Here is a 136,389-nt window from a genome sequence, read left to right as displayed (position 1 = left end):
GGTGGGAACTGTTGTGTTCTGCCCTGTAAATTATGGACTTTTCACTTGTTCAAGTTGGATCTCATGTGTAAGGCTGGTAGCAATGCCTGCTCTGGAGGCAGCACCTCATTTTAGGGACATGGTTTTGCTTCCACCTCCATTTTAAGTTGTGTCACGGAGGTCTCAGGAGAAGAAAGTGCCCCTGGAAATCAGAAAGTGAAAGGAAAAAAGGGAAAAAAAACTATGGCACTCCAGCTCTGAGCATTCCAGCAGCATGAGCCAGGCCCAGAAATCACCAAACTGCCTAAGAAGTTTGTGCAACTACAAAAAAAAAAAAAAAAAATTGAAAATTGAGTTTCTTTTCATTTGCCTTCTCCTGGGGCTGTTGGATTTCACTCTGGTTACATCACCTTGCTTTTCTGCACAGCCACAAGGTCTAGAAACTTACTTTAAAAAAACAAAAATTCATACTCGCGCAGATTCACATGACTCACAGAGCTGGGAATTTAAGGCAACCAGAAACGCTCGTAGAAAAATCACAGGAATTGGCAACATGGGCAGTGACTAATCCTGATGGGTCCCTGATAGCAGCATCTCTCAGTTCATACAATATTTTGGGGGCGTAGCTGGGCTACAACCAAGACTTTGATCCTCTTCCCAGTGATAGCAGCTGCTTGGGAATAATCTTACCTCCTGTCTGGCATCGTTGCCTCTGGGGAAGCTGGATTTCAGGAGTAATTCAGGTTAAAGTTAGCTCTGCCAGGTGGCTTCAACCAGCTCAATGAGTTGGAGTAGGTCATAGGGGCTCGTGTCTCTGGGCTGTTGGGGGCTGGATCATTCCCAACTCCCTGCATAGAGGGGTAAAAGGTTATTTTTGGGGGGCAGTTTGTGCTGGATTCCAAGTGAGGATTTCACCATGGGTATGGTCTCTGCACAGCTACATCTACCCAGGGAGCACCCCTGCAGAAGTTTTGGCAGAAACATGGTGTTTCTAGTTAAAAAGCGGGTATTTCCAAATGTTTTAAAATCCACATCCCCAGATTACTGTCAGGGAGAAAAAAAAAGTATTAATTAAAGCCAGGGATGGTGACAGAATCCTCTGAGTGGAGAGGTCGGGATCAGGCAGCACCATAACGTTCCCCTACCTGGGACAGGAGCTGCAGAACCATCAAAGAAAAGGGAGAAAATGCAAACTGCAGCTGCTGCCAGTGCCAGAGCTGTCAGGGAGGGGTGGCCAGGCACCACGGCTGGTGACAGAAAGTTCTGTGGGAGGCAGGAACAAAGCTGACATTGACTGAGGAGGTGCCAGCAGCCTGTCCTTAGGCAAAACAGTGACTTAGAGTCACCATCAAGAGCTAATGCAGAGAGAAACTTTCTGGATGAATTTGTGTCATCAGTGTGAAACCAAATTTGGCACTTCCCAGTCCTGCATCCCTCTGCCCACCAACATGACCCAAGTCTGGTGGAAAGGCAACAGCTGCTAGGAAAGGTTTAATGCTGTGGAAGCATCCCACAGACTGAGGCAACGAGCTGATGGTGGGGAGGACAGGAGGAGCAAACACCTGCTTGGAACCAGGACACCTTTTCTAGGCTTTTCTTTATTTTCATATTGCATAGAATCTTAAAATACTCCGAGTTAGAAAGCTCAAGCTGGGATAACATCACCACGAGTGCTTTGAGATGTCACATCCCTGTCCCTGGACAGCTCATTTCAAGAACTGCTCAACTGCACATGAAACAGAGAAATCCCAAATGCTGGAAAGCTGTAAGGGCTCCCTTCCTCACTCACTGAGCCCAGAGCCCTTCAGGGTGCTGCAGCACAGGGCTGGGGTGAATTTGTGCTCCATGGTGGCTGATCCTCCCCTCCATCCCTGTGGGATGTCCATACAACTCATCTGCTGCCTGTTGACCTTAAACCTCTTTGCTTTGTCAATGGACTGGCAGCAAGAGGAGTCTCACTGCCCGTGCAAGGATCCTAAAGTGCTTTGCAAACATTTGTTAATTAAGCTGTTCTATGAGATAAGTAAATTAGCGCAAAGCCTGATCCAAAGCTCCTAGAAGTCCATTGGTTTTGGTGAGCTCAGGTCCATGGGATCAGGCCCAGGAGACCACATTTTAAAACCCCTCAATTTTGTTAAGAGCTCAGCATATTGGCTGCAGATGGGTGCTAAGCTACAGGGACAATCTGGTGCTGGGATCGCGGGTGCCGCACCCTTGGCAGACTTGGTTGCGTTCGTAACGTGGAGGGTTTGGACTTCTAGTCACGAGGGATTCTTTTTTAAAAACTGCACCAAGGTTGTTGGAGAAACTTCTGCTGAAATCTGAATGATTTTAGGTCTGGGATCAAAAGGGGGTGTTCAATTTCAAGGTCACACTCTCCCCTTATTCCCGCTGCTTATACATGTAGTTCATTTTCCAAGGAACACGTTTTCCTCCCATTGGAATCCCACCTTGTGCAAGCAGATAATTCCCAATTTCAATTTCTAGAACATCAGAATTACCATGTGGTTCTTTGGGTACACCCTCTTTTGAATTTTCTCCAGGGGCACACTGGAGTTTTGGCACTTGCCTGTGTCTGAATCCCCCATCAGCCCAGAAATGCCGGCGGAGCCAGAGATCAGCTCCGTGAGCATCACACCCACCTCCAGCGTGGTGCCAGTGGGGCTGGTTTCCTGCATGTGCTCCCCCTGCCTGCCTGCTGCATCCTCCATCAGTCAGATGCTTCCTGGACATGTCAAGCCCGAGGCCCATGTGTTGGCCAGATGGTCCATGTGTGCCCAGCAAATCCAACACGTCCAGGATGTGTTGGATTCACTGCACGTTCATTGTCAAGCTGTGCAGAGCATGTGCACATATTTCTGTCCAGGAAATCTTGAAGGGAAATGTTGCAGCTCCATCCAAGGGACTTACCTGTCTCCTGTTATCCTGACAAAGGTGCCCTGTCTGGAAGGGTCCACCTGACACAGGGAGATGAGCCATATTCCAAGGAAAAAGGGAAACGGTTTCAAACTAAAAAGAGAGGAGATTACATTAGATATTAGGAGGAAATTCTTCCCTGCCCAGAGAAGCTGTGGATGCCCCATCCCTGGAAGGGATGGTTGGGCAGGGCTTGGAACAACCTGGGATAGTGGAAGGTGTCCCTGCCCATGGCAGGGGGATGGAACTTGATGAGCTTCCAAGTCCTGTCCAACACTGATCACCCCATGATTCTATGACGCTACAATTTCCAGCTCCAAGACAGGAATGTGAGTCATGGAGTCAAACCAACTTGCAATAGGTGCAACAAGAGTGGCACTGTGAGCTGTACATGAGCTCCCTCAGCACAGTCACATCTTCCCACTTGGAGTCTCAGTGCACCCACTTTTAAGGCTCTTTCTAGTTGTGAGTTATTTTAAATTCAAACAGGGCAAGTTTATAGGAGGGGCAATGCCCAATGAAATCCCATTCTTTCAGGAACATGGATGTGGGTGGTGTTGGCTATTTTTAGCCAAAGGCCAACAAAGAGTTTTGAAGCATGAATTTAGTGCTGGAGAAGAGTGACACTGATTATTCACACTTACAATGTATACAGTTAAATACATGTAAAAGAGATTTTTTACCTTTTATCTGGGTGTTTTCTTGTTGTTCATAAATCTCAGGTGGAGTTGGCATGCATGATCCTTGTCTTTTGTGTCTTTCTGAGCGATTTGATTGAAGTCATGCATAGTCCAGAGAGCCACTATCCTGTTTTTTCTCCTCTGGACAAATGCTACCACTCCAATTTTGTGTGGAAACCCCTTTCCCTGTCTCACTGCCTCACTTTTCCCCATCATATTCCACGGTGGTTGTTGCACATTTTGACAGAGATGAGGAAAGTCATTACGTTGCAGGTGATGCCTCCTTTCCAGGCAGGCTCTAATCATCCTGTCGTGCTCCAGAGCTCTTCCTGTCGCTGCTAATTTTAGTCTCATGGTGGAAGTTGCTGCCGGGTGCTTGGGATGGGATGGAGCCTGAGCCATGCAGGTGTGTTGCAATCCTATTGCTGCTCCAGCATCCTGCATGGCCCGGCAGTCTGGGTGTTGGGAAAAGTCTAAGGAACGCATCTTGGCACTTTTTTAGCTGTTTTGCACTTGGTAATGCCAGTCCAGGGATGGCTGATACCTCTCCAGGGGCACAGCAGAGACGGTGGGGACCTGCTTTTCCAAAGAGTTCCGTCTCATGCAGGCACCTAAACCAGGGCCAGGTTTTCCCAGGCGTTCACCTCCTGGCTCCACCTGTCTGGGCAGGCTCCTGTGGGAATGCTGAGCCATTCTGAGAGAGAAGATTCTTGCTCTGCCATGCAGAGAAGACCTTGTCAGCACAGGGACTTTGGGCACAAACAAGCGGGTGACGCTGTCAGGTCTTTGCATTTATTTTCTCTCTGCAGTTCCAGATCCTTTTGGAAGCATCTCACAGCATTTTATCGTGGCTCTGGGCTCAGCCTTGCACTGCTTTTGGTGGTGTAGGTTGATGGGACACAAGAGAGACGGAGCAGAGGGACCCAGAGAAGCTGTGGCTGCCCCATCCCCTTGGCTGCAACCAAGTTTCAAGGGAATTTAAAGCTCATACCAGTCCCTGCTATGGGCAGGGACATCTTCCGCTAGACCAGGTTGCTCCAACCTGGCCTTGAACACCTCCAGGGATGGGGCATCCACAGCTTCTCTGGGCACCCTGTGCCAGGGCCTCACCACCCTCACAGGGAGCAATTTCCTCCCAATATCCCATCTAACCCTGCCCTCTGGAACCATTCTCGTTGTTCCTTCAGACTCTTGTCCAAAGTCCCTCTCCAGCTCTGTTGGATCCCCTTTAGGCACTGGAAGCACCTCTAAGGTCTCCCTGGAGCCTTCTCTTCTCCAGGCTGAAGTCAAGCACATTAAAAGTTTCTTAGAGTTCTCTTCACCTCTGCCTCCCAGGGGTTAACAGTCCTGGAAGTACTCTGATTTCTAGGTTTAAAAGCCAGGAGGAGCAAGGTCTTTGTCTAGCCTGGTGTAGAGTGATGGTCTCAACCCACCTCAGTTTTGCTGCTGAGCCAAGCACATGGCAAGGCAGAATCAGGCCCTGAGCCAATTTACCCCTTCTTCTTATCAGTCTAGACATCCTCATTATCCAGATAAAAGTCTGATCCCCCACTGAATCCCACTAAGCTCCTGCCTGTACGGTGCTGAAGGCAGAGGGCACTCGCCCTCACCCAGGACTGCCCTGCGGGTGGGAGATGCCGCCCCCAGCTCCAGTTCCTGTGCTGGGAGCAGGTCACAGGGTGAGCGTGCATTGTTCTGAGAGCTTTACCAATTACAACTCATTACTAATGCTTTTATTACCATTATTTAATAGATGGTGTTAATTATTATTATTAATTTGCTTTAAAAGCAGTGTTTCCATAGCAACAGGGAGATGTGTGCTGCTTTTCAGGCACATCAAGTGGACACGTTCTCATCTCTTCCCCAACGGGCTGGCAGCCCCACCGCAGGGCTGGCTGATGAAGGGGGCTGTGCTTTGGTCCCTGAGGGGCTGGTACCAGCAGGGCCATCCAGGAAAGATGAGAGCACCATCTCTGTCACTGCAGAGTCCCTTGTGCCATTAAAAAGTTCCTGTGGGATGCAGACTTTGTGCCTAAATGCTGCAGACGCCCCAAGAGAGCAGAGCAGGTGTGGTGACGTTTGTACCTCTGTGTGACCCAGGAGTGAAGCTGCTACTGTTAATTCCCACATTGCTGATTCCCTGGACTCCCTCAGAAAGTGCCTTGTCTCCTTTTATGTTTTCCAGTCAGCTGCAGAAGTACCAGGACCTGGAAGTCAGGCTGGAATGCAGCAGACCTGGCTGCAGGATGGCAGATCCCAAAGGTCTGCAGTGAGCTGGGGGCTGCTGCAGGTGCTGCAATGGTTCCAGGGGCAAAGGACTATCCAGGATGCTCAGGTGCCACTTTCCAGTCTCAGGCTGTCTACAGGCTCTGGTTCAGGTATCTCTGTGTGAGAGGGAAATGCAGAGATTGGTGCTGGCTGTTTGGGGTGTGTTGAAGGCTTTGCCATGGCTGGGAAGGTAACACGTGCACGCTGCTTTGTGGATTTACACACTGAAGGGGTTTAAACACTGAACCCATGTTTAAAGCTGGCCTCTGACCCATCATACCATGCCCAGCTGGCCTTCTCCCCACAGTGCCACAGTCATCCTCCCAGGAGGGATGTGCCTCATACACACCTGGAGGGCAGAGGGGCTGGGGACCATGTACCACATCAGTTGTGGAGGTACCTGCATGTCAGGCTGTGCCAGAGAAGTTTGCAGCACAGAAGATGCAAGGGGCTGAGGTCAAGCTCAGCCAGAAGTCTGTCAGGGAGAGCCCATACCCAGCCACCACTCCAAAACAAGCTGCAACACTAATTGCTGGCAGGCAGCACACAGGGCCCAGCACTGGGGAGCCCAGGGGGACCACAGCTCCATCTGCCCAACCTAAAGGAGTCCCTGCAGGGCTGGAGCCAGACATGCTGTCACCTTATCCCTGCTGGTGCAGGTGGCCCCAAGGGTTGCACCGGGAGCAGACACACACCCCCACACTGGCTGGGTGCCCTGCCTTTGCCTCCTGCTGGCAAACTGGCATCACCAATTCATCTGCCCACTGCTTTCTGTGTTGTCAGAGCAGTGGAAATCCATTGTATTCGTGAAGGTTCCAACCAAAGCCTTGACCCGGCAGTTCCTCACCAGGGGTTTGGAAGCTGCAGTCCTAAGGAACACCCAAGCAAGCAGCAGCACCCAGGCACTTGCTGTAAAGCTAAAAGCACTTGTTCCACAGTAGCACATCCCACATCACTCCAGTTTACCCTGCTCTCCTGGGGCACTGGGCTCTGTGGGGCTGGGAGAGGGGATTACCCTGCTCAGCCCTGCATGCTCCTGGGGACAGCAGCTCCCGGCAGCGTTTGGGCTGCTTGGGGTCAAAAATGGGGGTGGCAGGTGGCTGGGACAAAGCCTCATGTCATTGTCACCCCCGTGGCAGCTGTGGCATTCCCAGGGTTCGGGGTTTTTTGGCTGCCCTGATGTGCGTGGGTGGGTGCAGGTACGCCCAGATGGGACCCGCCGGGGCACTGCGCTCCTGCGGGGACATCCGTGCAGCCAGCTCCGCACTGCACAAAAGCTGTCGAAGGCGCCCGCGCCTCCCCCTGCTCCTCGAGAAGTGGAGAAACACAAAAGAGAGAGGCAGGAGGGCTGGGAGCGGTGGGAGAGAGGGAGGGAGGGAGAATCCCCCATGCCCGGAGCTAATCCCAGCTCCTCTAGGAGAGGGATCTCGAATAACAACCGTCTGTGGTCGAGGCCAGATGGATTTGATTTAATAACAAAGCAGGGGGGCTCGGGATCATTTCGGAGCCTGCCAAAGGGCCGGATCCTCGGCAAGCAGCAAAGGGCCATCCAGGCAGTGTAAATCCAAGGGTGAGATGCAGACTGCTTGCATGCTTCCCAAAATGCCGGGATTTCCTCGGCTCTGGGAACATCTTCTGCCTCTCAGGAGCTCCCTGAGTCCTGGCCACCCGTGGGGCACAGGGCAAATGCGCTGGGGTCTGGGTTTGTCACATGGACACAGCCAGGAGGGAAAGGGGAAGGGGATTAGGAGGCAATTCCTGAGGCTCCCACAGCCCCAGCTGTGGTGTCTCAGCACTCAGCACTGCTGTGGGCTCCCTTTCTGGAGCACAGGGCAGGTTGGTCCTGCTTTTGCAAATCCAGGAGATCCCCACTGCACTCCACAGTCACTGAAGCCTCCCAGTCCTCAGTTTCAGCACGTTGGAGGCAGGGAGGTGGCTCAGGACAGTGTCACCCTGTCCCTCTGCCATGCCAACAGAGAAGGCTGTGTTAGGAGAGGACAGCAATGCTGATCCCAAGTTTTACCCTGCTCCTCCCTAAAATTCCACCTTGGCTTTGCCTTGGAGAGGGTAGGTGAGTGCAAGGAGGAGTTTCCTGCACATGGCAAGAACTCAGCACTTGGGCAAAGACCCCCCCAGCTGTCTGAGGCCCCTCCTGCCCTTCCAGGACACATGGGGCCCTGTTCCTGACCCCGTTATCAGGAGATACAGTGGGCACCTTGGGCATGCCTGGCCTGTTCCCTTCCTTGGAGCAGCCACGGAGCCAGTGCCAGCAGGGGGATGCTGGGGACCAGCTGGCTGAAGCAACATCAAAACCCCCACATTCATCCCTGTCCCCCCCTGATCCTTTGAGATGCTCAAAAGGCAATGCTCCTGTGGCGGGCATCTCGCTGCTTGCCACGTCTGCCAGTTGGTGCTTGGGCCAGCAGCCTCCCTGGAGATCTTGTTTCTGGAAACCGGAGCAGCCTTGGCGCTGCCCCGCCAGCTCCCCGAGCAGTGGGAGGTGCTGCCGTCAGCCCAACACCTGCAGCTCAGCCTGCGGCCGCTCCCGGCCGGATCGCTTGGCGCTGAGCCGTGGGAGCAACGAGATCCCGGCGCCAGGGATGTGCCGGCAGGAGCAAGAGGGGTGTTTTCTGCTCGGGGAGGATGCCAGGGCTGTGCAGCTGAGCTGGAAGGGCACCGGGAGGCAGGAAGAGCCATCCCAGCCGCAGGGAGCCTGGCTGTGTGTCCAGCGGGATGCAGGAGCTATCACTGGCATCCCACATCTCCAGTGGATTTTGTGTTCTCCTGCAGTTCTCTCCTGCTCAGGGCGCTGTGCTCATCTCCTTCCAACCCCGTCCCAGCCGCTCTCCGGTGGCACCGCGTTCTCTCGGTTTGGTTTCCAGCCGGTTTCTGGTTGCTGCTTCCACCACGCTGGCAGCACGTCCAGGCTCCTCGCTGGCTCGCCGGGACTATCTGCTGGCCGGGAACCTTTTCCCCCTCTCTTTGCTGTTGGCAAAAAGCCTGGAGGGAGAACCGGCTCAGCCTGGGGTGGTTGAGGCTGTGCTGGGTCAGGACTCGGTTGTTATCCCCACAGCAGCGTCAAGGGGACGCTCCCCTGGCACTGGGGGGACAGGGGGACAGGGACAGGCACTGCCGGATTCTCTCCTCATCCTCTTGGAAATCCCAGCCTGGTATGGGAGCTCGGGACCATCTACTCCCAGCTCTGCTTCCCCTAATGAGAAGAAGTCTCAGCCTTGGCTCCGTGCCTGTAAAAATGGATCCATGCCTGTGCTTTCGGTGCCACGTGCTCTGCGGCCGGAGCAGGGGGTCTGTGGAGAGGGGTGGCACGGGACAGCGAGGAGGTGACATCCCCGGTGACATCACCTCTGCGAGCCTGAGGGCTGTGGATGGGAACCTGAGGGCTATAGACGGCAGCCGGACGATCCCCGCGCCGCTCCGAGCCTCCAGGCAGAGCCGAGTGACACTTCTGTCCCGAGTGCCAGCCTCCTTCAGCAGCCACAGGGTGGCCGTGGGTTGGGGCAGCCCCCCGAGCTCACCCACGGGGCGAGGAGCTGTGGCCGGCGCTGTCCCGGGGCTGGGAGCCCCGCTCTGTACTGCGGCCGTCAGACACGAGATGGAGCTGCCGATCCCTCCTGTGCCCTGCCGGGATGGAGCTGCCGATCCCTCCTGTGCCCTGTCGGGATGGAGCTGCCGATCCCTCCTGTGCCCTGCCGGGATGGAGCTGCCGATCCCTCCTGTGCCCTGCCGGGATGGAGCTGCCGATCCTTTCTGTGCCCTGCCGGGATGGAGCTGCCGATCCTTTCTGTGCCCTGCCGGGATGGAGCTGCCGATCACTCCTGTGCCCTGCCGGGATGGAGCTGCCGATCCCTCCTGTGCCCTGCCGGGATGGAGCTGCCGATCCTTTCTGTGCCCTGCCGGGATGAAGATGCCGATCACTCCTGTGCCCTGCCGGGATGGAGCTGCCGATCCCTGCTGAGCCCTGCCAGGACTCGGGCTGCGCTCAGCCGAGCCTTGGCCCCCGGCCGGCCGGGCCACCCCGCTGCAGAGCACAGGGGGAGTGACCTTGGCATCACCTCCGGGGCTGGAGGCTCCCTTGGCCGCGTCTGGGGGTGCAGCAGGCGGGGGCAGGGTCTGGGGGAGCGAGTCCGCAAGTGAGAGAGGGTTTGGTGCTGTCTTTGGTGATGCAGTCCCGTGGGGACTGCGCCTGGGCTGGCCTCTCACTGCCCAAGGGAGGGGAACCAGGATGGGCCAGGATTTGTGTCACAGCAAAAGCACACGACTAGTCACACACTGGGGGTTACAGAATCACAGATTGGCTGTGACTGGAAGAGATTTTTAAGCCCATCTCCTTCCACCATACTGCCATGGAGAGGGACACTTTCCACTATCCCACATAACTTGAAGCCCTAATTCAACCTGCCTTGAACAATTCCAGGGATGAGGCACCCACAGTTTCTCTGGGCAGCCTGTGCCAGGGCCTAAGCACCCTCCTCCTTTTGTCCTTTGACAGAGCAGAGGGTTGTGCAGAGCCTGCAGTGTGGATGGTGCTGTATAATCATTAATAACACATGGATTTATTTGCATTGTGGTAATTTCCAGCATCCTCACAGAAGAGCAGGGCTTTGCAAGGGCCATGTATGGAAATCCTACCAGAGAGGACATATCATGGGATCTGTTGATCACCAATGCAAGGGAGCTCATCAGGGACATCAAGATTGGAGGCAGCCTGGACTGCAGGGACCAGTAGAGATCACAGCCTTGAGATATGTGGGACAGGCAAAGATTCAAGTTAGGACTGGACCCAGAATTTTGGGAAAGCAAACTGCAAGCTGTTCAAGGAGTTGGTCAATGGGACCCGTAAGAAACTGCCCTTAGGAACAAGGGGGCAGAACAGAGTTAGCAGGACTTTAAGGACTCATTCCATAGAGTGCAAGAACTCTCAATCCACATGAGTAAGAAATTAGGAAATGAAGACAAGAGACTGGCATGGCTGAGTGGAGACCTGCTGGTCAGCTGGGAGGGCAAGAAGGAAATGGACAGGCAGGGGAGCAGGGATCATGGAAAGAGGACAAATGGCAACGAGTTTAAACTCTAAAAGAGTAAGTTTAGATTAGGTATTAGGGAGAAATTCTTCCCCACTAGGGTGGTGAGGCACCAGCACTTCTCAGGCTGCCCAGAGAAGCTGTGGCTGCCCCATCCCTGGAAGTGTTCAAGGTTGGACAGGGCTTGGAGCACATGGTCCAGTGGAAGGTGTCACTGCCCATGGCAGGGGGGTGGAAGGAGATGGGCTTTAAGGTTCCTTCTACTCCAATAATTCTGTGATTCTGAGATTCTGTATGCTTGAAGAGACCTTCTCTATGCAGACAACCCCCCAGGTGTTAAGACAGTAATGGAAGGATGGAAAAATGGAAGAATGTGCTGAACCCAGCCTGGCAAATGGAGAAACCATGGACCTCTGCATCACTGACAGATGAGCTCTGCAGACCCCATACCTCACTGGAGGGTGGAGGGGATGTTTTAGCACTTGGGCTGAGCACTGCAGACCAGACAGATCTGAGCATCCAGTGAGTGGGGCCAGGCTTTGCACAGAGAAAGGCAAAAGGTAGAAGTGGAGGGAGTGGAAAGAGGAATTCACCTCCAGCATGGAACAGGAGGGCAGATTGATGCTCTCTGTCCTTGTCATTGGAGCCAAGGGTGTTTCCTGATTGTCCATGAGTCATTCCCAGTGGGATCCACCCTCCAGCCCCCCTTGTGTAGTGGTTCTTGGGGCTGGTGTGTGTCACAGCACCCTCTGCTTCTGCTGCCACTGTTCCCCACAGCTCCATCCTGCTGCTCTCTGCAGCAATCAGGGTCTCCAGCCAGCACAGTTCCCTTTCCTGGTACCACAAGCTCCGTCCTGCCCAGCCCAGCCCCACCCTGTGGTCTCAGCTCTGCCCTCAGATCACTGCAGGGATTCCCTGGCTCCCCATCCCAAACCCTCCTGAAAGAGAGGCTGAACCGCAGGGCTCCCAGCTCCCAGCCCACAGCACGGGGCCCTTGGCAACAGGCAAACAAACAGCCTGTCACTGCCTTCGTCAGCAGTGATTCATGGGGAGCCTGTTTGGCCACAGCCTCTCCTGCCTGGGACAAACTGGGATGAAGCACTTTTTTATCATTTTTTTTTCCTTTGATGTTAATCTGCTCATCTCCAGCCTCTGCTGCCTTTTACGTCCAAACTCCATTAACAAAACTCGTCCTGCTCCTCCTCCCGCTGGTCTGGGGATGCTGCAGGAGCAGCTCCAGTGAGTGGCACAGGTGAGCCTCGGCCATGGAGCTGCTCTGGCTTTGTCCCATGCTGCCAGCCCCGGATTCCTCCTGCAAACCACAACTCAGGGTCTCCCTGAGGACATTTTGGGGCTCCAGGCCCTTCTTCTGAGCCAACATCCAGATCTGGGGCAGATTTGTACACTCTGTTTTGGGGAAATACTTGCCAGCTTGGATGAGAGCAGCCTCAGGGCTGTTCTGTGTGTGCAGGGGTAATAGTGAGTCCCACATCCCCCTCTGCACCATGCTCTCACTCCTGCTTTGTGCAATGTCCTGCTCTAATTTCCACAACTGAACCAATTTTCATTTTCTCCTTTAATCTGAGGGACTCTCCCAGCACTTGGGTTTTGTACTATTTTGAGTGCTTTATTTATTTTTTTTTTAATTTGGCTTTTTGGATCACTAAACATGCTGCCCTCCACCCCTGTGGCAACACTGAGAGGGGACAGGAGGGAGAAGTGTAGTGAACAGCAGGAAAACAGCCCTGTTGCAGAAAGCACTGGATGGAAATGAATGGAAGTGGCTGTGGACACACCTGGCAGGGCTGGCAGGGTTTGTCCAGTGCAGCTTTTCCTGCTGATGCAATACAGGCAGCAATGGCTCATGTTCAGGAAATACAGAGTGTGGAGAGGGGGAAAGGTGCTCAGCATGCCCTGGGCTGGTGTCCATCAGTGCCAGGCAGTGCAGGCTCCCTCCCCAGAGGCTGCAGCCCCAGCACTGAGATCTGGCTCCTCTGAGCAGCTCTTCTGCTTCAGAGGAGCCAGGAGATGCTCAGTGAGTGCACAGAGAGCACGAGCCTTGGGACAGGGAGAGAATTCCCAGAGGGAATGGGTGGAGCTGTGCCAGGGGAGGGTCAGCCTGGATATCAGGATATTCCCCCTCCTCGAGGGTGCTCAGGCACTGAACAGGCTTCCCAGTGAATGCTCACTGCTCCAAGGCTGCCAGAGCTCCAGGAGCATTTGGAAAATGCCCCCAGACACAGGGTGAGGTTGTTGGGGTGTCTGTGCAGGGCCAGAATTCATGATGCTTGTGTGTCCCTTCCAACTCAGGACATTCCATAATTCTGAGCTTGTTCATATTGCTTGGAGTTGCCTCTGCAGCAGCAAAGGTGGCAGATGTGGAGGGAAAGAATGGAAGAATGGAGACTTCCATGTCCCTGTCATTCTGAGCTGAAATAAGCTATTTTATATTTGATGAGAAAATGTTTGGGATGTTTCTGGAAGGATGTGTTGACACTGAGGTGTTCATTGCTGTCAGATCCAGGGTGGCCAAAGGACAAACAGGGATAAGATGCTGGGTTTGGAGGAGCAATGAGTTTATAAAACATCTCTGGCATAAGAAGACCTCAAGATGCTGATAGCTGGATTTGCTGGGGCTGGATTTCCTTCTGCCAGTGTGGAATGGTCCCTCTGCTCTGCTGCCAGCTGGTCACTGACATCTGCAGACATGGCCCCTTCCCTGAGGAGCTGGAACAGCATGAAGACTGCTGGGGACATGGGATATTGTTTGGAAACATGGGGTGTGTCTGCTGTGTCCCCTCTGCACCAAGGAGGGATATGCCAAGGCCTCTCCCACTTCTCCCTTTTAAACGTGGTGAAAAGGAATGTGAATATCTGCACACCAATGTGGGGCTCCAGGTGTTTGTGCCTTGTCCCTGTCCCCATCCCTTCCCCAGGGCTGCAGGAATGAGGGAGCCAGGCCTGTGGGCTGCTCTCCACTACATCCCCAGTCAAAGGTGAGTTTAATCCCTGCAGCTGGAGCAGAGGGGCACAGCTGGACACTGTGCACATGGGCAAAGTGTAGAAAAGGAAGATGTAACTCTAGAGGTGGGAATAGTTCATCCTGAAGCTCTTCCTGGAGGTTTTTCTTGTGGGATCCTTAAAGCCCCAAGCAGTGGAGACCCTTGAGCACGAGGATGCTTTGCTGCAGGAGCAGCAGCAGCCCTGGGCTGCAGTTCCTGACATCACAAGACGCCATCCTGGGGCTTCCCCAGAGTAGAGTGAAGGTGCTGGGAGCCCTGCCAACCCAGGGACTCGGGCCCTCAGGCCAGATTTGGGGCTGGGCTGGCATCCTGGAGGATGCTGGGCAAGTTCAGCAGGGCTGTGGTGAGCCCTGGAGGCAGGATGGCTTTTATTTACCTTCAGTGTGGCACTGGGGAGGGCTAAGCCCTGCCAGTGGCCTGGACCCTGGCCAGTTCTATTCTGCACAAACATCCCCTCAGCACCTCCACTGCCCTGCGAGGAAACTGTGACAGCCAGGGGTTCCTCTGGCTCGGGATGAGGGCAGGCAGGTCCACATCCTCTCCCTGGTGCTGGCTGCCAGACCTGCTGGGGCTCAGTGGCTCCAGAGTTCTGCGTGCCAGGGTGAGCTGGCACAGCCACCACCCTGCAATCCACACCCCTGTCCTGGCATCCCTGGTTGTGTAAAGGCTGGAGGGGCGAGCAGGAGGGGCTGGGGGGCTCCAGAGGGGTTCCCAGCCCCTGCATTGACCAGATCATCCCTACCTGGGGGTATCCCAGGGGATATTCCATCCCTGCTTTAGTGCAAACAGTGAGAGCAGGCAGGAATCACCCCAGGCAGCTCTGCTGGTTTATTGGTGAAGCTCCCTGTCCCTGCTCTGCCTCGAGGCACCACGAGAGCACCAAGTGCTGCACATCCCCAGCTCTCCCCCTGGCTGAGATGACTCTGCTGCTGCAGTGTGGGAAGCAAAGACTCATTTCCAGCTGTGCTGAGGTTCCCCTAATTTGCCCCAGGTGTCTGGGCAAAGCGCAAGGGGATTTTTTTAAACTCATTTGAGTCCTCTCTCAGGATTGATGGGGGTGAGCCAGGGTCCTGCCAGTCACTGTGGGTTTGGGGGCTGTTCCAAGGTGGCATTTAATGGTGTCTGTGTGTCTGAGCCCCCATCCCTCTGCCCCACACTGGCCTGGTCTCGTGCCAGCCCATTGTCTTTTGGCTTTTCCTGCAGCCACCAAGCTCACTGCTTTGGGAAAACTGCTCATGAGAATGCGAGCATGACCCCCAGCCCTGCAGTGCTGGGGGCTGTGGGGAGCAGGAAAGTGGTTTGTTTGGGATCTTACATTCAGTGAAATGGGATATTTTGAGCAGATGTTCGTGTGGTTTACTGACTTTATGGAAAATAGGTTGATCCTGCTCGAAAGAAGGATCAGCAAAGCTGGAAAAGGGGTGGGAGGGCTCAGCATCTCCTCCCTGATCCCCCATGTACTCAACCCACGAACTGAATAATGGAGCCACAAAGCAACACGACACCAGAGCAGCTCTTCCTTTAAAGCCCTCCCCTTGGGGAGGGGAAGCCATGAGATGCATTTTCCATTGGGTCACCACTTGCCACTTGGCAGTCCGACCGCAGCACCCCGTGCTTGGAGTTTGGGAGGCTCTGGGACAGCTTGGAGCAAGCTGCACACCCCAGAACACACTCCCCTCTGCACTGTGGGTGGGCTTCCATCTCTGCTGCTGCACCCACAGGTCCCTGCACCCACGGGTCCCTGCTCTCTTCTAAAGAGAGATTTGGACTCTGGATTATGGGGATGACTTTTCTCCTGAAAGTGAAGCAGGAGAATGTGGGGGGACACAGCCATTGCCCCAGCACACACAGACAGAGCTGTTCCCATCTCAGATCTCCAGCAGAGCAGAGCTGACTGTTCCAGTGTCCCCAAAGGACATGTCAGGCACTCTGTGAGCCAGAATCTGCACCTACAGAGCTTTATATTCCCATTTGGCCTGTCATTGAGGAGCTGCTCGTGGGGCAGTTTGCTGGTGCTGGTGGCTCTCAGATTGTCCTGGGTGGGGACAAGGTCCATGGCAGAGAGGTTTGGTGGCTGCTCTCCTTCCCAGTGTTGGATATCAGAGCAGAACCACCAGCACTGCCCTGGCTGCTGCACGCTGCCACTCGCAGCTCCTCAATAAATACAACTGGTAAATCTATTAATTTTACAGCTCTAATTGATGTATTGCTGTAATTACCTTCTATAACAAGGCAATTAAACCCTATTAAAGATTATTAGCTGATTAAAACTCCTCTATGCACACACCCCAACCCCCTTATGTGCACAGATTGTTGGATGGGGGGAACTGGAAGCCCAGTGCAGCTGGATCTTGGGGTCAGCATGATGGATGGCATGGTGTGATGGGTCAGGATGCTGGATTGGGAGATCATGGAATCACAGGGACCATAAAGTTCATCTCATTCCACCCCCTGCCATGGGCAGGGACATCTTCCACTATCCCAGGTTGTTCCAAGCTCTGTCCAACCTGGCCTTGGACATTTTCAGGGATGGGGCAGCCACAGCTCCTCTGGGTAGCTTGTGCTGATTCCTCACCACACTCACAGGGAACAATTTCTTTCCAATATCTCCTCTAAATCCTCCCTTTTTCAGTTTAAAGCCATTCAGCCTTCTCCATGTCCCATTCCTGCCTGTACCACCATCTGTGTCTTCATACTTGGGCGTGTCACTTAGGCTTTAAGGCATCAGGATTACTGTGTGCATCCATCCTACCCAGAGATTTTCACCCTTCTGGGAACAGATGGGAGAAAATTTTGAGGGTGGGATCTTCTCCTGGTGGTGAGGTGGATGGGGTTGTACAGCTAAGGATGGGCCCTTGGCCAGAAGAATGGGTTTAAAGGGAAAAAGTGTCACTTGAAGATGGGGTGTGTCTGCCCTGGAAAAATGGAAAGGGAAGGGAAAGGGAAGGGAAAGGGAAGGGAAAGGGAAGGGAAAGGAAAGGGAAGGGAAAGGGAAAGGGAAAGGGAAAGGGAAAGGGAAAGGGAAAGGGAAAGGGAAAGGGAAAGGGAAAGGGAAAGGGAAAGGGAAAGGGAAAGGGAAAGGGAAAGGGAAAGGGAAAGGGAAAGGGAAAGGAAAGGGAAAGGAAAGGGAAAGGAAAGGGAAAGGAAAGGAAAGGAAAGGAAAGGAAAGGAAAGGAAAGGAAAGGAAAGGAAAGGAAAGGAAAGGAAAGGAAAGGAAAGGAAAGGAAAGGAAAGGAAAGGAAAGGAAAGGAGAAATGGTCCTGTGCTGGGAGCAGGATTGAGGGGATTGCATTGGTTGGAGAGAGAACTTGGAAGGTGTCTGGAGACAGAGGTTGCTCAGCCCTTGTTGCTCTGCACTTGTGAAAGCAGGTGCCAAAAGCTGTGCGGTCTAAGAAGTGAACCTTGCAAAGAGCCTAAAAGATGTGAAAACCCATCAGAAAAGCAGCCCACAGGGACACTGCCTGACCCCACGGCTCATGCCCTTCCTGCACTCCTCCATGTGGAGCAGGGACTGGGGGGTCCCTGGAGTTGCAGCTCCTCTTGGCACTCCCAAACCGAGCTTCATTATCGCCCTCGTGTCGTTTGTATCACGAAATTGTATCCCTTACAGCCCCCAAAATTGGGCTTTTTTTGGAGGCTAAAGAGCAGGAAGTGCGTTGAAATTCCAGGGATGTGGCTGCTTTGCTTTCTGCCTTGTGAGTCATGCGAGTCAGACACAGCCTGTGCTGAGAGCCTCTCCTCCAGCCCCAGCCTCGGGTCCGTGCCTTGTCCCTCCCCTGTCCGTATTATTCTGCTGCAGTGTTTTGCAGCCCCTCGGTGCCCACAGAACCTGGAGAAATCCATGTTCGTGGGTGGAAGCACAGCACCGTGCCTGTGCCAGAGCTGTGGAGCACAGCCAGTCCTCCTGCCTCATCTGGTTTGAGTTAAGCCCTTCTGCCTTGTGCAAGTGCCAAGCTCCTCTTTGCCAGACCAGTGACCAGTTCAGGGCTGTGCTAGCGGGCTGGGATCCCATCCCCGAGCTGGGTTGGGATGCTCCTGCCCCTGGGGGTTGGTGGGAACAGCATGGGGCAGGAGAAGGAGCAGCGTGGGGACAGCACTGTCCACCCCGTCCCGGAGGAGCTGAAGCCTGACCCTCGCTGGGGGATTTTCACTCCAGGCTGCCAACAGCCCCTGCAGGCTCCAGAGCAAGCAGGTTCCTCCTGGTCCCTCGTCTTGTCCCCCGGTTTGATCCCCTGGGCACTGAAATGTGGGATACTGAGCCAGGGTCCCGTTAAAAGCAGGAGCCAGGAGGTGCCAGGGTGTCAGATCAGCGACAGGCAGTGCCAGTGACCCTTAGCTGTGATTTCCAGCTGTTGCTCAAGCTGGTGCGCCCCTGCCTTTGCCCTCGATGCCGTTTCCCACATTAAGGCAAAGAAGCTTTAGTCCGGCCGTTGTTGACCTTGGAAATTCTCTGGACTGTGCCCCCATGGATGCCCTGGACCCTGGTAGGCACCTCCTGCTGAAACGGCCGCTGGCTTTCCCCGCCGCCCAGGAGTTAGCGTTTGAAACAAAACAAGTCAAAAATTAAACAAAACAAAGCGGAGCAGAGCGCGCAGAGCGGGCGGCTCCGCGTCCCACAGTGCCGAGCGCTGCCGGCCCGCCCTCCGCTGGGCGGGCGAGACACCGCGGCCACCAGCCCTGGTGGCTCTTTGCCTCCTGGCCCGGCCACAGGGTCCTGCCTGCTGTCCCCTGCCCGGCTGTGACACACGCACAGGGGGGTGTCCCCCCACCAGGGCAATGCGCACGGGAGGAGGAAGGAAAGGTGTGCGGAAGGAAAGACAGCCCGGGACAGACAGGAGGCAGGGAAGGAGGAATTTGTGTGGAACTGAACAAAGGAGAGGAGTGAAGGAGCGCAGACCCCCCTGGAGACGGAAGGGACAGCGGTGCTGGGTGGGTGGTGGCACCGTAACCCCCCTGCTGGCAGAACTAATGGGGAATTCTCCATGCAGAGCCAGGGTGGGGAAGGGGGTGTAGCGAGGATGGGGAGGGGGGAAGGAGGGAGAATCCCAATCCCACCGCGTGGCAGTGCCAGGAGAGCTGTGCCCAGCTGACACCCTCCTCACCCCCCCCCCCCCCCCCACCATTTCTTCCCTTTCCCTTCCGATTCCCGGAATTCGGTTGCTTTTTGAAAAATTCCAGCCTGGATTGTTGCCGAGGTCCCTTCCCTACCCCGCTACCGTGCAGCGGCTGAGCGGCTGCCAGGGGTTAATCATTGACGGAGACGCACACGCGTGTGTTCTGTGTGTGCTCCGCGTGTTTGCGTGTGTTGGTTGCTCCGTTGCTGTGTGAGTCATCCTCAGCCTGCCCGGGGCTCTGCTGCTCTCCCTGGGCTGAGAAGCAAATTGAGCTTGGATTGCAGCGCGGGCAGGAGGAGCCGGGCGGCCGTGGCTCGGGAGGAGCCTGGGCTTGGCTGTGCCCTTGACCTTGTCCCCTCTGTTCTGGTGGGGTTGTATTTTGTATTTTCGGGTGCTCCGGCTCTCGCCAGTGTCCCCAGCTGCGATGTGCCGCTGCCCTCCCAGCTTTCCTTGCCGCAGAGCCCAACTTTCCAAGCAGGAGGGAAGCTGGACCCCCCAGGACCCCCGCCAAAGGGTTGTTTTCCATCCTCATTGTCATTTTATTACATTTCTCACAGATGGGTTTGGCTCCACAGCACAACGTGGGGACGGGATAGAAGTCTAACGAGGGGCCACCCTGTCTGTGGTACACCGGGAGTGCCCAGAAGCGTTTGGCAGATCTGGAAATCACGAGCTGGCAGCGCTTCGAGGGAGACAGAGCACCCCGGAGCCGCGGGAAGGACTGGGAATCACCGCTGATGGGAGCTGACAATACTGGAAGGGTGGTTGGGACTGGAGAGGGATGAAGTGGGAGCCAGGAGAACAGGAAACAGCACAGGGAATTGGGGTGGGGGCTCAACTGTGCTCAGAATTTGGGGAGTTACAAACTGGCATGGCTGGCACTGAGGAGAGCTGGGAAATGAACACAGCCAGTACTGAGAGAACTGGGCAAAACCAGTGCAGGGAAGTGAGTATGTGGGTAGGGGTATTCTTTGGTGCCCCAGAACTCTTTGTGTGGGATGCCTCAGGATTCAGGGGAACCCAGACCAGGGTGTTTTTGGTGACCTGGGACTGTATTTGGGTCCTTGGACCCCAGAGTTTCAGGTACCCCAGGGTCCTGCATTCAGGGTGTGCCAGGACTCCCCACACCCTGGGGTCGGCTTGAGATGCTGCCTGCCCCGTCCTGTGGGACAGCAATGGCCTGGAGGTGCTCAGCCCAAGGGTCCTAGGGGTGCCTGGCTGCACCCCCTCACTCTCAGGGTGCCCTTTTCCCTATTCAAGACTCCCCAGTCTGCAATCCAGCCTCTGTCGGGATAATCGCCCTGGAAAAGGCTGTTGGAAGGGGGTTACCCCGAACTGCGTCCCCAGAGACGCCTCCCAAGGCCCCTTTACCCAGGGACATTTTCCCAGCCTTTCCTAAGGAAGGGCTGGAACTGATGCGAGTTGTCTCCACCCAGGTTTTTGGATAACTCCACCCGCCGCCTCCTCTCAGCTCCTCCTCCCACTGAGCAGCCCAGCTGATATAAGCGAGTCACTCAGGCACTGGGAGCTGCCGCGACAGCTGGGCGGGTGGCGTGGGACATCGCGCCGTGACCTGAGCCGTGCCCTTCGCCTCGACGCCGGACCCATGGCGACCCCTTCACAGAAAAGGAGCACCCGCAGCGGGGCTTCGGGGACCCCCTTGTCCCCAACACGCATCACCCGCCTGCAGGAGAAGGAGGATCTGCAGGAGCTCAATGACCGCTTGGCCGTCTACATCGACAAGGTTCGCTCGCTGGAGCTGGAGAACGCCGGGCTGCGGCTCCGCATCACGGAGTCCGAGGAGGTGGTGAGCCGCGAGGTCTCGGGCATCAAGGCTGCCTACGAGTCGGAGCTGGCGGATGCCCGCAAGACCTTGGATTCGGTGGCCAAGGAGAGAGCTCGGCTGCAGCTGGAGCTGAGCAAAGTGCGGGAGGAGCACAAGGAGCTGAAAGCCCGGTGAGTGCCCTGGGGATGGTGGGGATTGCAGCGGGACGGGTGCTGCCGTCATGCTTGGCAGAGAGCCGGGAGGGAGGAAGGAGCGAGCTGGAGGAGGCAGGGAGAGAGAGGAAAAATCCGTGGCCTGGCCGGAGTGTCTGTGGCAGGGACCGAAAGAAGAGCGAAGCTCTCTCGTCATTCCTGCTCTCCTTCCAAGCGCCATCTTTGGCCGGGATGCCCTTGGAGCGGGGATTTGGGGACAGAGCTGGGGACGTTTGGGGCTGAGCAGACATGCCCTGGGCCCCCGGCAGGGTCCGTGTTCTGCGCCGGGCTGGCGGCCCCTCTGCCTTCGTCATGCTGGAGTTATTCCTAAACACGCTCCGGCACAGCCCGGGAAGCGGTGCCAGCCAGCTGGCTCTGTCCTGCCTACAGATTTCGCCTGCTCGTCCTATTTTCCTTTGCTGTCTTTGGCACCGCTTAGAGAACCTGCTCCAGGTTTTGTTTGCTTTAACCCTCCCTGTGCCGAGCTGTTCCCGCTCTGTGGGGTTCCCGGCTTTGGGGGAAGCGGTGTGTGGACAGCATTCGTGTCCCCTTCCCACCAGCTGTCACTGGGTGATGTCCAGATGCTCCCAGACAGCACCTGGGGCACAAATTCCTCCAGCCGCTTTCCTTCCCTGCCATCAGAAATGTCCCCCTCGTGGTCCCCTTCTTGCAGCCACTCTGCTGTCACCGGTTACTGGCACAGGTCCCCTGAGGACACGGGGCTCCCTGGCCAATGTCACTGCTGGCCAAGCAGGGGCTGGCACTGGGCTTCCCCCGGACTCTGCCAGCCCGTGCAGGGTCGGGACGCGTCCCTGCAGCGCTCAGTTCCCCGAATGCCGCTCCAAGCAAGGAGCGAGCGGATCCCTTTCCGTCATCGACTTTGGCTCGCAGCCGGATCCGGGCTGGGCAGTGGCGGGACAGCCCCCTCTTACTCCATTTGATCTTTTGCCTTTTATTCTGGACACCTCGTTTTGAGCCTGTACCAAATGAGGCTAAAATTAACTTCCTTAGTAGATGCCATAAATATTCTACCTGGGAGGAAAGGGCTGTGCTGACTGTTACAGCCGTCTCCGAAAGCCATGTGTTATATTTAGCTTTCTATTTCCCGTGCACTGCTGCAGCTTGGTCCTCGGATAAGGCGGTTTGCTGCTCCCAGATCCCGAGGATCCGGGTGCTGGTGAGAAGAAGAGCTGAGCTGTCTAAAGGCTTTTTCTGCTTTATGCAAACGCGGAATTATCTCGGTCGCGATCTTTCGAGGGCTGGAAAAAATGCCCGGCCCGCAGCAGTGAGTGGAGGGGAGCTGGGCGCTGGCTGCGCTGTGGAGCCGGCCCTGTGGAAAACGGATATGGAATTTTTCCTTCCCTGCGATGGGCTGCGCCCCGGGAGCTTCTGTGCTCGTTCCCGTGCGCTGACAAATCCCCTGAAAAAGTGCTGTGGCTCACGGGGGTTCCCAAAGAACAGCTCGTGCTTGAGAGATGGGTTTCGGTGGGTTTTGGCTCTCGGGGACAGGGGTGGTTCCGTGTTGAGTCATCTCTGAGTCACGGCCGGTGAGATGGAAGAGCGGAGATGCGGGGGAAGCCGGTGCTGTTCATTCCTGCCTCTGGTTTGTCCCGTCTTCCTAGAGCGCGGTGTGAGGGCTGCTCTCCAACCCCCAAAAGCCGTGCAAGGACACCGCAGCTCCTCTTGTGTCCCTGGGGACCTGCTCGATGTGGCAGGGCTGCTCAGACAGCGGCACCACCGCTGCCGAGCTGCGATGCTGCTCCTTGGGCTGAGTCCGGCTGGGGTGTCCCCAATCTTTGGGACATGAGGGAATAGGGAAGCCACGATCCGAACCCTGCGGAGGGGTCAGAGCTGCTGGTGGGATCAGGAGAGCCCTGTTGAGACGTTCTGCTCCCTGTTCAGCCTGCCCTGCCGGCTCCCCCTTGGGTCAGCACCTGGTCTGGGGCCACTTCGCTGTCCTTGACTCCCTGAGACTTTGGCTAATAAATAACCGGCAGCCCTCTGCAGCCCTCGCTGTGCCCGTCAGCCCCGAGTATCTCCCACAGGGCAGGCGCTCGGGGCCGCCTTATCAGCGCCCGCAGCATCACCACTGCCCCATGCCGGGGTTGTCTCGGCAGCGCAGAGGGAGGGTGGGGGGCCGGGATGCCAGGGCATGATGTGTCTGGATGTGACGCGATCCCGGGTCCTGGGTGCTCTGTCTGGAGTGGGGAAAGAGGTGCTGACTGGAGGGGGACGAGGTGTGGAAATGAGACCAGTCTAACCAGTACCGACGCAAGAGCTGGATGGGTGGAGGAGGGTCTGAGGCTGCCTGTCCTCTGCCTCCTGCCACCCCTCTGCTCCTGGCCAGCTGCTCTTCTCCTCTGCAAGTTCCCAGTGGGATTTTCTTACTGCCTGTTTGGCTTCTTTCAGTGGTGATCCAGGAGGGGTTTCCCAAAATGCCCACCTGGCTTTTTGCATGGGGATGCTCACCCCTCTGGGCAGTCCTGCCTGTCCTGATGCCACATGTGTCCCCTGCTCTGGATGGCTTCAGGAAAAGAGGGGTGCAGTGAGGGTGGCTGTGACTCAGGAGTGCTGGCAACACCAGCACTATCCCCTCCCATGCCAGGGGTAGAGATAGGACTAGTCTGAAATGCTCCTGTCCCTGGTGTCCTCGAGCTGCTGTCCCCCTCCTTGGAGGACACCTGGACTCCAGCATGGCACCAGAGGTTGGAGAGGTGCTCTGTTCTTGGTCCTGCCCATTGCCCCCCCTCCTTAAGCAGGCTTCTGACTCACAGGGTGAACAGAGCCACAGCCCTTGCCTTGCTCCATGGCAGTTCATCCCACCCCACGAGTGGGAGACATTTGTCAGTGCAAGCCCCAGTCTGGGGTGCCAGGGTATAAAATACAACCCTTGAGCACCTTCAGTCCCAGGAGAGGCCCCCTGAGGAATTCATTGCCCATTCCACAGGCAGGGAGTGGCCATACAGTGACCAGCTCCCTACTCCAAGGCAGGAACCAGCCCTTGTTAGTACCATGGCTGATGAGCAATGCCTTCCTCATTTGCAGCCCTTAACCTGATTAAGCCAGTGCCTGGGCAGTGCCTCTTCCTCCCAGGGCCTGGATCTCATCCCTGCCCCTAATGAGGACAAATCTCCCATTTCCCAAATGTTGTTATGGAGGGAGGAAGCTCATCCAAGGGCAGAGCAAGGGAGGCAGCAGTGGGGTGAACTCCACAACCCTTCCCCAGCCCAAGCGGGTTTTGCCTCATGCTTTGTTCAGCAATGACCCTCCAGGCAGGAGCAGGTAAACAAAACCTGTTCAGTTGGGGGGAAAAAGGGAGGAAAAAGAAGCAGGGCTCAGTGCTGTGAATGGGTGGGGGGGTTCCACACACTTCCTTCGGCAGCAGTGAGCTTGTGCTGGAACATTTTGCGTGGGGGGAAACCTCGGGCTCCTGGGTTTCTCCCCCGTCTCCCTCATGGCATTCCTGCCAGGGAGGGAATGCTTGGGCTGGGAGGAGGCTTTGCCCTTTTGCAGCAAACAAAGAGCAGCTTGTGCAGCTGGGGATACTTTGGGGGAGTCGTCAACACAGAGCTAGGCTGATCCAGACCTCTGTGGCCCTCTGGGACCCTCTTAAACACACCAGCCTGGATCTCCAGCCCTGTGGACACATTGGTTGTTCCTTGACATGTGCTGCAGCCAGCAGCTCAGGGTGGCTGGGCATGCCTGCCCTCCTGGCATGCTGCAGGGCTGGACTGTTCTGTGGCAAAACGTTTCTTCAAGGTGAAGGTTTTCATTAGCTGTTCCCAGTGGAGAGGAATTCTCGCCTGTGCAAACATCCAACCCCTCTTTTTCCTAGAAAAATCGTGGCAGAGAAACATGTTCCAGCACTTTTGGTTTGTGACCTCGCTCCCATTGCTGTGTTTGCCAGTGTTTTCCAACCACAGCTCATTCTCTCACTTTTCCCAGGGATGAGGGGAGTGAGAGGAAATCCCGTTGCCTTATATATATTTAGGATGATAGGACCCACTCTGGTAAATTGAGGATCTTATCCTTGGAGCTGGGGATTAAAGAGGAGCAATTGCAAAGAGAATCAGGGCTGGGTTTGGTGTGGGAAGGGATCCAGCCCTGACAGCCTGCCCTGGCCCCACATGCTGCCACGAGTGTTTTTCACCCTTGCAGGTGTCACTTCACTTGTCTGAATCCCATCAACACTCAGCTCCAGAGGATGGGATTGTTCTCAGTGTGGTGGCCCAGCCAGGGTGGGACATGTGGGGCAGCTGCCAGCTCTGTGTTCTGCTGAATTCATAGCTGTTGGGAGATGCAGTTTCCTTTTGTGCTGCTGGCAAAGACAGGAGGAAGTCAGCAGAGTTCTCCCTCTGATCCTGGCCAAAATTAGAGCTGCTGGAGTATTCCCCAGGAAGTGTCAGCCCAGTGGCCTCAGGATGAGCTGGGAATCACCTTCTACTGTCCTGCCACCGGCTGCATTACCTGTTTCACCATCCTGCTCTTTGGGAGGTTTGCTGAGCCTGTTCCTTTGTGGCCAGCTCAGCACGTTCCCAAACAGCTGAGGCTGGTGCCATGTCAAACCTGTCTGTGTCAACAGCTGCCATCAGACAGCAGGGTGTCAGGCTGGCTGCCCACCTGCCTCTGCCCCCTCCCCTCCCCACCCAGGGCTGAATATCGCCAGTGTGAAGCTGAACAACTGTGGTGCAGTGGCAGCTGCAGCTCTGACTGCAGAGATGTCTGTGTGACAGCCAGGCTCAGCCACCCAGGAGAAGCCCTGTCCTTCCAGGGATGGGGCAGCCACAGCTTCTCTGAGCAAGCAATGCTAGGGCCTCCCCACCCTTACAGGGAAGAGTTTCTTCCTAATACCCCACCTAAATCTGCCCTCTCACTTTACAGCCATTCTGCTTTGCCCAGTCACTCCATGTCCTTGATAAGAGTATAATAAAATATACATATTTTTCCTTGTTCCTGTGTATAAAGGATGCAGCAGCATGTCCATGAACCATGGTGTGATCCAGGGCTGTGGGTGTTGGGGAAAGCCAAAGGGTGTGGAAGTTGGTTAATGAAGTGCACTGAACTCAGCCCACAGAGATACCACAAACCCCAGCTGGGTTGGGACACCTCTGTTGCTGGTGAGGCTGAGTCAATATTTCACACACTCTCTCATAAACCTTTTCCCGAAGTGCAGGTGCCCTTGGTTTGGGGTGTCCCCCAAGCTGCACCCAATGCTCTATTTCTGCCTTCCACGGTTAGCAGAGCTGGGAATTGCAACAGCAAGAGGAAGAAAGTTCCCCAGGTTGCAAGGTGGGTGCTGCCCTGCCTGTACTGTGCCTTCCTTAATTATGGGGTTGCACCATTGAGGCGTTGGCGCCGTGTCCCTGCACAGACGTGGCAGAGCCAGGGGAGAAACAATCAGGGGCTCTCCTGAAGCTGTTGAATTTTTGTGTTGGGGCTGTGAGTGGCTCAGAAGCACTCTTTAGGAGTAAGGTTCTGATACAGCAGAAGTCTCTCCTCCCTCTTGCACAAAAGCAATCTCCAGCCACTTGCTGTAGCTGCTGCTTTCCACACACGCACACATCCTGCTGCCATCCTGGTCTCCACGCTGCAGGGCTCAGCTAGAGCTCAGAACTTTCAGTTTGTTGGGGTTTTTATTTATTAACAGCTTAAGGACACGGTTTCTCCCATCTGAGTCGCATGAGCCCAACCCAACATCCAAGCTCTTGGTGTGGATGTGTAATGTGGGCTTCAGAAGGAAACTTGGCCCCAGTGCCCATCAGCACTGAGGAGTGGCCAGCTGCCCCAGCAGCTCCCAATCCCCACTGTGAGAGCTCTGAGTTCCCTTCTCCTTGCAGTGCTGTGGCTGTGGAAGGGCTCTGGCTCAGCCCTGGCAGAGCAGGGCCGTGAGTCACGCTCAGCCATGTGTCTGGGGCTGGAGCAGGGTGTGGCACACAGGGCTGTGCTTCGGGGGCCCCCCCAGTCCGGCAGTCACGCTCTGCCCCTTCCTTCCTGGCATGGTGGCAGATAACCCAGCAGCATCTCTGGGGTGCAGGGATGCTCCCCCACAGGACATCAGGCTACACTGAGAGCAGCCTCATCCCTGAGCATCGTTCTTTGCTGTTAGGGTGGCTGCCAGGCCCCCCTTTCAGGGCAGAGAAGCTGCTTTGTCCTGCCCAGCTCAGCTCTGCAGTTCCAGTGCAAAAAGCCACCAGAGTGGGGCTGGCCTGGTGGTGAGTGTTTTGTGAGACTGAGCAGGAGGGAGGTGGTGGGGAGGCTGGAGCATCTCATGGTCCTGTTCACAGTTCTGTGCAAGCAGCAATTGGGGTTAAATTGTGCTTTCTAGGGATGCCACATCTGCAGTCCTCACTCTGGGGAAGTGCTGGTTTCCTGCCCACGTGCCCAGCGGGTCTGGGCTCCATCCTGGCCTGGTGCAGGCTGCCAGGGAAAGTGGGCAGTGGTGTGCTGGCAGCTCTGCACATGGCACAGCATGGCAGAACACAGGCAGTCACCTTGCCTGCTGCTGAGCTGCGTTTTCCTGATGCCATCCTATCCACATCCATCCCCACAGCCACCCCAGCAGCAGCAGGAGCTGCCAGTGACTCAACACGGGCAGTGCCACCGCCACGTGCAAACAGACCTTGTGGCAGTGTAAACACCTTGTCTGCCTTTATCTGGGCTGCTGGAGCCGGGATAGCACACCCTTTTGTTCCCAGGAATACGTGTGGCAGCTGGATCCAACAATCCTCTGCTTTGTTTCTTAAGCAAATGTTGCTGGCCGGAAGCTTTGCGTACCCAGTTTATGAAAACCAGGGTGAGCTACTGCTGCTTCTGAACAGAAAAAGGAGGCCTTGAGCTAATCCCCTGTTTTGCCTCTCTTGGTTCCTTTCTGCCTTGTCCCTTCTTGCATAGAGACCTGGTTTCCATTGTGGATAAGGATGCAGCAGGTTCCATTGTGGATAAGGATGCAGTTTCCTCGCTCCTGGGGCTGGGATTGCATCCCTGCTCCACATCCTGGCTGTGTCTCCAGCTCCTAGCAAAACACGAGCTTCCCCCCAGTCCTGAAGACATGACTAACACAAGTGACTCAGCTCCCTGTTTTTAACTTCTTTGTGAGGCTGCTGCCATGCCCAATCTCCCAGGGAAACACCGGGAATCTCTGCTTTGGCTTCATCCTTTGAGGTGGTAGTTTATGGGCTTAGCCAGGGATGTGTTGAAGTGAATGGAATGTTTGGGGTTTCCATGAAGGGGCAACACTCAGAGCTGTTCTAGGTGGGGAAAAAAAAAAACAAAGCCACAACTTTCTTGTTAAGTTTTAGCCAAATTCTTTAAAAGTTAGTTTTTGCTGTGTTGGAATAAAATAGTCAAGGCTGGGCCAAACTCCTTAAATTTACAGTCCAAAACTTAATTTATCATTACATTAATTTAACTATATTAATGTGTATTAACTATATTAATTAACTTACTTATTATCATGGTAAGTTCAGAGTAGTGCCATGAAGACTTGGAATTTCCTTCTTCCCTCCTCTTCCCAAAGGCTTTGGCTTTAGTCAGCAATAGACAACTCTGCAAACTGTTAGCAAATTCTGGATTGGAAAAACAAGCTGACAACACCCTCAAACAAATTGTGGGATTTTTGGGGCTGTCCAGAGTAGGAGTTGAAATCGATGATCTCTGTGGGTCCCTTCCAGCTCAGGATATTCCATGATCTCAAAGGTTTTTTCTTGTGTCTCTCCTCCTGAAATCTTGCCCTCAGGAGGAGGAATTGAGCAGTGTAGAAGGTGGTGTATTGACATATTTGAGTTGTGTCTGAAAAAAATTATCTTTCCAACTCAATTACAAGCTTTTTTTAGCAAATTTCTTTTTGTTGATAAAGGGTATTATTGCTTTAATCTATATTTAGGGTGGTTCAATTCCAGGCCAAGTGTCTTTTAGATAACCCAGTTCAAAATTTGATGGAAAGCTAGGAAAAGGCAGGCTGGCATGTTTGGAATGGATGAGTTTGAGTTTGAGTTGGGCTTGAGTGGGGTTGACCAGTGTTTGATCGTGGTGTTCTGAGCAGTTGAGATGTTCAGGTTTATAAAGAGATAGAATCACATAATAATTTAGGTTGGAAAAACCCTCCAAGATCATCAAGTTCCCCCAGTCCTGCCAAGGCCACCACTAAGCCAAATGCCACATCTGTGTGTCTGTTAAATCTCTCCAGCAGGGGGGTAACTCCACCACTCTCCTGGGCAACCTATTTAAGTGTTTGGTGATTTTTTTCAGTGGGAAATGCAGTTTTTTCAAGCAATGAGCTGACCTCCCTCTGGAAACCCCAGGCTCAGCCCATCTCTGGATCTGCACAGACACTTACTAGGTTTTCCTAGTGCCATGCAGACAATTTCCAAACTCTTCAGGACCAGCTCTGGTAACAGAGCTGGGACTGGGCCAGGTTTGCTAAATCAAGTTTCAACTGGTAGCACTTTGCATGTCACCCCAGGCTGGAGGCTTGTTCCATGTAAGCCAGGATTTGGTGATAGACATTCCCCATAGGGAAATCCTGCCCTCATTTCCTGGGCTCTGTGTGCTCCCAGCACTGGGGACTCCAGTGGCTGATCCTCCTTGCACTTTGCATCTGTTTTCTGGGAAAAGGAGTTCCGTGGGTAACAGGGGGTCCTGCAGGCAGCAAATGGGGTCCCACAGGTGGCAGAGGGTCTCCCAGGCACTGACAGACCTGCTGGAGTATTGTGATGCATATTCCAAGCTGGGACACTTGTCCATGGAGGATAAATCCCACCTTTTGTCTGTGCAGACACACGGATTTATGCCTGATACAAACCTGCCCCAAAAACACAACGTGGGCTGTGGAAAACCAAGTCCCTCCCATTCCCTCAGTGATTCCCACATGGCAAAAGGGGCAAAACTCCCTTTTCCAGCTCTGAAACTCCTCTGGTAATGCCATCCACCCTCCAAAACCATGGACTGTCCTGTTACCATGGGGGACTCAGCCCAAACAGCAGCGTCACTTGGTGATTTGGGATTTCCATTCCGAGCTGCTGAGGGAGGCTGGGATGAGTCACCAGCTGTTACAGCCCGGACAGGGAGTGAGCAGCACTGGGGCTCCCCAGCCAGCACTGTTAATTCATTGTTAATTCTAAACAATTAATACACTATCTATTCTTAGAAATGTGCTTTGAGCTCTTAGGCAGCGTGTGGTTGTGATGCTGCTGAAGATGAAGAAAAGGGAGAAAAGGGAGGCTGGAGGGTGACAGCTCTTTGCTCTGGTGCATCCAGGAGGAGAAAAACTCCTTCAAACCCTCATGGGGGATGTGTGTGGCTGATTCCTGGCAGTATCAGTGTGGTCAGGTTCCATCACACTTGAGTTTGTGTATCCTAGGGTATGGGAGCTGTGGAGGGACAGGAGCACCTTGGATTTGGGGAATCCTGGACGGGGGGTCTGTTTGCCTCCACATTAAAGGTTTTTTCCTGGTTCCAAACGAAACAGCATTTTAAAGGTGCAAGGAAAGCCAGATCCCAATTCCAGGAGGGGAAGCCCAGCTCTTGGGAGATGGTTTTGCTCCACTGGGGCACAGGAATGAGCATGCCGTGAGTGTATCAGGAGCATGTGGCAGGGCCAGCACTGACCCTGGCACCAGGAAGGGTCTTTGGCACTGCTGACTGCAGAGGTGGAAGGTGTTTCCATGCATCTGTGAACAAGAAGGTGCCTCTGATGAGGGTCTGGTGCCCAACAGGATGCTGGCTCCGTGCAGACATTGTCCTCTATACATCATGCTGGCTATTTCCAGCTCCCCTGCTAGGAGACCGGCCGTGTTTATCCTGGTGATTTGGCAGAGGCGCTGTGGCACAGATGAGTCAGAAGCTGGGAGAAGCTGCTTTGCCACATTCCCACTGTCCCACTGCAGAGGTTTTCCAGTCTGCCTCTCCACGTGCTGTCCCTGCTGCTTGTCCTGTGGGCCCTGGTCCCTGGGATGAGGGAGCAATCCTTGGTGGAGAAGCAACCCCTGGGACTGGGGAACAATCCCTGGGGTGGGGGAGTGATCCCTGGGATGTGTGTGGTGTTCCTGGGATATGTGTGGTGATCCTGGAACAATCCCTGGGGTGGGGGAGTGATCCCTGGGATGTGTATGGTGTTCCTGGGATATGTGTGGTGATCCTGGGACAGATCCCTGGGATGAGGGAGTGATCCCTGGGATGTGTGTGGTGATCCTGGGACAATCCCTGGGGTGGGGGAGTGATCCCTGGGATGTGTGTGGTGATCCTGGGACAGATCTCTGGGATGGGGGAGTGATCCTTGGGATGTGTGTGGTGTTCCTGGGATGTGTGTGGTGATCCTGGGACAATCCCTGAGGTGGGGGAGTGATCCCTGGGATGTTTGTGGTGATCCTGGGACAATCCCTGGGATGTGTGTGGTGATCCTGGGACAATCCCTGGGATGTGTGTGGTGATCCTGGGACAATCCCTGGGATGTGTGTGGTGATCCTGGGGCAGATCCCTGACACTGGAGGCAGCTCCACGGAGAGCAGCCTGCCCAAGGTGGGGCAATGAGGTTTGCTGGGTCCTCCCAGCAATCCAAGACTTCCATGGGCACACACAGCCGCTCCTGCCTCGGGTTCCCAAGCCGTGAACATGTCACAGCTTTTTCTGGGATTGCATTCTCAACCTGCATGGGCAGGAACAGGCAGCTGTGGCCCCTGGCAGCCAGGTGGGACTGAGACCTGCAGTCCTGGGGGATTTGCAGATATCCATAAATATTTATGATGGGGCAGGAACTGGCGAGTTCCCTGAGTTGGCACCTTTTCCAGGGTGGGGCAGCTGCAATTTGGAGGCAGGGAAGGAGGGGAACGCCTGTGCCTCTACGAGCTCCATCCCACTCACTGATCTTCTTCCAGTGTGTGAAGCCCAGTGCTGCCCAAGCTTCAGGAACACTTGTGGGGATTAATAGTGGAGAGGGAAACCAAAGAGTGTTTCCTAAAAATGCATTGAGTGGGCTCTGGCATCTTGGAGAGGGTTGGCATCTCTCCAGCAGCCTGGTGGGCTCATGCCTGGAGCTGTTCCAACAAGCTCTGATGACTCTGTCCTGTCTTGACTTTTCCAGAGGGAGAGCCCAGACCTGCCAGGTTTCCTGGCTGGGATTTTGGGGCAGAGCAGGGGGGAGCAGTAGCAGATGCTGCTCTGCAGGGCTGTCCCTGAGCACTCTCTGAATCCATCACGTCGACTTCGCAGCCTCGCGTCTGTCTGTGCTGAGCGCAGCCAGAGCAGATCCAACTTTCCATTAACATTTGGATTTTCTGGCAGCTCAGCTGCAATTTTCAATCTTTTTTTTTTTCCTTCTTCCTGCTTTTAAAAGCTAAAAATAAAATGTCTTGAGGCCCCTTTTCCCTCCATCTTTTCTCTTGAGACATTTGTTTCTTGAGGATTTGATGCCTCTGTTGTTTTTTTCTCCTCTTGGATTGTTTTTACCGATGGCTCTCGCAGCACAGGGGATCAAATCCTGTGGGATTTGGAGGCACCCAGCCCTCCAGAATGAGTCTCTGCTCCTCTTTTCACTGGGGAATTTGGAATCTGTAGCAGGCAGGATGGAGAGGCCAGTGAAACTCTCTGGGGAGGAGGAGGAAGGTCTGTCTTCATCCTCCTCTCCAGGGAAGTGGGAGTGACACAGCTGCCATGAAAGTTTTTATTTTTAGCCCAGCGCCAGCTGGAGCCTGTGTGGCTTCCCGGGAATAAAAGCAGGACCTGAGGGCAGGAGAAGGGAAAACTCAAACCTTGGCTGGGCTGGAGCAGGGATCAACAGAGCTGAAGTGGTGAGCTGGGGGTCCCCAAGGGCAGAGAGGATTCACCGATGTGCTGGTGCTGCTGCCACGTTTGGGGTCAGGGTGCCTTGGGAAGGAACCTGGGGGAGATGCTCAGGTCTCAGGGAGCTGAATTGTGCTGACCACTGACTCCCAGAGCAGAGGACAGGAGAGGATTTGTCTCACCCCTCTCCCTGTGGCAGAACTGCTCCCAGCTCAGCCTCGTGGCTGGTGAGCTCCTGGCTCTGCTCCTCACAGTGGAATCCAGAGTTGAGCACAGGAGGCTTCTCAGGAAAAGCAATTTGTCCTTGGGCCATCTGGGATTTACTATGGGGCTTTCCAGAGCCCTGGACACTTCTGGTCTCTGGAGAGGGCCAATCTGCTGCAGACACAAGTGTAACCAGCAGCATTTCCCCTGTTTGTCACTTATCAATGGAACTGCTGTCCCTTGAAACCCAGGATCCAGGAGATCCCCATTCTGAGGAGCTGGAGTGTCCTCCAGCTGTACCCAAACCTCCACAGCCGACAGGGCAAGCAAAGAGCAGCAGTAAACCACCAGGAATGAGCTCTGCCCACAATCACATTGCAGTTCTTTCCATCAGGAATGACGGGGCTGGACCCCGCCGGCACTGCTGGGGTGGCCACGCTGGCTGCGGGGATGAGCCGGGGCCAGATGGGGAAAACTCGGCCTCAAACGCTGGTTGCAGTGAGCCTTGGAGCCTCGGATCCGCTCCCAGTTGGCATTCCTGTCCTGTGAGTCACTGGCACAAAAGGAGTGGGTTGGACAGGAAGGACCCAGCAGCAGCTCCGCCAAGCGAGGCTGTGGTTCCCTGGAAAAGGGGGACCAGCAGCATTTCTTGGTCAGTTATTCCATTGTGGGCTAAATTCCAAATTCTCTAGACTGCTTAAATGCTGTTTAGACATAAAAGAGGCTATTTTATGGAATTTATGGGCTATGAAATCATACTCTATGCATATCGAGACCCTTTTACCTGAGAGCCCCAAACATTAAAGTATGAAAATCTGACCACAGAAATATTCTAGAATTCATTACAGATCCAGCATGTTGTACTGAGCCCTTTACACCACAATAGTGAGTGCTCTGGGCTGGGAAAGGAGCTTTCAGAAATTGAAGGAAAGGCAGAAGATAGATCTTCACTCACTTCCAAGAAAAAGTCTGCAAGCTGCTACTGGATTCCCAGAGGCTCTGCTTTTCCTGACATAAGTGATTCTGAATTTCATTACTGTACATGTAGGAATTGTTATTTTTTTAAACTGTCCTTAAGTGGAATTCCTGCTCTTTTAACATGGAATATCCTGGGATTTGGAGTGAGGCTTGCACTTAAAAACAGTAGTCTGGGATTTTGAAACCTTTGCTTCAATCTGCAAAATAACAGAATAACTTCTCCATGCTGCTCGGGTCAGGAAACGGAAAGAAATTCAGGAAAATCTGCTGCTGGCCAATCCAGGAGCTTCCGACATCCTGCACCTGCCGGTCCTGGGTCCCCTTGCTGGTGCAGGGATGCTGCTCTGGGATGGGTGGGTGCAGGGATGCTGCCCTGGGATGGGTGGGTGCAGGGATGCTGCTCTGGGATGGGTGGGTGCAGGGATGCTGCCCTGGGATGGGTGGGTGCAGGGATGCCGCTCCCCGGTGTTTGTGATGTCCCGGCGTGGCTGTCCCCTCCTCGCCCCAGGATTGCGCAGCGCTGCCGCTGCTCGCCCACGGCTCGGAGGCTCCGGTGCTCAGCCGGTCCCACAGCCCATCCTGCGGGAGGCGGGGTGACCATCCCACCCAATGGGCGGCTGCTGGGGGGCCGTTGGGTCTTTGCTTTTTATAGGACCTACCGAAATAGCTGCAGGCTGTGTTTTGGTGGTGCGGTTAGATCAGGTTCCCTGGTCACACGGCGGGTCTGTCGGGAGTGGCTTTGAGCTGCTGTCAGAGGGCTGGAAAAGAGAGGGGGGCAGCGGGGGCAGGAGTGTGGATGGTGATGCCAGAGGTCGGACTGGGGGGGGTGAGGCACCACTGAGCAGCAGCTGAGCTCGTGTGGCACAGCCACAGCAGTGCAGTGCTCAGCCCCCACTCATCGCCTGGTGCTCCCCGAGCTCTTGGCGCTGGCAGGGTGCCACCCACTCCTCTGCCTGGCCACTTCAGTGGGCAACACGGGCTGTGGGGCAGTTTCAGCTCCTCTGCAGCTGCTGCTCCACCATCCAGCCCCATGGCACACGGTGCCACGCTGCAGCACATCTGGCTGTACCTGCCCATGGTGGGCTCTGCCACATCTCATAGTGCAGGTCCCTGTCCTGCTGGACCACGCTGGGCCACACCACAACACCCTCCAACATCCCACCACGCTGTCCTGCATCCCACAGTGCCACACGGTGCCACTCCAGCCCCAGCTTTGTCACCTCTGCTCTCTCACAGTACAGCCATGCTGTGGATTCTGCACCTTGAGACTCCTCCTGCTCTGCCAGTCATTCCCAGCCCTTCCTGCTTCCCAGTATCCAAACTAGGGCTGGGTGTGCCAGGTGTGTGGGATGTGCTGGTCCCCTTGGTGGGTGGCTCTTAGGGACAGTGGTGCAGCCCTTTTGGGAATGATCATAGTGACACTCTTTGTGCTTGGTGTGCAGTGCACAGGCTTTTCTGAGAACAGCCCTGAGGAGAAGAACTTGGAAGTTTTGGTGGATGAGAAGCTTGATGAGACCTTAGAGTCCCTGCCACTATTTAGAGGGACTCCAGAATTTTGAGAGGGACTTTGGACAAGGGTCTGGATAAGGGGAAATGCCTTCCCCCTGCCAGAGTGCAGGGGTGGGTGGGGTATTGGGAAGAAATTCTTCCCTGTGAGGGTGGTGAGGCCCTGGCACAGGTTGCCCGGAGAAATTATGTCTGCCTCTGGTTCCCTGGAAGTGTTCAAGGCCAGGTTGGGTGGAGCTTGGAGCAGCCTGGTCTAGTGGAAGATGTCCCTGCCCATGGCAGGGCGTGGAACTCGATGTGCTTTAAGGTCCCTTTGAACCAAAACAATTCTATAATTTCCTGATAGCTGTGATTATTCTTGCTGTGCCACTCACCTGTGCCACCCTTTGCCCGGCAGGAATGCCAAGAAGGAAGGGGACCTGCTGACTGCCCAGGCACGCCTTAAGGATGTGGAGGCTTTGCTTAATTCCAAGGAGGCTGCTCTGTCCACAGCCCTGGGTGAGAAGAGGAATCTGGAAACTGAAGTGCGGGACCTGAGGGGACAGGTGGCCAAGGTGAGCAGTGGCAGCTCTGTCTCCAACTGACCCAGGGATCCCTTTTTACCCCTGTCCTGGTTAGAAAGACAGGTGTCTGCTGAGAAAGGCAGGAGCCTCTCTTTGAAATGGAGGATGTAAACCCCCTCCCTCCAAATTATTATAATTTTGAAATTAAGAGGCTCTCAGGCAAAGATATGGGAAATAGGAATAACAGTCTTTACTAGGAAAATTAAAAATAGAAAGAACAAACAAACAAAGAACAAGCACCAAAAAAACCCACTGACACAGTCAGAATACAACCTGACACCCCATCAGTCTGATTCACTGGTGGCTGCATCCTCCTGGATTGACAGATGTGGTTCAGTTGAAGCAGTGCTCCTGTAGAAGGTGCAGTTTTCCTCCCAAGGCCCAGTGATGATGTGGAAAGGTCCAGTTTTCCTCTGGGATCCAATGGAAAAAAGGCTGCTTTGGTGTTCCAAATCTCAGTTTTTATCTTGGTTTGGCTCCTCCCCCTGGCTGGAGCAACCCCAACGGGATGATGGAATTTTATCAGTTATACAGTGGGACTCAGTGGCCATTAACAGGAGATATCTCCTGGAGGAAGGATGGGTGTGGAAAAGATAAAGAACACTGCGCCACTTGGTTTTTACAGAATCCATACTTTTGGTCACACCCTGTATTGCAGCCTGGGGGCTGCCAGGTCCCTGCTGTGCCAGGGGCTGGGGGCAGAGGCAGTGGGGTGGTGGCTCCCCAGCCATGCCAGGTGCAGTGCCCAGAGTGATGTGATTGTCCTTCTCAATTCCCTGCCAGCTGGAAAGTGCCTTGAACGAAGCCAAGAAGCAGCTGCAGGATGAGATGCTGCGCCGTGTGGACGCTGAGAACCGGCTGCAGACCTTGAAGGAAGAACTTGAATTCCAGAAGAACATTTACAGTGAGGTGAGCTGTGATGTGCTGCCATGGGGCTGGGATCACAACCCCCACTATGTGCGTTGTGTCCCCTCCCTGAGGTGACAGTGTCCCCTTGTGGCTTTCTTTTCCGTCCCTGGTGGTCTTTACCAGGACCAGAGAGTGCTAACATTTATCTGTCTCTCAGAAAAGCTCACATTTAGTCAGCAGAGAAAGACCAGAGGTCTCACTTGATGAGTTCCCACAAGAACCTTTATTTCATGCAAAGGGTGGGCAAGCAGGGATTCTCTTCAAACAAAGGGCAGACAGGAAGATTTACAGATTCAGGGGGGATTCAAACTACAGCCAGTAAAAGTTTATACAAAGAACAGCATCCAACCTAAGTGAGAAGTTCTAAAGGTGAACTGACCAATTACACAGACTAATTTCTAACCAATTATCTTCCAAAGCGTTAGGAGAGTGACCAAATTCTTAAGGAATTTGGCTCGACCTTGGTATCTAGGATTCCTTATCTATTATAGCAAGTTCCATGGGCCAGGGGAAGATGGCTTTGGAGGAATTGTATCATCCACATCCCCTCACCTGTCCCCAACCTGTCCCCAGGAGCTGCGGGAGACCAAGCGGCGCCACGAGACGCGGCTGGTGGAGATCGACAACGGGCGGCAGCGCGAGTTCGAGAGCAAACTCTCCGAGGCCCTGCAGGAGCTGCGCAGCCAGCACGAAGCCCAGATCAGGCTTTACAAGGAGGAACTGGAGAAAACCTACGGGGCGAAGGTGAGCAGCCTCTCCTCTCCCTCCAGCCCCACAGAGCACAGACTCTGGGTGCCAAGGTGCTGATCCCCCTGTCCTGTCCCCCAGCTGGAGAATGCCAAGCAGTCAGCTGAGAGGAACAGCAACATGGTGGGTGCTGCCCACGAGGAGCTGCAGCAGACCCGCATCCGCATTGACAACCTCTCCTCAGAGGTCAGCCAGCTGCAGAAGCAGGTGAGTTGAGATCAAAGGGTTCCTGGGGGTGGTCCCCTCCGGGTGGAGTGGCCCGCCCTCACCTTCCCTCCCCACAGCTGGCTGCCAAGGAGGCGAAGCTGCACGATCTGGAGGATATTCTGGCCAGGGAACGCGAGACCAACCGGCGCCTGCTCTCCGACAAGGAGCGGGAGATGGCCGAGATGCGGGCACGCATGCAGCAGCAGCTGGATGAGTACCAGGAGCTGCTAGACATCAAGCTGGCTCTGGATATGGAGATCAACGCCTACCGCAAGCTGCTGGAGGGCGAGGAGGAGCGGTGAGCGCAGGGTGCTGGGCTCAGCTCTGGGCTACGCGGGTCCCAGTCCTTGTGTCCTCACTGGTTTCATCTCCTCTTCTCCCCCTGCCAGGCTGAGGCTGTCCCCCAGCCCTTCATCCCACAAAGGCACATCTCGAAGCCACATGTCCTCCTCAAGCTCCTCCAAGAAGAGGAAGCTGGAGGACAGCGAGAGCCGGACCAGCTTCTCCCACCATGCCCGGACCAGTGGCCGTGTTGGTGTGGAGGAGGTGGACTTGGAGGGCAAGTTTGTCCGTCTCAGGAACAAGTCCAATGAGGTGAGTTTGCCTTCAGGGAGATCTGTAGAGTCCCTGGGGTGAGGTTCAGCCCTGCTTCACCCTATGGACAGGACATGAATGGGACAAGCTGGGGAGAAACCAGGGTTCTGAGGGTCGCTGCTCTGTCTCACAGGACCAGGCAATGGGGAACTGGCAGATCAAGAGGCAAAATGGGGATGATCCCATCCTTACCTATCGCTTCCCCCCGAAGTTCACCCTGAAGGCTGGCCAGGTGGTCACGGTGAGTCTCTGCCTGGTGCAGTTTCCAGGCAAGATCCCAAACCCTGCCAGCCACTGGTTACATGGAGTGGTTGGTGTGTGGCTTCTTGTGGTGATAGACCGCCATCCTGGGGCTGAGAAGTCACTTTTCTCCTGCTTTTCTCTCTAGATCTGGGCCTCAGGAGCTGGAGCAACCCACAGCCCCCCCAGTAATTTGGTGTGGAAAGCTCAGAGCAGCTGGGGCTCCGGGGACAGCCTGCGCACCGCCCTCATCAACTCCAACGGGGAGGTGAGAGCCGATGGCAGCTCGGCAGGGGCACGGGGGTGGCAGGCACTGAACCTCCCAACTCACCTCCTGTCCCCCACAGGAGGTGGCCATGCGGAAACTGGTCCGCACTGTGATCATCAACGATGATGAGGATGAGGATGATGATGAAATGAGCATCCACCACCGCCATCACCATGTGAGTAAGGTGCTGGGAATGCTGCTGGTTCCAAGGGCTCTGAGGGGGTGAGGCTTCAGTCAGGGTGGGAGGGAGCTCAGGGTCAGGCAAATAGGAGAAGGCAGTGGGGAGGCTGCTGGGGAAAGAACTGTGTGAGAGAAGCCAACAGACCTCTGGCACCTGAAGGAGATTTTGAAGACCTTGCTGGAAGTTGTCTTCAGCCCTAAGGAACCCTGACATGCCATGAAAAGGGCCAGAAGAGTCAGAGGGATGCTGAGCTGGTCAGCATTGCTTGGAGGGTAGGATGATGGGAAGTTGATGGATGACGCTTCTTGTCAGCAGCTGCTCTGTCCTCTCTGCTTCATGAGGGTGCTGGAACAAATCCAGAGGTGGCTTTGTCCTTCCTCTCAGTCCGTCTTTCCCCATATGGTGCTGAAATATGCACCAGGAGGAGCAGCAGACAGAGAGCAGGCAGTGGGCAGAGAGCAGGCAGCATGCCAGGAGCAGAGCTACAGCCACTCCTCCCAAAGAAACATCCCTGGCTGCAGCCCAGCATCCCCACCAGCCCATCCTGCAAGGTGTGTGTGTCCTGCACACGAGAGCCCCGCAGGAATCATGTGCAGAGAGGTGCCATCATGGCCAAGCTGTGCCTCAGTGGTCAAAGATCTTCTGGATGCCACTTCAGAGCTCTGCAGGAGCAAAATGGGGCATCCATCATCTACTTCCCTCTGAGTTCTGGATCTGAAGAGCAGTGCCAAGACTGATATCAACACACTGAGCTAGTGGATTGTCCTCTGCTCTGCCCTTGTGAGACCTACCTGCAGTGCAGAGTCCAGTTCTCAGGCCCCCAGCACAAGAAGGACACAGAATTGCTGGAGCAAGTCCAGAACTGGCCATGAAGTGTTCTGAGGGCTGGAGTTTCTCTGCTCTGGAGGCAGACTGGATGAGTTGGGGCAGCCTGGGGAAAAGAAGACTTGAGGGAGACCTTAGAACTCCTTCCAGGGCCTAAAGGGGCTCCAGGACAGCTGGAGAGTGACTTTGGACAGGGACCTGGAGTGACAGGACAAGGGAGAATGGTTTCCCATTGACAGTTAGAGTGCAGAGTTAGATGGGATACTGAAAGGAAATTGTTCACTGTGAGGGAGGTGAGTCACTGGCACAGGTTACCCAGGAAAGCTGTGACTGCCCCATCAGTGCAAGTGTTCATCAAGGCCAGGTTGGACAGGGCTTGGAGCAACCTGGGATAGTGGAAGATGTCCTGCCCATGGCAGGAATGAGGTGAGCTTTCAAGACCATTTCAACCCAAACCATTCCATGGTTCTGTGATTCTCTTCTATATTGACTGTCCCTAGACAGAGGAGCCAAGCTCCTGCAGTGAGTGCTGCCCATTTGTCTGGAGGCTGAATCCTTTCCAAGAGCAAATTTCCCATCAGAAAGCTGCCAGCTCATGAAGTGATGAGGAAGAGAATGTTCTCAGGAGCACAGTTCAGGTGTCTGAGAGCTCAGGGTTCAAGGTCAGAGCAGCAGTCAGCAAGGTGCTGGCCCCAATCACTTGGGATTAGCAACACAATAATAAGGATTCTATTTTATTTATTTTAAACTCTCTTATGTGAAGAGCTCTCCTGGGTCACACTGGTGCTGCCACCATCCTCAGGGCAGGAGCTCGAGGTCATTTTGTCTGTCCCCCCCACGTGCAGGGCTGCAGTGGCTCTGGGGACCCTGGTGAATACAACCTGCGCTCCCGCACGGTGGTGTGTGGCACGTGTGGGCAGCCAGCTGACAAGTCTGGCACGCAGAACGCCGGCATCAACACCATGTCCTCGGGCTCGTCCACCTCCAGCGTGACCGTCACCCGCAGCTACCGCAGCATGGGCGACTCTGGCATCAGCCTGGGGGACAGCTTGGTGTCCAGGAATTACCTCCTGGGGAGCTCCAGCCCCCGCAGGCAGGTCAGTGCCATCCCACACCCAGCCTGGCTGTGCTGGGGCTGTCACCAGCCTGTCCTGGCATTGTCCTTTCAAACAGGGCAGTGCTGCAGGGGTCCCGTCCCCTCCCACCTCTCCTTCTCCTTCCTCTTCCTCTTTGAGCTTGCACAAAGGGATGGGAGATTCTGAGGGGGATTGGGAAGGGATGTGGCCATGGCAGCTTCCCACCCCATTCCATCTGACACTCGGCCCCCTTGGCATTCCCCATCTTCCACATCACTCATCCCACTGCTGCCAAGTGTTCGTGGTAATGTGAATAATTGTGACTTGAATAATATTAGACTAATATATAATATATTCTATATTGATACTCCCAGTCAATATTATAATCCTCATATATCACCTACCACTAATTCTCAAATTTGAGACATCCCTGCTTGGGAGGATTTATTTATGACATCCCAAGGGCCAGGATGGAGGAGAGCCTGGGGGCACTGTGGGCATTCAAAGGATCCCACTGGGCACTTTGCAGTCAGGACAAATGGATGGTGACACTGGGGTCTTCCTAACTCTTTTCTTTTTCTTTCTCCCCTCCAGGCTCAGGCTGTGCAGAACTGCAGCATCATGTAATTCCATGGCGCATTCCTGTGGTTCCTGCCTGTCTCCAGCTAGGGTTTTTTTTTTTTCCCCAAAGCAACAGATTTTTTTTTTTCCCTTAAAAAACAAGATATCAAAAACCAAGGTTGATTTTTTGTTTTCTATAGCAGGAATTTTATATATATATATATTAAAGTGCTAAAAGATGCTTTGATTTTTTTTTGTAAAGAAAAAATCTATTTCTATATAAAAAAAAACAAACTCAAAAACAGCTTTTCAGCTTCAAATATTTTTTAGAACTTCAGCCAAAGACAGCAAAGAACTGTGTTTACAGAGCAGCCGTGCAGGAGGAGTTTGTAGCTGAAATGCTCTTTAGATTGTACCTTTTTTGCCAAAGCATTTTACATAGGACAGGGAGAAACGCAGCCATACCCACTGGAGCTGCGTGCCACAGGGGCTGCTGTCCTGTCTCAAGTGGAGCACAGTGCCTTTACAACCCTTTTTCTTGGGATCTGAAGCCAAAATTCCCTTTTTTTTCTCTTTTTTTTTTTTTTTGAATTGTGGTTCCTGGCGGTGCTGGCGTGGGGGCTCCTGGCAGCTCGTGGGCGATGCCCATGTCTCAGTGTGGCCATTGCCCCCTCCACAGCCCCCTGCTGCCTGCACTCCCAGTGCTCTATGTACTGTATTCCCCATATTCCCCATCCCAGGCACCTCTTGCCCTTTGGGTTCCCTTTTTTCTTAATTAGCCGAGTTGTGCCTTAGCTGAGGTGGGGGCCGGGCTGGGAGCCCCTTTGGACCCCACCTGGCATCGAGTGGAGATGGAGCAGGGGAAGTGAAACAACACCAGAGCTGCGTTCTGGGACCAGATGGATTTGCCAGCTGGGCTGATGGACCTCGGTCCCACAAGCTCAGCTCCCCCCAGGCCCCTCTTTGGGAGCCTCTGCATCCAGCAGGGTTCACCCCAGCTTTTCCTGGCTGCGGTTATTTGGGCTCATCTCTGGTGGCCGGAGCACAGGAGCTGTTTCAGGGATTAAGCAAAAGATGCTCAGTCCAGGTCAGAGCTGGTTTGTCAGGAAAGTACCTAGGAAGGATTTTTGGTTGAGTGAGGCGGATTTTGGGATGTGGTAGGTGCAGCATCCCCCTTGGCAAGAATCCATCCAGCCATTGGCAGATATTTTGGCTTTTTGCCTTGATTGGGAAATGCCTGCAGCCCCCCTCTGACCTCAGGTGCAGCAGAGGGGTGGGGCTGGAGAAGATGCCAGGACAAGCCACCCCCTCCAGTGGGATTTGTGGAAGTCATGTATGTATTCATGCTTGCAAAGCTTCTGTATTACTGCCTATATTTCTTCCAGAGTCAAAATACAGCTGAATCCTTCCCATGCTGTGTGCTGTCGTCATTGCTGTCCAGGGGGATTTGGGGGTGCTGTGCTGCAAAGGGAACACCCCAGGGATCTCTTTTCTGCCCCACAGCCAGGGGTGGGGCTCAGCACCCACCATGGATGGGGGGCAGTGGGGTGGCTGCCCACACCTGGCTCACCAGGGAGGGACTGGGGACAAGGGATGGAATTTGAGGTAAAATTCCTCTTGGGGTTTTGGGGACCAGACATTACCCAGGATGGGATGGACTGGGAGGTGCAGAGCCTGAATGAAGATTTGCTCCTCCCATGACCCCCACCCTCTGCCAAGGGACCCCTTGTGCCCCCGGGCCGTGCCAGGCACTGGAGCGGGGCAGGAGGGGATGCTGGGGAGAAGGAGAGCTCTAAAGCCGGTGCATAATCGGCTTTACCAGGCACAGCGCTGCGGAGCCGCGATGTGAGGGGACGCAGGCGGGCGGCCGGGGCGCAGGCACAGCCAGGTAGGTGCCCGGGGTGCCCAGGCTGGGGGTGCCCCTGCCCCAGTGCTTGGATGCTTGGGTCCCCCCATGCTGTGTGAGGCCACATCACCCCAGATCTGGGTGCAGCAGGGCTGAGGCTCGGGAGGGCAGGGGGTGCCAGGGGGTCTCCAGGGCATTGCTGCCACCTCCCAGCTTCGAGTGAGCCTGTGGAGAGCCAGCAAGGTGCCACCTTCCAGGAGAGGGGGATAGGGAGGTGTCAGGGGTGGTGCTCAGAGCATGAGAGGGGTCATGCTGGTCCCCTCTCTGTGCCCTGTTTGCCTCCCATTTCTGCCAGCTCAGGGATAGCCATGCCCAACACTGGGGCAGCTGTCCCTGCACTGCTGCAGCCTGTCCCCTTTCATGGGGATTCAACCCTACTCCAGGCCTGGCACTGCCAGCCCCCAAAAGTCAGGGGGTTGTGCCTGAAACAGCTGGTTCTGGAATGAGGGGGAAAGCCAGCCATGCTGCTGGCATCTTGTGCTGCTGCCTGGTTGTGTTGTTGGGAGGAGACAAGTCAGGAGACACGGGAACTGCCATGGGGAAATGCAAAAGGGAAATAATGCCCTGGATTCCCTGCACAGGGCCCAAGTGTCCTTGCACTCTGAGGCTGGGTCACGCTGGGGAAAGGCTGAGCTGGAGACCCATGGGGACCCAGGGACACTGCAGAGCCCTGTAAGGACAATAAAGACATTGTGGGTTCCTTACAGAGCCACATGGGGCTCTTACACTCCCCACAGGGACCCTGCACACCCCAGTGAGGACCTTGAATAACCCCCTGGGGACCTTTGCCATCCCTGTGGAGCCATGTGCAGCCCCTGGGGACCTTGCAGAGCCCACGGGAGCTCTGGCCACAGGGAGCTCACACACCCCTATGGGGACTTTATTAAAGAGTTCCAGCCCCACTCCAACCTAAGCACTGACTCAAGGTCAGGTTTCTCCCACTCCTCCTGTTGTTCCATGGATCTGAGCCCTGCCTCGAGTCCCCCAGAGTCTGGCAGGAGGGAAATGAGACCCCAGAGCAGGGGCCATGGCCTGGCCTTGCTCACACTGAATATTGGGGTCTCCTCAGAGGCACCCTGGGTGGGCAGGAACACCGGGGTTTGGGCACATGTTGAGGACCACCAGGTTTTTGGGGGGAAAGTCTAGCACAGGAAGCCTTGGAGCAATCACTGGGATGGGGTAGAGCTGGGACTGACTCCAGTGTCTGGCAAGCCACCAGGGTTTACCAGGCAGGGCATGGCTGAGTGGATGCTGGGGACCCTGCCAGCCCCACACCAGCCCCTCCAGGCCCCTGCGTGCTCAGGGAGATTAAGGTCAAGCCATCCCACTAATCCCAAAGGGAGGTTAAAATGTGAACTGGTGCCCACTGCTACCCCCCAAAGCTGCACCCCAAGGTGCTGCAGGGTGCAAGAGCCCCCCAGGGCACCCTGAGGATGTCCAGGCAGGGCTGAGGGGCTGCAGCTCAGCCCTGGCTTGGGAGGAGTCTCCACTGCAGGCTCCAGCTAAGCTCTCTGTGCTGGTGGGCACTAGGCACAAGCTCCTTACAGATCCCTGTGAAAGGCTCCAGCCTCCCAAGCCCTGTGGGAACTGCAGGAGCTCTTGGCTCTGCTCCCCAGCTCTGACAGAGCAAGTACCCAGGCAATGGGGCTATGCAGGTTTGAGGCTTTTGGGGGTGCTGATGCTGCACCCCAGGTGGTGCAGAGGCTGGCAGCTCTCCAGTGCCTCGGCTGGGGCTGTGCAAGACTGAGATTATGCAGGGAAGGTGGCTGCAGAGGGGAAGGAAGTGGTGGCTGGGGATCCTGTTCTGGGGCTCATGGCACTGCACTCCCACGCTGCTGGGAAGGGGAAGGAGACAAGTTCCACAGGAGAAGTGGGGTCTGAAAGCGCCAGCCAGGCCAGGCTTTCAGGCAAGGGAAATTCCAAGGAGAGAAATGCCATAAAACAAAATTTGTGGATGCTAGGTGGGGGGGACACTCAGCTGCACCCCAAGCCTCCTCCTGGGACCCCCCAAATCCACACAGCATGGGAAGCCAGAGCCAGCAGCACTTGCCTGGGATGGGTCAAGTGTGAGGGCTGAGACAGGAATGGGGATGCAGGGATGGAGCGTGGGGACGGGATGCAGGGGTAGGATCTGGATCTGGAGGTCTTGAGATGGGGGTGCAGGGATTTGTTGCCAAAAGCTGAGAGCAAAACCGGGGTGAAGGGCCTCAATGTAGTGTCAGGAGAGGGGTTGGATGGGGGGGCAGAGGGTGACTCTGCCCCTCCCGGGGGTGGGGGTGTCGGTGATGTGCGGGCAGGGGGAGGTCGCTCCCACTCCTGTGCCCTCCATCCTCGGGGCCATGTCGGGATCCCAGCTCGGGGGGCTCTCGGGGTCCGCAGCCCCGTGTCCGCCCGGCAGGGTCCGTGGGTGCCGAGGTACAGCCGTAGCCATGGCGACGTGAGCCGGATGCGGGCCCGGGGGATGCTGCTCCCGCCCGCCCGCCGCAGGTCGGTACCGCCGCTCCGCGACCGGGGCCGGGGGCGCCCGGGGGGCCCCAGCGGGGCTGGGGAGGCTCCGACTGGGCGGGAGGTCGAGCGGGAAGGGGGAAGTCGCCATAGTGGGGTTGGGCTTGGGGGTCCCCCAGCACTGACGATGCCAGGCGGTAACAAAGAGGATGAGGTCCCTGCCCTGGGGAGACCCCCCCCGGCAGCTCTCTGCTTTCACATTCCTCCCAATCCCCCCTTTCCCTATCTCTGTGCACCCCTCCACACCTCCTCCAGCCCTCAGCTCCCTCCTGTGCATCCTCCTCTCTCTTACCTGCACCCCCCCAGCTCTCCCCACCCTTTGCAGTGAACACCCACATGAATCGTCTCCCATTTCCTCTTCTGTACACCCCCCAAATTCCTCCCCTTCACGTCCTTATCCACCCCCTCTCCTCCCTTGCCTTTTATATCACACGTACACACATCCTGCTCCAGATCTGGGGGGGTTGAAACAGCTTTCCCCAGGCTGAGCTGCCCCAGCCCCTCTCGGGTGTTGGGAGCATTCCTGCACTCCCACATCACAGGGACACTCCTGGGATGTGACATGGGCAGGGGACTGGAGTCCAGCTGCAGAGAAGGACCAAAGTCTTCTGTGTTGTGGGAAATTGAGGCATAGGGAGTGTCTGAGCAGCTGGGAGATCAGTGCCAGCAGTTTCACAGCTGCCCTGCATCCATCACAACTCACCTTGGACCTGGCTCCATCCCATAGCAGGTGATGTGCTCCTTGCAGGGACTATGCATGTTCTTGACAGCACAATATTCCCTGGCTTAGAATCCTCTAGAAGGAGATCCAAGCAGGAGCAAGGCCCATGAAGCCACAGCAGTGGTCAACCTGAAAGTACGAGGGGAAATTAAACAACCCCACTGGTGGCACTCACTCCCATGTGCCAAATCCTGTATAGGGAGGCTGTAAACTACATCCATGTCCCCAGTGTGACTAGGAGATCTAAAAAAGAGGAGACACAGGGCTGAGAAGGGGTTCTGGCTTCCCATGCTGCTGGGGCAGCCTCGAGGCTGCTGTCCCCTCACATCCAGTGTCAGCCCTGGTTCATTCTGATGATTTTCCTCAGCCCCACCACAGCACCAGTCAAGCCTTCCGCCTCGCCAAGGAACCTCCGCTCCCTTTCCCATCCCTCCTCCCCCTCCTCGGTGGCTGTGGCCCAGGGCAGAACAATATCCAAGGTCCAAGCTGGTCCAAGGCTCGGTGCAGCCCCGCCCCTCTGCCAGCCCTTTGCCAAGATGGAAATCCGGGGCAGAGTAACCCACTTTCTGTGCTCACAAGGAGCTTCTGTCCCAGCCAAGCAAGGTGGTGAGGACAGCGCTGCCCTCCCAGGGCTCCATGTCCCACTGGGCTGCTGTGGGGACAGGAGAGGCAGGTAAGGAGGCCCCAGGATGCTCCAGAGGGATATTGGGGTACCTCAGGTACAGCTGTGATGTTGAGGAAATTGAGGGCTTTGGCTTTGGGGGATTTCTTGCCTACAGCCATCCCAGAGCAGCCAGGTTGGAATCTGCAGGGGGGTGAGTTCCTGGGACAGCTGCAGAAGCTTTGTGGGGAGCCCCATGGGGGTGTTTGTGGGGAGCAATGCTCAGCCCTGGGGGAGCTGGTTTTCTGGGTGATGCTTGTTTTCGTGGGGCTGATTTTGGGGGTGATGCTCAGGCTCACTGTTGGTCCGCACAATCCAAATGCCATCGTTTTCCTCACCCCAAAGTCTTCCCCAGGCATCTGGGCACACCTTTCTCCCCCGTGTCACCCCTGGACATCCAGCTGGAGGAGCAGAGCTCTCTGATTCCCATCCCAGCTGCCTCCACCAGGCTTCGCTGCTGTCCCCGAGGGGATGCGAGGCAGGGAAAGCGGGCGCAGGCTCCCACTGCCCCAACCTGCCGGGGCTCGTCCTCTTCCAGCAGGACTTTCAGGTTCCCGCAGTCGCGGCGGAGCCACGCAGGGCTGGGCTGGGCTGGGCCGGGCTGCAGCGAGCCCAGCACGAGCCGGGCTGGGAGCTTGGCAGCTGGATCCAGGGCATGGGCCCACGGGAATCTCGTGGCCACAGCCCCCAGGGCTCGGGCTCTCGCCTGGTGCCCGTGCTCCAGGGGTGGAGGTGAGCGGCTCTGTCCTCGCCTGCCAGAGAGGTAATGCCGCTCGCTGGGTGACGGTGGCCAAAAGCAAAGGGGACCTGGGGACCGTGAGGTTCTGGAGATGTGGCTCTTTCCCCAACGCTTCTGGCATGAGCTGCAGAAAGAGCTGCAAGGAGGGGGTTCCCGTGTGTGTTACCGCCCGTTTTGTGGATGATCTGATGACTGATGGAGCCATACAGAGGAATCCCTGATGGGGATGGGCTCTGAGGCTCTGGGAACCAAGGCAGGAGCATCTGCTGGGGTCCCCAGTGTGGGAGCTCCAGAGGGTGTGGGGACATCTCTGACTGTGCCAGAGGTTTTGGTGCTGGAGCCACAGAGGGTGAGGGGACATTTCTGACTGTGCCAGATGTTTTGGTGCTGGAGCTCCAGAAAATGAGGGGATGTCTCTGACTGTGCCAGAGGTTTTGGTGCAGGAGCTCCAGAGGATAAGGGAACATCTCTGACTGTGCCAGAGGTTTTGGTGCAGGAGCTCCAGAGGGTGTGGGGACATCTCTGACTGTCCCAGAGGTTTTGGTGCTGGAGCTCCAGAAAGTGAGGAGATGTCTCTGACTGTGCCAGAGGTTTTGGTGCAGGAACCTCTCAGGGCGAGGGGACATCTCTGACTGTGCCAGAGGGTTTGGTGCAGGAGCCCCAGAGGGTGAGGGGACATCTCTGACTGTGCCAGAGGTTTTGGTGCAGGAGCCCCAGAGGGTGAGGGGACATCTCTGACTGTCCCAGAGGTTTTGGTGCAGGAGCCCCAGAGGATGTGGGGACATTTCTGACTGTGCCAGAGGTTTTGGTGCAGGAGCTCCAGAAAGTGAGGGGATGTCTCTGACAGTGCCAGAGGTTTTGGTGCAGGAGCCCCCAGGGCAGGGGATGTCTCTGATGCCGGTGTAGCAGTGGGAAGTTCGTGCCCAAACTGGGGGGGGCACGTGTGGCTCGGGGTGCTGAGGGCACCCCCATCCCCCACATCTGCACCGGCTGCTGCTTCCCCTGTTTTGTTTCCGCTGGGTGAAGAGACACGCAGCTCAGCAGCGTGTGCCCTGACCCTCGCCCTCCCCGCAGGGATGGTGGTGGGACCCTCTTGGGGCGCATCCCTGCCGGCCCCCGCCATGCCCGCCGCCCTTCGCCTGCTCTGTGGAGTGGTGGTGCCGGCTGCCATGCTCTGCGCAGAGCCCCTGCCCCGCATCACCTTCCTCAGCGGTGAGTATGGCACCGGGAAGGGCTGGGACAGCTGGGGAGGGGGACACACAACCTCTGTGTGGGAAAGTGTCCATCCCCGGGGTTGAGCATCCAGCGTCAGGAGCCTTGGGGTGTCCCCCATCACGGTCCCCCCTCCCCATCACTGACTCTCACAGTGCCAGTGGCCACAGGTGATGCAGTGGGGGATGACAGTAGGTGAGGCTGCTTGGCACCCCAGAACTCCGTGGGCCAGATCCAGCAGCAATTTGTCACCCACCTGGCACCCAGTGTCACCCAGGCTCAGGGTCAGCCTGGGGGGAGGAAAAGCTGCCTCAGCCTGGGGGAGGAAAAGGGACAGGGCACAGTGTGTCCAGCTGGAAGGCAGGTGGCAAAGCAGGAGCTTGAGGGGGCTGTGATGTGGCAAAAGGGCTGCAAGAGGGTCTGTGCCCCACGGCAGGGTCGTGCCATTCCAGCCCTGACTGCACTATCACTTCCCTTTCCCCATGCAGCCATGTCCAGAATTGCAAAAATCCCTCAGTTTCGATGCCTGGTGGAGATGAGCAATCATCTGCAGTCCCTGGCTGTACCCAAGGGCGCCCTGAGGGCTGGTGACACCCCCAGTCTGGCACCTCGGGGGTTTGTAATCCCTCCAGGGTGTCACCCTGGGGCAGTGCATACCCCGAACTGAGCACTGCCCTTGGCCATTCCCCAAAGCATCACAAGCACAGCTAAGGGGAAAATGAACTCCATTTCTGGAGGTCTGCACCTTGGGAGTATCCAGCTCTTGCAGAAGGACCTGAAGGGTACAGGGGAGGTGAGGACTGGAGGGCGACGATGATGGTGGTGTGGGAGCTGAAGGGGAAAACCACACTGCATTTCCTGTGTGAGATATGAAAAACATGAACAATGCCAGCTGCTGACACATCCACATGCAGATGGTGAGGTGTGTGTGACTCCCTAGCCCCCATCACCCCCTTTTGTCCTGCCAGGGGACCCCGGGAGGACCCTCACCCACTTCACCCAGGATAACGTCTCCCATTATGACATCTTCCTGCTGGATGAGAGCAAGGAGGAGCTGTACGTGGGGGCACGAGACTGGGTGCTGGCCCTCTCTGTTGGCACTCCTGGCAGCATCCATGTCAAAGCCTCGGTGAGCAGCCACCACTTTTGGGGAGGGGGGAATGGGGGGTCCTCTGCTCTGTTTCAGTTTCCACCATAGGGTTGGGCTCAACAGCCCAGGAACATTTTCATTCCCTTTGCAGATAATGTGGGGACCCACAGAGGAGAAAACCTCTGAATGTGCTTTTAAGAAGAAGAGCCAAGAGGTGAGATGGCCCTGTGGGGGCTCAGGGGGTTCCACAAAGCTACTGAGGTGCTCAGCACCCAACTCTTTTTCCCCCTCAGACTGAATGCTTCAACTTCATCCGAGTCCTGGTGGCCCTGAACCAGACCCACCTCTACGTCTGTGGGACCTATGCCTTCAGCCCTGCGTGCACCTACATTGTGAGTGTCCTCCCCAGGACAGGGTGCAGGGAGTCCCTGGGGAGGTTGTAGTGCAGCTGCAAGGACCTACAAAATGTGGGAGTGAATCATGGGGTGTCCCCAGGATGGGGTTGCTGGCTGTCCCTCCCAAGGGACATCTTTGTTTCCTGCCTGATAAAGGAGCCCTTGGTGATTGTCACTCAGCTGTCAGAAAAGCTTCCTTTAGCAGGGAAACTCCAATTTTGGGTCCCTCAGGTGACTCCAGCTTCTCTGTCCCTGCCTCAGTTTCCTCTGGTGGGGACTGCCGCTCCCCAAAACAAAAATGAGGGAAGTTGACAGGAGCCGGGTACCTGCAGCATCCTCTGTCATCATCCCCTGTCATCATCCCTGCACCCACCTTGAAGACATGGGCCACCCCATGTCTGCAAGGTATTCCACAGTCATTTCCTACAGATTTGGGGTTGTTTTCACTCCTTTGGCTGATTTTTCTCCCCTTTTCCACAGCACCTGGAAAACTTCACGCTGGTTCCCAGTGGCAGAGGGCAACCCCTCCTGGACGGGAAGGGCCAGTGCCCCTTCGATCCCCAGCACACCTACACGGCCCTGCTGGTGGGTGAGTACGGGGCCAGCGGCCTCACGGTGGGCACCCATCCCTGATGGAGGATGGAGGGTGAGGGTCCTCAGCACGGCTCACCCTCTGCTCTGTCCCTGGGCAGACGGAGAGCTCTACGCCGGCACCATGAACAACTTCCAGGGCAACGAGCCCATCATCTCCCGCTCGCTCGGCACCCGCACCCTGCTCAAGACAGACGCCTTCCTCCGCTGGCTCTCGGGTGAGGTCCTGGGGAGGATTCCTGGGGTGGTGCCTGCAGCCCTCCCCAGCTCCAGCTCCTCACCCACCTGCCCTGGCTGTGCCTGTAGCCGACGCTGCCTTCGTGGCCTCCTTCAGCATCCCTGGGGACGACAAGGTCTACTTCTTCTTCGAGGAGACGGCGGATGAGTTCGACTTCTTTGAGAGGCTCCTGGTGCCACGGGTGGCCCGTGTCTGCAAGGTGTGTGCAGGGGTGACAGGGGAAATGATGGTGGGGTACACTGGGGGTACAGTGATGGGGGATGATGATGATGTGGGACAGGAGATCATATTGGGGACAACAGTTGTACTGTGATGGGCAACGATGATAGGGGACAATGACATGGGATGATGACAACGTGATGGCGGACAAAGGGAGCAACAGGGTCTTGTCACCTTGGTAATGAGCACCCTCTGGCTCTGGCAGAGTGATATAGGGGGGGACAAGGTGCTGCAGAAGAAGTGGACAACTTTCCTGAAGGCTCAGCTGATGTGCTCCCAGCCTGGCCGCTTCCCCTTCAACGTCATCCGCCACGCCTTTGCCCTGCTCCGCCAGGACGGCCGCGCCGACTTCTACGCCGTCTTCACCTCGCAGTGGTGAGTGCCCAGGGGTGTGGAGGAAGTCCAGGGGCCTGTGCCCTGCTGCTGCTGCCCACCTGGCTATCCCTCTCTGCAGGCAGGTGGGCAGGGCGGGCAGCGCCGCCGTCTGTGCCTACGGACAAGAGGATCTGGAGAAGGTCTTCGAGGGCAAGTACAAGGAGCTGAACAAGGAGAGCTCTCGCTGGACTGTCTACAGTGGCCCTGACATGAGACCCCGGCCTGGCAGCGTGAGTGCTGCCCGCTCGGGGGGACTGGGCTTTCCTGGGGACAATGTTGGTCCCCAAGAGATGGGGACCAGTTTGCACTTTGTGCTCACACTGTCAGCGGGGTGAGAAAGGAGGAAGGTCCCTCTGCACTGCAGTGATACTGGCACAGGGCGGTGTGGTGATGCAGCACGTCCTCCCCTCCCCATGCCTCAGTTTCCTACACCAGTTCATGCCCCTCTCTCCCCAACAGTGCTCCATGGGTCCCTCTTCGGACAAAGCCCTCAGCTTCATGAAGGACCATTTCCTGATGGACGGGAAGGTGACACCCATCCATGGGCGGCCTCTCCTGGTGAAGTCAGACGTCAACTACACACACATCACAGTAGATGAGACTCGCGGGGTCTCGGGCACCACGTATCGTGTCATGTTCCTGGCCACAGGTGGGTTTATATGGGGATGCACACAGGGTCACCCCTCCCACCTTTCCCTTGGCTCTGAAGCCTCAGTGATGTCCCCTGTGCCCTACAGATAAGGGTCTCCTGCACAAGGCAGTGGAGCTGCCTGGGGGTCCCCACATCGTGGAGAGCATCCAGCTCTTTGCAGTGCCAGAGTCAGTGAAGAACCTGCTGCTGGCCCCAGGGATGGTAGGGCAGATGTGACCACCCAGACCACCCAACAGCCATCCAGCACCAGCACCAGAGGCTGGGGGAAGGCTCAGCCCTGCACCTCTCCTTCCCCAGGGCACCCTCTATGTGGGCTACTCCAGAGGTGTCCTGCAGATCCCTCTGGCCAACTGCAGCTTGCACCGGAGCTGCGCCGAGTGCGTGCTGGCACGGGACCCTTACTGTGCCTGGCACAGACTGGAGGGCTCCTGCCAGCCTGCCCACCTCGCTGCCCAGGACGAGTGAGAAGCGGGATGAGAATGGGAAGGGGGTGTGGAGGTCACTGGGATGCTGACCCTGCTCTCCCGGCCGCAGGAGTGCGTGGCTGCAGGATGTTGAGACGGGGAGCTCGGTCACCGCGTGCCGGCGTGGGAGGAGTGCAGCCTCACCCCGATCCTGGGGGGCACCAGAGGATCCTGCCATAGAGGGTTGAGTATGGGAGCACAGAGGAATGGGGCAATGGGGTTGGATGGGGCACGTGGCGTGCATCACATCATCCTGTTCTCTGCACCCACAGGGCTCAGCCCCCAGCTGAACACCGTGGTCCAGCTGCCATGTCCCCGCCATTCCGCACTGGCCACCTACAGCTGGCAGCAGCCCAGCAGTGCCCAGGGCCACACGGTGCTGCTGCCTAACAACACGCTGGTGGTCATCATGCAGCAAGGAATGGCTGGCACCTACAGCTGCCAGGCAACAGAGAACGGCTACACCTGGACCGTGGCTCACTACCAGCTCAGGGACTCTGGCCAGGGAGCCCTGGGGGACGGGCCGGGTGAGGAGAAGTTGGCCTGGGAGTCCTCGGGCTCTGGCACCACCCGGTCGTACTGGCCGGGGTTTGTCGCGGTGACGGTGCTGCTGGCGGTGACGCTGACCGTGGCTGCCTGCCTGGCCCTGCTCGCCTACCGTGACCAGCTCAAAGCTCGGAGCAAAGTGAGGGGCTGCAGCACGCCCCACAGCCCCCCATCCCGCCACAGGGAGAAGGTGCCCCTCAATGGGGGCACCGGAGAGCCCCCAGCTGGAGCTGCCACTGAGGAGGAGGAGGAGGATGAAAGCTCCCGTGCTTGCTGCCTCCAGCTTGATGGGGACATCGACGCTGACAACAACCGACTGCACGTGCCAGCAGGGGACATGGCCTGACACTGCCAGCGGGTCATGGAGACCCTGGGGGAGGGGGGGTATGGGGAGGGGTGTGAATGTGAAAGGGTTTTCAGTTTTGTTGTTTTTTTTTTAATTTAATACACGTATTTTAACCTAAGGTTCACATTCTGGGGCAGGGGGTGGAATGGGCCCTGAGAGCAGCAGGGATGGGATGGGGCAAGGGAGTGGGATGGGGACGGAGTGGAGAGCAAAAGAAGGTCATGGGGACAGGCAAAGGATGTGGCACAGAGGAGAAATGTGGCTGTGAGGCAAGGACATAGGGTGGGGATGGTTGGAGATGGTGAATGCTGACACTAGTATTACCACAGGGAAAAAATCTACGTTCCATAAAAAACCCAACATGGGTTGTGCTCAATGGACTCCATAAGCCAACCCCATGGGCACTCACCCTGCACTGCCACCCACCCCTCAACACTGCATGATCCCAAACCTTGGTGCCAGAGCCCCCCACTTCTCCCTAGCTGTCCCCCCACCCCATTTCCAATGTCTTTGATCTGCCTTTTGGAAGTCAAACCAGCTGTACATTTTCCTGCTCTGCTTTTTTATTAAAAAAAAGGAAAACCCAATGCCTGAGGTGTCTGGATCCATGGAGCAGCCCCGGGGGGTTTTGGGCAATGTGCGGGGGGTGTGCAAGGCCTGGGCCCACACGTGTGGGCCTGCAGGGACAGAGCTTCCTGTGCAGCGTGCGCCAGGTGCAGTGGGGAAAGGAGGACAACCTCTCACTCTCGCCCATAATTCTTTCCTGTGATGCATTCGTGCTGTTTTCCCCTCCAGTACGGGGCACACAGGACCCTCACGCGGCCGCAGACGGGCCCTGGCCCTTTAAGACCTGTATTTCGGCGCGGTCCCTTTAAGGCGCACGCCCCCTCCTGCCGCCCTCTTTACTGCGGGCCGGAAGCGCGTGAGCACTTCCGGTGCGGCCTCTGCCCGTTCCCAAGATGGCGGCGGTGCTCGGGGGCTGACGCCGCCGGTCACTTCCGGCCGGGGAGCGGCCATGGGGCGGCGAGGCCGGGCCGGTCGGGGGATCGTCGGGGGTCCCTCCCGCCGGCGCGAGGTGAGGGGGAGCCGGGGCCGGGCCTGCGGCGGGCCGGGGAGAGGCTTGATCTTGGCCAGCAGCGGCGCCGCACGGCCTAACGGTGGTGGCCCGGCCCGGCGCGTTGCGGTGCTGGCGGCGGCGACTGAGCGGGGGTTTGGGCAGGTGTGGAGGCTGCGCGGCTGGACGGGAGGGTGACAGGTAGGGCAGAGGGGGCGGCTGGCCAGGGGTGCACGTAAACCGGGGTGGGCGGGAGGGTTGGGGTGAGACCGACTTGGCCTTGGAGGACCCCGGGAGAAGGAGCCGGAGTGTCCCGGGGCAGACGGGGAAGGGCCCGGAGCCCCCCTCAGCGAGGGGCAAGCGGGACGGGGCTTGAACGGCCGCGGGGAAAGGAGCTGGAGGGTCCAGGGACCTCCCCAGGGCAGAGGCCGAAGTCCCCTTCGGGATGGACGGGAAAGCGGCCGGAGAGCCCGGGGCTGCGGGGGTAGAGCTGGCTTGGGGACAGTGGGGACACCCCCGGACACGGAGCCGCGCTGGGGCCGCGTCTGGCCCGGCAGTGACCTTGAGCGGATCCGGACCGAGCTCTGCTGCTGCTCACGGCCTCAGCTCGGCCGAGCTTTTGCGAACCAGGGCTCAGAGCGGTGATTTCGCTCGGGGAGAGAGCGGCAGCTGCTCCGGAGAGCTGCGGGTTCTCAGCGGGGCTGGGGTCCCAGCCAGGACGCCCTCGCGGGTTTGTATCCGCTCCCACCGTGGGGTGATTTAAGGAGCGAGCAGTGGGCTGGTTTAGCTGGGTAGGTTGGATACGGTGTTTATAACATCAAGGTCAAGGTTCGATCCCCGAATGGGCCATTCACTCTAGAGTGGGGACTCCACGCCCTCCTGGGGCCCGTCCAGCTCAGGCCATTCTGTGGCGCTTTGCTGAAGGAGATGCCAGGCAGCCTCACTCCCGGTGGTTCCCAGGCGGGTGCTGAGGCATTAGCATGCTGGGCAGGACACATCCCCGGCCGGGGCACACAAAGGCCCTGTCTGTGTTTGCCAGAGAATCATCTTTAGCTCCAGCTGCAGCAAAGAGCAGTTTGGGGACCAGACTGACAGGGTGGCATTAAAAAGGGCATAAATTGGGGGTGGGGGTTGTACTAAGTTGAATTTTGTGTGTAGGAAACTGAGGCTGTGCCCAGATGAGAGAGCAGGAGCAGGGATATCCTGCTTGGTATCCCCTGCTTGGATTTCCAGGCAGCAGTTCAAGAAATGCTGTTTTGTGCATGGTGGGAATGCACTGAGGGGTGGTTTTGGCATGTAAGCTGATACAGAGTTTAAGGATGTGTGAGCTGTGGTGTGCTTGTACCTTGTTTTGGAGGGCAGATAAATTCTTAGGGGATGTAGCCATCCCTTTGATATCAGTCTCCCTACAATTACTTGAAAGATCATCAAAGAGTTGCTTAATGAGAGTGACAGGATCCCTGCCCTGAGCAAGGCCTTGGTCTAAATTTTTGGAAGATTAAATGCTCTGAGCAAAACTCTTTATGTTGGCAAAGTAAGAACTGTGGCCATGCTGGTCATCCCTGGAGCTGCCAGGATCCCTTCCTTCTTCCAAGGAGGGACTCTGAGTTCCTTGGAGCCATGGAGTTAAAGTCAGTTTGTCTAATTCAGATCCTGAATGAGAGAAGTTACTGGTGAGAGTCCAGAGAAAGTACAGCTATTTCCTCGAGAAGTTGTGGCTGAAATTCTAAACCCAAAGCACTAGAGCGCATAAAACTAAGTAAAGATCAATAATACGTTATTATTATTATTATTATTATTATTGTTATTTGTTTTGTTTTGTTTTCCATATTGCAGTAATGAGAATGTCTTTTGAGCCATCCCTTCCCTTTCCTTTGTGGGGAGCTCAGTTCTGTCCCTGGGTAGCAGAGGAATTCAGAGTATGGACTAAACCCTCAGGCTGCACTAGGGAATCATATTGGCTGGGCTCTATTTTATTTTTTTTAATTAAATATTAAGCTAATGGAACTCCTAACAAGAACCAAGTCATGTTTTCACAGGTGCTGTGTGCAGATAATTCCTGTGCAGGAAGCTTTGTGTGTCAAATCATGGTTTGAAACTAAAGCAATCCAGGCTTTGTTCAGCCAGGCTGTGGTGTTTGTTGTGCCTTAACTGCCAAAGCAATTGCCTGGGAAGGTGAAGTGTAACTGTCTTTACAATGGTAAAAGTGTTAGACCTAGGTGCCCTTGGATGTTTTTAACTCCCCTGTCCATCTGCAGGAGCCTGTAATGCTGTTTGTTCCTGTTCAGCAAATGTTTTATCAGCTGACTGGCAATTAAATGGTCACTTAATGGGACACCCATCCCTGATCTGCCATAATTTCATAACTGTAATTTCCTCTCTGCCAGAGGTAAACAACTTCCAGTTGTTTTGTTACTGTGTTTCTAGCAGAAAGTCTCTGGCCTGTGTGAGTTCATGAATTCTGAAGTGTTGAGACATTTCCCCAAGAATCTCAGACTGGTTTGGGTTGTACCTTCCCACCCCCTGCCATGGACAGGGACACCTTCCACTGTCCCTGCTGCTCCAAGCCCTGTCCAACCTGGCCTTGGACACTGCCAGGGATCCAGGGGCAGCCACAGCTCCTCTGGGCACTCTGTGCCAGGGCCTGCCCACCCTGACAGGGAATAATTTCTTCCCAGTATCTCATCTAACCCTGCTCTTGGTCAGTGGGAAGCCATTCCCTGTGTCCTGTCACTTGGGCCCTTGTCCCAAGTCCCCCTCCCTTGGAGCTCCTTTAGGCACTGATGATGTGTGCCCCAAAATTGGTGTGTGGTAGTGACTGCCCATCCCTTTGAGTTCTCACTTGGTGAATCTGTTTTCAGATCTCAGGTTTGGCTCCCTTGTTCCTGTTCCTGCTTCTTGCTCTGCTCTCCAGCAGTTCAACTCGTGCCTGGGCACACTCTTCTATTTACCTGGAATACAAGTTATGATCCAGCTGCAGTCAAGCCTTTCCCAAATGTCCAGCCACCCAAACACCCCAGGGTTTTTTTAAATTTGATGTGGAAAGTAAGTCCTTAAGGCAGTGAAATGGTCCTTGTTGGTCTGGATGATCCTCTGAGCTGCCCTTCTCTTGTTGCCTGGCCCTGTTTCCTTAGCCCAAGCTTGGTTAGTTGTGCAGCAAGTTAATTTACTAATTTTTATGTCTTGAGGTACCAGAACTGCCACCTGGAAAGGCTGAGCTGGAACAGAGGCTGGACAGAGCAAAAGGAATAAAATCAGTATTTATTGAAAGGATTCGCCTTGGGCAGTGCAAGAGCCCAGCCAGGGCTACACCCAAATCAAATCCAATATGGATCCTGATTTTACACATTTACACTTTTATACATTTTACACTTTTATAAGTTTTGGTTCATCTCCATCTTGGGGTCAATTGTCCAACCACAGCCCCAGGCTATGAAGTCTCAGCCCCCAGGCTTGCCCCCTTTCCCTTGCTGTTGTTTTTGCTTTTTGGGTACCGGTTGTCCTTGATTCTGTAGCTAGAAAGAAATTGTTTTGTCTAACTCCCCTGTGAAGAGACCTTACTAACACCTAATATGAAATTTCAGAGTTACACACTAAGCAGCAGCAATTCTGAAAAATAGAAAAGCTAAAACCCAAGGCATCAGCTACAGCAGCTGAAAGTACCAGGAGCTGATTGTGGAGAAGCAGTTGGTGCCTGCTGGGACATGGTGAAAAGCTGCAGCAATTGGGGCTGGGGGAGGCTGAACCAGCCCCTTCCTCCTCATCCTCCCCATTCCTGGTGCTCTGAGCACAGCCAGCAGTGGAAGGGGGGTTATCAGTCCAGGAGCAGAGATGGAGTGTTGGAAGGGAGGGTGAACTTTGCTCATGCAGCTGACAGGCAGATCAACAGAGAGATCCTGGGCTGTGATTTAACCCTTTCTTTTCAAGGTCTTGGTAATCAATGTGGAGACTCTGCATGGCTGTTTTGCCTTGTTTTCCCATTGTCCTTCTTCTCCTCACCTTCTCATCACCCTCCAGCTTTAGGAAGAATGGAAGTGCCCAAAGAAATATGTCTAATTCATGCAGGGAATCTAGGAACACAAAAGGACTTGTTCACTTTCTTCTTTGTACAGATCCTGGAACCGAAAAGTGACGTCCTGACACCTGGGAGCATCACAGACCTGGAATGACGGGGGACAAACTGCTTTGGTTGGCCATCCCTGACCTTGCATGTCCATTAAAAGGTGTGTGTGCTGCTGGAGTGGTGCTCATCTGCTGGCTCTCTCAGCCTCCTTCCCAAAAAGCGTGGAGCTTTGCTTTTCCACAGAGCAGTCTGGGCTGTGGTGAGAGCTGCCACGTCTGCCAGCTGCTCCTGGAGCTCAGGAAACAGCCACAGTGACATCAGAAGGTGTCACCATCAGCCACATGGTAGGGCCCTGCCTCTGGAGGTTACAGTCCCTCTGTGCAAGGCCTGGCTGTGTGCTTGAGGAGAGTCAGCAAAGTTTGAGGTGATGTGAGCGGCTGTAGCGAATTGGGCTTTGTTCTCTACCCAAGGGGTCTCTCATTTCAGGTGCCAGCACTTGCAGTCTGCTCGGTCAAGGCTGGAAGGCTGTGCCTGGATCTGCTCTGTACCTTTGAGGGAGATCTGGAGCTCTCCTGCCTGACCCCAAGGAACCATGGAGGACAAACGCAACATCCCCATCATCGAGTGGGAGCACCTGGACAAGAGGAAATTCTACGTGTTCGGCATTTGCATGACAATGATGATCCGGGTGAGCGTTTACCCCTTCACGCTCATCCGGACGCGCCTGCAGGTTCAGAAGGGCAAGAGCCTGTACAACGGTACTTTTGATGCCTTTGTGAAAATCCTGCGGACAGAAGGGACGGCTGGGCTCTACCGTGGCTTTTTGGTGAACACCTTCACGCTGATCTCGGGACAGTGCTACGTGACGACGTACGAGCTCACCCGCAAGTACGTGTCGCGCTACAACAACAACAACGCCGTCAAATCGCTGGTGGCCGGCGGCTCGGCCTCCCTGGTGGCCCAGAGCATCACAGTGCCCATTGATGTCATCTCCCAGCACCTCATGATGCAGAGGAAGGGGGAGAGCATGGGCAGGTTCAAGGTGCAGAGCCAGGACGGCAAACGTCTGCTGGTCTTTGGGCAAACCAAGGACATCATTGTACAGATTTTCAAGGCTGACGGTTTTAGAGGCTTCTACAGGGGTTATGTGGCCTCGCTGCTCACTTATATTCCCAACAGTGCGGTCTGGTGGCCCTTCTACCACTTCTATGCTGGTAAGTGAAAGGAGGCTTCAGGTGTATCTTTTCCCAGGAGACCCAGACGCCCCTCGGGTTGTCTCTTGGCTCTGTGGATTCAGCATGATTCACTTTCTGTCTGGGGGTGGGAGCAGAATCTGTCCTGAGCTGTGTAGGAATTCTGCAGGTGTTGGATGGAAGTTTAACAGAGCAGCAGTGTTTCAGTGCAGAACAAGGGGTCTGAGTGCTATAGGACATCAAACTGGATGGCTCTAGGCAAGTGAGACTTTATGCTTTAGCTTTCTCTTCCACTAATCCCAAATAATGCCTTCTCCACTGGAGTGAGGAAGGTTCTTGTATTGGGGCAGAGTTTTGGAGCCACAATATAAATATAGTTCATCTTTCAGTTCATGTAGATTCAGGAATCTCATATATGGCAAGGGACTTTTATAGCCACAAATCTCATGGTAAAACCAAACAACAAGGGCCAGATCTTCCCTGGGTTTCTTTTAGATGTTTCTTCCATTTTGGCAACTTTAAAATTGGCACCAGGTCTTGTGATGGAAAACTGCACTCAGTAGAATGTTCTTTCTCCCTAGCTCAGTACTTGCACTCCTTAGGGTGTTTCCAAAGGTTGAAGGTATTACCCAGCTAAGGTTTATTTCCACCTCTGATGATCCTTTTGATTTCTGCTGTGGAGCTTTGCACACGGTTTTTAGGCATCTAGTTACCTAATTTCTGCCAAAAGGTGGTGGTAATGAGCAGTTTGGATTTTGCTGTACTGGGCCTAAAGTTCATCTTGGAGATCACGTGTTTTTCAAAATCTGGGTGTCTCAAAGGTCCTGTTTGCTTTCCAGAGTTCTGGTAGCTACAGGAAGCATTGGTTCTGCATCTGGGCTGCATTTAAATGGCAGTGGCAGCTTGGCATGTTGGTTTGTACTTTGTGGGAGTGTTCCCATCAGTGTCCAGGTCAACAGTTTGTAAGACCAAAACCCCACTGTATTAGCCATAATATTTTCATGCCAAAAGAGCTCAAAGGAGGGCATGTAAGAAGGAGGTAGTTGATATGGACAAACTCTCAGCTCCCAGGTGTTTGCTCTTTCCCTGTCTTCTCAGTGGAAATCAAGAGGATGGGGAACATAAGCCCCAGCTGTCAATGAATCTCTTCTTTGTCTGCATTTCCCAGTCCTCTGTCCCCAGCAGCAGGGGTCACTGAACCCTCCTCGGATTCAAAGGACACTGCTGGCCCTGATTCCAGTCAATGTTGGAGGTTTTGAACAGAGCCACTCCCTTCCCTCTTGCCAGATAGGCTTCCTTGTTGTCCAAAAAAAAATGGGGCTTTTGAACAGTCTTCTGTCCAGCTTTAACCAATAAAAGTGTGGGAGATTCAAATCCTATTGGCCAGTGGGGGAAGAGTGAGGAAATCTGGGATGAGCACTACATGGTGCTTTTCTCCTTTGGGATCCACAGTGGGATACCAGGGGATCTCCTGGACAGTGTGCCCAGGAGTGTCACCTTTCTGTGCAAATCTCTGCAGACACCTTCCAGTGGAGCCTTGTCTTAAGGCTTCCCCCACCTTCCAAAGAGAGTGGGTATTTTCATTCTCTATTTTGGGGACATGGAATCTCATTCTGTCCAGTTTGCCCCACAGGCCTGGGAGCCAGTGTGGCAGCTGATGGGAGGCTGTGGGATAAAGCATGGAGAGTATCCTGGAGCCACCAGGATGATGAGCCCTGCTCCCTGTGCTGTGCCAGCTCTCTGGTTGGTGTAGGAAGCACCACTTCAAGATGCTGTGGGAGGAACTGGCAGGCTGTAAATCAGGGATTCTGCCCACTGCAAATCAGTTGGAGTTAAGGAAATAAATGACCACTGAAAGTCTGAAACTTTCCTCTCTCCTGTTCCCAGAACAGCTTTCGAGTTTGACTCCTAAAGACTGTCCCCACCTCCTTCTGCAGGCGATATCAGGGCCTCTTGCAGCTGCAACAGCTTCCACACTCACCAACCCCATGGACGTGGTGAGGGCTCGGGTCCAGGTAAGAGCTCAGAACGTTTGCACAGTGTGGGGTGGGGTTCACCCTGAGCTCTCTGAGCTGTGATTTCAGGTGAGCTGCTTCCCTGCTCTCCCTGGGCCTTTCATCCTGGCTGGTAGCTGCTTAATTAGCCCTCAGCATTAGCAGGAGGAGCTCAGGGAGCAAGGCTGGCAGTGCTGGCCTGGCCTGCTCAGACAGGCTTTCCCTTCAGAAAGGGAGGGATGCTTCCTGCTGCCTCCTTAGGACTTTGTGCTTTTTTTTGCTTCCCTCAGGGAATTCTGGAGACCAGATCAAGGTTGTTGAACTGGCTGATCTGTTGTCTCCAGAGTGTTCAGTTGCAGCAGAGCGCCAGAGCAGCTCAGTATGGAGCCTGGCAGCTCTGTCAATGTTTGTTCTGCCATTGCAGGTGGAAGGCAAGAGCTCCATCATTCTCACCTTCAAACAGCTCATTGCAGAGGAAGGTCCCTGGGGGCTGACTAAAGGCCTCTCTGCCCGCATCATTTCGGCCACTCCTTCCACCATCGTCATCGTGGTGGGGTATGAAACGCTCAAGAAGCTGAGCCTGCGCCCAGAGCTCGTGGACTCAAGGCACTGGTAGAGGCAGCTGGTGGAGGAGAATCTTCCCATGAACCCTCTGAGTCTGGACTGTTGCAGGGGAGAGCCTGGGATGCAATGCAGCTGCTGTGCCTTTTTCTCTGGCTGGTTTCACAGCACAAGGCAGATACAAAAGCAACTGCACTTCACCTCTTTAGATTTGAGTTTCATAAATGGTCTGCTGCTGGTTTTGCTTCAACTGTGACCTTTGGCAGTGCTGTTTGCCTGGGACAGTCCATTCCAGGTGTGTGAATACATCCTGGCAAGTAATTAATTCCTTTTTTTTTTTTAAATTAAAGACTTACTGGCTTAAGCAAAAAGCCAGTTTAATCTCTTAAATTATTTTCATCTTTGCCAAACTTCTGAGGAGAGCAGTCTCACAGCCTGCAGCAGGACTCTGGTGGGATGTCTCTAGTGGCACTTGTGCTGTGGGAAAGCTGGAAGCAGAAAATAGACAAGTGACTTTCTCCAATTACCTGCATTTATTTCTAGAAGATGTGAGACAAGAGTAACCTGGAACCACTTCAGACCCGATTTCCTGCGTTTTGAATAGATCTACATACTTGTTTTGTAATATTCTTGGAAAACGTTCCCTATCTCTCATCCTCCAAACAGCAAGCTGGCTGATAGCAAACCAGGAGCTGAGCTGGCTGTTTGGAATTAGCTGATGTCGGTTTTGACACCTAACCTGTGTTTTTAATCTGTTGTAATTTAATTTTTTTTATTTTAGGGAAGCTTATTCTGATTTCTGGGGAACTGATTGGTTGTCCTGTGGCCTTGTTCAGTGTGTCAATCCTGCATGTTCAGAGTGGCTGTGGCCACTTCCCACCTTAGTTAGTTTAAGCCCAGAAATGCAGTTGGGAAGTGTCTGGTTGTGGTGCTGCCAACAGCTGGGTGAGACTGAATGGGGTTTGAGCTACAATGAGATGGGAGGTGGGGAAGGGAAAACCTTGTGCTGGCTTTTGATCCAGTTCAAACCTGACAGGCATGTTCATATTGAATAAGAAGTGGTGGTTCACTTCATGAGATTAAATTCTGCTCATCCAGTTTCAGGAGGGCAAGGATAATGTTTTGCACAATTGCTGGATCAGAAGCCTGAGCTATGGTCTGTGTATTTTACCAGGTGAAAATTTCAGGGGAATGAAACCAGAGGCTGCTTTTTGGGGAGGAGAGGGAAGGGATTGTTTGACTGTACTCTGCTGCTCTTGGTGGTTGAGATTTGCTTTTCATGCTGCCAGCCCACATGTGGTGCTCGTCCTGGTTAGCCATGCCTGGGGGGGTTTGGGTGTTGATGCTGCAGACCTGTGGCTGTTGCTGGGCTCCACTTGGTTGTCTCTTCCTGAGGGGAATCACCAAGTGTGGCTCTGCCCATCATCCCAGTGTCATCACTGGACATGCCACCATGTCTGCTGGAGATGGGGAGTGCTGAAGCTGCTGCTGAGGTGAGGGAGAGGCTTCTCTGCTAAGGGCAGAGCTTGATTCTAAGGTGCAGTGCTGTGGTGGGACTGTGGGTGAGCCATCAAAGCCCTCTTCATCCCATTTTTGTTTCTTGAAGTACTCAGGCAGTGAATGCTGGAACCACTGTTGGAGCAGCAGCTTCTGCACCTGCTCTGGTCACCTGTTTGTTGTTTAAAAGTTGACACCAGTTTGCTCTTGCTCTAATAACAGATTCTGCTCTGAAAAGCAGAACAACAGCACCCCAAATCACAAGGCAGCAGTGATGCTGATATTAACAGGAACAGTAAAAACCGACCTCTGCCAAGTGCAGCAGGGCCAGTCCCAGTGTGTGGCACGGAGGGGCGGCAGCACCAATGTGGGGAGACACTGTCAAACTTAATGTTCCTCTCGTAACCAGCTACGTTCTTGACAACTAATAAACTTGAGAGACCTTCTGTTTGGTGCCTGTGTTTAAAAGCACGACTCCATGCCAGGGGAGGCTGCTGCTTTTTGTCCTGTCACAGAAAGGGTTTCACCCTTTGCCTTTGGACTGGGACTAGGAGAGGGACGTGAGCTGCCTGAGAACGCGGTGACAAGCGGCTGAAGGAGCCAGGGAACAGCGGCTGGAGCACGTGGAGTGCCTGGAAGTAGCTGTGACCCAGAGCTGCCCTGAGGACCGGGCTGGCTGAACTCTGCTGCTTCTTTCCTCGCTGAATTCTTCAGCCTTGATCGTTTTATTTCACTAAATGATCGAGAGCCCCAGTCGCTGGGGGGCAGGGGGGGCATTTCCACGGGGACTGGCGAGATAAGGACGGTTTGTCACGCTCTTTCCCTTCAGGGCCGGGCACAGCCCCGCGCCGGGAGGCGGCAGCTGCTTATCGAGGTGGGTTTTGGGGTGTTTGGGGTTCGGGCCGGGAGCGCCCGGGCCGGGGCCGCGCTCTCTCTGTCTTTCTCTCTTGTCGTTCTCTCTTTCTCTCTCTCTCTCTTTCTCTCTCTCTCTTTCTCTCTTTCTCTCTCTCTTTCTCTCTCTCTCTTTCTCTCTCTCTTTCTCTCTCTCTCTTTCTCTCTCTCTCTTTCTCTCTCTCTCTTTCTCTCTCTCTTTCTCTCTCTCTTTCTCTCTCTCTTTCTCTCTCTCTTTCTCTCTCTCTTTCTCTTCCCGCGCTCTCTCTTTCTCTTCCTGCGCTCTCTCTCTATTCCCGCTCTCTCTCTTCCCGTGCGCTCTCTCTCTCTCTTCCTTTCTCTTTTCCCGCGCTCTCTCTCTCTCTTTTCCCGCGCTCTCTCTCTCTCTCTTCCCGCGTTCTCTCTTCCCGCGCTCTCTCTCTCTCTTCCCGCGCTCTCTCTCTCTTTTCCCGCGCTCTCTCTGTTCCCGCTCTCTCTCTCTTTTCCCGCGCTCTCTCTGTTCCCGCTCTCTCTCTCTTTTCCCGCGCTCTCTCTCTTTTCCCGCGCTCTCTCTCTCTCTCTCTCTCTCTCTCCCCCCCTTCCCGCGCGCTCTCTCTCTCTCTTCCCGCGCTCTCTCTGTTCCCGCGCTCTCTCTCTCTCCCCGCTCTCTCTCTCTGTTCCCGCGCTCTCTCTCTCTTCCCGCGCTCTCTCTCTCTCCCCGCTCTCTCTCTCTCTTCCCGCGCTCTCGGGGCGGGGCGGGGCCCGCTGTCCCGGCCAATCAGCAGCGGCGGCCGCGCCATGGCGGCGGCGGGGGGCGATGGCGGCGCGGGGCCGGCGGAGGACGCGGGTGCCGATGGAGGCGGCGGCCCGGCCCCGGCGGCCACCCCGGGTCGCGCCCAGGTGTTCGCCACCGTGGTGGACACGTTCCTGGAGAAGCTGGTGGCCGCCGGGAGGTGAGGCGGGAGCGGGGTCGCACCAACCGGGGAGGGACCCCTGACCGAACCCTGCCATGATCCTGGGCCCAGCCGGATCCCCGGGAGCGGCCCTGCCGCTGCTTCTGAGCCTGGCCCTGACCCCAGCCCCATTGCTATCCCTACACCCAGCTCTGAGCCTGGCCCTCACCCCGGCCTCACCCCTAACCCTGCACCCGGCTCTAAGCCTGGTCTAGACCCTGATCCCAGCCCTAACCCTGCACCCGGCTCTGAGCCTGGCCCAGACCCTGATCCCAGCCCTAACCCTGCACCCGGCTCTGAGCCTGGCCCAGACCCTGATCCCAGCCCTAACCCTGCACACGGCTCTGAGCCTGGCCCTGACCACGACCCCATCGCTATTCCTGCACCCGGCTCTAAGCCTGGCTCTGACTCCGGCCCCAGCCCTAACCCTGCCCCTGGCTCTAAGCCTGGCCCAGACCCTGATCCCAGCCCTAACCCTGTCCCCAGCTCTGAGCCTGCTCTGACCCCAGCCCCTTCGCTGTCCCTGCACCCTGTTTCTGAGCCTGGCTCTGACCCCGGTCTCACGCTTAAGCCTGCACTCAGCTCTGAGCCTGGCTCTGACTCCGGCCCCAGCCTTAACCCTGCACCCGGCTCTAAGCCTGGCCCAGACCCTGATCCCAGCCCTAACCCTGACTCCAGCCCCTCTGTGACCCCAGTCCTGATCCTGCCCTCCTCCCCCCACAATCGTTCTTGCAGCTACCAGAGGTTTGTCAACTGCTACCGCTGTTTCTACAAGCTGCAGCCCCAGCTGACCAAGAGCATTTATGATCAGTTCATCTCCCAGCTGCAGGCGTCCATAAAGGTGAGTGAGGGAGCGACCTGGGGGGCTGCAGAGGGGCTTGGAGTGTCCAAAAGTGGATTCAGAGCCGTGTGAAAAAGTGCTGAACCAGTTCATATTAAGGGTAGCAAACACATTCCATAAATGGCAAAAGCAGAAAGCTGAGGCTGCTCTCCAGAGTTCTGTCTTCCCCCAAAAAAAGCTGTAGGATCATTCAGGTTGGAAAAGACCACTAGGACTGTCAAGTCCAAGCACTTCCCCAGCACTGCCAAGGCCACCACTAAACCATGTCCATAAGTGCCACATCCACACATCTAAATACCCTCAGGGATGGTGATTCCCAGGCTGTGGGCCCTTCATCCAGGACAAAGCTGGAAGGACTTTGGATAAGGGATGGAGGCACTGGAAAAGGGGGATGGCTTCCCACTACTGGAGGACAGGGTTAATTGGGATACTGGGAAGGAATTCTTCCTCAGTGGGAGGTGAGTCACTGGCACAGGCTGCCCAGAGAAGCTGTGGCTGCCCCATCCCTGAAAGAATTTAAAGCCAGGTTGGACAGGGCTTGGAGCAACATAGTCTAGAGGGAGGTGGAATGAGATGTGCTTTAAGGTCCCTTTGAACCCAAACAATTCCCTGATTCCATGAGCAGTGAAGGCTCACAAGCAGAGTGGTGCCTGTGTTTTTTCACCTTATGTCTTCTTTCACAGGAGGAGATCCAGGAGGTGAAAAATGAAGGGAATCTGGAGGGACTCTTCAGTTCACTGGATAAGATCGTGGAAGAGGCGAAGGACCGGGAAGAGCCAGCGTGGTATGGATGGCAGGGTTGGGGTCCTGTCCTACAGGGCCAGGCAGTTGGGTGCTGATGTTTGGGTGTCCTGTTTGGCCTCATGCTGCAAGGGAGGGCCTGAAAACTGCTGTATCTTCACTGGGCCTAAACCATGCAAAAATCAGTTTAATTTGTGCTTCCCTGCGTCCAGGATCCGTTTCCATTCACTTCCTTATTGAGGGATGTCAGTGCCATTGAAATGGGGGGGACAAGTCTATTCTGACCAATCCAAAAGGCTGATGGGATGTCCTGGGCACAGCACTGTAACAGCAGAGCTCCCCTGGGTGCTCTTTGTGTCCCTGGCTCAGGGCTCAGCAGACACTGAAGGTGCTGTTTGGCCACCTGGGAACTGTAAGCAGAAACAAGATCCTGCGTTTCTGTGCTGAGGGGGTGAATGACATCCTGCCTGCTCCAGGCATCCTCTTACAGCCAGGCTTGGGGAAGGGCTCTCTGTCCCCAGCTGGCAGTTCAGCACCCACCTGGGCTGTGTGGGACTGATGTGGGCAGGGTTGCTGTGTCTGGCTGCCTCACGTGCTGCTGTGTGCCCAGGCGGCCCAGCGGGATCCCGGAGGACGACGTGCGCAGCTCCATGGTGCCCTACCTGCTGAAACATCGCTCCCACCTGCGCAGAGTCCTCAGGGAGAAGGAGGAGGAGAACAGGAAGGTGGCTGAGTCCGTGCTGATGGGGAGGGACAGGATTGCAGAATTGCAGCAGCTGATCCAGGCTCGCCAGCAGGCCTGGCAGGTAAAAACAGATCAAACCAACCCAAACCAACCCAACCCAACCTCTTCACAACACTCACTGGAGAGGAGTTCAGTGGGGCCTGGAATGACTTTCAAACTCTCCACTTATCCAAGACCTCCCCAGCAGCCAAGTCCTGCTGAAATTTTAGATGTGGGCATTTTCTCTGGAGGTCTCAGAGCTTTTCCCTGTGCAGTGGGTGGGATTGGGATGGTCCTGGGGGAGATGAGGGGGTTATGTTGTGTGCATGCAGGGGACAGCAGTGTGTGACACACTCAGCCCACATCCTGTCCTGAGCGTGGCAGGGTGGGAGAAGCATCATGCTGAGGTCTGTGGGTTGTGTTCCTTCCAGGCAATCAGTAAGGAGCACCAAGAACTCATCATGACGTTCCAGGAGCCCCAGTGAGGCTGCAGGATGTCCCAAGGGCTCTGCTGAGACAGTTCATCATCCCAAAGCACTGATGGGACAAGGTGTGAGCAGAACCTGAACTGAGAACCACCCTGTCAGGCCACTGGAGACTGCAGAGGGACTGAAATGGCTGCTGGACTGGCACAGTTTGATCAGATTTGGTGCAGAAACAAAAAAGACATCGGGATCTTTGGAAAAGGATGGCAATTCCATATTTCCTACTCAGCTAGGTATAGAGTGTCACAAAGTGTGTCAGTGCTCTCATCTGCTTCACTCAGTGCTGTGACAGGCCTGATTCCAGTTTCCACATGAGGGGTTTTGTAGCTGTTTCAGCTGTGCATTAGACACAGTTCAGTGCCTTGAGCCCCCTGGGCTGTGCCCAGGCCTGAGGAGCCTGAGCAGGAGCACACACATCTGAGGGTGGGTGACAGCCAACATTCCTGCCTGTGCTTGCAGGTTTATTCAGTCTCCACGTCTCCAAACCGCTGCAGATGTGGCAGCAGCTGCTGCACCAAGTTCCTTGTTCCCATTCATTCTGTTCCCCAAGTTATTGTCTAGCCCTGGTGCCCTCCCAGCAGCCTGAGGCATCCAGGGGTCTGTGCAGAAGTTGGAATGGCCCTGCCTCCACTTTGTGGGCTTGTGGCACGGGGTTTAATGTTGTTTTGTTGAACTTTGTAGAAGCAGACTGGTTTTCCCCACCCAGAGTTTTCTGTTACTGCCTCATCGGAAGTTTGTGGGCGGGGGAAGCCACGGCTCCCAGGATCTCCCTGGCAGAGGGATGGGTGCCTCCAGCAGGAACAGGTTGTCCCCCTGCACCTGATGAGAACTTGAGAGAGGTTCTGAGTCCAACAGCCTCTGAGGGCAGCAGGTTCTGTGGTCTGCACCCCAAGGAGAGGCCTGGGACAAACTGGGGAGCAGGAGCAGCCACCACGCCCCAACCTCTGTTTGCAATTAGAGCCCGTGGCAGAGCAGCTGCAACCATTTCCCCTCTGCCTCCCCTTGCTGTGCTGGAATCTCAATAAATTGGAGCTGTTGTTCCCAGCTTGGCTCCCACTGCCTGCTTGGCCCACGTACTCTGTACTTTATGGGTTTGTCTGACAAAGGCTCTGGTTCAGCAGTTCTGTCTGTCCTCTGCCTCAAAGCCTCCAGTTCCGCTTTTCAAGACGGGGCTGGGATTTACAGGATCAAAAAGTGGTCAGGATCTGAAAGAGGAATGTTAGTCAGGGGCTCTGACTGCCCTGGCCATGCAGCATCTGCCCCTGGTGTGTGACAGGAGGAGCTGTGTGGAGAGCAAGGGCACAGGCACCTGCTCACCCTCCTCCAGGGACACAGTGCCACAAATGCCACAAAAAAAGCATGTGCTGGTCACCCCAAAAAAATCCCCTCTGTACATGGAGGAAAACCCCACAGGTTTTGGCAGGAAAGTCTCTCTGTGTTGCAGAAGACGATTCTGGGATCCAGCAGTGGGAACTGGGACAGGGCAATGAGGGACTGGGGAGTGCAGCAAGGAGCCCCCAGTGCCCCATCACCCATCCCAGTGGGGACTGGGTGCTGCCAGGCTGGCAGGGCTGGGCCCACCACCAAGTCCCCCCTGGCCTGGGGCCACTTTTCCCTCCCTTTGTGGGCTCTGGCTGGGCACAGGGGGGACCAAGTTCGTCCCAAACCACAATTGCTGCCTCTGCTGGCAGCTCCGGCCACAGTGGATGTGCTGTAAATAACCCATGAGGCCATTCCCCCCCCTTTGCCAGGGCCACAGGACCCTATAAAGACACCCAGGGAGCCAGGGCTGCACTCAGCCCAGCACAGGAAGGCACCATGAAGTCCCTCACCGTGCTGACCCTCTTGGCCCTGCTCACCTTTGGCCTCTGCCGCAGAGGTATGGGGGTCTGGGGCTGATGGGGACAGGGGGGTGATTCTGTGCCCTGGGAAGGGCTCTGGAGGGAGCAAATTGCTGAGCATTGGGGTGGAGGGAACAGAGCTGCAACAGGGAGACAGGGAGCAATCAACAGATTGGGGGGGTCTCAGTGAGGGATCTGAGCTCCAGAAGGACTGGGGTGAGAGCAGAGCCCAGTGGGACCTTCCTGAGCCCACCCAGCCCTCTGTGTCACTCACAGCTGCCGATGGCTCCAGCAGCACCAATGACTCGCCCAGCTCTGAAGGTGAGTGAGCACAGCTGCTGTCCCCTGCCCTGGGGAGGAGGGGACACGACCCCCCTGACCCAGCACGCTGTCCCTGCAGCTTTTGTCTCCAGACGCGCCAGCGCCGAGGTGGTGCAGAGGCAGAAGCGGAATTACGGCTATGGCAGGTAGTGCTTGGTCCTGCTGGGTGAGGGATCACAGCCCCCAGGTGAGGGGAGGCTTGCTGGAACCCCCCAACACCCCCCGGGTCCCCCCTTTGTCCCCAGCAGCGTTTACGGAGCCCCGCCGGACCCGCTGGAGGCCAAGCGCGAGGTGTGCGAGCTCAACCCCGACTGTGACGAGCTGGCTGATCAGATCGGCTTCCAGGAGGCTTATCGGCGCTACTACGGCCTCGTGTAGCCCCAGCCACCCCCTCCTGTGTTGTGGGGCAGGGACTGAGCTCCCATAAACCCACATCAGCCCCCCTCCCCTGCACCTTCACTCTCTCACCCTTTCTGTTAGCCCTGGAAAGAAATAAATGCAAGTGGTGGAGCCAGTTCCTTCCCAAGCTTGGGGTGTGGGTGGGTGGGAGGCTGCAGTGGATGTGCCCCCACACAGCTGATTTCCCTCCCAGGCTCCAGGGAGGAGCGGTGCTACCACCCCCAGATCCTGCTCCCAGCAGTGAGGAGCCCAGAACTGCACCATCATGATTCCAGTTTAATTGAAAGCTGCTTCTCCCAAGCGTGGGATTATTGGGGAACAACAGAGCTGCTCCATGCACCCCGGGGCCCTGTGGCCTGCCCAGGAATTTCATCACAAACCACCTTAATTAGTCATTAGCCTTGAGACATGCATGCACATTTATACTGCTGGGTGCCCACATGGGATGAGACATTGTCCCTGCCCCAAATTCATGGAATCACCACTGCTTAGCACTGGAAGAACTAAGGCACAGACTGGGTGAAGAGGGAGTCAGGACAGGGATATTGCAATAGCAGGGCCCACCACAAAGAGGCTCCTCCCAGTGCCCAGCCCCATGGGGACACCTGGGCAGCCACACGGCTCTGGGGTAAAGCCACACTCAGGCACTGGTGACAGCAGTGTTGCCCACAAGGGCAGTGCCAAAGGTGCTTGGAATCCTGGTGGGCCCCACAGCCAGGCCTGGTGCATGCACCCATAACAGAGGATGTTCCTCCAGATGTGGTGAAGCTGCTGGCTGTGTCCCACCAAGGCTGAGAGGCCATCACCCACGGCTGCTGGGGCTCCTTGCACAGCTCCTGCTGCCAGGGGCTCCTCTGGGAGCAGCAGCAGTGGAGTGCTGGGGATTGCTGCTCACTGACAGAGCAGCACAAGGCATGGGGCAGGTGGGACGTGAAGAAGAAGCCGAGCTCAGCTTCACTCCAGGCACAGTCTCAGCAGCAGCAGCAGAGGAGCTGTGGGGAGGAGGGTGAGAAGCAGCAGGGAGCCCTCTGGAAGTCCCTGGGACCTGAGTGGGGACAGCTGACTCCTGCCCCAGGTACCCTGACTCACTGGGTAGAAGAGCAGGAAGTTGTTGTAGAGGAAAGCACACCAAAGTCACCATCTGCAGCACCTTGCTCAGCTGGGGATGCTCCAGCTTGGGGAAGTTGTGAAGGGGGAATGGGTGGGGGGCAGAGACCTTCCACAGTGAGGACACTGTAAAAACCTTGGCTTTTGGCCTGAGCAGAGGGAATCACCAGGAGGACCAAAAAGTTGAGAAGGAGGAAACCTCCAACACCAGTTTCCTTACCCAAACATAGTGGGAATAGCAAGGGAGGCCAGTGTAGATTAAGGAGTTCAAAACAGCCACAGGGACAAAGCAACAGTGCCAGCCGTGGCTGAGCCAGGAGTCTGGCATGGTGCAGGCACCACGCAGGCAAACACAGCCTGTGACAGGCACACGGTGAGAGGGCACAGGTGGAGAAAACAAGTTTGGGGAGCAGGAGGGCAGGCAGCAGCTCTGGCTTAGTCCACAGGGGTAAATGCCATGCTGCAGCTGGATGGAGCTCAGGGGACAGCAGACAGGATTGGGAGCAGGATGGATGCTTTCCAAAGCCCCTCTCTTTGGGGATTTATTCATCCCCAGAGGACTTGTGTGAGCAGGAGCAACTCAAAAACATCATATCCCTGTCCCAAACAGGTACAGGCTGGTCCATATCAGGGCTCTGCTGCTCTGGTGGCCCCAGCCAAGGGGAAATCACTCGTCCCAGGGGTGTTGACAGGAGGCCAAAGGGAGGACTTGGGGTCTCCACGCTGGTGCTGAGCAAAATAATCCACAAAGCACAGCAAACCAAGGCAGGGAGAGTTTCAAGGCAGGGGAATGACACATCTGTACCAGAAGTGGGAAGCAGAGGCACAGAAAAGGAGGGGAACAGGCAGTGAGTGGGGCTGGAGAGAGCAGCTTCTGGGGGTGCTTGAGGATTCACAATGAGCAGGATCAGGAGTCCCAGCCCCTGAGCAGTGTTGTGACCTTTTCCTGCTTCTGTTTCACCTCAGTCCATTCCCGTGCAAGGGCTGTGGGACAAACCCTCACTCACAGTCCCCCCTCACAGCAACTCCATCCTGCATGGACCAGTGATAGAGGCTCAGGATTTGTGGCCTCTTCCAAGTCAGCAAAAGCATTTCCAGCCCTGTTGAAGGGGATGCAGCCAGCAGGGACAGTCCCTGTCTGCCAGCTCAGTGTTGGGACAGGGCAGGTCTCACCCCTGGCCCATTTCCCTCCTGGGGATTGAAGCTGGATTCACCTTTTCACAACCACCCTCTCTGACCTTCCACCAGTCCAAAGGACTCAAGAGGGAGAGAAAATTGAGAGCTCCCAGCTTGGTGCTCCCCACCTGGGGAAGCAGATCAGGGAGCTTTGACAGCAATGAATTCAGGGCAGGAATACTGATTTATTTTCTCTCCCTACCCCCCAGCTCCCTTGGCACCAGGGCATGGTGGGACTCCTGCACAGCCCAATCTCCAGCCTGCAGCCCCCAGCCCACCCTGTTCCAGTGCCTTGAATGGACACTGGAAAGTCACACATTTAAAAAATTTACACTTCTCTGTCCCCCACTTCTCCACCCCCTTTCCCCCATCAGAACTGAGCTGCAAAGGCCCTGATGAGCTTTTGCAGGGTTAGGGGTGCTCCTGTGGCAGCAACATGCAGAGTCCTAGCAAGGGGATGAAGTCATCCCCAATCCCAGAGGCAGCAAGGGAAATGCTATTCCCATCCCAGGGATAAGGAAGGACCCACCTGCAATTCTTTACTGGAAAGTTTGGTCAGCAAAGCTTATGCTCAAGGGTGGATTTACAGCTGGAAAATGCACTCAGCTGTGCAGGAAAGGTGGGATGGGCTGGGAACGACCACAGGACACAAAGTACAAACATCTGGTATTTTATTAAGCCAGTTGCTGTGTTCAGACCATGGTCAGACATATGCTGGGAGCCCCAGCCCCTCCTCTTCCAGCTGGGCCCCATATCCCCTCATCCCTCAATGAGAGCAATCCTCCCTGGCTCTGCAGGCCCCTGTGCCACACCAGGGCTGAGGAGAGGTGATTGTCCCTCGCCTCAAACCTACAATCCCCTCACTGCAGGTGGCAAGGCCAGCAACATGACCCCTGTGCCAGCTTGCCTTGTCCCCACCCTGGCCAGTGCTGCACACCAAGAAGGAAAAGAGCCCTAAATTGAAGATGTGAGACAAAACTCGAGGCATTGTGGGTGGCCTCAAGCCAAGCAAGGATGGGACCAGAGGAGCTGCTTGGAACAGCCCATGAAACCATGGAGCAGAAGCCCAACAAGCACCAGTGACTGTGTCCACCACGGTTTGGGGACAGCCCAGCCAGTCTCAGCCACCGCAGACCTGTGTCCTCCCAGCAAGGGGTCACCCTAAAAACCCCCAACAGCTCAACAGGGTGGTAATGAAGAGAAAAACCAAACCCAAGAAACACACCAGAACATATGAAAACTCTTATTTTCAGCCCACAAGATGGTTTTTCTGTTTGCTCTCCTTCACAGCACAGCAGGCACTTACAGCTGCTCTGGGGCAAGCCTGGAGTTGGTGAGAAGAGCCATGGCCAGACCCTGCTCAGTCTCCACCCTGCCTGATGCTCTCCTGCTGAGGCAGCTCACAGCTCTGGATTGGAGCAGGATGCACAGGGTGGGGGAGCTCTCAGGGAGCCCCCACTGCAGCACCACAGCAGCCACAGGCTGCACAGAGCCTCCCACAGACCATCCCATCCACTTCTACCCCAAGACCCACTTCATATCAGCACCCACCATGCCAGGGGAGAAATGCAGTGGCCTTGGACAGAGCAGATCTGTTTGAGGAGGAAACTCCAGCTCATCCTGAGTGCTGGCATGGGGGCAGAGAAGTGCCTTCCTTTACCCCAGTCCTGGGGATGACATGTTGAGTCCCCTCAGGGCACTACATGCCATCTCCTCAAGTCTGCTCTGCAGCCACACTGCTTCCACACTGCAGAGCCTCTCAGTTTTTCAGCTCTGGATATCTCTGAGTGGGGATGCAAATCCAAAAACCATTCACCAGGTCCTCAAGCACAGCTGTGTGCTCTGGGGAGGAAGAGGGACCCTTCAGGTGTCCTTTTTAAAAGGTCACAGTCCTCCCCATCCAGCTGAGTGGAAGGTGCACCCATTGCATGGTGAGGGCTTCTTTCTCCCCTCCAGGTATGCAAAACCCAGGAATATGAAACCAACCCCTAAGGGACAGCTGTGAGCAACCCCTGTTGTCACCATGCAGCCCCACATGGGCTCACAGCAGCTCCACTGCCTCTGCTTACAGAAATGGAGTTTGTTTACTTTTATTCTTAAACTGGATCCTGTGCCCACACAAGGCCTCAGTGACCCAGAACACAGCTCCTCCTAAGCCTGCCCAACTGCACAGCATTTGGCTCCCAGCTGCCACCCTGCACAGCTGTGGGAGCAGCAAGAACTGAAAACACTTGCCATGAACTGAAACACTTGCCATCAGTGAGACAGGCATTCCCTCCAGGCTGCTGCTTTACCTGTACTGCTCTTCTCTCCCACCAAGATCCAGCCAGGAGCTAAGGAATGCTGAATGAGGCTGCCCCCAGCTCCTCACTGCTTTGACCACAGCCCAGCAATGCTTCTCTTCACCAACCCCAAGTGCAGCCAGGAGGGGACACTGAGGCTTTCAGGACACCCTGTGACCTCCAGACTCCTCTGCTGTGCTCAGCAGCCAGGATCAGGGGAGGTTTCCTCAGCAGCAGGAAAAAGCAGAGCATATCAAGCCTCCATGCCTCCTGCCAGACAAGGAGGGTTTCACCTCAAGAACAGTCCCACAAGGTGCTTCCCTTCTCTTTTTCTATCCCATCAAACAGAAATAATGAGCTACACAAACAAATGGCTTCAAATAAAACCACTGGAGGAAAGAGTGACTGGGAGTTTTACAGCCCATCTCAGATCTCCAAGAATCCCCAGGGTGTGCTGGAGTCTCTGACCTGCTGTCTTGCATGTGACCTTTCCTTGGCTTAGCCAAGCAAAGCATTCTAAGTTTCAGGGGAAGCTGTAAAAGGGAAGATCCTGCAGGGAAACCCTTGTTCCTCACGAGCCTGTCAGCCTCCAGGGATGGACCTGCTGTACCATGGAGGTTGGCATTTCCCTCTGCTGTGCTGTAGAGGAGCTGGAACTGGAAATTAATCCTCTGGTACTTGTGCTGGTATTTTTAGTTTTTTACCTGAAAACAAGGAACATCCTGGCCCTGCAGTACAACACACCATGCTCGGAGCCCGCACAGAGTGGAGTATGAGACTCAGCTTCTCATGTTATGCTCTGGCTGTAGCAGCTTCTGGCTGGCCCATATGAGAACACAGACAGTTAGAAGACTCCAGTGGTTTGTACTTGCATAGCTGCTGCTGGTTCATGTGGATGGAGACATCTGTTCTGTGGGCACACAAGAGGGAGCATGAAGAGACTGCCCGGCCTCTCTCGCGCTGCCCCGCGAGCAACCTGCAGCTTCATATCCGAGCACCGGCCAAGTGACAGCGTGTCAGACACAGGTTGCATGAGATGCTGCCAGGATGGAGGTCTGAGGGATCCCTCACAGCTCTTCCAGCATCCCTGCAGATAGCATCAGCCCTCCTGTGTGGGATGCACAAAGCACGGAACAGTCGGCGAGCTCAGCAGTCACAGCACTGCCCCTGCCAGCCCACACGGACACGAGAAAGGGGGACACAAAACTCCAGCTCTGTCACCATCTCTAGCACAGCATTGCAGCAGTGATGCATCAAACAACCAGCAGAAAATAATGGCTTTGAGATTCTCCTTCCTCCTCCACGTCCTATTGAAAGATTTAGTGGGGAAAAAAAGGGGAAAAAAAAAAAGAAAAGATGCAAAAGAGGCTTTGGGTCCTTTGGAGACATCTGCTCCATCCCAGTGTTGCAGTGCTCAAGCCAAGCATTTGAGCTTTAATGGTGCATGAATCCCACCCGTCTCTTCTTTCTCTTTCAGCAGTTCTGCCAGATTCCTCCTTTCCTCCAAGGTCTAATGCAAAGTGGGAGAAACTGGGGATGGCCTCCACATCCCCCCAGAGTCCTGTGGCCTCCCCGGAGCAGCGTGGTGCTCATGAAGTGTGCAGCTCCCAGGGAGAGTGGAGTGCAACAAGGGGCTGCTCCCTCCTCACAGGCCAACATCCCTTTGCACTGAGTCTGCTCCATGAGGGCTTGGGAAAGGAAATAAATATGCTTGTTCTAAGACAAAAAAAAATTATATTAAGAGCTTTCCCCTCCTTTTAAATAGAGTGTTTCCTTTTCTTTCTGATGTTGGAAGAGTATCCAAAACCCCAAAGGAACTCCTCTTTTTTCTTTTTTTTTTAATATCATTCATATATATAAAAACTAAAAATTAAAAGGAAAAAAACCCTTGAAAAAATAATTAATTCAAAAGCTGGGGAGGTGGGGGGAGGAAATACTATCCACTTTCCTGTCCCCAGATTGCCAAACAAGAGCAAAACACTCTTTGGATCTTCTTTCCCAAGCCGGAGGGTTCCGTTTCTGCCACACTGGTTTGGTTTTGCTGAGGTTAAGTCCATGCTTTGAACCACCAGCCTGCTTCTGCTGGCCAAGCAAGCTTTGGGAGGAAGGAGGGGGTTGAAGGACTGCCCGTCTCTCGCCCATCTCTGCCGACTGGGAGAAGGGCAGAGCTCTGCCCCGGCCATCCCGAGGGGCCTCTCTCAGAGCAGTTGGCGCCATCAGAGCTGTACAGCCGTCTGGTCAGGATGCAGGTGGAGGGTATCAGTGTGCGTGCCCACATTGGATTTTTTTTTGTTTTGTTTTTTAAATTCGTTTGGGTAGGTATTTTTGTTGCTGCTGCTGCTGCTTCTTCGTGTCTTAAGTGTCGCCCAGATTGTTGTTTCCTTCGTTCAGACGCTGCACGTTGCGAGAGGGGGAGAGAAAGGTTCACCAACCCGATGCCTTTCTAACCATCAGCCCATCTCTTTCCACTGCTTGTAGAACTCCAGAACATTTTTTATCTCTATGCTGGCGTTGGAGGCCGCCTGGATGGCAGACTGCAAGCAAACAAGACAAAACAGGTGGTTAATTTTTAACTTGCTCTGTTAAGATAGCTGCCATTCCCAACCTGGGGACTTTCAGGCAGCCTGGCACAGCTGGAAGGCCAAATCCTCCCAATTCTCCTTGCTCTGGTACAAGAAGCCTGCACAGACATGAAATTAAATTCTCTCACCTGTCCCAGAATACTCTGTACCACAAAATCAAGAAGCCTCGAGGGAACATAGAAAGTAACTTTGGGGAAACAAGGCCAGTTATTAGAAATATATTTTAAAAAATCTCTTTCCAATCCATCTTATGATATCATTGCTAGGAAACAGAATGGCTCAGCTCAGCCAGAGGAGAGCTACTGACCTGCATGGGCACCGAGAAGGAGCTCGGGTCCTCCAGCTGGAAGCCTGTGATGATGGTGACCATTCCCGTGGTGTCGTCCTCTCCACTGCCCTGGGACACTGTCAGTTGTTTGCAGCTGTCCAGTATTTTATAGAGATTCCTTACAGAAAAGGGAAACAGAGGGGAAGGTCAGCAGGAAGACCATATCTGCTTGGGACAGTAGTGGGAAGCAGGGCTGCTTTCCTGTTTCCATTGAAGACTTTTCTGAGATTTTTTGTGTAACATGCACAGGTGGCTGTCCTTTATCTCCAGGGAAATTCATCATTACTCACAGAGAACAAGCTCTGCAATGGGTCCCACTGCTAACACCTCTCTCCAAAGTCACCTGCCTGCTGCAAACCCAGCTCAGACAACTTCAGGTGCTGAAATCTTACCAGGCATCTAAATCTTGTCTCTTCAATTTATGCCTCTCAAAGCTCTTCCCAACATCTTTCTGGCAACGAATGTACCTAAGGAGAAAGCAAAGTCTGAGCTCATATGGAAACCATCACACAGGCTAAAGTCAGTGCTCCACAGCTCCTCTGGGTGCTGCAGGGCTTCCATCAACCCAAATTTAATACCAAAGGTCCATACAAGGAAACCTGTGTGAATCCCTTTGATCACCTCCCTGCCTCACCACCATTCCCCATGCTGCTCACAGGACCAGCCCTGACATTGGCCTCAGAGCTGCAGTTTGTCCTGTCAGCTGTGTTTCTCTAGAGCACAGGGGCACAATTCAGCTCTTCCAGCACTCCCAGTGCTGTGGCAAAGGTCACTGCTCCAGTTTATACAGCAACAAAGATGAAATTCCACCACTGCTTCACAGCTGAGCAGCAACTACCAGCACATCTGAAGAGTTAGCTGCTGAATCCACTCCTTCCACACCTTGCCATTCCTGGAGTCTGGCTTTTCCTTGGCCCACTCCTCATTCTGCTCCAGGGGATCCACAGCCTGCTTCCACTCAAAGCCCACCCACTCCAAAAACAAGGGAAAATCCCACCCCTGTCCTGCTCTCACCTGTTTCCCTTTTTAAATTCTGCCTCCAGATACCGAATGCTGTCCCTAGCACCAGCATTCTCCTTTTTCAGGAAGTCTAGGCCATCGATAACTAAGAGAAAAAAACCAAAAAACAGAAACCATCTTGTTTACAGCTGTACTTTTGCAAACTAATCCAGAGGTGTCAAGTCCTCCCCATTCCACAGAACTGTCTGATGCGCAGCTGCCACAGGAGAGGCAAAGGGGGAACAGGATCTCTCTCTTCTCAGCTCTTCTGACACTGTCAAAATCCCAAGCATGGGCCACACATAGAACAGATCCCAAAAGCAACACACCAGAAGGGTGTTGCAACTGTTCCAGATGTAGTCAAGGATAAAAGCAGGAGGGAAACCCACCACCCAGAGCCCTGGGGCCTGCTCCCAGCACAAAAGGGACAGGTGTAGGCAGGTACTGCCAGTTACCTGCTGTGGAATCCCCATACCTGTTCGAGGGATGATGATTATGAACCTCCCACTTGCAGCCAGCTGCTTGACAAGAGCCAGGTGCTGGCAGAGGGCCTGGGTGTCAGGAACAAGGTAAGGAGACATGGCTGACTGTGCCTTGGGCTGCTGGAGACTTCCCTCCAGCTGAGACACTTCCAGCTGAAAACACACATGCAAAGACACTCACTTCACATTTATGCTGAAACAGATCATCAAACAGGGCAAGACTTGCCCTGCAAAGCTCCACCAGACCTTTCCAACCTCTGAGCATATAGAACAGGGGGCTGGATGCAGCAGAGGGTAAAAGCAAGAGAAGATGGTCCCATTCTGCACTGTCCAGTGCAGACCCACTTTGAACAGTTTGGAGCACCTTGATGTAAGAAGGGCATCAAAATATTAGAGTGTGCAGGTAGACCAGAGGATGGTGAAAGTCCTCCAGTGGCTGAGGTCACTCAGTTTGCTCAGCCTGGGGCAGAGAAGGGTGAGGGTAACTGCCCCATCACAGCCTACACCTTCCTGGAGGGGGTCAGCAAGCAAGAGGCGCTGGGAAATGGCACATTTAATTTTTAGCTTCATTGCTGTATCAAGGCAAGTTCAGGCTGAACATTAGGAAAAGGTTCTTCCCCCCAGAGGGTGGCTGGTTCCTGGAACAGGGACAAGGAAAGTGATTGTCACAGCAAGCCTGCCAGACCTCAAGGAGTGCCTGTGGATGATACAATTCCTCCAAAGCCATCTTCCCCTGGCCCCTGGAACTTGCTATAATAGATAAGGTTTCCTTATCTATTTCCTTAAGAATTTGGTCACTCTCTAACACGTTGAAAGATAATTGGTTAGAAATTTGTTTGTGTTATTGGTCAGTTTACCTTTAGAACTTTTGACTTAGATTGGATGCTGGTTTTTGTATAAACTTTTTATTGGCTGTAGTTTGAATCCCCCTAGAACCTATAAATATGGCTGTCTGCCCTTTGTCTCTGAGAGAATCCTGCTTGACCACCTGAAATAAAGATTCTTGTGGAACACATCAAGGGAGGCCTCTGGTCTTTCTCTGCTGGCTGATGAGAGCTCCTGAGAGATGGCTGATCCATATTAGCACTCTCATGTCCTGGTAAAACTACTACCAGGGGCAAAAGGAAAGCTTACAAGTGCCCAAACAACACTCTTGGGCATTCAGTATGAAGTACCCCTGTGAGAAGCAGGGCCTTGAACTCCATGATCTTTATGGGATCCCTTCCAACTTGAGACAGTCTACAATTCAATCTATGCAGGATGGACTTACTGACTCTGTGTGGGACAGGAGTGGAGCTCCCCTTTCCCTTCCCAGGTTCTGACATTCCAGCCACTACCCTGCTGTTCTCAGGCTGGAACTGGCATCTCCTACCTGCAGTCGAAGCTGAGCCATGTCTCTCATGAGCCTGTTCCGACGAGCCTCCTCTGCAGCCTGCAAAACCAAACTTCCACATCAGTTAGCAGGAAACACACCAGCTGACACTAGCATTCACTTCTAGAAACACTTCCAGAGTGAAAAGGGGACACTGGAATAGCTTTAAGGAACAGAACTTTTATCTCCTTCCAAAGATCTGTGATTGTAGTTACAACCTAATAGTAAACTATAGGAGTAGCACAGTACAAGAACAGAGAATTCATTCACCTCTACCAACTCACCATGTGAAACTGGGCCTGGGCCTGGTGCAGCAAGTTGTCTTGCTCTGACTGTGCTATGCTGATGAAGATCCCAAGCTCTGAGTTGAACTGCAGGATGCTGCCTTGCAAGTGGGTAATGAAGTGGCCGAAGCTCCGAATGCAGCAGATCCGCACGACGGACTGTAAGGAAGCAGGAGGCAGTTAGCAACCTCCAGCTCACACTTTTGAAAAAGGCAGAAACTGGTATTAAATTCCCAGTTCTGATGGATATTTCTGATCTCTTCTGAAGTCAGAGATTGCAGAAGAGGACTGTGAGAAAGGCTACAGCTGGCCAGAAGGTTCTCAACCCAAGAATATCACAGGACACAACAGCAGCACCCTGCCACACCTGTTCCATAAACCTCTGCTCAGGCCTTCAGTGCTAGAAAAGAAATCACATAACACCACAATCTAGGTGATTTTTTTCAGAATTTACCCCAACTCACCTCCTCAACTGCAGAGAAAATGGGCCGGTCCTGCTCGAAGTTAAACCTCTTGTGTGCATTTTTCAGAGGGGGGAGATTGCGCAGGGCCACGTCTTCAGGGAGCAGCAGGTTGGACTTCAGGTCTGGGAGCTCAGCATCACTCAGGATGTCTTTGACTTCATCACACAGGGCCAGCCCTGGAAAGAAGGGATGAGGAGAGCAAAACAACTGATGAGGTGGGTAAGAGGAGAGCTGCTTTAAGGCACATGAACTGTAATGGTCACGAGGTGTTAATGACAAATGTTCTGTGAGAGGAAACACAAGACCACCCACAATATAAAGAGCAAATCTGCCAAGGGACTCTAGGAAATGTCCTGTTTGAAGGGATAGCTTTCCCACCTATTCCAACTGACAAGCAACCCTGTTCAAACTGCTTTTTGTGAGCCCTGAAGAGGCACAGGGCACATCAGGAGTAGATGGAGCTCCAATAGTATTTTCCAGGATTACCACGGTAAAATCACAGCCTCACTCCTGCTGCTAGCAGTGGATTTCACTCCTGTTGGCCACACATAGATTCTCACATGCTGGTGTCAGTGTTTCAGTATGCTGCCAGCTATATTAATGCATTAATATTGCATTTTTGTGTGTGAATTTTGGAGTTGTCCTGTCAGGGTCTCTTCCAACTCGGGATGTTCTATGATTATATGATTCTAAAGACTATGGGACAGTATTTAACTGGAATGGTGTTTAAACAACAACAACAACAAAAAAAAAACCCAACACATGCATTTGTTACTTCCTGTTGTGCTTACAAAAACTGCTGTTAGGAAATCTCCCTCCCTGGGCTCTCACACACCCTGGGAATCACTAGGGCTGGTCAAACATGACATTGCCATTTCTTTCTCTAGTACCTGATTCCTGCAGGTCTGCAGCAGAAGGCAGAAGGTTCAGGAGCACAGACAGCCTGTTCCACAGGCTCTGAGAGCTCTGCAGAAACAGAACACAAAAGGCCATAACAACCCTCAGAATGCTTTCTGAAGAGTAAACCTCACCATCCTTCTTAGGCCCAGATTAGCTTAATTCAGCTGGTGGGGGAAATAACATCACCCTCTGACCAGGAGTGGGGCCATGGCAACCAGCCCAGAGCCTCAACACCATCCCCACCTGAGCACACATAATGATGAGGTCTGTGTTTGTCCTCAGCCAGTCCAGGAACACCTTGACAGTAAGGAGCAACCCTTCATTGGTCACAATCTCCAACTTCTCCTGAAGGGATCGCTCATTTCTGCAGGATTTGTTACTTGAAATGCTTTCTTCAGAGTCAGACACATCATCTGGATAATAAAGGCAAGCACAAGATGGCAGCTGTTAAACCCTCAGAATCACAAGGAAGGAAGTGATTTATTCAGAACCCACCACTGACAGTGTTACACCACAAAAAAGCAGTTTGGATACAACACAGATGAGGAGAGCTCAAAACTAAAAAGCACCCAGAGAACTCATTCCATCTCTCATTTTCTACACCTGTAAAGGTATTGTGGCCACACATTCCTGGAGCTGCAACAGTGAGATAACCACTGAGGGAAAGGGTTAAACAGACCAAAGCCCATTTGTTTCTTCCTTAACCCCTCATCTCTTTCATGTGGCCATGGAGCAGTGCCAGGAGCCAGCCAACACTGGCTCTAACATGATCCAATACTGTGCCTTCAAATGCTGGCCCAATCTTGCCAGTGCTGTAGGCCAGCTGGATTTGGCAGCAGAATGTTTCCTTGCTGCAGGGAAGCTGGGAGGAATGAAGAACAAGACTGAACAGGCCCATGTAGTTTTATGTGAAATACAAACAATTCTCTGTAGTTTATCAGATCTCCCTTTTCAGCTGTTTCTGCCCAGAACATCACTCAGTTGTGCAAGCTGAGTGGTAATGGAGACATGGCAGCTTCACCTGCTGTGCATCTCCCAGGGGTTTAGCATGGAACAGTCAGTGAGACACATTCAGGGGGTAACAGAGAGGCCCTCAACACCTCTCACATCCACCTGGGTCACATCTTCCACACAAACTTCTACATTGGGCTGATAATCTGTCATCTCATGGAGAACTTCCTGTCCTCCATCTGCCCTGTCACCAGGAGCAATAGTGTGTGTCTGATCAGGTATTTCACAAAGGGAGGAGGGAAGATGTCTGCTGGAATTATCCTCTGGAGCCAAAATGGCTGCACTACAGCAAACTGTGCCTGAAAAATTCACTGGCCTTCTATGATGGGGTTATAGCAGAGGAGGATGAGGGAGAAGCAACTGACCTCATCTACCTGGGTTTGTGAAGAGCATTTGACACTGTCCTGCACATCCTTGTCTCTTAACTGGAGAGACATGGATTGATGGAGAGACCACTTAGTGTATGATGACTTGGCTTGACAGGCACAGTTAAAGAGTTACACCCCACAACTCAATGTCCAAGTGGAGAGCAGTGACAAGGAGTATCCTCAAGGGTTGGGACCAGCACTTTTTTAACATCTTTGTTGGTGTCACAGTGAGATCAAGAGCACCCTCAGCCAGATTGCAGCCAACACTGAGTGGTGTGGTGAGGTCACACATTTGAGGGAAGAGATGGCACCAGAGGAATCTGGACAGGCTGGAAAGGTGGGTTTGTGTCAACCCCAGAAGGAACAGCAAGGGAAAGGAGAAATGTTATATCTGTATTGGAGCAATCCCAAACACAAACACAGGCTGAGGAAGAATGGATGGAGAGCAGCCCTGAGAAGAATTTGGGGGGGATGGGTTGACAAGAACTTCAGCATGCCATGGCTGAGCTAACCTGCACTGGGGGACCAGAAAGCCAACACTGCCCTGGGCACATCCCAACAGCTTGGGCAGCATGTGAAGGGGGGATTGTGCCCCTCTGCTGAGACCCTGCCCTGCAGAGCTGCCTCCAGCTCTGGGCTCCCAGCACAGGAAGGATGTGGAGCTGCTGGAGTGAGTCCAGAGGAGGCCACAGAAATTATTCAGGGGCTGGTCTTGATGATCTAGATCCTCTGCTCTGGAGACAGGCTGGGAGAGCTGGGAGTGCTCAGCTTAGAGAATTAAGGCTCCAGGGAGACCTCAGAGCTCCTTCCACTGCCTAGAAGAGCTCCAGGAGTGCTGGTGAGGGACTTTGACAAGGTCCTGGACAGGACAAGGGGGAATGGCTTTAAACTGAAGGAAGGTAAATTTAGATGTGGTATCAGGAAGAAATGGTTCCCTGTGAGGGTGGTGAAACTCTGACATAGGCTACAAAGAGAAGCTGTGGCTGCCCCATCCCTGAAGTGTTCAAGGCCAGGTTGGATGCAGTTTGGAGCAACCTGCTGCCAGAGGGATGAAATGCCATGGACTTTAAGTCCCTTCCAAATAAACCAATCTGTGAGCCTGTGATTCACAGCTGCTCAGCATTTAGTCTGCAGAACAGCAGTTGTTCTGGTAGCCCTGGCAGACTGCAGGTGTTTCCTTTGTTCAGTGCACATATTCCTGCATGCTGGGCAGTAAAAGTAAAGCCCCTCCATCTTGAAATGTCCAACCCAAGGCCTGCCCACTACTTGGGCAACCTGCTCTTCCAAACCTAGCCAAAGAAGAGCTTGCACCATGAGAAATGGTGAATTTAGCAAACACACTGCCACAGTTTGCCATTTTCTACACATAACAAGGCCATTACCTTGCTCAGCCAAGCTGGGCTTCTCCAGATCTCCATTGACACATGGCTTGCTCTCTATCCCATCCTTCAAGGCAGCTGGGTCACTGTTGGGTTTCAGGAGGATGTTGCTGAAGGTGGGAGCCAGGCGAAAGCAGCGTTTGGTCTGGAACAGCTGGGTGGACATGGCCTGGAGATTACTGGCTATGCTTGCATCATTAGTGCTCAGGGAAGCTGGCCCATTCACTGCTGGATCCACAGCCTCAGTTTTAGAGATGCTTGAGCTCTTGGAGTCCCCCAGCCCACTGCCATCCACACAGTTTTTTAAGGCCTCTTTGGGCCCACTTTTGCCTTGGCCGCTTCCCTCCTCACCCGGCTCATCCTCCATGTCCTCCAAGTCAGACCGAGATTCTTGGCTGTTCATGTCAGAGTCTGTCTCCACATCAAAAGCAGCTTCTGCTTCCTCATCACTCTTCTCTGAACCACTCTCTGAGCCATCACTGCCCTTGATGGAGCTCTGGCTGGAGTCAGAGTCAAAGCCCTCACTCAGGTCGCTCTCATCCGCCTTCTGGGGGTGGCGGCGGCGGCGCAGACAGGAGAGACGAGAGTATTTTTTGCTTTTCTTGCAGTCATTCTTCTGCTGCTCCTCACTAGGCTGATGATTGGCCAACTCAGCTTCAGCTTCCTTCTCAATTGAGTTCACAGGCTCCCGTGGCTCCTGATCATCTGCATTTACAGGGAGAGTATAAATGAAAGTCACAGTGGGTTCCACAGGCTGCTGCTTGCCAGCCCTGGGCCCAGGGAACCAGGGCTGCAAACTTCAGCCATCACTTCCATCAGTGTCTTCCACTGCAGATTAAGCAATCCCAGAATAAAGATTCACTTTCTAAAAGCACCCAGGAAGTCAGGATTCCTACTGCCCAAGCTGGGCCACTCTTACCAGGTAGCTTCAGGGCTCAAGGCTGCTAAAGTAGCACAGGACACAGCTGGATTCTCCATTTAACTCTCCTCCCCAACTTCCTACAGTCAAAGAGCTGAGTGACCCACCAAGCAGGGCAGGGAGGTGTGCCTGACCCAATCCCTTTCTTGACCAACATGCATGGAATCTTTCTAGCAGCCCTGGATCACCATGACAGCTTCAAAACCAGCACAGGAGGGGTCATTCATTGTTGTTTTTACCAGAAACTCCCTCACCCTGCATTCAGTGAGGTATTGCAAATGGACTGTTTGCAGGGGAAAGGTTTAGCAGTTTTATTTGCTGCTCAATAAAATCCCCCAGAAATTCAAGAGCCACCCTTGCCTGAGCAGAATTGAGGTATGCTGAAAGGGCTTGTCTCCTTCAGCCCCTCTCAGTCCCATTCTGTTCCCTCAGCCCAGGTGTTTTACCCAAGATCATCTCCTCAGTGGAGAAAGAAAGCAGTCAGTAAACAACAAACAGAAACAGAGAATAAATTGAAATAAACAGATAATGAATGAACTGCTAAAGAGATACAGAAAGCAAACTCCCTATAAGGAAAGCAACATGTCCATCCTGCAGGTTCAGATACTCAGAAAGAACATCCAAGTGGAGACAACTCATCAACCATCAATACACTCTGTACTACAAAACTCATGCCAGGGGAGAAAGAGGATAAAGGGGAAAGACAGCCCTGTAGGCAGACAGCCTGGGAGACCCAGGTGCTGCTGTTTCTCCTCTCTTACCTGTGCCATCACTCTGAAAGGCTGGGACAGGATTTTCCCCTTCTTCTAGCTCAGCCTGGAGGCGAATATTGACGTGATTGATCAGGTGAGAGAAGAGGGCCAGTGTGAAGGCAATGGCTGCACTGTACTGCTTGGAACCTGCAAGCACACAGCACAGTGAGATGGAGGAGGTGAGCACTACACCACCAGCTGTGCTGCTGGATGTTCACCAGGAAATTTCCAAACAGAGCACTGCTTACCTGCCCTCTTGAGGCTGTGAACGCTCATAAGGCAGATGATCACCATGCGAAAGATCAGGAGGTCAGGGAGGAAAGAGTAACCACTCTCATACTCTTCTTCATCTTCACTAGTTGAGCTCAGGTTAGGAGGAGAGGGCAGGTAGAACAAGCACAGGTTGAAATCCTCCAGCACAGACTGGCAGAGAGATGTCAGCTCAGAATCCAAAGAGCTTAAAAAGAGTGAAAAATAAATAAGAATTATTAACTCAAGACTCATGATTCTGGCATGTGTGCCCAGAAACTGAACCAAAACTGGCAGTTAGGCTGTCCTTAGCACTAGGCAGGATGAAACACCAGGGAATATACTGCAGGCAACAACAGCTACAGGTAAGTGACATTAATCAGATTATGTTTCCCTCTTTAAAGCTGCTAAACTAAAGACAAACAATACCTAGAGATGGGTCACCAAAAACCAGATTAATTTTCCCCTGGGAGCTCAGCAGTGGCCATTAAGGTACTCAAGGCACTTAAATGCTAAAGGGAGCAAAATTTCTAGATGCACTGCTTAGTGAAAAGCATTACACTACCACAAACATGGGACTCAGTTTTTCCTCCTCCCATGTCTCTCCTGCAGCCCAGAACATTCCAAAATCCTCCACACCTATTCAGTCATCCATGAGATCAATCCAATGGGCAGTGGGAACCTCCTTGTTACAAAACAGACCTGCCTGTGAAACTTCCCAGCAAAGCCTTTTCAGGGGAAGGTGTGCTTGGGAAATTGAAGTAATTCCCAAATTTCTTATGTGCTAAACACATGCTGAATATTTAGAGGAGCCTTGTAGTTCCACCTCAGTACAAGGCAGTATTGGAAAGTCAATCCCATACTGGGCTTCATGAGCAAGGGCAGAGCCAGCAGGTTGAGGACTTGTTCTTCCTCTTTATTTATCACTCACAAGGCAGCATCTGGAGCACTGGTCTTTGGGTCCCCAGTACAAGGAAAAAAAACAAACAAAAACACATTGACAAACTGGATTTAGTTTAGTAGAGAACATGATGTATGAAAAGAGGCAAGGAGAATTGAGTTTGCTCAGCCTGTAAGACAGAAGGCATGGGGGGCTATTTCTGTTTCCAGATGCCAAACAGGTGATCACAGAGGACCAAATAAGACCCTCCTGAGCAGTGCACAGCAAAAAAAAGAGAAATTATGGGTACATACTACAGAAAATAATAATGAGATTAGATGCAAGGAGAAAAAGTTCTGTGGTGAAGCTGGTGAAACACTGGAAAGGGGACCAGAAAGGTGTGGGATTTCTGTCCTTGGATCCAGTCAAAACTCAGTGTGATGATGCTCTGAGCAAGCTCATCCAATTTCACATCTGCATCTACTTTCACAGTGAACACTCCTTTGGGGAAGTACTGGACCCCCAGAAGATCCCTTCCAGACTAAACCATTCCATGATGAATTTAACTGCAGTTTACCTAAGCCCTTTAAAACACCTTTTCTGTTTCAAGTAGTAATAAGTTTATTTAAAATCACCTGAAAACCCCTCAGCAGAGACAGAGAAAATCCAATACAAAATCTAAAAGCCAAAAACCACACAGCAATACAAAGTTTCCAATTTATTCTAACACAACCAGGTTTTGGTGTTTCTTTTAACAAGGTGTTTGGTTCCAGAAATCCACCACAACCTTACCTGCTCTTTGGCTGCAAAAGACTCTGCAGGTACATGAAGCTCACCAGCAACCTCTTAATGTCTTTTCCTCTAAAAAGATGGAGGAGAAAACACTGTAAAACAGGTGTCCCATCACAGAGATGGGCTGGGCTGACAGAACTCTATTACCAGATAAATCAGATCTCAACTGAAAACATCATTCTGATGAAACTGGACAGAAAGAAGACAGTTTACACACTGCCAACTTTCACCAATATGTTCCAACCCTTGTGAACAGTCCCTGACTCCAGGGAGAAGTGAGAAAATCTCACAATGCAAACTCTACACCTGGCCAGCATTTAACTTTTCTCCTGAAATTATGAACCAAGAGAGCAAGAATGGGATCTAGAGTGGGGGGATCTCACAATTCTGGGAACAGTCACTGTGCTGAATGTCCCATCTACCAGCTCCACTTCCCACAAAGACACTACTCCCAATGTAGAGGATACACTATTGGCCCTGCAAACTCTCAGCCTGCACCTCTCTTTTTCTTTCCCTTCTTACCTTTTCTTGCTTGGAGACAACTTCCTGGTTTCACATTTCTTCAGCTGATGATACATCTTGGCTGCTTTGTCATAGAGCCGCTTCAGGTTCCCATAGGCACCTTCGAAGGACACTTCAGACTGGATGCTAAAGCACCAAAACAGGACACAGCCAGAGTCACTTCTCCACAAGGCTGCTCACATTTTATGGCTTTAACTCACTAGTAAGTTATTCAGGCATTGAGGCATGAGGACAGGTACCCAGTGCTACTGTCTGAACATGCAACTGAACTCCCACTGATGGCTGCAAACTGCACTTCAGTTACCTCACAGCTTCCACCTGCCCTGCTTACACATATTCTCAAATCAGTGCCTTCAAGTCAGGAATTCCACCCAGCTCATACCACATCCCTCAGCACCTCCAATCCACCTCCAGCCTGGATCTCCAGCTCACACAAGGGGCTTGGACAAATCCCTCCAGGTGCAGCCCTGCACAGGTGATCAGTAACCAGCACAATGCTTTGCTTTGACAGAGGCTCACTCTCATTACCAACCAGTCCTACCAAACTCATCTCTTTTCCTTCCCCTAAAATTCATTAGCCAAGTTCAAAGTAAGGAGAAGAAGATCTGGCACCCAGAGCAGCAGTGCATGGCCTCCCTGCCCAGGACACCCAGATCTGCAGGAACTCACCAGCGTAAGTAGCAGTAGGTCGCTTCCACATTGTAGTATTTGCTCCCTGCCAATGTCCCCAGTTGGTTGAAGGGCATTCCTGTCAGGAAGGAGAGAGGCAATGGAATTCACTTGGAATTCTCCAATGGCCCTGGCTAGAAACTAGAACCTTTCCCTTTCACTACATTTCCACACAGGGTGGAAGCCAGGAGACACAAAGAATAGTAAAGCTGCAGTACAAAGGTCTGGAGTACTCAATCCTTCTACCATCCAAGATTTGTTCTCCATTTCACAGAGCTTTTACATTCTCCCCACCTTGTGCCAGTTATCTATGTAAGAGAGAAGAGCAAACACCACCTCCTCCATTGTATTAACAGCAGTGTGGCCCTGACTCCATATTCCCTGACAGACATCATCTTATCAGCATCTGAGAGCTCTATTCCAGCTCCTGTGGTGCAGAAACTTTTGCCACTTTTATTTAGGAACAGCCTCTCAAACAACTAAGTGAGAACTCTGCAAAGACAGCATGGCTGGAATCACACACTTCAAACACTGTGTTCCCAGAAGGAGACATTTCTGAAGGAGGAAGCAGCACATGAGATTTTTTTATTACATGGGTAAAAGGGGAAGGTGACTGATAATGCTCTGCTCCTGGCAATGGAGAGCAGGATATGCCCTTAGTCCAAGGGTATCACCACAGTCAGGGAAGTCTGAGCTTCTCAGATGTGTACAGTGAGCACCCTGGATTTAACTGCTCTGTTTGGCTTGCCAGCAGGAGTTTTCTCAAAGGAAGCAACTTTAACCAGTGGATAAAACCAGTCCTCTCTCAGCTGCAGTATAGTGTAGCATAACATTGTTTTTATGTTGCAGCAACATGATTTTAACAACTCTAAATTCATGGTAAGTCACTCACCAATCTGTGGTGCAACAGAAAGGGCTTGATAGTAAAATCGCTCAGCCAGCAACTCCGTGTCCACGCCTGCCAGCTCATTCTGATAGCGAGCTGAAAGGAAACCACACACCATGCATCAAAACCTGAAGGCAGCATCTGCTGCAGAGCAGCACAGTTTCCATGTTAAAAATACCACAAAACTTGAAATACTGGCCAAGTCAACAAATCTACCAAAGAACTGCAACACGCAGGGTTTGCCAGGCCTGTCTGAAACACTTTTCTTTCACCTGCTCACACCACACACAACTTCTGCCCTTCCCAGCCAAGGGCAGAGCCTGCCACACTTGCAGCATCACATGAACAGAAGGAAAATGTTGTTCTGCTCTATGTATTAAGTGCTGATTCATCTATCCTTGAAGTAACTCAGAGTTGTGCTCTGCTTTCCTGTACCTCAGACTGTATTCTAGAACAGCAGCAGGGTGTGAAATCTAAATCAAGTCAGCTGACTGAATAAAATACCTGACTATGGTTAGACTGAACTTTATTCATTTATTTTCTCTGTCTCTCTTTTTTTTTTTTTTTTTTTGTGACAAATGTAGGCATTTTGGAAACCTGAGGTGACAGCACTGTGGAAAGGTGAGCACATTTCTCTCCCACCTCTCAGGTACATCATTCCTACTACCCCCACAAGACATTTACTTGCAATGCCATTCTTAGGCTGATTCATATGCAACACTAATGCCAAACAGCTTTCAGCAGTTTGGAGGCTGCAGTGTCAGACACATGTACCTGTGCCACACTTCCAAGAGCTGCTTTCCACACAGCTACATTTTCTCCCTGCCTTTACTCCCACATGTTCACAATCAAACAGCTGACACACCACACACTTCTAGAGGCCGTGACTGTGGCACACTCATGCCTGCTATAAAAAGGATCCCACACAGCTTAGCACAGTGACAAAGAAGCTGGGGCTCTCCAGTGGCAAAACTCTAGGCTGATGCACAATATTGCCTGAATATGATTTTCAGTCCCATTGGTGGTGATGGAAGTGGCTTAGGAAGTCACAACTAAGGAGTGTGAACTGAGCTTTGATCCCTCATTACTGTCAAAACAACATAAATAAAAGCAAAGGTTTCCACTCTCACAGCCATGGCTACAACTGATTATCAGCAGCAAGCTCCTTATCTACCTGACCAAATACAAAGCTCCTGCAACTTGCAGCAGTTCAGCCAGGAGGATTTCAGCTTACCCCAGTCTGTGACAAAGGTGTCAGAGGGAAACAGAATCTGCAAGTAACTTTGGCTGGTGCCCAACAGCAACAGCCTCACCTGGTAGGCTGAGGAAACATCTTTTTCCCATTTTAAAGGCTGCCTTGAGAGGCAGATCCTTACCTAGATCTCCCAGATAAACCAGACATCGGTGACAGGCCATCTGTGCCCACTCCATCTCCTTCTCTGATGCAGACACAGGTTTCTTGCAGCCTGCAAGCAAACAGAATCACTTCAGAGCATTGTGGGGAGGCTGCTGGGAAGACACCAAAGCTGCCTGTGCCTCTGTCCAAGACATCCAAATGAAATCCCCCACGGTCAGACCTTACTGCCAGCTGTGCCACCTTGTAGAGCAGCAGCACCTGGTCACTCTTGTCAAAATGTGGAAAATATATGCAGAAAAATACTTCCAGACTCTGCTGTTCACCCTGGATTCCCTTGTGATGGGGGCAGTGTCACCACACCACCAACAGTCACTGAAATAAATGACTGTCACCATGTCTGTAAGGTCTGCCACAGAGACCTGGCCCATCTGCCCTCACAAGAGAGGACAAAGGCCAATTCCTGTCTGTATGATCATGTGATCACATTAACACAGCCCTGAACACAAGTAATAAGGTTAATTTCATTAGCTTGGCTAATGAGGCCTTTATGGGAGCAGGCACACATCCCTGGAAGCCAGAACAAACTCTGAGCACTGGCACTGAGCAGCACCACACAAGGGAGACAGACCCTCTCCAACACTGAAAGTGGAAACAAACTCATTGTCTCAGGACCAAGATGTAGACTTAGGACTGACCAGCCAAAAAAAGGAAGAAGTTAAACAAGGAAAAACTAGGATAGAAATCTGTGCTGTAGGCAGGGAAGCTGGAGTCAGTAAGGGAGAACTGCCTCTGGACAGCAGGGCCTTTGCAGTTGGTTCAGAAGGACAACTGAGCTGGTGACAGGGCACAGCCCGGGAAGAGAGGCCACAGACTTGTCTAAGCTGGAGAAGAGGAGGACAGGGAATACCTCACTGCTCTCTGCAGCTTCCTGAGGAGGGGAAGGTGCCAGTCGCTTCTCCTTAGCATCCAGTGGTAGGACACATAAAAATGGTTCAAAGATGCATCAAATAAGGTTTAGATTGGAAATGAGGAAGCCTCTCCTTACCAGAGAGTGGTCACACCCTGCAAGAGGTTTCCTAGAGAGCTGGTCAATGCCCCAGACCTGTCAGTGTTTATGCAATCACCCCTCAGGGTATAAACCCACCTGGAACGTGCATATTGAGGATTTATTAATTCTGCAGTACTGAGATACATTTCTAAAAGCAACAGTTGTGAAGAACATCTGCCTTTTACACCAATATTTTGAAGCTAATAGTGATACCATCATTTCTCAGAAATAAGAGTAGGAACTCAGCAGGTAAAACTTTCTTTTGCTAAAGACACAGTGAATTCCCTCAGCCAGGTGCTGCCATCCTGTCCCCTGCCAACTTTAAGCACATCAGTTAAACCCTTGCTAATACAAAACAGAGGCTCCATTTCTCACCTGGACACCTCCCACAGAAACAGAAACATTTACCCTGAGACCACTGAGAACAACCCTAGGCAAACAAGAACAGACCATTACAAGACAATCTAGGATGTGAATGCACAGGCCATCTTGAGCTGTTTCAGGACTGTAAATATTCTTCCTCCCTTAACAGGTTACCAATACCTCAGATTTCCCTGCACCTAAGGCCATGCAGAGGTCACACAGGTCAGCTAACATGAACTACAAGGCCTTCCTGTGTTCTCAGTCCAAGATTCAAAAGTTATTTCAAAGCCACACAGAGAACAAAGCACAGACATAAAAGGCATCAAAAGGAGGAACAGTGTCTTAGATCTAGTGAATAGGATGGACTGACAGAAATCTGTTGATTTCAAGAACCTATTCCACTGTCTGTCTGCTTTAACTAAGCTTTTAAAAACACTCTATACTGCCAGCAGTGCTCTTCAGTTTTCCATAAAAATCTGCCATCACCAGACACTTTTACTAAAGAACTTCTCACACTGTTTTCTTCCTATTAGAAATCATTTTTTCTTCCCAAATTTAGTATTACCAAAAAAAAAGTGTCATGGAAAAGAAAGCAGGGTCTAAACATAGAGCTTGCAAATCAGAGGGGAAAAAAAAAATCCCTTGAATGCTGAAACAAAGACAGACTAGTGCAAGGGGAAATCACTCGTGGGAGATTCAGCCTTGCCCATGAACCAAAGACCTTGAGCACAAACCTATGAGAGGGTCTGTCACATGTGTCCAGTCAATGCAGCACTGCAGCTCCAGCTGATAGTGAGACTGGATGTAGAGCAGGAGGTGCTGGTAAAATCCTATGCCAGCCACCAGGTGAGTCCTGTAGGCACACTCCAGGGTGCTGCGGCTGTGGATGTGCTGGGAGAAAGAACAGAAGCAAATTAATGCAGTCCAGGGCACAGCTCAGGCTGTGGTACCAAGTGTCAAGCAAGGTAGTGGTAGCTCAGCTGGTTTTGCACACATCTGTACCTCCTCCTGCTCAAGAGTGTTCCCTCTAGTGGTATTTACTAAGGAGAAATACTTGCAAAAACAAATAAATAAAATCAAAGTATCTGGTTAGAGCACCTTAAATATACCCAGACTCCTGGAAAGCCAGGAGAGCTCATGGCATCAGAGAGCACTGAGGATCTTCCAGTGATCAACTCTTGTAAAAACAATCAGCACTGATAAAGCCTCTTAAAACAATCACTCTGCTTGGAGAGATCTGTCTTATCAAGAGGGAAACACAAAAAATAAGCAAATTCTGTTGAAATGCCCTCTGCAATGGCAGATCTCTCAACAGCTTATTAGTGCTTAACTGCCCACTGCCAGACAAAGGCACAGGACAGCTCTACAAGAATTTGAGAGTGCCCAGCTTCCTACCCTGGGTTCAGAGCACAGCTTCTCCAAGCAAATGGAGCTTTAAACTTCACCTCATCACCTTCTCATGCTAGAGCCATAGATACCTGCCTTTTTATTTGTTTTAATGAGCTGGATAACTTCATAGTAAACCTTTCTCCAGAGCAGTTCTTCTGCTTTTCTTCCATAATCCACAGGATGTAGGAACATCAGCTTCACACACAGCTCACGCAGCCTGGGACAGAGAGCAGAGCAATTCTCAGTGAGCTGCTGCAGCCTCAAACACAGCTGCCACTATAGAATCACAGAAGAGGAAAATTCAAATCCATTACAATGGCTGAGCCAGGCCATCTGGTGAAGGTACAGCCTGGGGAAAAGCCACATACTTAAACCAGTGCCCTCTGGGCTCAGCTGGCCATCAGTGACTTCCTGAATTGCAGTAATGACAAGCTTAAAAAATTAATAAAAATAATCCTCCTTGCTCAGCAACCCCTAAACCTGGTAAAAGATTTTACACAGGTGTAAGAAATTTCTGCCCCACAGTTTTTATTACAAGGAAGGAATTGGCTAACACAGAGAGAGTTTATTTGTATCAGTGAGATCCAGGAAAGCCTCCAGCAATGGACTGTGCTGTTCAAATACAGGTTTGAAATTCAGCTTCTGCTTCCAAAACCAGGAAGGATCCCAGATCAACAGGCACACTACAAACCAAATAAACATTAAAACTGCAGATTCAACAGCTCCACGTGTTGCTTCACATGGATATTCCCCAGCCAAACACAAAACACAAGCATGCTGCTCAACTTACTTGTTCCTCAGGCTGATGTTCTCTGGTTTGAACACGTCCTGATAAGCTGCCTTATTGCCAAGGATGAGATCCAGCCGGTGCACGGCCTCAACCACTGCCCTGCAAGAGAGCACAAATCAAGAGTTTCAGGACAGCAGGTCACCTGGAATCACTTCAGATCAGAGGTGTCTGCAAAGAATCACACTGGCCTATTTAATTCTACTGTCAGCACACTATACCACAGTCACTGATCTCCTTTTTGCAGGTTATGGAATGCAGAAAAAGCAGAGTAACACACATTACAGGCATTTTTCTGCAGAATAGTGGTTTAATCACCATCTACTGCTGCCTGTCTGATCAAATATGTCAATTATTTCTACAGTTGCAAAATCAGAAATGTCCCTGGACACGTTGGAAACCTCAGTAATTAAACATGCTATACCTACACTAAGATTCATTTAAATGTCTTAAACTCTGTGATTTAAAAAAATGTATTGAATTCTAGTAACAACTGTTTTGATGGGTTAAGTTTTAATGGTGTAAGAATCAAACCACCAGTTCCTGTTTCCTTATCAACCTGTCTACAAAAGAAGGCAACACAAGTCTCTCATTTGCCAAAACTTCCCCATCTTCATTACAGGGATTCACTGGTTAAACCCCTAAAGTTCCCTCAGTGACAGATATTCAAACCCAGCCTAAAAGAGGAAATTTATTCCAAGGTCTTCTCCCCTGAAAGGCAGCCAAAAGAGAGTGAGTGACCTCCAAACCTCTGAGCCATGCAAAAAAGTATTTTGGTGAATCATTGCCCAAGACCCTCCTCCTGGAGGAAGGATCCCACACTGTGTGTAAATCTCAAACATTCAAAAGTCTGTAGCCATGAACAAACCACACCACAATTCTGAATGCTGCAGTGAAACAAACCCAGGGACTTTCAGCACCATGAGTGCTGAACCACATCAATAGCTCAGGGACAGCTCGATAAAGCACAATAACCATCAACCCTTCCTACACAAAAGGTCACTTCCAGCCTGTGCCTTTGCTCTGCCTCTATCTGAGGTCACCAAACCCACTCCTGAAGTCAACTTTCCCCATCAACATCTGAAGTCAACATCTCCCAAGCCATCAGAGCCACCAAACCCCAGTGATCCTTGTTCTTCCCCTCAGCTTCATATCTATCTTGTCATTCCTCATTCCTCATTTGCTCCAATACCTGTCCCACTGCAGCTGCTGCACCCAAGAGCTGCTGGAGCAAGCAGCTGAAGACAATCACAGTGCACTGCAAACACAAAAGGCAGCAGAACCACTAGCAGAACCAGAGTAAACTCCCACCAAGCAGAGCAGTGAGGTGCTGCAGCCAGCAGGCTCCTCCTCCCAAACCTCACCTGCAGAATGGGAACTCCCCCATCACACTCACAGCAGGGACTGAGCCTGCTACTCCTGCACTGAGGGTGGACAAATGGAGCACAGGGCACTCCCAAACTAAAGCCTGCAAGTTCTGGGAGACTGAAACCACCACCACTTCCTTGAAAACCAAAGATATTACTGCAAAGTAACCAACAATTTCCTAAGCCAGCATCTCCCCAGCAAGGCCAATCTCTCTACAACCAAAGGAACATCCCTGAAAAAAACCCCAGGACATTCTGGAGCTCACAGAGAAAATGTTCCATTCCTGTTATGCCACAGGAAGCCTCTCACTCAAGGTAAAGAAATCTCACTTGTTTCCCATAACCACAAAAACTGACAGGAAAAGGGAAGCACGGAGAACAGAAGTATCTCACACAACACTTTGGGAGAACAGAACACCACAGACTTGAAACAACTCCTTCCTGAATAATCATGAAGGAAACCAAAGAGATAGTAAGAATCACACAAAAAATCCTGTTACACCCTTGACATCCAGCCCCTTCTGCTCACTGTCCTTTTTGTCACATGGCCTGAAGGGTGTTTGCAAACTCTGACAGCTGCACATACCCTCACAGCAAGGAAAGAAGCAAGTAAAATACATTTTAGTTTACAGGTAACAGGCACTGAGTGTGCAGCATCCAGCCAAGTTCATAGTGGAGTTGGGACATTCTAAAAAACCTCTGCTTTAGCTTTCCCACAACAGAACCCCACAAAGCACAGGCAATGCACATCTCCTTACTGCAGCCTGGGATTGCTGTAGTAGCTGTGGCTCTCAAAGGCCTTCCCAGCACACCAGGAGCTGACTGGTTTCCTGTGCAAAGGGTGACCAGAGGAAAGGGGAATTGCTGGTTCACTCAGTTCCCAGAGAGAATTATAGGGAAAGTACAATCGTTGATTCCTGCCATAGGCAGTAAAGCAGCTGTAAAATAACATTCCATGAGCACTGAATCTCAGCTGCATCCATCTGAAACAAGTGCACATGTCTGTGACACCCAGTGTGGGAAATGATCCCAGCACCCTGCCAAATGAGAAACAGAAAAGTCTCCTTCTGGGGACAGGCTGAGCAAGGAAGGTATTTCACCTTCCCCTCAAGGTGGCCTGGAGGGTATCTGCCATACAACCTAATTTTCTACAACAGCCCATGGATGGGCACATGCACACACTTGGTATTTCTGCTGCTCTTTCATGGTTTGTAAAGAAACAGAGTTCTTGACTGGAGAGCAGCAAAGCTGACACACTGGGATGTGGTTCAGCAGCCCTAAGGGAGGCCCCAGCTGAAACACTGCCTTGTCCACACAGACCCTGTGGTGATGCTGGAAGTGAAGGAGGCAGGAGTAAAGCAGAGTCTGTGATAGTGGGCAATTCCCTACCAGGATCCCACATCTGTGGTGCTAAGGACAAAAGGGACAGGAGCCAGCCTCACTCCAGAAATGCTGGGAAACACCAACACGTGCACTGCTGGAAATGTACTTCAGCATCTGTGCCCTGACTGGCCCAAGACCACAGGCTGAACTCTCCCTAGTAAAGAGCCCAAATCCTGTCCCAGAACCCATTTTTCTACCTGCTGTGTTTAAACTCTGCTTTCAGACAGAGCATCAGAGGCACAAAGGAGGCACATCATATGCCAGTCTATTAAAAGAAACAAGTACAGCACATGGTGCCAAGCAGGGTGGAAACAGGCCAATGCCAAGTCCTCTTGAGCCACACAGACACTGATCTGTCCCTTTTCCTCTGTGCCATGAACAGTCTGGGATGGAGCAGGACAGCAGGGAGAATTATTTGTCCCCTCTGTTTCTTTATTTAGCACATCACTAAGAGCCATAGTGTTTGAGGAGTAAGACATTCCTCAGAGAAAAGACCTGCAAGTCATCTCTGCTGTGGCATGTGTCAGTCCACAAATCACACTGCCTGGAACAGGCTCCACACAGGAACAGCAGTGCTGAGTCCACGAGCTAATGGTTACCCAGAAACCTGTAAAATAAACCTGGTCACCTTACACTACAACACGATAATGCAGTTGCCACATTCTAAGGTGCAACCTGGGAACCAGCAATCTAGGAAGACTTGGAAAAGATCAAAGAGTACCCTGTGAGCAGCAATGGGCACCCTCATCTCTGAAAGGACATTCCAACAGCCAACATGCTGCCGAGGACCTTGGAGACCTGAGCTCAACTCCCACAACTGTGGGATCACAGCTAAGAGTTGGGACTGTGACATTCACGCATCTGTGACTCAAAGGCGCCACTTAGTGTGACAGCCATGAGCTCTCAGAGAGCACAGTCACCACAAAACAGGCTGCTTGGAGGGCAGGAAACTCCCACTTCACACAACCACACTTCAGGCTGAAACAGAGAACTGACAGGAGACTGTTTAGGTGGGAACTTGCTCAGAGAACTGTCAGCTACAGAGACGGAAATTTGTGGCCACTGCAGGTACTATAAATCCTGTACTAAAATCACAATACTTCCTCCCTGCTAAAGAAGAGCTGACCCTGCAGGAGGGGGGTGGTTTCTTTTTCTGCTGTAAAAATGCTCTAGAGCAACCACATGGCTTATTGTGCTATAAAAATTCAAACAGAAAACAACCCCTCCCTTGCCAGGATGACAATCCCTGATCTGGCCACAGGCCACTCTCTTGCTGGCTGCAGCAGAACGTGAGGTTCCACTTGACAGATGAGCTGAACAGCACCAAGAAAACAAAGCAGAACAGGTCCTGAACCACAACAAGGATGGTTTCAACAAAACATGTTCTATTTTGCAGGCAGAAGCACAAACATACTGCACATCCTCTTCAGCCTTGTCCCACACTCCTTAGGCAGGCACAGTGCTCTGCTGCTTCAGCTCAGCCTCCAGCTGATGTGGTTGAGACCACTGCAAGTGTCTCAGCATGGCAGCAACACAGAATTCCACAGCCCAAGGTGCTCTGGGCAGGACCATGCAGTCCATACCTCCAGCACACTGAGCCACTTCTGACCTCACCCAAAAAAAGCAACTTACTGAACCTCCAAAGTGCAGGAACGTGCTTGCACCAAGCATATTGTGGAAGTGGAGAAATAATCACCACCCAAACCTGTAGTTACTGGTGGGGATTCCTGAGCACAGATCCTGCCACTGGCCCCAGCAGGAGGCAAAGCCCTGCCCTGCTGTAGAGGAGGGCAGTGAGGTCCCACGAGGTGAAAGTGTCACCAAGACAAAAAAAATGGACCCACATGTAAAATTCATCTCTTGTCTCCACCACTTTGCTCATCTTTGAGACCCAGAGTTGCTGCTGGAACTCCTGTGGATCTGTTGTACTGACAGGGAACCTGAGCCAGAAGGGAACAATTTCTGGGCTGGCCTCACAAAACAAGTCACAAACAGAGCAGAGGGGGCCTGAGCTCACCAAGGCGAGCGGCAGTTCCCCAATCCTGTTCTCTGATGCCATTTCCAATGCATGGTGTGGAAATGTGGGACCAGAGTCCCAGGGAGTGTTTAACGTTAAAGATCTGCAGCTGAAGCTGTCCTGCCCTCTACACAACAGTGAAGTGCCCCTACTCACACTCTTGCTCATCACATCCTCTTCTCCAGCACTTCTCATGTAATCCCTGCCTGCTGCCAAAGCCAGGGACACTGTGTCCAACCCCACCTCCCTAGATGACCCCACATCTCACCCTTACCTCATTGTATCCCAACACCTCCTTTCTGCTCAGCCCTCATCATCCTCCCTGAATCCCACAGAACTCCTCTGTCCATCTCCTGCAGCTCCTTCCCCCACAGTCCCTTGGTCTCACTCATCTGCCCTGGAGCCACCAGACTCCTTTTCCCCAGTGCTACCCCTCCAGGTGCTGTTCTGGATCTCATGTAACTCCCTTTCCCATATATATACTCTTTCCCTAAACCTCCTCCTTCTCCTCTCCCTTTGCACTGCATCCTTCCCCTGCATTTCCCCACAACTTCTTCACTTCAATCTTCCATAAATTCCATCATCTCCTTTCCCCATCTTCTCGGAACATCCCCCCGATCCCCTTCGCCCCAGTTCCCTCAGTCTCCCCAGGATTCCCCCGGATCCAAGAGCCCACCCCCTCCCCGTTAATCCCTGCTGTTACCTCGATTCCGCCATCTCCTTCCCCAGTCCCCCGAATCCTTTCCTGACAACTCCCCCACGTCCTTTCTTTCCATCTTCCCTCTATCACTCCAACCCCTGCACCCCGGTCCTCCCCAGCCTCGCCCAACCTCCCCCGCCCCAACCCCTTCCCTCCGGTCACCCCAGTCCGCGCCGGACCCTGCCCAGCCCCATTCTCCTGCAGATGTCCTCGGGCACCCCGTTACCCTCCCTCCCCAGATCCTTCCCCGTCCCCCTGAGTAACCCCCGAGCCCTTCCGCGCTGGCCCTGCCCCAGCCTCATCTGGAGCCGCCCGGGCCCTTCCCGACACCGGTTCCCTCCAGTGTCCGCTAACCCTCTCCCCTTCTCGGCCACTCCATCCCCTCTGGCCCCTCTCCTCACCGGTACAGCCGCTTGGTGTGCAGCACCTTGGCCTCCGGCTCTCCGCTCTCGCCGGCGGCGCCGCCACCCTGGCTCATCGCGCCCGCGGCGGGCCCGGCCCGGCCCCGCGGCCCCTCAGCACCGCCCGCGCCGCCGCCGCCGCCGCCCCCGGGCCCGCACGGCCGCCATGGCTGCCCCCTGTCCCTCGCTGCTCTCGCGAGATTTCCCGCGGCTGCGCCGCGCCGGGCGGGCAGGGCGGCGGCGGGGGCGACCTCGCCTCGCGAGAGCCAACCCGCGCGACGGGCCCGCACTTAGTGCTGGCAACATGGCGGCGGCGGCGGCGTCACCCGGCGGGAGCTGCCCTCAGCCGCAGGCTTAGTGCTGGCAACATGGCGTCAGTCAGCCGGAGCCGAGTGCCAGGGCGGGCCCGGCGGGCTGCGGTCGCCCTGCCCGGATCGAGGGCTCGGCTAGAGCCCCCTCGTGGCTGTGGAGGGGGGAACGGCGCAGGAATCGCTCCCTGCTCTGGGATCCCGCCGTGCCGGGGATCCCGAGGGACCGGCCAGGGGCTGCGGCTTCCCCAGTGGTGTCTTCAGGATGAATTAGCTGTCTTCAAGCTAAATCTTCTCTTCTTCTTTTGTTTTGTAAACAAAAGTATGCCGTCACATAACTTCTGTAATAAAAGTTGCTCAATAAAATAAAAAGATTTCGTATTTCAAGCATTGTGTTATGTTACGCGACATAAAAAATCATTAGGTGGGCGGTGTATTAGACGGGTTTATGTAAATTTTACTGGATAAAAGATTTAACTTCGTGTTACCCTTAGTGGATTTGTGGAAAACTCCACCTGGCACTCTCGCAGAATGAGCAAGGACTGAGTGGTCTGTCTCCTTTCTAAACCATGTGTGTGTTTAGAGAGCTCTTTTAACTTAGCACACCCAGAACGGCCCGGACAGGGATCGGGGGAATCCCCGGCCGGCCATGGGCACAGCGCCTGAGCCCCGAGGGGCCGCGGCCTGGGCCCGCCCCTCCGCCCGCCCCACCTGAGCTGGTTCGGCAGGTTTGAGGCCGAGAGGATCGCGGGAGAGCGCCGCAATCCCGCAGGGTCCCGGCAGAGCTGGCCCGTGGCCCCCATGGTCCGGCTGTGCCCGGGTGAGTGCTGCAGCGAGGGGAGGCGGTGCGGCGGGGGAAGCGGGGCTGGGGCTGGCAGCGGGGCTGGGGTCTGCGGGCCGGGCGCTGCAGGTGCGGGAGGCCTTAGGAAGCTGTTTCAGCCCTACTTCCGTGTCTGGATCGCAGAGGAAGCCCCAAGCGGCTCCGTGCCTCAGTTTCCTCACACCTATGGCCAGGCCAAGGCTCCTTCTGAGGGTGCAGGGATGGATGTGCTGAGAGGAGTGAAGGAGTGATGTTCATTGCAGAGAACACCCCGGACGAGCCAAGAGACAGATTTCCCTAAAGTGTAACAACGTGGGAGCTCTTCCTGTGCTTCCTGCACCCCATGGAAAGGCACCTAGCAGCCTTTTTGCCCATCCACAGTCTCAGCTCTAGAGGCAGCAAACAGCCCATACTGACTCCCAGAAGCAGCTAGGCCACCTCTCCCCACGGCTTGGCTGGTCCTGGCCCGGGAGAGAGCCACAGAGGAGCCAGTTGTATCACCCAGGCTGTGCCCAGCCAGAACCCCCAGGATGTTTCTTCAGTGGGGGAAGCAATTGCCAGGCTGCCCTGTTTTGCAGCCAGACCTGCACCTCCAGGGTTCACTTTTCCCAGGACAGTGCCTGACCCCACTGCCAGGGGACACCGCAGGGGACAGAGCGCAGGGACACCAGGCACTGCTTTCCTCTTCTGGTGTAAGGACAGGTGGGTTGTGTGGGCTCCAGGGATGCCAGTTTGCTCCCACTTTGTCACTGGGTTGTGCACGTGACACCAGACCTCTCATTTCTGATGTAAATTTGTCTGTCTCCTTTCTCCTGGTCCAGGGTGAAAGCAGAAAGGACAGGAACCTTGTCCCTTCTGAACACCACAAGTGCAGGCAGTGGTGTTACCAGCCCCTAGCTGTGTCCCCAGCAGTGTGGAACTGGTTGCTCTCATGGCTGCTGTGGATCCTGCCGTGACCCCCGAGGAGGTGGCTCTGCTGGAGCTGGGGAAGGTGGCCCTGGACAAGGTGCCACCAGCCCCAGATGAACACCTGGGAGACCCTGATGCCACCCTGCCATGGGACCAGTGTCAGCACAATGCCCAGGGCCAGCCAGAGCTCATGGAGACAAAGAGGCGCTCGAGTCCTGAGGGGGGCCATGAAGACCCAGAGGAAGCTGTTCCCACCTGCCCCACAGCCGAGGCCGAAGATGAGGAAGTCCCCCAGCTGCCTGTGATGGCAGCCCACGTCTTTGTGCCCATTGACCCTCAGTGCATCGAGCAGAATCCCTTCAAGCAGAAGCAGCACCCGACCCCATGGCCCCAGGAGGAGGGCAGGGGGGACCATGTTCCCCCCAGTGACAGACCCAGTAGCCACCACCACAAGCAGGTCTTCTTCCCCCTTGGCCCTTCGCGCTACCGGGACCCACTGGGCTTTGAGGGGCGCGTGGTCAAGCCCCCAGCTGCGGAGTCCCAGTGCCCATGTGCCAGGGACTGTGGCACTGATAATCTCAAGGCTGTGGCATCGGTGGCAGGGGCCCTGCTTCTCTGCCCTTGCCTCATCTATGGAGCCTACATCTTCTTACCCTTCGATGCCCCACTGCTGCCCACCACCAGCGCCCGCCTGGTCTACACATTGCGCTGCACCGCCTTTGCCACCTTCCCCATCGTGCTGGGTGAGCCATGGGCTTGGGGTGTGAGTGCTTTGCTCCTGCTCTGGGCTACCTTAGCCCTGGGGCTGAGCTCTTTGTGGCTCTGTTGCTCCCACCAGGAGCAGCGTATCGGAGTTTTTCTCCCCTTCTGGTGCTCCCCAAATCCCACTGTGGCTCCTCTGGGCACTCACTCAGCCTCTCTCTCTGTCCCTCAGGAATGATCGTCAGCGGCATCTCCCGCCTCTGCTCCTCCGCCCTGGAGCCCTTCGGAGAGCTCCACAGGGAGGTGGAGATCCACCGCACTTACGTCTCCCAGTCTGTCCACCTCTTCATCCTCTACTTCTTCAACATGGCTGTTCTGGCCACCTACCTCCCACAGGAGCTCCTCAAGCTCATTCCACTGCTCACAGGGCTCTTCGCCATCTCCCGGTAAGTGGCTCCCTCACCCCAGTGTGCTGTTGGGCTCTGTCAGTGCCAGCAAACACCATCCCTTGGAGCAAACTCCCACTCTCTCTGCACCTCACCCAGCTCACCAGAGCTGGGAAGGGTTCCTCTTCCTGCAGCAGCCAAGCCTGGGAAATCCTCACTGGTCAGAACCACTGAGTGCCAGCCCCCTGGCATCACCCTTAGCTGAGCCTGCATCCTCTGCCTTCTCCAGGTTGATTTTCTGGGTGTCCTACGCCATCGGCCGCTCCTTCCGTGCCTTCGGCTTCAGCATGACCTTCCTGCCGCTCCTGGCCATGCTGATCTGGAACCTGTATGGCTTGTTCATCCTGGAGCCTGAGAGCCTCCTCTCTGTGGCAGCACCAACATCTGAGGGCCACTCCAAGGAGAGCCGAGCCAAGCTCCGGCACTGGGGGTGAGGGAGGCCAGGAGATGGGGTGCCTGAGCCCTAAAAGCTTGAGCCTTCCTTAATGCCCTGCCTCAAGAGTCCTGACAGCACAGGACTAGCAGATCCAGCTGTGCCCCTGCTCCCTGCCTGGACACAGTGAGGTTTTGCTGGGCTCACAGAACCAGGCTGCAAACCCTCTGCACCAGGAGACTCCTGCTGGAAGGTGAACAAGGCCCAGAGCAAGCAAGCCCTGTTCCCTGGCAATGGGGTGAGATTTGCTTCCCCTCCTGCTGGAACCAACTTTCCCCAATAAAGCCCTTACCAAGCAGCTCTGTGGCTGGTTTGCAGAGGGTGAGTTAAATTTCCCACAGAATGACTCAGAGCTTCGCCAACAGGATGCAATCATCCAGCCTCAAAATTATGTTTTCAAGAGAGAAAAAATGTTTTCCCCAGACTGTCCCTCTCCCAACCCTGCATCCCACTCCTGGATCCCTGCATAACCAGTCTCGCCCTGTTTGTCCCTCCTCTTCCTCCTGGTGGAGGTTCAGCACCCAGTTCACAAACCAGTTGGTCAGACAGGAGGGAGGAAGCCCTCCCCAGGGAGGGAGGCAGGGAGAATCTGTGTTGGGTGACATGGCACCAGGTTTGCCACTGCCAAATTGGATGGCAAATCCTACCCCGGATGGGTGCTGCACCCCTCATTCTGCAGATGTGAACAGACCCCTGGGAGTCTCATGTCTGATGTCCTCAGTTCTCAATCATAACCCAAAGCAGCTAAAATCCACCCAATCCAGGAAAAGCCACTCTAGCTCCAGATCTGACAGGTGTCTGGCTTGTTCCACCCCTCATCCTGCAATGCTCTATCACAGGAAGAGCCCACCCAAAGCAGAGAGTGGGAATCAAGGACCTGAGGGACTGGAATGAAGCTGTGTCAGGGAAGGTGTCTTGGTTTGTAAAGACAGGTGTTCACCAAGGAAGGCGAGAACCCCCCTTGGAATGGAAAATGTAACCCCTCCTTTCCTCCAAATTATTTTAATTCTAAAATCAAAGGGCTTTCAGGCAACAGTATGGGAAGAATGATATGCATACACTTCTTGACTAGTATGTACACGTATAACTAGGCGAACAAACAACACCGGCAGCGACAGCAAACAAAACCAGGAACCCAGTGGAGTCTCTGCCAGCCCCTGGGGCCATTTCCCTTGGGTGCAGTTCCGGGCACGGCCGGCAGGGGCGCTGCTGCTCCCGGCGGGCGGGGCGGGGGCGATGACCCCGCGCGGCTGCAGGGGGCGCTGTGGGACGGGCTCGGGCAGCGCGCGGAATGGCGGCCGGGCCCACACGGGGAGGGATGGAGAGGCCTTGGTTCACAAACCCTGGGGCAGCTGATACTGGTGTCCTGATGGGAAGGGATGGAGAGGCCTTGATTCACAAACCCTGGGGCACCCGCTCCAGGTGTCCCTACAGGAAGGGATGGAGAGGCCTTGATTCACAAACCCTGGGGCACCGGCTCCAGGTGTCCCTACAGGAAGGGATGGAGGAGAGGCCTTGCTTCACAAACCCTGGGGCAGCTGATACTGGTGTCCAGATGGGAAGGGATGGAGGAGAGACTTTGTTTCACAAATTTTCCTGAGCCAGCCGTTCCTGGTGTCCAAATAGGAAGGGATGGAGGAGAGGCCTTGCTTCACAAACCCTGGGGCAGTAGCTCCTGGTGACCAAATGGGAAGGGATGGAGGAGAGGTCTTGCTTCACAAATTTCCCTGGGGCAGCTGGTCCTGGTGTCCAGACAGGAAGGGATGGAGGAGAGGCCTTGATTCACAAATTTTCCTGGGCCAGCCGTTCCAGGTATCCCGACAGGAAGGGATGGAGGAGAGGCTTTGTTTCACAAATTTTCCTGGGCCAACCGTTCCTGGTGTCCCAGCAGGACTCTTAGAAGCAGCAAACTGGGACGGCAGGAATGAGCAAAAATCGTGGGGTGGTAGATGTGAAAAATGAGGTGTAGGTTTCTGGTAGATTTAAAAAAGTTTAATAAAAGACAATAAGAGACAATAAAGCAAAAGGTTACCACGGCTGGGTGTTTGGTATTCTGCCAAGAGCTCACCTTAACTTAGAAAACATTTCTTAAATGCATCAACCTGTTACATATTCATAGATTTTTCATGCATTATTCAAAGTCACCCCCCACACACACCTGTAAATCAACATTTTTACTTTTTGGTTTTTTTTCCTTGTGGCTCCTTTTTGTTGCTGCACTTCTTGATAATGGAGATCAATAAATCCTTTCTTGAGAGTTTTGGTGTTCATCACTCCTGTCTTCATTTAGCTAGGAAAATCCAAGAATGTGAAGAATTTATTGATTATCTTTTTACTATTCTCTGAGTTAGTTTGGTGAGGTAGGGTGTTAACACGGCCACTCTTAGGAGCAGAGATCAGCTCAAGGTAGAAGGGAGCAGAAGACAGAACCACACAGTGGTGGTGTAATATATGTTGTTATAATTCGTGTTTTATATAATATAAGAAGGTTGTATGAAATAAAATAAAATAAAATATAATTAAAATAAAATAAAATATAAAATAAAATAACCTCAGACACTGCCAGCACCCGGGGCCATAGACCACGGCCGTAATTAGCATATCAACAGACCTAGCCCAGCGATCTGGGCTAGGAAAAAGATCATCGATAAAGAACTTGTCAAGTACCACATATCAGACAGCCGATCACCTCCTCTGGTTCCTGTAATCGAGAAACAGCACTCCCAAGGAAAATTACACATCAATACGGAGCAGACACAGCCTTCATCAACACGCAGGAAGGACCTTTGTCCAGGGCAGCACCAGAAAAAGGATTTAATCTAAATATGAGAATCTGCAGCAGAAACAAAGGAAACTCTCGCCTCAGGCCAGAAAAATTGTGTAAAAGCTGGGCTCCCCGGGATGGCAGTGTGAACACAGGGGGATCTGATGTGATAGAGGTCAGATCAGCGTGTGTGATCACCCAGCATCGATTCCCCGGGCTCGGTGCTGTCCTGTTTCGTTTGTGGCTTCCCAAGACCATATTTTCGATCGCAAAAAATAAAAAATGCTGTTTTACTATTTAATTCGGCTTGATTCGGTTATTAACTATAACAGTGGTGAATTCTTCCAACAATGACTAGTCTCCTTCCCCTCCGAATGCCGAGGGAACGAGGGAGAGGAGGAGTTGCACCCCATTCCTTTTTCCCAGCCCAATTCTCGTGGTTTCTCTCCCTTTCCCAAATAAACCCCCAGGTAAAGAGAGCGGTCAGCTGCACCCCTCTCCGGAGCTGTGACAACTCTTTTGTCTCTCTTAAGTACCAGGTCGTTATTGTCTCCTAGCAACACATACGGACAAAATTCCACGAGAGAAAGAAACAAAAGGAAGAATCCTAAACCCCAACAATTACCCAAATGCGGTTGTTGATAGACCCCCCCACCCCGAACATCTGTTTCTCCCGCCCATCCTCAAATTTTTGACTTCGGAAAGAGAAAAAGGAAAAGAAAAGGTATCGAAAAACTCCTGAAGGACAACGCAGGCATCGGTCACAGCCAGCACAGCTTCAGGAGGGGAAAGCTCTGCTTGTCAATTCTGATTTCCTTTTATGACAGAGTAATCCACCTAGCTAACAAAGGGAAGCCAGTTGATGTAATATTTTTGGATTTCAGCAAAGTTTCTGATACCATCTCACACAGTATCCTACTAGACAAACTCTCCAGGACACAGCTGGATAAACACACCTTGTGCTGGGTCTGATGTCACACATCAGGAACTTGTGGGGTTCCAGGTGGAGTGGCACAGGGGTTTCCAGGGAGCCAGACTGGAATGTGTCTGTGGTGTGGTGTGGTGTGGGTATGGCTACTCTGCCTGGTGTGTGCTCATCTCTGCCCCTGAGGGCAATGAAGAAAACCCCAAGCAACCCCAGCAGCAGCACTTCTGGGGCTCTCATAGTTGAATATCTCAAATTACTTTTCAAAATTGTGTAATGGACTGTCAGAAGTCAAATTAACTACATTCAGGCTTGCCTTGCAGCCTAAGAAAAACCAAATAAACTCCAGCCCAGCCCAGACACAGGAAGAACATTTACCCAGACACAGGGAGACCATTTACCCCAGGTGATCAAAGACCAAAGTCTGGGAAAGAACAGGGGGAAAGCACCTCCCTCTTGGCTGCTCTTACACACTGCTGTCAACAGATCAAAAATCCAGTGAACTTGACTGCTGCACAGTCGAGTGAACAGCAAACAATCTGGGAATACAGAGCTAGGACCCAGAGAACACTGCAACCAAAGGACATGAGAGGGGAAGAGGGAGTAAAAGCACAGGGGAGGGGAAGAATGCTTGAGGACAGAAGCATGGCATCTCTGGAAAAAGGGAAGGAGTATGTGACTTTATCCTGCCAAAAATGGGGTTTGCTTTAAAGGGAGGAGTGTGGAAGGACAGTAACTGCAAGACTAAAGGAGGAAAATGAGAATAGTTTGACCCAAACAGTGCTCAGGTTCCTCATTTATGCCTCAACTCAAAGTTTTTAACTTACTTCACTTCTGGAAGAGGTTGTCCCACCACAAAGCCCTCTGTAGCCTACTGCACCTGAAGTTTGTATTGATACAAGACTTCCAAGGGATGGTGTGAAAATGCAAGGACAAAAAGTGACAGTGATGGGAAGATAAATCTTCATGTCCTGTTCAGCTCTGGCACAGGGAGGTGAACCACAGAGCCATCCTAAAGCCAGGGGAAAAGGGAACAATCTTCCCACAAAGCTCCCACCGAAGGGAGAAAGCTTTGAACTGTTAGCCAATGACAGGAAACAGAACAAGGCAAAATTAATTCTACCCCCACTGAAACCCCCACCAGAATGAGGCACTTGAGAGGAGCCTGGACAGGCCTGAAATACAGCAGAGATTTCTATCAATTGCTTAGGACTTAAAAAAACCCATATGCTTAAAAAACACGTATCAAACCACTGTTTCTTTTCTTGGTAACCAAACTGTCACTGTCACACTGCATTGCCTCCATAATGTCTTGCTTTATATAAAATTAGAGACGGGAGTCTGTGACTACATTCATAGTTCCTGAACACATTTAATTTACATCACCAGGTGCTGAGGCCAGTTGGCACAGAACAACTTGCTCAACAGCTTCATCAGCTTCAAAAATGACATAAAATTCAATTGTGTGAGAGCTGCCACTGCTCCAGTGTCAAAACAAAGTTCAAGACTTGCTGCTGGAATTCCATTTTTCTTGGCCTTTCTGTCGAAGTGTCTGGTTTCTCCTATTTCTGAGACCTCTTGGAGTCAGCTCACAGCTGGAGGAGCTGCAGGAGGAATTGTCTATGGAAACCTTACAGAGGATGTGCACTGGCAGACTGGTGCACACAAAGCCAGCACTGTCCTGGGCTGATCCCCTGCATGGGCAGCAGGTCAAGGAGGGGATTCTGCCCCTCTCTGGTGCTCTTCTTCTGCTCCCCCACCTGCAGAGCAGCTCCAGCTCTGGGGTCCCCAGCACAGGAAGGACAGGGAGCTTCTGGACTGAGTCCAGAGCCCACAGAGCTGCTCCAAGGGCTGGGGCTCTTTGCTTTGGAGCCAAGCTGAGACAGCTGAGAGTGTTCACCTGGAGAAGAGAACACTCTGGGGAGAATTTCCAGGATTTAAAGGGGCTCCAACAAAGCTGAGGAGGGACTTTGGAGATGAGCCTGGAGTGCCAGTGCAAGGGGGAATGGCTTCCAAATGTCAGAGGGCAGGGAGAGATGGGATTTTGGGAAGAAATTTTTTCCCTGTAAGGGTGGTGAGGAGCTGCCCAGATAAACTGTGACTATCCCATCCCTGGAAATGTCCAGGGACTTTGAAACAACCTTGTCTATTGGAAGGTATCCCTGCCCATGGCAAAGGGGTGGAGTGGGTTGATCTTTAAGGTCCCTCCCAGCCTAAAGCAGTCTGTGAGTCTCTGAACTCCATGAAATATGGCCCAACCTGAAGCACAGAGCATTTTCCTTCACACAGATGTGAACAATAGTGTTATTATATGACCTGAAGCACTAGAGAAAAAAAAATGAAGAAAATTACTACCACCTTTTCCTCTTACCTGCAGAACAGAAAACAGTTCTGTTTTACAATGCTGAGTTATTCTCAGGTTCTGTGAATTGGCAGAAATCAGTGGACAGTGTGTTCCTTTCCAAAGAAAACCCAGTGCACTTTCCAAAAATACTCCCAGAATTTTGCATTTCTGTAGTGATTTGTCACACAGAGGATTTTTGGTGAATATATGGGAATAGAATTGTGTGTGAGGGAGAGACTGAGATAACATCACAGCGAGGGTTAAGTCCCTTCCCACTCTCTCATTTCCTTATTAGTGCTAAAATCTGTAGCCCAATTACCCGTAGCACTCCATTTGGCAGCTGCTCGTTGTTAAGTAAACACACATTCCCATCAGATAAATACACTTTGGTGTCATAAACTTACAGAGTCACCACACACAGCTTCCCTTCCAGCGTCCTCCTGTCTCCTGTGCAGATGGTGAAACCTGAAATAAAACACGAGGTTTGCTCCCAAGAGCCATCAACAATAACTTGGTAACATGGTTTTCATTAAGAAATGCAACTTTATTTTTAAAAATTGTTAATCTGGGGGTTAATAGTAGAAGCACTCCTAAATTGGCTTGGAAAGCTGAAAGTTGCATCAGGCTTTGTCCCAGAGAGTGGAGCAGTGCTGATTTCTGTACCAGACTCATCTCCTGCTGTCAGAGCCCAGATTTCAGTGAGGAGCAGAGGACAGCACAGGGCAATGGCAGCAGTGCTCACTGTAAAACTCTTCTGGGCAGGAATCAGGGACTGAAGCAGAAGTGTTCTCATTCTTCATCCTCTAAGTATCCAAATCACTTGACAAGTAATTCCTGAATCCAAACACTCCATGATGAAAAAAACCAGCAAGCAGCACAGAAGTCCCATGTAGGCAATCCTGACAGGCTTTCCCAGCTCCAGGGTCCACTTCTGTTACTCTGCAGTCGAGTTAACCACTGTGATTTAGAGAGAAACCCATCAAGTGGAGAAATGCCAGCTCCAGTTTTTAAATCACTGCATTTGAAAATGTGCAAGCTGCTTCTGCCTTAAGACTGAGCTGTCCACTGCCAATGGGATGGATGCAATTACAAAACAAGAGTATATTCCTGAAGAACAAGGAAACATAAGGGATTTATAATTGAGTTTATAATTCACTTCCTTTGCCTAAAAATCCGGCTGCTACAACACAGTGCAATTAGGAAGAGCAAATGGGCAAACACTCTTGTTGCTGAGCAGGAACATCCTCCTTGTTGTGCAGGAGTTCTCTCATCATTTTCATGTTATCAAATGTTCTTAGAGCACTCAGGCAACTACTCAGGGAAGTTGAAGCATTTGGAGAAACTTGGAATCAGGCTCCAAAATGTCCTGTTTGACTTTACAGTCTCTTTTACTGCAAATCGGATTGGGAATACATAGGAAAGAGGATGGAGACACATTGGGAGAGCAGATCCAGCTGGAACTCTCTGTTGGAGGGGACTGTGATGAGCAAAGAGAGGAGAATGCTGTGCCAGGCTTGCCCAGTGCCCATGCTCACCCCTGAGCTGCTGGAGGAGCACAAGACCCTCGAGGTGCTGTAACAGAGATGTTCAAAGTCATAACGTGTAAGGGCAAGTTCTAATTCTGTAAAACCTGACTGTCCCTCAGGTGATGGTCCCTCTACTCCAGGTTTTGGTGTTTGTTCAGTCAGCAGGAGGAGCTCAGAAAACAACCCTTCTGCTCTGCCTGCACAGCCCTGTGTCCTGCTGCCAGCACTCCCTCAGCCCCACTCCCTGTGAGATTTACAGCAGCCTCTTGCACTACAGGCCACCAAACCAGCTGAGAATTTCCTGCCTCACAGCCACAGCCATGTCCATAGAACACTCTGAGCTCAGGATTTGGGTTATTTTCAACATGGTCCCTTCTGCTCTCCAAAGTTTCCCTAACTCAGGAAAATGCAGCTTTCCAGTGCCTAAAGGGATTCCAACAAAGCTGGAGAGGGACTTTGTACAACTCATTGCCCTTTGTCCTGGAGTGCCAAGGCAAGGGGAATGGTTTCACCCTGCCAGAGGGCAGGGTTAGATGGGATTGTGGTTGTTTGACACTGGCCCAATGCCAGGCACTCTTTCACTTTCACCTGCCACAGCTGGATAGAGGAGAGAAAAAAATTAACACAGGGTTCAATGAATTAATAAAGACCAAGAGAAAACACTCCAAGGGCAAAACAGGCTCAGCTTAAGGTTGCAAAGTGAATTTATTACTAACAGAATTAGAGGGGGATAATGAGATGTAAAACCAGCTCTCAATGCACCTTCTTCCCCTCCAGTCCCTCCCTCCTTCCCATTGACAGTGCAGGGAAACAGAGCATGGGGGTTTGGGCCAGTTCATCACCAAGAGTTTCTGCTGCTGCTCTGGGAGAGTTCATTTGTTAGCACAGAAATACACAATCACAGGATGAGTGTGTGCAGGTGCTTTTATTGAAGAGCTCTGGGAGTCAGAGGTACAAACCCAAATCTGACTCCAACATGGATTCCAGAGGGACAGGGTTTTATACCCTTCTTGTTATGTAACTATATATTAATTATTAAACCCATATCTTTCTATTGTGTACATTGATCTTATCCAAGCATGAATTCTTGTAATTTTTATCAGGTCTCCAAATATCCTCTCATGATTCTTGTTATGACTACATCATTTCTCATGATTCTTATTACGATTAAACAAAAATATATTCAATTTACCAAACAATTATTACATTTAACAATGATATTATTTATCATATGATGATTACAGGTGCAGTTTCACATGATCCAATAAAGACAAAGCTCAACCTTCCTTCCCAGGCCTGGTTCCCTTTCCCAGACCTACCAGACCCAACCTTTCTTTCCACCCCCTGAATCTGTTGTGTACGATTCCCATGATTTTAGAAACATTTTTAACCCTGTGCTGTCACATCCCCTGTGAGACCGTGGGGTCCCTCCCACAGCTCTCCATGAACTTCTCCCACATGGGTTCACCTGCTGCAGTGTGAATTCCCCTGCACAAGCACACAGTTCTTCCACTGTGGATGATACAATTCCTCCTAAACCATCTTCCCCTGGCCCCTGGAACTTGCTATAATAGATAAGAGACCCAGATGAGTTGAGTGGGGGTTCCACAGGTGTTTATTGTCCTGCTAAGGGTCCAACAACAGCTCAGTCCAAAGAACTGGGTTTAAACAGGGGTTTTACAGGTTTTGAGTAACTTGGGAAATGAATCAATAGCTGGGGTTTTCTAGGAAATTATAACCAATGAAATCTATAGGGAGAGAAGGTGGGGGGCTTAACACAGGAATATTTCTATGATGAGTTCACTCCAGCTAAGCAATTCTTATCTAAGGAATTTCTCTCCAAGGAGGCCTAGTTAGGGTTTCTTCTCCCTCCACACCCATGGATCCCCACGGGCTGTGCATGGATCTGTGCATTCCCTGTGGATCCCCAGGGGTTGTGCATGGATCTGTGCATTCCCTGTGGATCTGTGCATTCCCTGTGGATCCCCAGGGGCTGTGCATGGATCTCTGCAGCCCCATGGATCTCTGCATCCCCTCTGGATCTCTGCATCCCCTGTGGATCCCCATGGGCTGCAGGGGAACATCTGTTTCACCATGGTCCTCACCACAGCCTGCAGAGGAATCTCAGCTCCCACACCTGCAGCATTTCCTCTCCCTTTCTCCACTGACCTTGGTGTCTCCATGTTTTCCCTCACACATTCTCACCTTCTCTTCTCAGACTAGAAGAAAACTGTGTGACTTTGTTTTGATTTAACTCTTAAATGTGTCATCACAGAGGCATTACCAGCCTCTCTCATTGGCCCAGTTTTGGCCAGTGCTGTGTCCATCTTCAGAGCCATCAGGGATTGGCTCTGCTGGACACGGTGGAAACTTCCAGCAGCTCCTCACAGGAGCCACCTTTGTGGCTCCCCTGCTACCAAAAACCAGGCTGTGCAAAAATAAAACAGGGAGATTGGGTAGAAATTGTTCCTTGTGAGAGTGGTGAGGCCCTGGCACAGATTGCCCAGAGCAGCTGTGACTTCCCCATCCCTGGAAGTGTTGAAGGCCAGGTTGGATGGGGCAGCCTGTGACAGGGCTGCACCCCTTCCTGTGAAGACATTTTCTCTGCTGTCCAGTACAAACCTCCCCTGGAACAACCTGAAACCATTTCCTCTTGTCCTGTCCTTGTTCCCTGGGAGCAGAGCCTACTCCCCTCCTGTCAGGGAGGTGTGGAGAGTGAGAAGTTTCCCTCTGAGCCTCCTTTTCTCCAGGCTGCTCCTGGTGTTCCAGCCCCTTCCCCAGTTCTATTCCCTTCCCTGGACATGCTCCAGCCCTGCAAGGTCTTTCTTGTCATGAGGGGCCCAAGACTGAGCCCAGGGTTTGTGGTTCCTCAGCAGTGCCCAGCACAGGGGACAGACACTGCCCTTGGCCTCTTGCCCACCTGGGCACCCACCAGTTTATGTGCAGCTGATGCCAGCCATCACTCCCAGGTTTTTTTTCCAGTTCTCCAACCACTTTTCCCCAAGCCTGGAGCACTGCACCAGGTTATGGTGACCCAAAGACATTGTACCTGGCACTTGGCCTTGTTGTGAAGAGCTGCTCACCCTCTGTCTGGTCTCTGGGCACATACACCAGTCTCCATCCCCACCCTCATCCCCCACAAGCCCACATAGCAAAGCTCTGCAACCAGCAGCCGTGTGGAGGGATCAGTTTTTATTTCAAAAGACAGTAACACAATTTTTTCAATTTAGTATCAAAACACTGGATAGGGGTTTTTGTCTCCAGATTGGCCCCAAAAACTGCTACAACCAAGCAGCATGCTCAAACCACAAGCTGCACGCTGCGAGCGTGACACTGCCACACTCACACCTCACAACCACGACACATCAGCAATGCACAGCAAGATGGCTTGTACTCAATTAAGACAGTAAGAGCAGTCCTGGGCAGGAGGGAAGGCTTGGTTCCCTCCCTCCAGGTAGGCAAAAACACTTCTCCAAGAACACAAGGCTGTTGTACTTAAGCTGTTAAGTGTAACCCCGTGATGAGCAGTGAAGCTTGGTGCATCAGCACTTAGTGAAGGCAGAGTCAGCCCCAGGGTAGCAATGGGTTACAGGGACAGTGGCTTCTCTAAGCCCTTCAGGTGTAGAGGGGAAGGGACACAATCCCTGTGAAGAATCAATTGGTTCAATTGTTCACATAGCTTGGCTTAAAAACAAAAAAAAAACCAAACCCAAAATAAAGATGCCTTTCACCCAAGTTGTTCCTTCCTAACACAGAGTTACCTTAAAGCTGAAAAACTGAACTGTGCTTTTGGCAAACAGCTCCTGGAAAGGAAGTTTTCCCAACAGGCCTTTCATCCCTAGCCTGGCTACTCTGACTTGCAGCCAGAACCATCATATCCATTTCTGCCCTGCCCAAGCAGGGTGGCCCAGAGCCGATTAACAGAAGGTTAATACCAAATTTTAAAGCCAGCCAAGAGCTTTGAAGTGTAGCTCACCAGCCTCACAAGTTATTTGGAATGTTTACAATGGTTGCTACAAAAAAGGTAGTTACAAAATGTGTACATCTCAAACATGCTCTTCCAAACATTATTGCATTGTTTTTTTTCCCTTACTGATGCTGTTTGAAGCTCTGCCCAACCTGGTGGCCTTTAACCCAGGAACAAAGGAGATTTGTGTTTGGTCAAGTTGGCAACAGAAAGTAAACTCGGGTGCCAGGGTTAGAGGGCAGCAGCAGCTGGGCTGGCGTCGCAGGGCGGAGGCAGTGCCAGGGATCCATTACATCTCGTTCAGGTCTAGCAGGGTCTGGTCCAGCATTCTTTGCGTGCAGAGATGCTCCTCTTTGGTGGATTTCAGTTTATCTGGCAGGAAGCAAGAGTCAAGAGTTACAAATCATCACCAAGGAACTGCCAGTCCTTTGCCAAAGAAAAGCTTGTGCCAGCCCCTGCCCCACACGCTGCCGCAGCGATCCTTGGACTGGAGTGCCTGGCTGGGTGCAGCTGGAAGCTCTGAGGTTACCTGGCTTGTGTGTAGCTTGTGTGTAGCCCTTGCCTCTCACACTGCTGGTGCTCCCAGTCACTATGGTCATGGTGCACCTTTAGCCAAAGCTCTAGGCAGTGTTTCACATGCAGGCATCTCTGACTGCAGCCAGCTCTTCCCAGGGCTTCCACACCTCCACAGCTGACACACGTGGCCCAGCAAGGCACCCAAGAGCAACACACACTTGAAAACCACCCCCTGGAACTACAGCCCTCTTCCCTCAGCACAGGGCAGGGATGCCAAGCCCAGCAGCAGGGAGCAGACCGCCAGCCTGGAGGGCAGCGGGGCAGTGACAGGCAGAGAGTGAGGAGTGAGGGAGCTGCACCCTGCCCGACACTACAGGCAGCTGTGCAGTCAATTCTCACATGTTCCTTAAGCCAGGAGGAGAGCAGATCAGCAGCTAGTGCTCTAAGTAGGCTTTATTCCAAAGGTGAGCCCACCCATATCACTGGAGACATCCACACGCTGGGGCGCTGGACACACAGGCTGTAGAAAAATGTCCTTTAGGTACAGGCAGATTCCCAAAGCCACTCCCCACCTCCCCAGGGCCAGAAACTGTGCACAGAGAGAGAGAACAGCTTTCCTCCAGCATGAGCAACAGCAGCATTGAAATACTCCCTGCAGGCACCCAGGACACAGCTTCAGGCTGTGCATTTTGGCACTTGCTGTCAAGATGTTTGTGAGCTTTCTCAACCCATTTCAGGGCTCTGTAGCTGCACTGGGGTCAGGCCTGGGAAGTCACTGCTGCCCCCAAACCTTCTCAGAGAGGATTCCCCTAGACAGGAATGTACTACAGGTGTGCAGTGTCTCACAGACCACAAGGTCAGTCATTTATTGGTAGAAGGCATTGTTCCATGCACCAGGAAATCCTACAGTCATTCAGCTAATAGTAAATTAAGTTGTAGCACTTGACAGGTAGCTTCAAGCAGACTTAAGTCTAACTTCACCCCACCCCTCATTTGGGGGGTGCAGCTATTCTGGTTCCATGGAGGAGCCAGGCAGGACCCCCTAGACAAGCTCAAAAACCAGCCAAGTCTGGGGGTGACTTCACTAAGAATAGAGGTTACCTTTACATATTAAAAAAAAAATGCTTAAATAAATTACAGGATAAATCCAAGAGCCTCATTAAAAAGCAGCAATTGCATAAAATTCGCAAGTCTGCCAGTCTTAATGATCAGATTTCACTGTGGTCCACAGCACTGGTGGTCGAAATAAGCTTGTTTAATGGGATTAGTGGGCCCCTTCTCAGTCACACAGATCATGCAGCGTTAACTTCAGCTCATTAGAGAGCAGGCGGTTTTTCTCAAGCTGGCTGTACAGGCGCTCTGCAGCAGCGACAGGATAAGGGAAACAAGAGGAAGAGAGAAAAAGAGAGAAAGGGAAGGTTAGTAGAGCACCAGGATGAGCAAATTCCATCTCAAAAAGCTGTCTCCATAATGTGTACTTCTGAGGACAGCCTGGGCTATTCCCAAAGGTTTGTGCTTCTCTAATTTGTGCTTCAGTTCAGAAAGATCACAGAGGAAACCAAGTGTGGGCAGAAGTGAAAGTGTTGCCAAAGATGTGCAAAGGCAAAGAAAGGAAGAAGAGACACCAGAAGAGGAGCCTGCAGGCAGGGCTGGGCTGGACCCCAGCAAGGACAGAGATCTGGGATGTGCTTTAAGCCTATTGCACAGTGCAGAAATGAGTCCTGCCACAGCTGTACCAGAAATAGCTTCCAGAGGGAGCCACACCACACTGCAGTGGGATTGGCAGGGTTTGAACAGCAGGACATGCAAACCAGAAGAACAGAATGACAACATCTCATCCCTGGCCTGGAGGACCTCTGAGACCATGCCTGTGCCACACCAACAACCCAGATAGGACTGGAGGCAGCAGCTGCTTCAGGTACAGGACAGAGGGAGTTTTGGAGCACAGGGTTCTCTTTTACATCTGCATTTTACATCTTTTACAACTCCATGAGCAGGGCACAAGCTGCCACTGCTTCTGCAGCTGTGGCCTCTGCAGTCCCTGCCCTTGTAGCCACATCCTCGAGGTCCATGCCAAGCACTCATGCTCATAAGCATGTTTGGTCCCTTTCCAGGATCTGTCACTTCTCAGAGCTGGGTGGCCAAAGTCTGGCCTCACAGCCTGTCAGCCACAACCAGCCACTACAGAGAACACATTCAGCATGATCATTTGCATGGGCAGAGTCCTCTCAGCCTGGCAGCTCAAATTTCTGCACTTAGGGGAATTCCAGGCAGTGAAAAAACCTTACACACCATCTTAGAGCCTGGCAGAACCCACCAGCACCACCTGCAGTGACACATAGTGTGATGCCTCTGCTGGAGGAGTGAGCCTAGAGCACAGCCTTGGCCTTCCCCTCTAATCCTTGTACTATGAGGTCCTAAGACACTCAGGCACCCTCTGAAGTGGAGGTACACTATTCCTCTTTGCTTTCAATCTCAGAATATTTTGCTTTTGAACAAGACCTAGCTGTGTAAAATTCCAGAAAGTTGAGTGGTTTACACGGAGCAGCCAAATCGTGTCACCCTCCCCAGAGTCTGAGCTCAGTCCCTCCAGGGTAACACCTGCACAGAGAGGGGGAAGCTCAACTTCAGCTTCATTCTCAGCTTCTCTCAGTCCTCAGGACCTGCTCTAAGTGCACCTCACTCTGCAGGAGAGGGCAGTAATGCTGATTGATTGTCCCTTCTTTAAAGCCACCAAGGGACCAAGGCAAAGGCAGAGAAGCCAATGATTTTTGTCCTACCACAATCTGGAAGTTGAGGGAAGTTGTGGGTACAAGAAATCTTGGCCCATGCCTTGCACAACAGCCACTATTGCTTGTGAGGGACTCTGGCTTCATGCTGGCTCTAAGCAGCCCCAATGCCACTCCCCAGAATCCAGTGATCCAGGCTGGGCCTGGGTCTCCTGAGTGGCAGAGGATGAGAGTGAACTGTGCTCAGGACTTGGTGCAACACCTCACAGCTTTCAAGCAAACATTCCTGCTTGTGGACAGGGACCTGATGATTCACCCACACAAAGTAGCAGACTGGAGTGTTTAGCATGACTAAACTTCCCAGACTTCAGGAACAGCTTCTCCACACAGAACACCTGCCCAGGTCTGCAGCAGCTATGCCATGTTTGGCCTGCTCCCTTCTCTGCCCAACCCCAGGGCAGCCTCACCAGCTATTCCTGCCTCAGGGAGCCCCAGGACCTGGCCCTCCTGGACAGTTAACCTGTGATTGCAGCATTCCCACATCACAGCACAGCTCACAGTAACCAGCCTGCACAAGCCCAGCAATCCAGTCAGACCAGATGTCTCTAAAACCTCCCAGGTAACCATTGCATCACCCACCCACATACCCATCCACCACCCAGAGTGGATTCCTTCCAGATGAGTGGGGAGAGGGCCTGCCACAGCCCAGCCTTAGATAACATTCCTGGGAACACCACTGTGCAGAGCAGAGCCACCAGCTCCCCACAGCAAGAGTCAGGATGAAATCAGACCTCCCTGTGAGGAGAGAGGCACTCCCTGAGGGCAGGCTGCCACCTCCCACCTGCTGACAATCACAGAAGGGGTGAGATTGAAAGGGACCACTGTGGGTTATCTGGTCAAAGCTCCCTGCTCAGGCAGAGTTACCCCAGAGCACATCACACAGGATTGTGCCCCAATCATTCTGGAATATCTCGAGTGAGGGAGACATCACCCCATCTCTGGGCAATCTGCACAGTTATCAACACAGGAAAGAAATTCTTCCTTATGTTCAGGTGGAACTTTCTGGGCATCAGTTTCTATGTGTTGCTTGTCCTACTCTGGGCACCACTGAGCAGAACCTGGTCCATCCTCTGACACCGTCCCTTCAGATGCTGACAGACAATGATGGGGTCCCCGTTGTCTTAAGAGCTGAGAGTGGAACACTGGACTGGAAGCCTTCACATTTATAAAAGCCCTGCCCCTCCCACAGGATGCAGATCCTCAACTCCAGCTGCAGTTGGGTTACTGAAGAGTTCTGGGTTCTTGCTTTGTGCTTAACAAGGCACAGGTACTGCCCCACATCCCAGGACAGTCAGACCACACTGAAATTCCCCGAATGCTCCCTCCCTTCCCCACCTAGACCTGCTACCAAAGACAGAGTGAGACAGGTGAGTATTCCTGGATTATCCTGACTGCCAGTGCTGTCATATGGTGACCAGAAGGGCACAAACCTGAGAAAGCCACGGGAAGTGTCCCATGTCATCAGAACTCTGCTCACGAAGGGCTCTTCGGGCACTGTGGCAGATGAAGCGATCCAGAAAGGAGAAAGTATTTGACCAACCACCATGAGGCAGCACATACCATTTTTAAAAGGCTGACCAGTGTTTATCATACCAGATCAACTAGCAATAGTGCCAGTGGTGACACAGGCCAGGCATTCACAGCCCAGTGGCAGTGCTCAGTGGGAAGCTCCATGCCACACTCCTAGAAGGATCCTGCAGCCCTCAGCCCCTGCATGAGGAGGGGAGGGCTTTGCAAAAGATTCCCTGGCTCAGATGCTCACAGCCCTGCTGCAGTGCCTTCTCATTCCTGAAGCAAGAGGCCATACAACCCTCCCTTTGGCACAGGCATCACTGCACACTCAACCAGTTCTGTCCCAGTGGAGACCAGCCAGAGCTCACACAGTATTTATTGGCTTCCACATCCTGGCTAATGACTGTCAGGTGTGTGACCTCCCACTGCAAGCCAGCATTTGGCAACTGGTGCTGGTGAACAGTCCAAAGCAGGCAGGAATGAGGAGTGTCTTCAGTCAGGCAGAGCTCCAGGGCCTCCTGCTGCAAGCCCCAGCCTCCCATCTGACCCCACAGGCTCTGTCTGCAGAGCTGCCATCACAGCTTGGAGCCAGCAATACACCTCAAAGAAAAATCCAGCATGCCAGTGAGGTCTGTGCTCCACCGAGGGTGACACAGGTTTGAAAGTAATGCTGAAACAGTTACTCTAAAGCAGCAAGTGGTCACTAAAAACCCATTTCTCAAAAGCAACAGCCATTTGTACAGGAACTGTTTTCCTTAAAAAAGGTGACATCATGCTTGAGCAAGAGGCAAGAGAAATACAAAAAGAGCTTTATGGCTCCACGCAAGATATGCAGATGAGAACGACATCCTCCCAGCTCCCCCGACACAGAAAGGGCAGCCCCTCAGAGCAGGCTGTGTCTGGCACATCAGGTCACACAGAGGGAGCTTTGTTTGGGAGCAAGTGCAGCACAACTGGGGGACTGCTGCTGCTTCCGTGTCTTTACAGCACCCATTCCCAGGGATGCCCTGTGCACAGTAACTGGGAAAAGGAACTGGAATTCAGAGGGAGATGAAGAGAGCGTGAATGCCGGGTGCAGATGCAGAACAAGCCACCAAGCAGAGAGACAAATCCAAAGTGGAGTTTGGAATCACAAGACTTATCTGTGTGAAACAGAAGGAGACACTAATTTTAAGAGAAGCTTCAGTGTTTGTGCACAGCAAACTCTGCTTAGGGAACTCAGGGACACTCGTGTTAAGGCTCTTCTCTACGGGGTGAGAACCTGGCCTCTCCTGGGTTAGTGTAAGGACCAGACGGAGCAGTTGTTAGCAGCACCCACTGCAGATCTGAACACAAAGCTGAGGAGCAAAGTTGCAGAAACACACAAGTTCAGCTACTTCCACAGATCAGTTCATGATCTGGCCCATCTCTGTTGTGGCAATTCCAAAGGAATCCACCTGAGCACTATCACAGCCTCTTCCAGAAGGAATCCTGAGACCATGGCCCAGTGGCTCCAGCAGATGACAAAGCCACATTTCCTGAGAAAGCCTTTCCCAGTGGGAACGGGAATTGCACTTGAATTTAAGTCAGAACCCTTTCAGGCCAGCACAGCACTTGGTTACACATGCAGATCACAAGGACCTAGAGTTAGAGGACAGCATGCTGGGGCACCTTGGGCAGATCTGTAGAAGTAACCTGGACAGCACAGTGCTGTCAATTCTCCAACTATGGAAACCACAGCAAACCAAGCAAGCACTGGCAGTTCAGCCTGCTGAAGCGAGAGGTGAACGCCAGCCAGCTCATATTTACATGGAAGTCATGTCATTCAGGGCGTGGTCCAGTTCCTCACTAATTGCTTTGTACTTCAGTTTCTGGGCATAGAGCTCATCTAGAAGAGTTTAGGAGGAGAACAAAAGGAAAACAATGAGGGAAGGCAAAGGAGTTCTTCCAACACTCTGGGGCAGGAAAAGCAGGATGGGATTCACAAACAGAAGAAAATGAAGTTAGATGTGGAGCCATCACGACTCTGTGTTCACCCCCAACAATGAGCAGGAGGGCTCCATTCCAGCAGCCTGGGGACCCCCAGGATAGCAATCCAGCTCCAAGGACAGCAGAGCCAAGCACTCAAACAAAATCACTTTGTAAAAACAAGCTGTCCAGCTAGGTCAGCAGGAACCAGTGTCAGGAGGAGCAGCAGGAAAGGCAACTCCATCCACTTAGGGAGAAGCTTGTTATACCTAAGGAGAGCACTGATAATTGAGGTGCTTTGTTCTCACCTGTGTCTCAACGCAAAGACTGGCTTGGGAGAAGTCAGTCATGTAATAGAGCTGGGCATCAGAGGAAATTCCAATCCTGCAGGTAGCAGTGAGGTGGGGGAGTAGACTGGCCACACCAGAGCTCTCCATCAGATAATGGAGCAGACAGGCAGCTCTCCGCCTCCAGGGAGGGGCGGGCCTGGAACTGTGCTGACGCATCCCTGAGCCCTGCAGAGCTGGCACAGGCTCCTCCAGCTCTGGCTGCCTGGGCTATAGCACAGCTGGGCATGCTGTTAACAGCCTTGAAGAGCCTGGGGAACTTTGTCAGTTGTCCTAAACTAGTTCACTTCAGCAGCAAGGCTGTAGACCAGAGCCAACTCGCAATCAACAGGTTTCAAGGGCAGCATGCAGGGAATTGGAGGACTTTTTGCAGTTCCAAATAAAAGCTTGTCCTGGATCATGAGGTGGCTCAGATTGCTGCTTGGCTGCAGTTCTGGAACAGCTCAGCTGACACCATTGCTATTTCTAGTTAGTAAGCCTCCAGAGTGACTCCAGACAGTAGGATAGGGCTTTGTATCTCTAAGACCTGGCACTAAAAGACCACAAAGGCACACCTGAGGCCAAGGTAGGAGACCTGTAAGGGTCTTGGTTTACCAGCACCACCACTCCAGCCACAGCAATCTATAGAAGAATCTGGCCACAGTCCCAGATTTAAGGGAGGCAGCTGAAACCTTCTGCTTCTGTGGCTTGGGGCAAGGTTCTGCGATGGCTGGCCTCAGGATTGTTCCTGAGGAACTGTGTGAAGGAATGGGAGGAGGAAAGGAACCCACCTTGGCACAGGCTGACTGTCCCATGGACTGAACTGCTGGAGATTTAACCTTGATTCAGGATTCACACTGGGGAGTCTGAATCTTCATGGGGGCTGTTTCAAGACTCACTGACTCCTGTGCTTGACTTGCAAGACACCATTTGCAGTGGCCAGCACATGCATGACCTTCTGCACACAAGGATGTTACTGTGACCAATTCTTACAAGTTCAGGTGTTTCTTTCCTATGCCACTCCTTAACTGGATTAAGCTGGAGCACAGGGATCTAGTTACATTCCTGAGGACATCACTACCAAAATACACCAGCTATCCAGATAAGGCCAGATGTCTGGATAAAGAGCTTGAGACCTGCTGCAGCACAGCTGAGGAACTGTTTTCAGAGCAGATGCTCCCAGTAATGAGGGGCACAGCAGCCTCTCCACTCTCCAGCTACCTGAGAGATAGCCCTCCTTAGCTTCTCACTCAACACACATTCTTTGGTTTCCTATCTCCAAACTGTACCTTCCAGATCATCAATGGTCTTCTCCAGCTTGGCTACAGAGCGTTCAGCAAATTCAGCACGGGTCTCCGCCTGCCAGACAGAAATAAGCCATTAATGCAATAGTCTAGCAAGGACATGGAGTCTCCCACCCTTCACATCTCTTCCCAGCCAAGCTGAGGCCAGCTCACCCAGCTGGACCATCCTGACATGATCACTCACCTCTTTGAGTTTATCAGTCAGAATCTTGATCTCTTCTTCATATTTATCCTCTTTTTGAGAGTACTGTGGAAAAGGAATCAGCAGTCAGCAGCCCCAGATACCTCCCTCTCCATAGAGCCCACACTACAGAGGGCAACACAAACTCCTCACTGCAGTACACATGCCAACAGAACCTTCCAACTGGGTTCTGTTGTTCACATCCTCACCCAAGTCCAACAGGACCGGGCCAGGCGGCAAATCTCACATCATGCATGGAACACAAACTTGGATGCAGAAAAATTCTCATCTTAACATTTTAGCAGCTTACACATCTGGCTGATTGAGTCTGCCCCAAGGCAGGGAAGGGCAGCCAGGTTTCCTGCACCCCAGTTCCCACAGCCCTCCAATGAAATATGTCAGCCCTCCCAGCAGAGCAAGCACAGCGCTCCTGGCTTGCTTAAGAGTGCAGTTGAATCATTTCCACCCCAGTGGGTGCTCTGCTGTTCACACACCCTCCTAGCACAACAGCAATGTTTCTGGCCCTGGGACAGGCAGCCCTACCTTCTCAGCCTGAGCCTCAAGAGACTTGAGATTGTTGGTGACATTCTTCAGCTCCTCCTCCAGCTCGGAACATTTACTGTGGGGTTTTGTAAGGAAAGGGGGGAAAAAAAGGAAAAGAAGAAGTGGGAGGGAAAGACAGGAGACAAGAAGTGAATCCACGTGCAGGGAAGACCAGGAAGTTCTTTAGGAGACTGTCTGAGATCAGACTGGATGGGACCCTGCTTTGAGGCACCTCTGCAGAAAGCAAGTTCCCTTTTTGCCTCGAGCTCATGTTTGAAGTATTCTGCCAGCACATGCACGGGGCACAGAGCTGAGCAGTGAGATGTGGACACAGGTTTCTGCCAGACTTTGAGTCTCCAAAGAGAAGCTTCACATTTAGTGTGCTTCATGGAGGGAAGCTGTTCTGGTGGACAGAAGGACAGCCACCACCACTCAGAAAGGGATATTTATGGGCAGAGAAGACAGAATGTTCCAGGAGAGAAAGAGAGAGAGAAGCAGTTAAGCTGAGGGGAGGAGCACACTAAGGAGACCACATGAGTTCTGGTTTAATGGTTCAAGAAGGGAAAGGTTAGTACCTTTTCTTCGGCAAAAGACAGACACTTCAAGTTCTGGTCCATCACTCTGATCTGCTCCTGCAGCTCCCGGCAATGACTGTTAGTGACGGTCACACAAGGGCACAAGCCAGGTAGGGGCAAGGTCAAAAGGAGCACCAAAACCACACCACCACAGAGCAAAAAAGGGGGTGGGAGGAAACACAAAAAAGTCATGGTCACAACATGCACATCTGGGCAGGAAGCACAGTGCTGCTGCTGCGTACACACCAACTGTGTTAAACAAGGCCCAGAGCACGGAAAGGCCCTGACCAGCTCCTCAATGATCAGCTAAAGCATCCAGACACATGAAAGGGGCCCAAACACCAGGGTTTGTGTCTCTGCTCTGAGCACAGGAAGCCCAGATTTCTGCTCAGCAGTGCAGAAGCCTGTTGTGGTTACTGCAAATACTTGGAGAGGCCCAGAGACCAGCCTGAGCCGCAGCTCTGCCCTCAGCCACCCCATGTGCCACTTCAGCCCCTGGCCCAGGAGGCCTCTGCCACTTCAGGACAAGCACTGTGCTCTGTAGCAATGTGAATGATCTTGTGACTGCACACACAAAGCAGTGCTGGTGAATACTGAGGAGAGGGAGGCTCTCCAGCCTCCATGCAAAGGGGCAGAGCTCCACCCAAGGCAAATCACATCACAAACTCCTTGTCCTAGGTGGAGCTAATCCTGTTTCAAGGAGGGAAGTGCTTTCATTCCTTTCCTTTGCAGACCTAAACCCACCCTGTGCTTCAGGCCTTGTGTAACAAGGTTAGCAATGCAGTGTTAGTTCCCATGCAGAGGCAGACCTGCCAGGTGCATGCAAGCAGGCTACTCACGACTCTGCGAGCTCGGCTCTCTCTTCAGTACGCTCCAGATCTCCTTCAATGATCACCAGTTTCCGAGCAACCTGCAAAGGAGAATCGGAGTCAAGAGGAAGGAGAATAGTACTGCACCTGTAGGCTCTACATAGCAGTGAATGGAAGGAATGCCTGCAGGAGTCACTGGAAGCTTTTGGCCAAGCAGAGTACTGATGTAGCTCTGCTGACCAAGTCAGTCATACTAGAGCACCTGAAGGTCTCACCTCCTCATATTTCCTGTCTGCCTCCTCTGCAATGTGCTTGGCTTCCTTGAGCTGGATCTCCTGCAGTTCCATCTTCTCCTCATCCTTCAGAGCTCTGTTTTCAATGACTTTCATGCCTCTGTCCAAAAGCAAGCACAGGGAAGGAAGATGTGTAAAAAAATTCTTGGGACCAGCCAGCAGTGCAATGAGTTTCAGAGCATTAACAGCACTGCCCTGGTAGCACATTGCTTCCCAATAGGCCATGACCCCTCTGAGTGCAGAAGGTGGCACAGGAAGGCAGAGGCTGCTGGGCTGATGTGAATACAGCAACCTCAGTTGTTTGGAATTAACTGATTCTTGGAACATTCCTCCAGCAGACCACCGGGTTCCCAAGCCAAGGGAAGTGCAGTGCTGCTGAGAACAAGCCCAGCTGTCTTAGGGACTCAGCACAGCCAAGCCAAGCACTTCCCCATCTGGAATGCAGGAAGAGCCAAGTCTGCCTCTATGGCAAGCCACCAGCTGGGTCAGGCTGCTCACGGTGTGTCCATGAGGAAGCACATCAGACAGCTGGAAGTGGACCACACCCCTCTGAATTACATGCCAGGTCAGGGGACATCTGCCAGTTAGAGAGCATGCTGGCAGAGGCAGATGGAAGAGAGGTTGCCCCACCAGCAGCCACCTTTACAAGGCAATGGTGTCCCTGAACCCATGTATTTCTCCTCCGCTGGAGGTGGGGATGCATGCTGGCACATGGCACTTCTGCTCCTTAGCCTCGGGTTCCAGGACACCCAAAGCCATCAGCAGCCTCAGGTTCATCTGCATTGTTTAAGCTGCTCTGCATAAACAGGCACCAACTCCCACATCCAGCCTTGATGTGGGATCTCCTCCCCCACTCTGGGAAGCCCAAAAAGTTGATGGCACTGGACCCTCAGTGTTTGACAGTGCGAGCAGGAGCCCTTGCTCACCTTTCACTCTCATCTGCTGCCTTCTCTGCCTCTTCCAGCTTTTGCAGAGCTGTGGCAAGGCGCTCCTGAGCTCGGTCCAACTCCTCCTCTACCAGCTGGATACGGCGATTCAAAGACGCCACTTCAGCCTCAGCCTGGAGGGAGCAGAGGAGGGTACTCAGCCTGGGCAGGTTTAGCAGTTCAGGTAGGGCAGCTGAGATCTGCCATCGGCTCAGCAGCAGCACACAGGAGCCCAAAGCAAACCTAGGATGCTTTAGCCACTCTCCCAGAGGTGAGCAGCACACTTAGCTCTGTAACATTTCCCGCACGCTTTTCCCGCACAGCAGCCTTCCTGCAGGATTCTCACTGTCAGCCTGCACTGCTCTGACAGTCAAAGCCATACACACTAAGGAGATGAGTTACACCAAGAGCTGCCTCTGCAGCTGCCAGGATCCTGCCAGGCCATTCATCACAGCCCTGTTTATCCAGAGGGTGGTGACAGCTGCCACTTAGCAGAGAGTCAGTTTACTGCTGTGATCTGGACATGAGCATTTCTTGAGGCAAACCCTTTCACCAGCAAGGTGAGAAGGATTAACATGTTCAGGGATGTGCCAAGCTGTACTGGGTGCTGGCAGGCTGGGTTGGCCATAGGTGCTGCCCAGCCCTAGGGCTTGTCACTGCACTGCCCACAGCCCCAGCAGAGAGCCTGCAGTGCTTGAGGCTTCCTTCCTCCCAGTGACTCACTAACAATCCAGAGAAGGAGCAAAAGCCTTCTCCAGTCTTGAGACAGGTCGAGGAGGCTGTTCCTCAGCAATAGCTGCCTTGGTTTAGTCATACACATTGGGGGCTGGTGAAACTGCTGGGGAAGCTGACAACCTGCAGATATTTGCCAGAAATGTGACTGAGGTTTTAAGGAACTGGCATAGATCAGAGGCCATCCCACCCCTCAGCCACTGCAATCCATGTCCTAGGCAGCCTTCAAAGAGGCCACAAGCCAGTCCCCATGGCACTATGCTGGCAACAGAGGTGGTGGGGAACGCAGACCACGTAGCTTTGTGCTCAGTTCATCACTCGTGCAGCACAGCCACTTGCTTGTGCTCAGTGAGGCAACACAGCACTGCCATCACCCTGTGGCTTGCTCCAGCGTTGAGTCAGAACACAACCAGGGCAGATACAGAGGACAGGAACTGCCCTTCAGTGTTGCTGAAAAAGTACCTCAAGGCCAAAGATGAAAATCCCTTCAGTGGCACTCCTCTTCTGGATCAGACCCAGACTAAACAGACAACTGCAAACTTGCTGCAATCTTTTTGGGACCCTGGGGGCATGACCTGATTGGCCACAAGGCCCCTGCTTACAGCCACATCCACCTTAACTCCAGCCAAAGCCCACAGGAACCCAGACGTTTTAGGGACTGTGACACCCCAGCAGAGCCCCGTTGGGGAGTCCAGAATCCTGCTCCCCAACAGGATTACAAAGGCAGGCAGGACTGCGGCCATTCCAGGGCAGCACTGTAATCTTCTGCAAAGACCCAGCCACAGGCACATGCCAGACAAACACGAAATACCCCAGCTGCACATAACAAAGCATCCTTCCCCTGCTCCTCACCGTGCTGGAGAAGGGAGGGGCAAGGAGCAGAGTGATGAAAGGCGCCAGTGTTAGAGCGGGGCCCAACACTGGTTGTGTCCAGTGCCCAGAGGGACTGTCCAAGTTCTCCCCTCTGGTGGCACTGAGGCACCCCTGGCAGGTTCTTAGACCAGGCTGGGAGAGCACAGAGGAGCTCCCATGCAGGTGCACCCAGCTCTGGAGAAGCCCACACCCCTCTGGTGCCCACAGCCAACACCCACCCCGCTGAAAGGGGAAGTGGTCTGCCTGAAGAGGAACACAGTACCTTAAACAGAACCAAGAAGGAGACTGCCTCACACCCATTTTTTCTCTATTACAGGGGCTACCTTTGAGGTGGAGGACCTCCTCCCTCCTCCTTCCAGGCAATGGAGACACACCAGTACAGTGGGCCTCCACTTCCTGACCCTCTGAACTGCATCACTTAGCCCTGACTTCCTGCAGGCAATGTTCAACCCACCCAAAAACCACCCTTAACTTTGAGGAAGTGCCTCTCCCCTGCTGCAGAAGAGCTCTTACACCTCCTGTTCCGCTGCTTTTCTCTAGATACAGATGAAACTGTTAGGCTTTCCCAAAGCACGGGGTGACCCTTTCAGGTGACTCTTCCAGGCACCCCTGATAAAAGTGGTGTGTTTCTGTTATTCCACACTTCCTTCACGAAGGCAGCCCTGGATCAGGGAGCACCTGGAGCCCAACAAATCAAGTGAGAAGCTTATGCAGGCCTTTTTGCTCCCCAAAGATATTTAAGAGGACTCCCCAGGACTCGTGGCCAGGCAAGCCCTGGGTGCCATACTGGGAGCACTGGTTCTCTCCCCAGAAGGAGGTTCAGCTGGGAGAAACACGCCTGTACCCATGACAGTGCTGCTATTGCAAGGAGAATTCCTTATGTGGCTGCAAAGAAAGAGCCAGCTGAGACCTGGGAGTGGCAGGAGCTTCTGCCATGGGCCTGGGCAGCAGAGCCCGACCCATCCCCAGCAGTGCCACAGCGCTGTCACCGACAAAGGCTCGAGCACTCGGGGGGAGGGCTCAGCTTCACGTTTGGAATACAGCAAAGTCACTGCAAATTCAACGAGCCACACTCAGATTGGAGCGAGGACCCGCCCGTGTCACCCCAATCCCTGTCCCCAAAACGCCACCAGCCTCGCCAGTGTCCCAGACCCTCGAGACCACCTCGAGGTGCTGCCCGTGTCACCCCATCCCTGTCCCAGCCTTTCCGGTGCTCCCAGCCCGGCTGTAACCGGCTGCCAGCTCAGATCCTGCTGTCGCTGCTCCCTCCTTCCTCCCATTCAGGCAATGCTGCCCCAGCCCCTGTCTTGCCCCGCGGCCGCCGCTCTGAGGGGCTCGGAGAGCCGGATCCGGGCAGGATGCGGAGTTCGGGAGTGCTCCAGAGGGCTCCTGCGCTGGCTCCATCCCGGGGGAGCCCGCTCATTCCTTCCATCTTACCCGCGCAGCTCCGGCCTCGGGGCCGCACAAGATGGCCGGGGCCTCCCCCTCCCCCCGGCCGGGTCCCCCGCTGCTGCTCCCGTCCCGGGACACCGGTAACAGCAAAACTACGACAAGACCGATCCCCACCCCGGCCTCGGTGTCTGCTCAGCACCACGGGCGGGTCCCAGGGACCCAGAGAAAGCCACGAACACAGAGCAATCGCCCCGATCGCAGCGGACAGCTGGGCACGGCTCAGCATCTCGCCGGCACTCCCGCGGCTCAGAATGACCCCCGGCCCCGGGCGCGCCGCCCGTCCCGCTCTGCCCCCGCGCGGCGGCCCCGGCGGTACCTGCTCGCGGTTGCGGCGCTCGGCTTCCACCTCCCGCTGCAGCCGCTCCGCCCGCTCCTCCGCATCGTCCGCCTGCTGCTGCAGCACCTGAATCTTGCGCTTCACCGCCTCGATAGTGGTGGCCCCCGCCATGCTCGGTCCCTCCGCTCCAGCCCCGCCACCCCCAGACACCGGGACCGCGCCCGGAACGGCCGGACGGAAGTGACGTCACTTCCGCCTCGCCCCGCGGGCGCGTTACCGGGGAGATGAGGAGCGGCCGCCGCGCCCGGGGCGTGGCGGGGGCACCGGGACAGCGGGGATGGGGGCACCGGCACTGGGCGGGGGACACACACCGGGATCGGCCCCGGTACGACGGCAACACGCGAGAACTGGGCAGCGGCACCGGGGTCTGCCCCACGGGGACCTGGGTCCACCGTGTGGGCGTGGGGGCACCGGGACTGGCCTCATGTGTCACAGGTCCAGGCACAGCCTCACAGGGCCCGGAGGATCCACACGGGCTTCCCTGCCCTGCCCCACGCAACCACCCCTCTCACCCGAACACCCCTCAGCCCCGCGGGCTCCGTTTGGGCCCGGCCTCGCCTCTCCATTCCCGGAGAATCCCCAGGCTCTGCTCCAGGAGCCCACAGCTCTGCAGCAGACCCTGCTCCTTCCTTCCACCCAGGAACAGGGCTGTGGCAGCCAGGCTCCCGCTTCATTTCTATGTGTCAAATCCCAGTGGTGCAGCTGCCTGAGCCGAGATGAAAACCCTGCTGTCTCAGGGCAGGTAACACTGTGAAGATCAGCATTCATCAGAGCTGGGAGCTGTGTTCCGCGGTGTCATGGAGCCCCCCAAGAGCTCGATAAACACATCATGGAGCCCCCCAAGAGCTCGATAAACACATCATGGAGCCCTGTTATTCCCCACAAAGCCTATCAGCCGTGCTTCAAGCATGTGGGTAGAAGGGAAAGGCTGCGGGCTGCTGGCCTGAAACCCTCAGCAGCCAGGCAGGTACATCCTCCAGCAGCGTTTGCCTGGGATGGCTCATATGGCACAGCATGTTTCCAGGGATGAGGTGGGAATCAAAAGGGCTCAGTTGGGGTGGAAGCACCTGGGAGGCAGGTCTGTCCTTTTCAACACTCCAGAGTGCAAAACTCAGAGCTGGGGGAAACTGGGGGACCCCCATGGGCCACCCAGGAAAAGGGGCTCCAGGCATACAGAGAGGGATCCACGAGGAAGCAAATGGGGATGTGGTGACTGTAGAGAAAATGCCAACGAGGAGCAGGGGGAGGCAAGAAGGGTGTGAGGGAGGGAAAGGGCTCCTGAGAGTTTTACAATGCTGCACTTGATGCAAGCCGATTCCAGTGCAGGGCTGGTGGCAGGGACCTACAAGCAAAGCTGCAGGGTGACAGATGTCCCAGGGCTCTGAAGCTCCCAGCTGAGAGCAGCCCAAGTGCTGTTCTGGGGGTCAGACACTTCCCCACGGGCACGGTGGGAGAGGACAGCTCCTGCCTTCTCTGCATCAGAGATGGGCTGCATCGCTTTGACACTGGAGCCCAAGACATCCCGGCCCCACAAGGACTGCCAGGTCCTGACAGGTGATGAGCGGCGCCTCATGCCTCGTGATGGCAGGAGAGCGGCCGCTGGGTGAAACCCTGCACCGCTCGCACCATTGTTTTCCTGGAAACAGCGGACAACAATAGCCGGGCTGTGCAGTGCTCACGCTGCCCATGAGCCTCTGCTCGCAGGGGGATGAGGGCTCCCCCCTCCTCCTTCTCCTTCTCGGAGCTCGGCTTCTCCACCCCCAGCCGTGACTCAGAGTTTCCTGGGAACACGTGGACCCCACATCCCGCACTTGATGGGTTGCTCGCTGCCCGGTTCTGCCCTCCGGATGCATCCTTCACGGGGCCATTCTCTGCTCCTAGACACCCACACAGCTTTACCGGGAGTGCACTGAGCCGGACGGGGACCTTCCTGTGTCCCCAAGGCATGGGAAAGGGATGCAGTCCCACCAGGAAGGGGGGCAAGGCAGCGCTCAGCTTGCACCCTGCACCCCATACGTACATCTGCCGCCTTCTTCTCTGCCAGCTCCAGCTTCTCCTGGGCGTCTTTCAGGGCCTCAGAGTATTTGTCCAGTTCATCCTCTGTCCCCTTCAGCTTCTTCTGCATGGCAGCTAGCTCATCCTCCAGCTGGAAGGACAGTGGTGTCACCACACGTGGACACCACTCTGAACCCCTAAACCCCAAGAGAGTCCTGCCTACCCATCCCAGGCTCAGCTCTGCCCCATGCCATCCCTCCTGCCCCATCCTTGGGACCTGCTCTGCCCCACAGTGTCTGTCCCTTTGCCACATCCCACCAACTGTCAGGGACTGAGCCCTGGACAGCCCTCGGGGTGCTCTCAAGCTATGGGATAGTGGCAGCTGTAGCACTCCCATACCCCAGGCAGAGTCTCTGATGGGTCTGGGCTCAGCGTGACCCAGCACAGGCAGAAGCCACCCCCCAACACCCCTGGGCTGGGGGCTGTGGCTGTCTGCCCTACCTGCTTGCTCCGCTCCTCCGCCTGCTTCTGCTCAGCCTCTGCCTGTTCTGCCCGGTCCAGGGCATTCTCCTTGTCCAGCTTCAGCATCTGCATTTTCTTCTTGATGGCCTCCATCCTTGGTGGGACACAGCAGTGGTGGGCAGCAGGACGCAGGACAGACAATGGTTGGGTAGGGCAGCTGTGTTGCCTGTGCCCCACTGACTGTTTATCAGCTCTGCCGGGCACAGGGGCTTTGCCTTTCTTGGGCTGACCCGCCTCCCCACCTTCCCAAAAAGTCTGTGCTCAGGACCCATTGTGCATCCCGGGGGCTACGAGTGGTCACAGCCTTATTTGGGCTCCCGAGGACAGCTGGGGTGTTATAAAAAGAAGCAGCAGGTCTGCGAGAGGGGGTCCTGCATTGTCCCAGGTGCCCCCTCCCCCGATGCAATGGGACACCCTGGCTGGTGACCCAAGCGCTTGCTCAGGAGGTTGAACTGTGTCCGTGCAGCACTGGCACGAAATCCTCATCCCCCATTTGCCTTCCTGGCAGGGGGTTAGGTTGTTTTGGTGCCCCTGGACTGACATTTACCCCTGCCCGGGGGCGGCATGG

The 136,389-nt window shown here is 53.5% G+C and overlaps 8 protein-coding genes across 26 annotated transcripts; 6 read left to right on the top strand and 2 right to left on the bottom strand.

The window, feature by feature from the left end:
• The first annotated feature begins 20,350 nt into the window (after positions 1–20,350).
• Positions 20,351–41,881, top strand: LMNA (lamin A/C). The gene is made up of 12 exons (XM_033082977.2): positions 20,351–20,978; positions 35,860–36,016; positions 36,809–36,934; positions 37,508–37,678; positions 37,763–37,888; positions 37,966–38,186; positions 38,278–38,482; positions 38,616–38,723; positions 38,871–38,990; positions 39,070–39,165; positions 40,842–41,093; positions 41,667–41,881. Exons 1-12 carry the CDS (start codon positions 20,629–20,631, stop codon positions 41,697–41,699), a joined length of 1,965 nt encoding a protein of 654 aa, XP_032938868.1. The 5' UTR covers positions 20,351–20,628; the 3' UTR covers positions 41,700–41,881.
• A 3,937-nt stretch (positions 41,882–45,818) lies between these two features.
• Positions 45,819–54,880, top strand: SEMA4A (semaphorin 4A). Of its 3 annotated transcripts, none has more exons than XM_033082972.2 (15): positions 45,819–46,026; positions 49,240–49,377; positions 50,346–50,506; positions 50,619–50,681; positions 50,761–50,859; positions 51,343–51,451; positions 51,555–51,671; positions 51,760–51,890; positions 52,116–52,285; positions 52,365–52,515; positions 52,745–52,934; positions 53,023–53,138; positions 53,235–53,398; positions 53,472–53,584; positions 53,674–54,880. In XM_033082972.2, the coding sequence occupies exons 2-15, from the start codon at positions 49,242–49,244 to the stop codon at positions 54,291–54,293; spliced, it is 2,340 nt and encodes a 779-aa protein (XP_032938863.1). In that variant the 5' UTR covers positions 45,819–46,026; positions 49,240–49,241; the 3' UTR covers positions 54,294–54,880. The 3 variants fall into 3 exon arrangements, with proteins under 3 accessions (XP_032938863.1, XP_032938862.1, XP_032938861.1); XM_033082971.2 differs by lacking the exon at positions 45,819–46,026 and adding an exon at positions 46,866–47,438; XM_033082970.2 differs by lacking the exon at positions 45,819–46,026 and adding an exon at positions 47,456–48,189.
• A 359-nt stretch (positions 54,881–55,239) lies between these two features.
• Positions 55,240–65,101, top strand: SLC25A44 (solute carrier family 25 member 44). The gene is made up of 5 exons (XM_033082841.1): positions 55,240–55,368; positions 59,460–59,570; positions 59,897–60,624; positions 62,491–62,618; positions 63,022–65,101. Exons 3-5 carry the CDS (start codon positions 60,003–60,005, stop codon positions 63,211–63,213), a joined length of 942 nt encoding a protein of 313 aa, XP_032938732.1. The 5' UTR covers positions 55,240–55,368; positions 59,460–59,570; positions 59,897–60,002; the 3' UTR covers positions 63,214–65,101.
• A 1,222-nt stretch (positions 65,102–66,323) lies between these two features.
• PMF1 (polyamine modulated factor 1) lies at positions 66,324–70,325 on the top strand. Its single transcript, XM_033082570.1, has 5 exons — positions 66,324–66,478; positions 67,214–67,319; positions 68,003–68,103; positions 68,671–68,866; positions 69,216–70,325. The coding sequence occupies exons 1-5, from the start codon at positions 66,324–66,326 to the stop codon at positions 69,267–69,269; spliced, it is 612 nt and encodes a 203-aa protein (XP_032938461.1). The 3' UTR covers positions 69,270–70,325.
• Positions 70,326–70,415: 90 nt separating this feature from the next.
• LOC117008777 (bone gamma-carboxyglutamate protein) lies at positions 70,416–71,889 on the top strand. 3 transcript variants are annotated; one of them, XM_033082845.1, is made up of 4 exons: positions 70,416–71,148; positions 71,387–71,431; positions 71,511–71,577; positions 71,677–71,889. In XM_033082845.1, exons 1-4 carry the CDS (start codon positions 71,088–71,090, stop codon positions 71,807–71,809), a joined length of 306 nt encoding a protein of 101 aa, XP_032938736.1. In that variant the 5' UTR covers positions 70,416–71,087; the 3' UTR covers positions 71,810–71,889. The 3 variants fall into 3 exon arrangements, with proteins under 3 accessions (XP_032938736.1, XP_032938734.1, XP_032938733.1); XM_033082843.1 differs by lacking the exon at positions 70,416–71,148 and having other exon boundaries at positions 71,298–71,577; positions 71,680–71,889; XM_033082842.1 differs by lacking the exon at positions 70,416–71,148 and having other exon boundaries at positions 71,298–71,577.
• Positions 71,890–78,250: 6,361 nt separating this feature from the next.
• Positions 78,251–103,139, bottom strand: SMG5 (SMG5 nonsense mediated mRNA decay factor). Its single transcript, XM_033082976.1, has 22 exons — positions 103,046–103,139; positions 97,181–97,279; positions 96,484–96,607; positions 95,736–95,892; positions 93,610–93,699; positions 92,240–92,329; positions 91,348–91,426; positions 90,679–90,804; positions 90,157–90,225; positions 88,484–88,692; positions 88,245–88,382; positions 86,568–87,269; positions 84,050–84,219; positions 83,797–83,872; positions 82,907–83,082; positions 82,443–82,601; positions 82,159–82,218; positions 80,780–80,939; positions 80,320–80,410; positions 79,698–79,772; positions 79,285–79,423; positions 78,251–78,929 (listed from the first exon to the last, which is right to left on the bottom strand). The coding sequence occupies exons 1-22, from the start codon at positions 103,120–103,122 to the stop codon at positions 78,846–78,848; spliced, it is 3,150 nt and encodes a 1,049-aa protein (XP_032938867.1). The 5' UTR covers positions 103,123–103,139; the 3' UTR covers positions 78,251–78,845.
• A 1,948-nt stretch (positions 103,140–105,087) lies between these two features.
• On the top strand, positions 105,088–106,809 carry TMEM79 (transmembrane protein 79). The gene is made up of 3 exons (XM_033082955.1): positions 105,088–105,825; positions 106,017–106,230; positions 106,460–106,809. The coding sequence occupies exons 1-3, from the start codon at positions 105,105–105,107 to the stop codon at positions 106,662–106,664; spliced, it is 1,140 nt and encodes a 379-aa protein (XP_032938846.1). The 5' UTR covers positions 105,088–105,104; the 3' UTR covers positions 106,665–106,809.
• A 10,588-nt stretch (positions 106,810–117,397) lies between these two features.
• On the bottom strand, positions 117,398–135,914 carry TPM3 (tropomyosin 3). Of its 15 annotated transcripts, XM_033082653.1 has the most exons (11): positions 135,801–135,914; positions 135,325–135,450; positions 129,911–130,044; positions 128,967–129,084; positions 128,722–128,792; positions 127,308–127,383; positions 126,768–126,830; positions 126,569–126,638; positions 124,795–124,873; positions 122,925–122,988; positions 119,539–120,064 (listed from the first exon to the last, which is right to left on the bottom strand). In XM_033082653.1, exons 1-11 carry the CDS (start codon positions 135,912–135,914, stop codon positions 120,014–120,016), a joined length of 966 nt encoding a protein of 321 aa, XP_032938544.1. In that variant the 3' UTR covers positions 119,539–120,013. The 15 variants fall into 15 exon arrangements, with proteins under 15 accessions (XP_032938549.1, XP_032938552.1, XP_032938546.1 ...); XM_033082658.2 differs by lacking the exons at positions 119,539–120,064; positions 122,925–122,988 and adding an exon at positions 117,398–118,561; XM_033082654.2 differs by lacking the exons at positions 135,325–135,450; positions 135,801–135,914 and adding an exon at positions 133,284–133,492.
• Between the last annotated feature and the right edge of the window lie 475 nt (positions 135,915–136,389).

This window comes from Catharus ustulatus, chromosome 30 (assembly GCF_009819885.2).
Source record: "Catharus ustulatus isolate bCatUst1 chromosome 30, bCatUst1.pri.v2, whole genome shotgun sequence".
Taxonomy (NCBI): domain Eukaryota; kingdom Metazoa; phylum Chordata; class Aves; order Passeriformes; family Turdidae; genus Catharus; species Catharus ustulatus.
Note: the sequence above shows the minus strand (reverse complement) of the source record. Positions and strands in the feature narration are given on the sequence as shown.

Excerpts from the sequence above, each read along its gene's own strand:
- LMNA (XM_033082977.2), top strand. The coding sequence starts at position 20,629 with ATGGCGACCCCTTCACAGAAAAGGAGCACCCGCAGCGGGGCTTCGGGG. Across the intron at positions 38,724-38,870 it reads AGGCTGGCCAGGTGGTCACG|ATCTGGGCCTCAGGAGCTGG; the intron begins GTGAGTCTCTGC and ends TTTTCTCTCTAG. Across the intron at positions 39,166-40,841 it reads TCCACCACCGCCATCACCAT|GGCTGCAGTGGCTCTGGGGA; the intron begins GTGAGTAAGGTG and ends CCCCACGTGCAG.
- SEMA4A (XM_033082970.2), top strand. The coding sequence starts at position 47,898 with ATGCGAGGCAGGGAAAGCGGGCGCAGGCTCCCACTGCCCCAACCTGCC. Across the intron at positions 50,682-50,760 it reads TTAAGAAGAAGAGCCAAGAG|ACTGAATGCTTCAACTTCAT; the intron begins GTGAGATGGCCC and ends TTTCCCCCTCAG. Across the intron at positions 53,399-53,471 it reads CACCTCGCTGCCCAGGACGA|GAGTGCGTGGCTGCAGGATG; the intron begins GTGAGAAGCGGG and ends TCCCGGCCGCAG.
- SLC25A44 (XM_033082841.1), top strand. The coding sequence starts at position 60,003 with ATGGAGGACAAACGCAACATCCCCATCATCGAGTGGGAGCACCTGGAC. Across the intron at positions 60,625-62,490 it reads CTTCTACCACTTCTATGCTG|AACAGCTTTCGAGTTTGACT; the intron begins GTAAGTGAAAGG and ends TCCTGTTCCCAG. Across the intron at positions 62,619-63,021 it reads TGGTGAGGGCTCGGGTCCAG|GTGGAAGGCAAGAGCTCCAT; the intron begins GTAAGAGCTCAG and ends CTGCCATTGCAG.
- PMF1 (XM_033082570.1), top strand. The coding sequence starts at position 66,324 with ATGGCGGCGGCGGGGGGCGATGGCGGCGCGGGGCCGGCGGAGGACGCG. Across the intron at positions 66,479-67,213 it reads AAGCTGGTGGCCGCCGGGAG|CTACCAGAGGTTTGTCAACT; the intron begins GTGAGGCGGGAG and ends TCGTTCTTGCAG. Across the intron at positions 68,867-69,215 it reads CTCGCCAGCAGGCCTGGCAG|GCAATCAGTAAGGAGCACCA; the intron begins GTAAAAACAGAT and ends TGTTCCTTCCAG.
- LOC117008777 (XM_033082842.1), top strand. The coding sequence starts at position 71,393 with ATGGCTCCAGCAGCACCAATGACTCGCCCAGCTCTGAAGGTGAGTGAG. Across the intron at positions 71,578-71,676 it reads CGGAATTACGGCTATGGCAG|CAGCGTTTACGGAGCCCCGC; the intron begins GTAGTGCTTGGT and ends CTTTGTCCCCAG.
- SMG5 (XM_033082976.1), bottom strand. The coding sequence starts at position 103,122 with ATGAGCCAGGGTGGCGGCGCCGCCGGCGAGAGCGGAGAGCCGGAGGCC. Across the intron at positions 79,773-80,319 it reads GAATTTAAAAAGGGAAACAG|GTACATTCGTTGCCAGAAAG; the intron begins GTGAGAGCAGGA and ends CTTTCTCCTTAG. Across the intron at positions 79,424-79,697 it reads AGACAAGATTTAGATGCCTG|GAATCTCTATAAAATACTGG; the intron begins GTAAGATTTCAG and ends CTTTTCTGTAAG.
- TMEM79 (XM_033082955.1), top strand. The coding sequence starts at position 105,105 with ATGGCTGCTGTGGATCCTGCCGTGACCCCCGAGGAGGTGGCTCTGCTG. Across the intron at positions 105,826-106,016 it reads CACCTTCCCCATCGTGCTGG|GAATGATCGTCAGCGGCATC; the intron begins GTGAGCCATGGG and ends TCTGTCCCTCAG. Across the intron at positions 106,231-106,459 it reads GGGCTCTTCGCCATCTCCCG|GTTGATTTTCTGGGTGTCCT; the intron begins GTAAGTGGCTCC and ends TGCCTTCTCCAG.
- TPM3 (XM_033082653.1), bottom strand. The coding sequence starts at position 135,914 with ATGGAGGCCATCAAGAAGAAAATGCAGATGCTGAAGCTGGACAAGGAG. Across the intron at positions 126,639-126,767 it reads TGACTGATAAACTCAAAGAG|GCGGAGACCCGTGCTGAATT; the intron begins GTGAGTGATCAT and ends TCTGTCTGGCAG. Across the intron at positions 120,065-122,924 it reads ACTTCCCGTGGCTTTCTCAG|AGCGCCTGTACAGCCAGCTT; the intron begins GTTTGTGCCCTT and ends TCGCTGCTGCAG.